Consider the following 144,179-nt stretch of genomic DNA (forward strand, 5'->3'; position numbering starts at 1 on the left):
GACTCACCCTCATGTCGTTCCAAACCCGTAAGACCTCCGTTCATCTCCATTGAAAATGTATGTACGGTATACTGTCCATGTCCAGAAAGGTAATAAAAACATCATCAAAGTAGTCCATGTGACATCAGTGGGTTAGTTAGAATTTGATGAAGCATCGAAAATACATTTTGGTCCAAAAATAACAAAAACTACGACTTTATTCAGAATTGTCTTCTCTTCCGGAATCCTTTCCATTGAATTGATTCCATTGAATCCTTTCATCTGTCGGCGTTGGTAATGCACTTTTACGTCATTGTTTTTGGTGATTAGGACATCCGTGACATGCACACTTACGCACCATTTTAAAAAATATAGCAATACCAAAATACAAACAATGTAGAATAGCTTGAATACAGCGTGCGTCTCCCTCAGACTGTAAACGAAGCTTGGGCGCACCAGATAACACATCAGCAGCGTCACTGTGGAGTCGTGAACCACACTCCGGAGCAGAAGGGGGCAGTAATGCACCAATAAGCTGGATGCCAACCGCCGTAAAACAGGAAAGAAGAAGAAGAAGAAGTGGAGTCATGAACGCGGATATACAACAGACCTGGAAGAGAATACGATGCTGAATAAAGTCGTAGTTTTTGTTATTTTTGATGCTTCAAAATGTCGCCTAATCGCCAAAAACAACCACGGCGACGTAAAAGTGCATTACCAACGCCGACAGATGAAAGGATTCAATGGAATCAATTCAATGGAAAGGATTCCGGAAGAGAAGACAATTCTGAATAAAGTCGTAGTTTTTGTTATTTTTGGACCAAAATGTATTTTCGATGCTTCATCAAATTCTAACTAACCCACTGATGTCACATGGACTACTTTGATGATGTTTTTATTACCTTTCTGGACATGGACAGTATACCGTACATACATTTTCAATGGAGATGAACGGAGGTCTTACGGGTTTGGAACGACATGAGGGTGAGTCATTAATGACATCATTTTCATTTTTGGGTGAACTAACCCTTTAAGGTTGAACCACTGTAGTCAGGTCAACTGTTTTAACAATGTCTTTAGTACCTTTCTGGACCTTGAAAGTGGTGATTATATTCCTGTCTATGGACAAGGAAATACCTCTCGGATTTCATCAAAAATATCTTAATTTGCGTACCAAAGAAGAACGAAGGTTTTACGGGTGTGGAACGACATGAGGGTGAGTAATTAATGACAGAAATGTTCATTTTTGAGTGAACTAACCCTTTAAAATGATGAATAATTTTCATGTTTACTTATTTAGAAGTATCCCATTCAAATCTCAACAGCATAATACAGTGGAGGTACAGTATTTTAAGCATTCAGCATCAGTGACGTGAAATGGAAAATGAATGGTAAATAATGACTTCTGTATGAATGACCACTGGATGAATTCTACAAATGGACTCTCGTCAATCATTTACCTTACAAAAGGCACCAACAAACACATACATTATCTGTGTGTGTGTGTGAAGGGGAAACCTCCCTATAAAAGCTCCTCCTGGATGATAAGTACATGACAAACAGAAACTCAACACGGAATTCAGCTGTCAGCTGCCATGAACCTACAGCGCCTCTCCTCTCTGCTGCTCTGTGTCGGTGAGTTTGCTTTTCTCCATCCTATTCCCTGTCAAACTAAGGGCCAACACAGTAATGGAAAACTAAAATTGTGATTTCCAGATCTGAAATACTCCAGTCCTTAAAAATAAATTAAATCATAAAATGTTATCTTTTGTTTGTGTGTGTGAATATATGTTTTAATTATGCTCTAGAATTTATTCCTTTTGTTTGCAAATTCTATTAAATAATGTTTAAAATCCTTGTTCATTAATGAAAAAGTAACAAGTGGGAAAATCATGAGAAAACAGGTGAAATCTGCAACATATTCTCTTCCATGTTCAGTGTAAATCTTTTTGCATTTGCTTATTTATTTATTTATTTATTTATTTATTTTTTACTGTATTTCAATTTCACTTTGACAATTGATAAAAGACAATTGACTCTAGGATAGTAAACTTCCTTCAAAACTAGCTTGAACTCTCTAGCTGAATGAAGTACAGATATTTTGTTTACGTCTCTAGACAAACAGGGCTGTGGGAAATTGATTCGGCTTGTAGTAACATGCCTCTGAATAGCTGTGAGCTCCGGCTTTTCCCATATAGGTGTATGCCAAAACGCCACACAGTTTAAATCTCGGCTGTCTGTTGTCATGTTCAGCGTCACAAAGCACTTATTGTTCATTGCAAAGGACAGAGGATTAGGGCGTCACACTGCTGTCTTAAATATATATTTAGCTTTCCGAAATAACGTTTGAAAGGTCATCCCGGCTCACAATAATAGGTGTGTGTGTGTTTCTAGGAGAGGAATTTCTTTGACAATTAAACGTAGGATTCCAGTCTGTAGGAGTGTTCAGATCAAATGCGTTTACTCACACATTCTCCGTGCAGACTTGTTTGACTGCAGCAGTCGCCAGATCATGCCTGTGATAGAAGGGCACATACGCCACTTTATGTCACTGAATGTCGTTGAATTACCAAATATCAAAGTATTTATTACAAAAAAAAAAAATGTTTGTCAACAAAGTTTAAATTGTAAAACAGTTAAAGGTAGGGTAGGCAATTTTTTATATAAATACTTTTTGTTATACTGTTTGAAACTCAATCAGAAGTGGTTTAAACATGTACATATATCTTCTGTGGAAGTCTCAGGACCAAACATTCGGTCCGAATGCAATGATATGAATGTCCTACCTGCCTGTCAACATGTATTTCCATGCCTCTACGCACCCTGCTCACGCAGACATCACACGTCATCAGTGCGTTCAATAAGGCTATGCAGAGTTGTAGACAGACAGTCACCGAGCACCACAAACAAACAGCAGCCGCCTTTTACAGTTCCTCCTGAACCAAACAACGAGCTTATGCTGCATTCACGCCATGTCGTAACCGAGATGGAAACCCATGACGTTCTACCTAGAGTCCTCAGACTCGACATGTCAACACTATCAACGCTAAAATGAATCTGCAGCAGTCAGGTGGTACAATTAAGAGCTCTGGAATTTGTTTACGTTCATTATAATTGTAATGTTATGTGCTTTAAGCCATGAGGTAACTTAACGCCATGTGACGCTTTGCTGTGTGCGTTCATTTGTTTTGGAGGAGGCGTGGCTTTGGAGAGCACTGAGAAGGGAGGGTGGGATCTTATGCTTTCAAAGCTAGCTTGCTATTGCTAGCCTCTCTGAAAATTGCCTACCCTACCTTTAATATAGTGTGGCTGTATCCTCATCCTCTGCTTCCATACTTATATAAAAAAAAGAGTCCCTTGCACGGGTCAAAATGACCCGGAGCCCTAAAATTATACTTTTTTTGTCCAGAAAGCTTATATCATTTCTGAATTTTTTTTTTGTAGATTTTTAATTAATTTCATTTACCGTTAAATTAATTGATTTTATCAATAAATAATAATTTAAGCACATTCTTTCAACGTAAATTCAAAATAACTCACCATTTCATGCATAACCCTGTTAATTCAGCTCAAAATATCTCATATTGGGTGACTCTGTGACTGATATTTTATGACTCTTGCCACTAGATGGCATTATAGTCTTTTTGCCAATTTTTTTGTATTTGTGTGGGGGGTGGGGGTGCTCTGCATTGTAAATGTACACATATCTGTGTGCAGTCTGCATTGTGACATTGACTTTTATTTGAAAAAATTTGAAAAAAAAAAAAAGAAAAACATTGCCCCCCATTATATGACCCCCAATAATGTGTGTGTGTGTGTATGCATGTGAGTGTGTTCTGCATTTGGGATGTTCTATAGTCTCATGCCTTCATTTGTGTGTGTGGTTGTTCTGAATTGTGCCAGATATTTTGACAAATTAAAAAAATTCTTCACATTCCATTCATTCCAATGCGGGTCCAAATTTACATTTGTTACTATTTTTATTACAACCACATAAAATCCGTGAATCCATTGACTTTTGTGTGCGTGTGTGTATTCCAAATTCAAGTGCGACAAAAGGTCTTGGACCACTCTGATGAACACTCAATTGTTAAAATCTTTTTAAAAATTAATTTTGGGTCAAAATGACCCAAGGAGAGGATAGGAATATGTTAATAGTTAATAGTTATTGTTCGATAGACATTTATTGCCACACACCCAGGGTTAGTAGAATGTGTTCCTGCAATTTTCAGATAATGGCACATACGATTGCTAAGCTGAAAGGAAATCAAATGGATCCTATATACTTGTTCCTCCTCTTTTTGCACATCATTCCAAATAAATACATGCCTGTCTTTGTAATCTTTTCATCAAAACTACCCCACCTATGCAACAACGTTACCATGGATGCTTAAGTTTCAGCCAACAGATGCTGGCTGTGTTTCAGGATGGGAGTAGTCCTCCATGTTCACATCAGGTCTGACTCCATTCTGCATTATAACGCCCACTTGTCTTGATCCCAATCAATTCCTGATGGATAAAACCCAGCCTACTTTTTTTTTCCCCAGCTGAATATCTTGTTTCACTGTAGAAATTGACTTTACGCTGTACAAATGATTTTTCGAATCTGTAAATAAAACAGATTATTAGGTAACAGGTGTCCAAACAAGGAAAGGAGACATAAAGGAGTCTAATTTTGTATTGTAGTTGCAGCAGGTGCAATGTTACCTCACATAACCTCCAGTTTTCCACTCGCTTATGTCTTTCACTGTCATATTTTCTCTCACACACACATACATAGCTAGTTTGATCAGTACAATATAGGCTACATGGGGTGTTTACGGGATGACTCAACATCAACCGCAACTTTAGAAGATTAACCTCTCTTTATATTCCCTAATTGAGGTTAATGTGTCATTGTGTTATAATGAAGCGTTTGATCCTGTTATTATTTGCAAATTGGGCCGAAACAGCATTCCTCACAATATAAGAAGTTGCTCTACTTCTGCTGTGATATAACAGGCTGATTCATTGCATGTGTGTCTGTGTCCAGCTTGCAGTGCAGTTTTCACTATAAGAGCAGCAGCCACTCACACATCTGCACTGGATCATGGAACCGTGATGTCATCATCAGGGGAGGGGCTTCAGAGTGCCGTGGGAGAAGATTTGGAATCTGATGACGATCAGGATCCATCAGGAATGTTCAATGATCCATCTTCGTTTAAAGGTACATTATGTAACTTTTTTTTGTTCAAAAAATTACCTTCATACACTATGGTATGCCTATTCTAAGTGTTTATATTTTAGACCTGTCGGGTTGGTTTTTTGCGGGAAATTGCGTACATACATCACTCGCCCGTCATACCCGTAAATAGAGAAAAGTTGCTCGGTATAGGTTAGTTGTCGGAACGAGCGAGAACGCGACAGAGCTTGTAATAAAATTTGTAAAGCATTATCTATTGTGAAGGCTCATTTATTTTCAAGGAAGTGTCTATTAATGGGTATAGATACAGTAATATCTTCAGCTAGTCAGCTTGAGATCCTTTCCGTCTGGTTCCCTTAAGCCTAATAGTGAATGTTTTATGAGCAGTAGGAGGATAACCTTATTCATCCGCATAGTCACACCACTCTGCACTCGCAACCACCAGCCATAAGGCGCACGGATCTGACTTTGACCGGGAAGGAGCCACCCTACCCAGCCTGGGGGAATGGGTCAGGGTACATGGAGGTTCGCCCAAACTTTGCCAACTTGGACTTAGTCGTTGCATGCAGTTTTGATTTTCATAATCCATGCAGTTTTGATTTTTATCCACTAGATGGCCAAAAATTACATAGTGTACCTAAAGGTACTCTCACAAACTTGTCCACTTACTTGTGAAAATTTCCCACAGATGTCAATTATTCTTAGATTAAGCTAATTATAATTACTACCCAGACTAGTACCTTTTGGGATTTTAATAAGGACATTAAATGCATCATCTATGAACCACAAAGGTTAAAGTCCCCCTGCAGTCAATGATTTTATCCTTTAAAACTCATCTTTGATCACCAAAATGACATATTTAAACTTTTTTTTTTTTCCTGTGAAAAAAATGTCTTCATGCCTTAAAGGGATAGTTCACCCAAAAATGAAAATGTGATGTTTATCTGCTTACCCCCAGCGCATTCAAGATGTAGGTGACTTTGTTTCTTCAGTAGAACACAAATGATGATTTTTAACTCCAACCGTTGCTGTCTGTCAGTCGTATAATGCATGTTCAAACTTCGTCTATAAGAGAAAAAAAACATGCACAGACAAATCCAAATGAAACCCTGCGGCTCGTGACGACACATTGATGTCCTAAGACACGAAACGATCCGTTTGTGCGAGAAACCTAACAGAATTTATATAATTTTTTACCTCTAATACACCACTATGTCCAAATGCCTTGAGCATGCGCACTCATTGACGGATACGCACGAGAGATCACTTCCGTCATCAGAACACGTTTTCAGACCTCACACACCGGATGCTCAAGGCAGTTGGACATAGTGATGTTTTAGAGGTAAAAAATGATATAAATACTGTTCGGTTTCTCGCACAAACCGATCGTTTCATGTCTTAGGACATCAGTGTATCGTCACGAGCCGCAGGGTTTAATTTGGATTTGTCTGTGCATGTTTTTATTTTCTTTGAACATGCATTATACGACTGACAGACGGCAACGGTTGGAGTTAAAAATCATCATTTGTGTTCTACTGAAGAAACAAAGTCACCTACATCTTGAATGCCCTGGGGGTAAGCAGATAAACATCACATTTTCATTTTTGGGTGAACTATCCCTTTAAAATAGCTGAATCTAACTCTACACCCTTGCTTCATTTAATATATGCAGATCAATGAATATGCTAATTAGCCCCGCCTCCACTCGCTCAGGGCAGCTCAAAGATCCACTCGGTCAACTTACTGAGGTAAACGCTGCACAATGCTATCGCTCTTTACAACGTCACACACATAACGGAAATTAACATAATTAGTCTTTTGCTTGACTATGTTATCAAACAGCTAATAATGTGTTGCTAATATTACACAAACCATGTTCCCGTTCGCCATCTCAGAGTCAGACAGCTGCCTTCTAACAATCAGTATCCTTACAAATGCTTTGAACAACTCAGAACGTCAGTGAAGAGAGACATATAGTTCATCATAACATCATAATATACATCATACACCCGCCATATTGATAAATCTACACGATTTTTCATATCAACAGGTAAAAATATACTGGGATAACCTGGTTTCTCTCGAGACTCCCCTGAAAGTTCGCTGTTAATGATATGCTAAAGCCCGCCGGCACGTTGACGTGATTGGTTACAAGGTAGATTGTGACGTCAGAAACGCCAGCTTTTTTTCACTGCAGTTTTAAGGAGAAAATACTCAGCAATGCTGTTGACTGATGAATTTGCAAATAGTTTGTCTTAAAGCATATTAAAATCACCACATAGATATATAAACAACATTAAAAACTTGAGGGGGACTTTAAATGTAAAAAAACAAATAAAAGTATAGAAAACAAATATTCTCACACACATCAAAAGTCTCTCATGTATCTTATATCTTTCAGTAACCCAAGTCAGTAGAGACGAGCAGAATCAAAAGCGCTCTGGGCGCAAAAAGAACAAAGGACGGAAAAAGAATAAAAATATCACTCCCGTTCAGCCGAATCACACATCCAATCACAGGAGCCACAGCACCACCGCTGACCCCTGCCTGACCTCTCACGTGGACTACTGCATCCACGGCCACTGCACGTACCTGCACGGCCTGAGAGAGCCCGTCTGTGTGTGAGTGACCCTCACCTGCATGCACACTACATAGAAACATCTCACACACATCTCAAAAGAGTTTATAATGAATGAAAATCAGGCAAATGTTGGATTCAGTTTGTGTGAAGAAATGAATATATGATTGTTTCAGATGTAAGAGGGGTTATGACGGAGAACGCTGTGGGATCCAGCTCCTTGGGACGTCTCGGGATGAAAGCGGCGCTGAAACGACCCACACCGCACTCGTCATCATGGCTGTCGTCCTGTCGATCATCAGCTGCCTAGCCATCCTGCTTATGGTCTGTGTGCAGTAAGTACAGTACCAAGCGCATTACATTCAGAGTTCGCTTGCTAAGTATTCAGTACACCCACACACTCATTCATCTCTCACTCGCAAAACACGCCTGTTGTGACAGCATTCATTTATACACCATCGGTTTGGACACACCTACTCTTTCTATATCGTTATTATTGTAAATCATACTAAGCCATCAAAACTATGAGATAACACAAATGGACGTATGGAAATTATGTAGCGACCAAAACGTGGGAAACAAATCTCTTTTATAGCCTGTTTGAGCCTCTGCTTTGTCTAGATTCCAGATTTGCTCATACTGGAAATTCATAAACCAACTTTGCGAGGCGTAACTTGGGATGGTTTTGAAGGAGTTAACATGTATTCTGGATACTTTATGATATATTATTTTTTCTCCACTGTCCAGGTTTGTGAAGAAATTCATATTATATTTATATTTGTCTAATAAATTCATTTCAAGCATTTACACGGAAGCAGTGACCCAGTTGTTACTATCATGATCAGGACCCCAACATGACAATATTACAGTGATAAAGTCCTCTGAGGTCATTTTCACTACACTACAATTGAGACGCTAGATGCTGCCAGATGTATTATGTATAAAACAAGAGAGCACTCATTTGCAATAAATAGTGGCGCAGGAATGGCGTCAAAACCCGGAAGACTAATATAGTGCAACAGTGCCTGCCTACTTTTTCAGCGGCGCTGGTTATGGAAATATTTTTTCCATTCATTTCTTCCATTGGGATTTCAAAAAAGTCTTTGTTAAAGCATTATAAGCCATGAAACAAACCAATCAGCTATGAGGTGAATCACAACATTACAAACTTTGATTTGAGAAAAAAGTATTTGAAAATTGAACAAAAAGTCAAAGGTACAAGACTGTGTACTTAACGGCTTCAATGAGGGAAAGAACTACAGTCCCATGAAGCATTGCGAACAGCATAATTGAATCAAACAGATGGAGAAATATAAAACTACTCATTTAAATGTGTTGATTATATATATATAAACAATATATGATATGCATGTGTATATATACAGTATTTTGAGAGTGTTTAGGGAGATCTCAATTAAGTCATTTGCGATGCTTCAAGGGAGTGGGCGGAGATAAAGAGCTCTATTTGCTTGCTTTGACTCTGATTGGTGGAATTTTCTGTGCAGCATCATGGGTAATGTAGTTTTTCACCATGAATTCCACTGTTAAACACAATTATTTTAAAAATAAGTTGAAATAATGCAGGCTGATGGCTCCAACAGAAGCAAATACTATTGATTAGCAACCTCGTAGCACAGTAAGGCTGTCTTTAAAGGTTTATAAGTTACTGTTAAAAATCAGTTTCCCTATGGAGAAAATGAATGGAGTTTTTGCTTCCAGAACCCGACTGTTGCACTCTTTTCACCCCTAGTTTTTAAATTTATGAGTAAAATAAATCCTGTGGTAAACATGGGTTGACGATACTTAGGCATTTTGTTCTACAACGTAAATTACACACCCATACTGAAAATGCAAATTATGAAGCAGTTATGAATAATTATGTTTCTAATAAGTTACTAGATAAGAGCGTTTGGGGTGTGAGTGTGTGCAGTTTACGTTGTACAGCCAAACATCAAAGTATCCTCTCAAGTTATGTTTACCACAGGCCTTATTTTACTCATAAATTGAAAAACCCAATAGTAAAATCTCAAGGGAACCAGGTGCGAATTAGTTTTGACATCATCCCTGCACCACTCTATACCATGTGGAATCGATATGCACAATGGGTAATATTTATGCATACTAGCATTCTAGCTTGAATTAGGAAATCATAATGCAGCCAAAGATAAATTATGAGAAACAAATGAATAGTTCACCTCCTGAATATTTAGTACATTTTGTCACGTGACAGATGAACAAATCCTTCATGAACAATTCTGCAATTGACCAGTTTTTTTTTTAAAGGGGACCTATAATGGCCATTTTACAAGATGTAATAAAAGTCTCTGGTGTCCCCAGAATGAAGTTTCAGCTCAAAATCCCCCACAGATCATTTATTTGCCCCTATTTGGGTGTGAGCAAAAACACGCCGTTTTTGTGTGTGTCCCTTTAAATGCAAATGAGCTGCTGCTCCCGGCCCCCTTTCCAGAAGAGGGCGGAGCTTTAACAGCTCAACAACAACAAAGCTGGAGAATCTCACGCAGTGATTTCAAAAAGTGATTTCTGTAACAGAAAATATCTCTCTTTGCAATGAACTTTGAGCATCATAACTTTGCAGATGTTGTTTATGCTCAAACAGCAACATTACACACTAACTAAAGTTAAAAAAGTGAAATCATAATCAAGTACCCAACATAGAAGAAGAAATAACAACATACAAATGTTCCTACATCCAACTATCAAGCAAAGTTCAATGGGAAGCGATTATATGAGTAATTAATAAGAGCTAAATAAAAATGTACTAAATGTATTTTTTGTTGTTTTGTTTTTATATTCCAGCTATAGAACACATCATCGCTTTCAGGCAGCTTTCCTGACCTCCACTAACGAGAGAGAGAAACTAGAGAAGAAGAACATTATGGTGTGAGGAGAAAGTAAGACCAAGTAAAAAATAAAATATAAAATAGACTCAAAGCCACAATGTTATGGTTTCTCTATTATATTCTGGTCTCTAGTAATGGCTATAGTCCCTTCTTAAGTGTAGTAGGCTACTATTAAAACATCTACAAACTCTTGTGTGTTGTTTATGGAATATTGTTTTTGTTTCAGGTAGAAGTCACACTGATGTCACTGGTGAGGAGTGCACTACAGATATATTGCACATAAGGTGCATCCCAATTCGCGTACTTATGCACTATTCTATGCCTTTTTGTAGTATAAACAGTGCGAGTAGTGTGTATGCACTGAAAAGATACCAAAAAGACAAAGTCCACTTTAAATACTAGGATAATGCACTTAATTAACTGAAAATACAAAGTGTGGAATGTTGGAGACTTCATGCACTGGACTGTTGAAGCTTTAATTACGCAGCGAAGAGGGAGCGGCATCAGACTCCGATGTTGAATGATAAAATAACCTTATAAAATTCATACACTACTTGGTTGAGTACATAGTGCATAAGTACATAGTGTATAAGTGTATAGTGAGTCATTTGAGACGCAACTAGAATAATATAATAAACCCTATTGTAACTTATTGTTTGTACCTATTTATTAACAAATATAATTTCCTTAGTATTTGTCTATTTTGATAATAAAAAAGTAATGTTTATTTGATATGCGATATTTATGTACACATATGAAATAAAGGACACTCTCATAAGATTTGTCTTTCAGTCTCCTTTTTTCCCCTTTTCTCTTTCTGTGAATTCTTATCTAAAACATTAAAAGTAATATAAGTTAGATCCAGAATATAGGATGTGTATTATCAGTGTCATCTGAAAAGCAGTCCAAAGATGAGCAGAATGCCAAAAAATGAAAAATAATTAAAAAACAAACTTTTAATTTCTGGAATAATTCAATTCTGGAGATAAAGAGACCTAGCCTGCATTGATTTCACAGTAGAATTCTGAATACAGTCTTTTAAAGTCAACATGAATCCAACACCTATTGTGACGTATATCTGAGTGAAATGGCTTCTCGAACAAGAAAAAATGTAAGATGTGACTTGGTTTTGTTCATGGGGAATTCACAACCACGGTTGTGGTTTGCTATTGGTGGATCTCATGTGAGTGACAAGTTGCCCCGCCCTCACGCCAGTAAACACATCATCAGAGAAGAGATGTCGCTGCAAGAGGGAAGGGAAGATATTTTGATGAAAGATTACAAAGGCACATGAATTGAAAAAATATATATATAAATAATTTATAATGCATACTGCAATATTCCATAAAAACAAGAATTGTCCATTTTTATTTAATGGTGACTTAGATCAAGTAAGTAAAATGATTAGGGGACCTACATTCAAAAAAATGAATTGTTGGATTTACTTAAAAAATAAGTGTCAAGTGGTTCCACGCAACAATATTGAGTAATTTGTACAAGAAACTATTTAGTTGAATGAACAAAAGAAATTCAAGTAAAGCTGACAAAATTTCTTTTAGTAAATACAAATCATTTGAATGTCACTGTTACATAATATTTATATGTGCAGTTTACTTAATAATGTTATGTTGATTACGTAAGTTACGTTGATTTTTTTGAATAATCATTTAAATAAAAAGGATACAACATATCAGAATGCAGCCCCTCACCCCAAAATACACTCAAAAAATAATTCATTGAACAAACTCAATTGAATTTCAATGGAATTTCATCCTATAAGCATGCGTATATGAGTGCGCACAGCCTAAACACAGGCGACACTCTTCTGCATGATGGTAAGCACAAAATTCAAAAACATTACAGAAACTACTCTAAATGAACATTAAACACTAACATAAACTAACAACATCTTTCCCTTTACTGAAAAACACATAAAATAACACTTTAATCCCTAAATTTACTCTCCTAATGCAGTCCCTTGCAAAGCATGCTGGGAACTACGGATCCACTGCACAGTTAGTTATGTCAACAATAATGTGCGCGTTTCACACAGCAATGTTAAGTTGACTGAACAAACACTTACTAAGTAAAGCTGACAATACTCAATTTTAGTAGAAACAACGCAGTTAAATTACGTTCATGTAGTTACATGAGTTTTTTAAGTAATGTGAACAAGGGTGGTTTGAGTGAAACTAACAACAGTGAAAGTTCATTTTTTTGAGTGTATAATGCCCCTTTTCACAAGATGTAATATAAGTCTCTGGTGTCTCCAGAATGTGTCTGTGAAGTTTCAGCTCAAAATACCCCACAGATCATTTATTATAGCTTGTCAAATTTGCCCCTATTTGGGTGTGAGCAAAAAAAACACTGTTTTTGTGTGTGTCCCTTTAAATGCAAATGAGCTGCTGCTCCCGGCCCCCTTTCCAGAAGAGGGTGGAGCTTTAACAGCTCAACAACAACGGCATGTCAGCAACACTCTACTACAACAACTCTTCCTCTTCTCTAAAGCAGCACAACATGGCCCCGCCCCCTTTGTTGCATGTTCTCGGGGGCGGGGTTTATGTAAATTTTGGGGTTTGTGATGTCACTAACCTGGGAAAAAACTCATTGTAGTCCCTACCAGCTGTTCGTTGTAGTCCTTAAAAAGAGAATTCTATAAAAAAAATATCTCCCTTTGCATTGAACTTTGAGTGTCGTAACTTTGCAGATGTTGTTTATGCTCAAACAGCAACATCACACACTAATTAAATTTATTTAACTAAAGTTATATTTTGCTGCGCAACCATAAAGAAGAAGATGGAGGGTTGGGATCCTTCAGTTTTCTAAAATTGATTTGTGTTCCGTTCGTGAAGTGAAGTAAGACCAGAATTACCAGACGAGCCACCAAAATGGAAAGGATTAATTCTGTTTCTTATACTTAAGGAGTATATGTCAATCTGTATATCTATGAGTATTAATTAACAGATGAAAGCAGACATCTGACGCAGTCATTGTTAGTACCTTAAGCCTGCTCAGGTGGAGTCTCTTAACGCCTCTCCCTGCAATTTTCTGCAAAGTCCAATTTCTTTCCCCCAATCATTTTTAATCCTTATGAGAGCTGTTGTTTCATAACATAATGGAAGATAATGTAATACAGACATAAAAGCGGATCAAGAAAAAGTGAGATTGTTTGATCAGCTCGGCTCTCTTTGGTGTACAGGCAAAACAGGTTAACCTTGGGCAGATCAAGTGTACATATGTTTGCTCAAAGAGGCACAAACCAGGAGGAGAAGCCACATTAATTAATGCTGAAACCACTGAAGGTATAACTAGGACTAAATCACTTTCAATACTTGCCAACGCTCTCAGAAATTTGGCTAGCAAGGTTCTCTAAAGGTTATGAACAAACCTTCCAGTAACGTTAAAGGCACAATATGTAATTTTTCGCTGCTAGAGGTCATCATACACATTGTATGATGGAGAAAATGCTGTAATGTTACTAAAAATAAAGCTGATAATAATACACAAGTCAAAATATATATAAAACACTGTTTTAGTAGTTTTTGGATATTTTAATCAAAAAATCTTACGTATTGTGCCTTTAATAGAACGTTCATTCAAAATGATGTGGTCTCACAATACTTAACAGATCATTAGTTGTAAATTGTAATTCAAGTTATTAGAAATGCCATTTCACGTGGATTCATATATTTTTGGCCTACATATCCATGTTGGAATATACATGGTATATAATGATCTGCTCAATATATTGTTTGTTAATGACAAATATTAAGAAATTACACATATGTATACTGAAGCATGACAAACAAATAAATAAAGTAGCCCAGGCCTATCTCTAACATCAAAATGGCCGGTGGTTGGTTTAGTTCAGGGGTGCCCAATCCTGTTCCTGGAGATCTACCTACCGGCAAAGTTTAGCTCCAACCCTGATAAAACACACCTGAATCAGTTAATTAAGATCTCAAGGAGCACTTCATAATTACAGACAGGTGTGTAGAGCTGAACTCTGTAGGAAGGTAGATCTCCAGGAACAGGATTGGGCACCCCTGGTTTAGTTGTTCAGGACTTCTAAATTATCTGCCAAAACTAGAAACTCAGCTGTAGTTAACTGCGACCTCTTCTGGTCATAGAGCGAACAGTCATGATCTCTATGTCAATGCATTAGGCTATATAAAGATAAGCAGATATTAGTTTATCTCAAAATGTCAGTCTGTAATATCAGTTGAATACGTGTTCAACAAACTCGATAATATAATATAAACAAATAAGTAGTTCTAAAAATTGACAGTCATTCAGAACATATGAAGAATAAACTGAAATTAATAAATTAATAAGAATAATTAAATAAACATGCAAAACGTTATTAGAATATGCAAATTAGAAATGAAACAAATCTACACACAAGGTCTTCCTTTTCTTCTTTCTTCCTTTTTCTATCAACAATCAGTCAAAATCTACACTATTAGCCTATATAGAATTGTGTATTAATAATAATAATAAGCTAATAATTCATGTATTATCAATAATAATAATATATACACTACCAGTCAAAAGTTTGGAAAAATTACTATTTTTATTAAGTCTCTTATGCTCATTAAGGCTGCATTTATTTCATAATAAATACAGAATAAACAATAATATTGTGAAATATTATTACAATTTAAAATGATGGATTTCTATTTTAATATACTTTAAAATGTAATTTATTCCTGTGATCAAATCTGAATTTTCAGCATCATTACTTCTGTCTTCAGTGTCACATGATCCTTCAGAAATCATTCTGATATGATGATTTATTATCAATGTTGGAAACAGTTGTGCTGCTTAATATTAATTTATAACCTGTGATACTTTTTCAGGATTCATTGATGAATTAAAAAGTTTAAAAATATCAGCATTTATTTAAAACAGAAATCTTTTGTCAAAATATATACACTACCATTCAAAAGTTTGGGGTCGGTAATTTTTTTCTTTCTTTTTTTTTTGAAAGAAATTAATACTTTTATTCAGCACGGATGTGTTAAATTGATAAAAAGTGATAGTAAAGATTTATATTGTTAGAAAAGATTTCTATTTTGAATAAATGCTGTTCTTTTTAACCTTTTATTCATCAATGAATCCTAAAAAAAAAAAATATCTACATTTTCCAAAAAAATATTAAGCAACACAACTGTTTTCAACATTGATAATAACTGAGTATCAAATCAGCATATTAGAATGATTTCTGAAGGATCATGTGACACTGAAGACTGGAGTAATGATGCTGAAAATTCAGCTTTGATCACAGGAATAAATTATATTTTAAAGTATATTAAAATAGAAAACCATAATTTTAAATTGTAATAATATTTCACAATATTATTGTTTTTTTCTGTATTTATTATGAAATAAATGCAGCCTTAATGAGAATAAGAGACTTCATTCAAAAACATTAAAGTTTCCAAACTTTTGACTGGTATATATTACATTATATAATATTATTATTATGAATAAAATGATATTTAATAATCAATTTATTATAAATAATATTATTATTACTGTCTTACTGTATTAGTAGGCTAAAAATAGACTAAAATGCAAAAACTCCTCAACTTGCAACTCAACTCTGACTTGCAAAAACTTGCAAAAAGGTCATTACGGTGATTTCGTCATTTTCCTTCCGCTTCTGTGGTCGGTTGTTTCTGCGCTTCTTATACGAGCTTCACGGTAAATTCAAGTACTATGGCGTTCCTCCTCTCTGATTGGCTGTTGGCTTGTGTGTTAGAATGTCTCGTGCCAAGAGCGCTCGCGGCTGTCACTCACTCTGCACGGCCTGACGCATATATCACTGGCCAGCACGTTTATCTTAAATATAATGTGTACTCGCGTATTATTGTGACCAGAGGACTCTGAGACGTTTAAAGGAAAAGGTAAGGTTTGACATATATCCTTTATGAGCGCTCTGGAGGGGATGAATGGAGTGTTTTGACCGTTTTGTGTTAGCTTAGCTGAACAGCAGCTGTCATCATCTCATCAGATCCTCTCATTCATTATTAGACTCACGCGCATCACATCCTACAGTGTGTTTACATGCATGATTGTCAATAAGTTCACGGATGTGTTTACGGTTTAATATGATCAATATTTTGGTTCTACACCTGTTGCTCTTTGGGTTTGCTCAATTAACTAATGGTTTCAGTGCTGTAAGTCTGTTTAATAGGTTTATGGTTAAAGATCTAAGCTGGTAACAACACTACATGTGTTTATTTCATCCATTGGTTTCCATTTTGGGCTATTTTGCTTCTATAACTTGCTTCTTTCAGGCTAGTGGAAAGAAAACATTCAAAATACTCATGCATTTACTTTATCTATTTGAGTGTGATATATTTAAATTACAATGCATACTGTATTTTTAATTTATATGTACAAATTCAGCTTCTATGATGTAGTAGTTAAAGATCTTGACTAGCTTGTAGGTTTGTATTCAATTAAGATCTAGGCTAGTAACTAAATGAAAGTTAACTTCAAACCCTGAAGGTAGTGATCTGTGAACAATTCTGATTGTCTTGTACTACTTTCTACAAAATCCTGCTTTCACAAATGAACTTTTATGGGTAGTGTCTGTGAATTAGTGGTTTAAAGGGTTAGTTCATCCAGAAATTAAAATTCTGTCATTTATTACTTACCCTCATGCCGTTCCACACCCGTAAGACCTTCGCTAATCTTCGGAACACAAATTAAGATATCTTTGATGAAATCCGATGGCTCAGTGAGGCCATTTTACTTTACTTCGGTAAAGTTGGTTTTATATTCACACGTTTGGCCATCCGTATTCAATAGCCTTGTTAATCACACTACATTGGACATTCAGTGGACATTCACAAGTAAATATGCCATTAAAACAATACTTGCCTATTTTGATCGACTGTGAAAAATGTTGTAAGTTGACAATCGTTGGTTGTCAATATCATGTCGCTGCTTAAAATTCGCAAACATCAATTTATTGCACATTTATTGGAAAGTCTGAATTCATCAGAAGTCCGAATGTGCGAATATAAAACCAACTTTACCGAAGTCCTGCATAGCCAGCAATGACATTTCCTCTCTCAAGATCCATTAATGTACTAAAAACATATTTAAATCAGTTCATGTGAGTACAGTGGTTCAATATTAATACTATAAAGCAATGAGAATATTTTTGGTGCGCCAAAAACAAAACAAAATAACGACTTATATAGTGATGGCCAATTTCAAAAGAATGCTTCAGGAAGCTTCGGAGCATAAATGAATCAGTGTGTCGAATCAGCTGTTCGGAGCACCAAAGTCACGTGATTTCAGCAGTTTGGTGGTTTGACACGCGATCCGAATCATGATTCGATAAGCTGATTCATTATGCTCTGAAGCTTCCTGAAGCAGTGTTTTGAAATCGGCCATCACTATATAAGTCGGTATTTTGTTTTTTTGGCGCACCAAAAATATTCTCGTCGCTTTATAATATTAATATTGAACCACTGTACTCACATTAGGGCTGGGCGATATATCGCATGCGATTCTCACGCGCATTTCGTCAGTAAAGCCGGTTCCCTGATTACCGCTAAATCGCCATCACCTGCTTTCAAATGGAGCGCCTTTTAATAGACAAAGCCGTAGTTCACGGAGAAGCCACGCAAAATCGCGTTCAGTATCCTCATTGTGTCCTCATTGTGTCATTAATCAACTCACTTGCATGTACTTAATTTTACTGTATTTAGTTTCACAATTCACAGAAATGATTGCAGAAGCATTGCATTCTCTTACTCAGCATGTGTTCATCAACTTTGCCAAATCATGGGCTTGTTTTTGCTGAGCAAGATCACATCAGGCAGATCTTGTGTGACTTCCCATTTGGTCCCTAAAATAACCTTCAGTGTCACTTGTTAAAGGTTATAGGTCATGGGAACCACCTTATAGAAAGAATGCTTGTTTTCTGAGGCACATTTACGGTATTGATGTGTAATCTGTAATAAATTGTAGATACTTTGTAGACAGTGCTGGGGAGAAAACATACAAATTGTATTGGGTTATTTTTGATTCCAAAGTTAGAAAAATTGTAGTTAGTAACATAATCCATTACATTACACATTTGAGGTAATATAATCTGATTACTTTTAGATTTCTTTTGACCTAACTCAATAAATAATATTGAACCATATTGATATAAAAATACAGAGAAAGAAAATATATTCTATTCTTTATCATCAACATGAAGTGCATTACGTCAGGGTTTCCCAGACTGAGGTTCTTGAGTTTAATGAAAAGCTATTAAGTAATTATATCATAAACATTTAAAATGAAATCAAAATAAAAAACTTACTAAAAAAGATTAATTTTTTTGTTTGTTTGTTACTTGCATGTCATGTTCTCTGACATCAGAGAACCGTGAACTTAATTTTATTATTATTATTGTTGATTTAATATTATTATTGACCTAACGTATTAACTTAAAATCTCAGGAGGTACTTCAATTAAATATATTAGGTCAAAGAGGTTCAGCTGACAAAAAAGTTGGGGAATCCCTGCATGGCATGTAAATGAAATTATGTGAATTTGTACCTTTTAATGTGTTTGAAAGACAAAAGCCTTCTCAAAGACAGTAATACATGGTTAAATGACTCAATGAGTGATAATTCAGATAATAATTAATGTGTTCGTCAGGAGCCGATTAGATATGCAATGTTGCAATGTTGAGAAAACACTTGAAATGAAAGTGAAATGATTTCTGTAAATCCAGTGTAAATGCTGGTAAAGACCTTTTGAACGTATATAAGCAGTTTTTAGATAGGAAAATTTAAAATATAAAAAAGTAGTAGTAGGGAGAATCACTGAATTATGAATAACTTTCTGCCATTGTGAGAATAACATAATCATGTAATCATTAAGTCTGACTACGAGTATTTTTAAATGTTTATATAATCTAATTACAAGCACTTAATTTATAAAGGCATTCCTGTAGCTCTAACAGTATTGCATGCCAGAAGCGTTGTCAAGGTCATGGGTTCGACTCCCAGGGAATGCATTAACTGATAAAATGTATAACTTCAATTCAAAGCAAGAAGCATCTGCCGAAAGTATAAATGTAAACTATGGCTGCACGATTTTGGAAAAACTGACATTTTTTCTGCAACTATATATTGCAATATGAAAAAATAAAGGAAGTTTCACTTGAATAGTTATATTGGAAAAGAATGAATCTTTCTACAATGATTTGGGTGATTTCATTGAAGAGTGCATCTGCGTATAAATTTTTATTATTTTTTACTCTAAAACCTTATTTAAAGTCCCCCTGAAATCAAAATTTAAGTTTTCTAGCTTTTAGTATGAATATGTTAGCCTTAAGGTTATGAATAAGCTGGTGTGTTCCAAAACGATGACAAAATTCACATTTAAGAGATATAAGCATTCAAAACTTAGTCTCTCACTTTCGCTAAAATGGACCACAGATTTCCATGACATCACCGCATACTTCAGCGTCTCTTCAGAGCTTCTGTCCAATCAAATGCTCTCTAGAATCTGAAGTCCCGCCCCCTACATTATAAATAGACATGGACCCATTTCAATTCTGCACAGAATGCTATATTTTAAAGCGATATGGAGGAGATTAGGAGGAGAAACGGTTAGAGATTAGAAGGAAACCTAGGTTTTACTGGCTTAGCTGTGATATAAACAAAATGCTATTGGTTATTTTAAAAAAGGGGAGGAGCTGATAGATACGTCTTCCTGTTTCAGTTGAATAATGCTGCTCGTTCTAAGGCACTTCAGTGGGCCTTTAAGTGCAAAGCCCTGTTGTAATTGTAAAATTACATTGTAGGTTGTTGATCTCTTGCAGATAACTGTCTATTCCTCAGGATGAAAAATTTTGCTTTAAATAATCTTGGAATGTTTTGTGTTTTGGGTGAACTGTTTCTTTAAATGCAGATGTCCCAGTTTGAGCTTCCTGCCCTGTCATTGTTGCAGCCTTGAGCGGTACACTTAAACTTGTGATTGTGACGTCTCTGCTGTGAATCACACTGGATGAAACCGTCCTGACCTAGCAACAGTGATGATATCAGCATGCACACTACCTCTATTGTGTACTTTGACTTTTTTTAATGACCCAGAAGAACATGGTATAATAAATCGATAAAGAGCGACCGTGGGTGACTATAAGGGTTTGGCTTTGGGTTTGTACAGGTTTCACTTCCTCTACGTAATGCAAAGCAGGCAACTTCAGTGCTGACATGACTATGTTCAACTGCTCACATGCCTGCATATACAAACCAGCAGTCATGAGACGTCTGATTATGTTGGTTTAGATTTGAGTATGTGATTGAATCTTCTTTGATGTTACAGCCGCATCCTATTAAAATGGACGTTTGAGGCGTAGGATAATTCTGCTGGTTTAATATGTTTGTGCTTTGTAATTTGATTCATCACTGTTTTTGTTTTGCATTACTGTGAGCTTTTCTCATTGTAAAAGGATCAGTGTTATCAGATTATGCGGGTAAACTAGCATGACTTTTAACTTTTAACCCAAAAATGAACATTTTGTAATTATTTCCTCACATATAAATTTGTTATTCCTAATTTTTTGGAAAAAAAAATTTTTGGTGCATAATATGTAGTGGGTTTTAATGGTTTTTTTTTTTGGTTTTTTTTGGAGATTCCCAATCTTTTTTTCAGCCAAATTCCTTGAAACTAAAATAGATTTTAAGTTATTTTAATTATTTTACAACACATTTGCATGGTTCTCTGATGTCAGTTAATGGCCACATAACATGCAAGTAAACTATTTATTTATTTAAAATATATATTTAGAGTGTTTTATTTTTATTTGTTTTTACTTTAAAATAATTTATTTAGTTTAATTTTACATTTTTATTATTTAATAAATCATTTTCGTCAACTTACGAACCTCTTGCTGTTCCCTCACGAACCCCAGTTTGGGAAACCCTGATTTGGACGGTATATTCTGGGTTAATCTCATTCATTTCCCTGATTCCCTGTGTGTGGCTGAGATTGTGAGTGTGAAATCACTGTAAGTGTGTGTGACGCTGACGACGAGAGAGGGATAGTGTCTCTTGGACTGTAAGGTCAGTGCGTGGGGGAAGGGAGATGATTGTTCGTATGGTGTTTAGGCATGTAATCTGATGTATTCTTAAAGGGATATTTCATGCAACAATTTACATTGTTTACCAAGAACTGTCATTTGCCTTGGTGGGCCAATGCTGCATTGTCATTATGTCTAGGGATGCACCGAAATGAAAATTCTAGGCTGAAACCAAAAATTCAGGATGCACTTGGCTGAAGACCGAAACCAAAATAGAAATAATACTTTAATAATCAGTTAACTAATCAAACTTATTTAATAATCCTCACTCAAATAGCTAAAACTGAGTTATACAAACATTTAAATTTCACACAAGGCAGTTTTTATATCAACTTTTTAATAACAGAATTGTTTCTACTCCAGTTTGTTGGTAAAACATAAACATTTAAATGACAATAAACCATAATAACTTGTTTTTATACCAGATTTATTCAAACATGCATTAAATAATGAAGACATTGCTAACAGATTAAGTAAAAATATGAATATGTAATATAGTGCATATATTTAGCAAAATGCTCTTCTCTAGAGTTTTTTAGGACTGTTACGCGTTTGATGTTAAGAATGGGATGTTCTCATAACATTTTGGGCGAGACAACTGTTACCAGGTGTGGTGCAGATCAAAGATGATACAGACAGGGTAGGTTTTGAAAAACTTTGACGTTGTGAATGAGTTTACAAAAGAATTTAGAGAATAGAAAAAAAAATATAACATTACACAAAGGAAGCAGGAGTGTCACCCAAATAAAAGAAATAAACAAAATAAACCGATCCTTACAACTAACCTCTAAACTGACTAACAAAAGGAAATGTGAAAATAAAACCGAAATCTTCAGCGTATACGACGCCCAAACTAAACTATCATAATCTACAAACAAAAATACAAAGGTGGTGCGACACTCACAAACCTAGACTAACATAATACAAATGAATCTAACCAAAACCATAAACAAAAAGCTCAAGGCTATGTTACTTAGTTAGATGGAGTAACTTTAATTTGACACGCACAACGGCAAAACTCCAACACGGACATTGTTACACGAATCTATAAATAGATCAAAGCTCACGTCACAAAGCAAAACTGCACAAAGTGAGTTAACCGGAGAAACAAATGGCAATAGCCCGAAACGAATGGCCACATTGGAGCATGAGGTACGCTGGCCTGGCGCACGCCACACACGGTCAATTCAAGCCCTTAAATACAGCTGATGCATCAACAAATAGGCAGGGCATCATGACAGCAGAAATGAAGATTGGCAGCCGAAGCAGCCAATAAACACCGACCTGCAGAAGAGCGTAAAAAGTGCACACACAACACACGTGGAACGTAACACTCTCCCCCTTAATATAAAACTATATGGACTAAAAAAAAAAAAAAAAAAACATATAGTTTTAACATTTCTTACTCCCCTTTTAAGCTCTTGACAAAGCATCAGCCATTATATTTTCTGAACCTTTCTTGTGTTCAATCTTCAGATGATAACCTTGAACAACCAAGGACCAGCGCATCAGCCGCTGATTGTGGTTATGCATGCGGGACAGGAATACTTGAGGTATTCCTGTAGAGATTTTATGGACATTGAATAGCTTGCTTGAGGTCAATGTAACGTTAAGTGATATTAAGCTGTTTTATTGACGTCTTTCCCCAGTAAAAACACTGATTGGGCGATTACATGAGACAGGATTTATTGTGCTGTATCTTTCAACATACCTTCTGGTGTTCACCCATGTTTATTTCGTGCTGTAACCAGTAGTAAAGAGGAGATGAGATGATTTGTTCACGTGCGCTTGAACTGAGGCAGCGTCAGCGATCTGTCATGCCGTATTTAAGAGCGCCAAAATTACATTTGTTGGAATTTTCATAATAAAATTGACAGAATTTTTAAGTTGGAAATTTGCTTCATATTAAAAGTAACAAAGCACAAAGCTTTTTGCAATTATTGGATGGTAGGCATGCTACAAATGTTTTGTTCACGCATCAACGGAAAACAGCACACAAGATTTAAAAGATTTAAGAAAACATATAATTACCGATTAAAATCGAGAAATGAATATTGTCAATCCAGAGCTAGTGTCCACACAGCTGACATGTTTAACTGTTGTTGCTTATCCACGTTGTGTGCAGAAATAGATGCTGGACACAGTCAAAACGTGTTACTGGAAAAGTGCTAATTAACCGTCTGTTTTGGTCTCTGGTTTCTGCCCTCCAAAACCATTTCGGTGCAAAAACTGTTTCGGATGAAAATTTTTGGTAGCCGAAATTTCGATGCATCCCTAACAATGTGCATGTGTTTTTATGCATTGAAAACTTCAACATTTGCTTTTATGTGTTGATGTGCTTTGTTGTTGCAGATTATGTAATTTTACGTATTACACCAAGTTAAAGTCATTTAGTTTCCTAACAGATGAGATTTTGATGAAGTTGCTTCAGTGAGTGGTGATAGTGTTGGTACCATCAGTTAAAATGGGTTCAAATGTAAAAAGGGATGCCCGAAATGTTTTATAAGCCAAACTGTTTTTACCTAAAATATTTGCTTAAATTGCCCCCTGACGTGACGTGCATGACGTGCATCTGTTTTTAGTAAGTGTTTTAAGTTTTAGTTTTATTAAAATTATTAATTTTAAATTGACATTTGAATGATTTTGTTGTACTTTCATTCTCTTCTCCAGGGTCGCAGTTCTTCAGTGCTGTGTGTGCTCTGATAATCTTTATAAGGACTCTGGAATGAATGTTTATCAGTACAGCAGTGACTCAGTGATAATGTTCTCAGTGAGGATTGTGGTGTGAGAATCCAGTGCTGCTGACAGATCAGACATAATAATTCAATAATCGCCTCTTCTATCAGATGCTTCTAATCTGAATGATCTGTATGTGTCTGGGTGCATTAAAGGGGTCTTTGATTAAGATTTTAACTTTAGTTAGTGTGTAATGTTGCTGTTTGAGCATCGTAACTTTGCAGATGTTGTTTATGATCAAAGTTCAATGCAAAGGGAGATTTTTAAAGACTATAACAAGCTTTTTCCCAGGTTAGTCACATCACAAACCCCAAAATTTACATAAACCCCGCCCCCGAGAAGACACAACAAAGGGGGCGGGGCCATGTTGGGCTGCTTTAGAGAAGAGGAAGAGTTGTTGTAGTAGAGTGTTGTTGTCATGCCGTCATTTTACGCCGGACTGCTTCACAAACGAGGGTCAATTCAACACAAAAGATGAACATGACGGCACATGCTAGTCAATGAGTTGAATCAACTCCACAGCAACTACATAAATTTATCCACTAACCATTCAGAAACGTCCAGTTTAATTCTAAAAGTTGTAACTTCTTCCTGAACAATGTAAGGCTGAACACCGTTACTGACAATCCTCATTTTGGCTGCGTGAGATTCTCCAGCTTTGTTGTTGCTGAGCTGTTAAAGCTCCACCCTCTTCTGGAAAGGGGGCCGGGAGCAGCAGCTCATTTGCATTTAAAGGGACACACACAGAAATGGTGTGTTTTTGCTCACACCCAAATAGGGGCAAATTTCATAAGCTCTAATAAATGGTCTGTGGGGTATTTTGAGCTGAAACTTCACAGACACATTCTGGAGACACCAGAGACTTATATTACATCTTGTGAAAAGGGGCATAATAGGTCCTCTTTAAGTATGTGTTTGTATGTTTATTTCCTTATTTTCTTTTGCAGGTGGTTGTCGGTATCATTGCAGCCATGCTGTCCAGACTAAGCACGAGTGTGAGGCCGTGTGTGAGCGTGTGCCGATGGGTTCACACTAAAGAGAAGGGGAAACCGCTCATGCTCAACCCACGTACCAACAAGGTTAGACTAAATACAATCTGTCCGTCCTTCTAGTTTGGTCCCAATGTCTTTTTCAGTCACCATTTATTCTGGTTTCCAATATCATCCATAGAAGAGTTGGAGAGTTGAATCTGTAATTTTCTGCTTTCAGTTGAAATAAATTATATAAGTGCCACAAAAACAATGAGGATCTCAATTGCAGTTACAGCAATAAACTTGAACACATGCATTTACATTAAATAACTCAACTGAATAATGACTGTTTACAATTTTCTACAGTTTTAGTTTTTTACTCCCCAATGTACTTAACACCATCCCTGTGTGTGTTGAGGGTCTGAATGCTTTTGTCTGGAAAACATTAGAGGAGTGACTCAGCAAAAGTGCCACGTATCCTGAAAAACATGGGTGTGTGCTTAATTTCTGTGCTGTAGACCACTGGTTTTGCTTCAGGACTCTTATTTTACTTTGGACATCAAGCATTGACCCAACACAGAACCCAAGATTGTTTACTGTACAATAGTAAGCTAAAATGTTTGATGGCTTCATGTTCTCAGCAGCCAATAATTCACATGGTGATCAACACAAACCATGTTTATTCTCGCTGCAATTGTATTTTATGCAGTCTGGGTTGTGTTTTCTTTTTCCTTGTGTAGTTTTTGTTTATGGTTTTTGAAGATGAAGTCATGTCCGTGTCATTATCTAACCCACCAGCCCTGTTATAAACAATCTCGCACCCCTCGAACATGCTCAAACAAACATATGTACACACTCCAGGCATATGGAGCGTAAAGGGAATGCAATTCCGCCATGAGCTGTAGGTTATAGATGGGTGTTTCCCCCTCGCTGTCCCTCATTGGTCGCTGTTCTGCTTTGATCTCCTCCCTATAGATGCCCTGTGTTGGGTTTCCTCCTCACACACAGGATGCATGCATTACATTTGTGGCACCTCAGGTCAAAGAGTCATGCATGGCTTTAATATACAGAAGAGCAGGGCTGCTTCAGCTCTCCCCCAAACGCACATAAAGCAGTCTTTCAGAGTCTCTGTATGACCTATTGTGTTGTCTGCCCTCCATATGTCACATACTTCTGTGTGAACAATGCATTAGATTAGACCATCTGCAGTTGTCTTTGTGTGCATGGCTTTGTGTGTAATTTGTTAAGGCAAGCATCACTAGCATTGCTCATATTTATGTTTGGGGGGTTTTAACAAACCTCTAACCCTAAAGAAACTTTGCTGTTGCACCAATAAAATTGTATCTGTTTGTAGATGGTGTAGTCCTGACCGTGTGTACTTGAAGTCTGACACATTACAAAAATTATTATTAATAATAATAATAATTCATATAATGTCATATAATGTATATGGTTTTGATCAGGTTTGTAAAAATCCGATTTATTTTATTTTATTTTATTTATACTTTAATTTGTATTATTTTATTTTATAATTGATGATTATTTTTGTTGTTGTTATTATTTACCTGTACATTTTTTAAATTTTATTTTCGCTCTTAGTGATTCTTTATTTTTATATGAATTAATTTTTATTTGAATGAGACAATCTGACACATTCCAAAAATTATTATTATTAATAATAATAATAATAATAATAATTCATATAATGTCATATAATGTATATAGTTTTGATCAGGTTTTGTAAAAATCAGATTTATTTTATTTTATATTATTTTTATTTGTACTTTAATTTGTATTATTTTATTTGATAATTGATGATTATTTTTGTTATTATTTACCTGTAAATTTTTTTTTTTTTATTTTCGCTCTTAGTGATTCTTTATTTTATATGAATTAATTTTTATTTTGAATAAGACAATCTGACACATTCCAAAAATTATTATTATTAATATTAATAATAATAATAATAATAATAATTCATATATGTCATATAATGTATATAGTTTTGATTAGGTTTGTAAAAATCAGATTTATTTTATTTTATATTATTTTACTTTTATTTGTACTTTAATTTGTATTATTTTATTTGATAATTGATGATTATTTTTGTTGTTATTATTTACCTGTACATTTTTTTTTATTTTATTTTCGCTCTTAGTGATTCTTTATTTTTATATGACTTAATTTTTATTTTGAATGAGACAATCTGACACATTCCAAATAATAATAAAAATACTTATAATAATGATTATTTTTTATTATTTAATTTTTATAAATTATCACAAACCATAAATTATTTTTACATATGAAAATATATAGTGTTTTTTTTAAATCAGGTTTGTAAACATCTGATTTTCTTAATTTTTTTAAAAAAATATATATATTATTTAATTATTATTGATTTATTTTTGTTGTTGTTCAGACTTAAATAGAAAAGAAAAAATCCTGTACTCATTGCTAAAACAATATAAAATATTTAATGCAACTTTTTGTTATCTGATCATTGTCTGGATTTTTTTATTTTTATTTTAATCTAATTTAATAAGAATAGGCCAAAATTCGGCTGAACAAAACCTTTGGGTTGGGCTATTTTGACTTTGAAAACTCAGAACACATTAGCAACACCCTACCCAGAGTTTTACTGTAGTGAAAAAGTAAAAATCTTGTGTAAACATTCATTGTGTGTTTGTGTGCGCACAGGGCATGGCTTTCACTCTGAAGGAGAGGCAGATGTTGGGCATTCATGGTCTGTTACCACCAAAGATCGAGACCCAGGACACCCAGGCCATGCGTTTCCAGAAAAACCTGAAGAAGATGTCTGACCCACTGCAGAAGTACATTCATTCACATCACTACACATTTCTGATAATAAGAGCTGTTTGAATTTCATTTTAATTTAAAATTTCCATAAAAAATCTTAATTTTAACATGCATAATATGCATGACCCTTAAAGGGTTAGTTCACCCAAAAATTAAAATTCTGTCATTAATTACTCACCCTCATGTCGTTCCACACCCGTAAGACCTTCGTTCATCTTCAGAACATAATTAAGATATTTTTGATAAAATCCGATGGCTCAATGAGGCCTCCATTGCCAGCAAGATAATTAACACTTTCAAATGCCCAGCAAGGTACTAAAGACATATTTAAAACAGTTCATGTGACTACAGTGGTTCATATTATGAAGTGACGCGAATACTTTTTGTGCGCCAAAAAACAAAATAACAACTTTTCAACAATATCTACTGATGGCCGATTTCAAAACACTGCTTTACAAATCATTTGTTTCGAATTCGGAGCACCAAAGTCATGTGATTTCAGTAAACGAGGCTTTGTTACATCATGAGTGTTTTGCAATTTCAATAGTTCACGTGACTTTGGCAGTTTGATACGCGATTCGAACCACTGATTCGAAACAAATGATTCGTAAAGCTTCATGAAGCAGTGTTTTGAAATCGGCCATCACTAGATATTGTTGAATAAAGTCGTTATTTTGGTTTTTTTTTTGGCGCACAAAAAGTATTCTTGTCGCTTCATAACATTAAGGTTGAACCACTGTAGTCACATGAACTGTTTTAAATATGTTTTAGTACCTTTTTGAACTTCTGAAAGTGTTAATTATCTTGCTGTCAATGCAGGCCTCACTGAGCCATCGGATTTCATCAAAAATATCTTCATTGTGTTCAGAAGATGAACGAAGGTCTTAAGGGTGTGGAACGACATGAGGGAGAGTAATTAATGACAGAATTTTCATTTTTGGTTGAACTAACCCTTTAATATGAGAAATTTTGTGACCTAACCTAAGGCTGAGTGGCTACAAATGATCTTAGCCAACAATATCATAACCTGCTTTTCATTATTTGAGCAGGTATATCTACCTAATGGGGATTCAGGAGAGGAACGAGCGTCTCTTCTACCGCGTGCTCATGGAAGACATCGAAGCTCTCATGCCCATTGTCTACACGCCAACTGTTGGCCTCGCGTGTACGCAGTATGGACACATCTTCAGGAGACCCAAGTAAGCTACGCTTCATTAATTATTAACTATTAAACTTTGATACATTGAACCCATTTATGTGTAAATCACAGCTTTGATTGTATGCCCAACATGCTCTTATTCTCAGCTTGTCTTGAAGTTATTTTTAGATATGCAAGATGGCAGAAATATCAAATCAGCCTTTTCAAATCAGCTTTTATTGGCCAAGTTTGCATAACTAACAAGAAATTTTTCACCAGTATTGGAATTTGAAGAGGTCATATTATGCCCCTTTACAAAGTCTTGATATCCCGCCCCTTACCATAACCGCGAGTTTCGATGAGCTGATTTGTTTTGTTTCGTATGTAGTTAGTACTTTTTTTTGTGGTGAAGATTATCTCAGAAATACAGTTTGTGTGACAGAGAGAGTGAAGTTTTTTTATTCTCCCCAGAGGTCTGTTTATCTCCATTAAGGATCAAGGACATGTTCGTTCCATATTGGATAACTGGCCAGAAACCACTGTCAAGGTATTGGATTTCAACATTCCAGTGCTTTTCAATTTTCATTAAAGTGCATGTTTGATGTCACTGTTTGATTAGTGAGTTCTGTCATGATTTATTTACCCTCATGTCGTTTCAAATGCATATAATGACAACATTTTGATTTATTTGGGTGATCTGTCCCTTTAAGACTGTGATGTATGTATTAATTTGATGTCTTAAGAGACTTTTTGTTGGTATAGTGAGGGATCATTCATCTCTGTGTGTTTGTAGGCTGTAGTGGTGACGGACGGTGAGCGTATCCTGGGTCTGGGGGATCTGGGAGTGTATGGTATGGGTATTCCTGTAGGAAAGCTGTGTCTTTATACGGCCTGCGCTGGAATCCGGCCTGAGAGTTGCCTGCCGGTCTGCATTGATGTGGGCACGGATAATGAGGTTGGTAACCCTTCATTCCCAAACCAACTAGATTTGATGACTCTATCTATCTATCTACATTTTGGCATAATTCTGTGTGTTATTGTTTGTTCAAGCGCAAAAGACAATTCAATTCTGGCGTGTCATTCTGTGCACACGAGTCCTGTGTGTGTCACAGAGACACGACATTCACAGATTTTAAAGTAAAAAAAGGGATTATATGTGTGTTTGTGCAGAAGTTGCTGAGGGACCCGTTCTACATGGGTCTGTATCAGCGGCGTGACCGCTCTCAGCGCTACGACGATCTCATAGATGAGTTCATGGAGGCTGTGGTGGACAAGTACGGACAAGACACCCTCATCCAGTTTGAGGACTTTGGCAATCACAACGCTTTCCGGTTTTTGAAGAAATACCGTGAAAAGTACTGCACCTTCAATGATGACATCCAGGGTGAGTACCAGTAATCTCTAAGGCAAGAATCACTATTACTCATAGTGTTAGTGATGTAAACTCATCAAGAACCGTTTATGCTCCAGACAAGAATGATTCCTCACATCAGTGAGTCATATTGAGGAGAGGTGTGCTGTTGCTTTACTATTTGAAAATGAGAAATTATTATAATTTTTTCAAAATCTAAATGAAAATGATCATGTTTGTGTGTGGCAGGCACTGCATCAGTAGCTCTGGCGGGTTTACTGGCAGCTCAGCGTGTTGTAGGGAAGCCAATAACCGAACACAAAGTTCTGTTTCTGGGGGCTGGGGAGGTGAGCACACATGACACAGTTTAAAGCCACAGTGACGCAAACTCTCTTTTAATCTGTGTGGTTTGATTTGAGAAACTTAAGCACTGCCTGTGTTTTTAAGCTTTAAACAACTTTCACTTTTAGGCAGCTCTGGGAATTGCTAACCTGATCGTCATGGCGATGATGGAGTCGGGGGTGTCTCAGGCAGATGCCAGAAAAAAGATCTGGATGTTTGACAAATATGGTCTGTTAGTAAAGGTGAGCGAACATGGTTACATAAAGAGTATTTACACTTAAGTCACACTGAATGTCATGACAAAATATCACACTAAATTAAAGACCCTGTAAAGTCAATTCTGCGAATTCTTTCTAAACACTTTATAAATGTTACAAATGTATTGCTGAAACACATTACAAAGACTGTGAATTGTGTAATGCTTAATTGTGAAGTTAGAGTGTTAAACAGTTTTTCACCAAGTCTCTGCTCAGGATTTTTTGGGTGGAGCTAAAACGGGGGTCTGATGACGCACTGATGAACATGGCCCCGCCCCTAACACTATATAACTGTCGATGACGCACCGAGCGTGGCGCCGCCTCTAACTCTTACAGCGGTTCACTCGCTCAATCTCGAGTGTCATTACAGTTATACAACCCTTTGCACATTTAGCTAGTAATACCTTCGTCACGCAAATGCGTATTACATGGTTGTTATAATATACAATATGCTCGGTCTCCTTATTTAAATTTCCTAAAACGATGATATGAAGGATTCTAAAGTGATTGTTCTACACCGGATAATTTTACAAACTTTCATCAGACAGCTGGGATTCACAGATAATCCGCTGTTTTTGGTGAATGTGACTGAACAGACCTCGGCCCCCCCTCCCGCCTCGGCCGTCTTACCGTCCCGACGATAACCGATGATATATGGGGCCGGACAGAGTCTATTTTTTCGAGATTTTGATAACTTATTTCATTTACTTGCAGATTTTTTTTAATCATTCAAATTTGGCTGGGTGGTTAATAACACATTTTTCTGCGGTGTGACAAACTCAGAACACATACTTTAAAATGACTTTACAGGGACTTTAAAGTCTTTGCATAAATAGCTCAGAAATAGTGGGCCCTATTTTAAGCTCGTGGTCTAAAGCGCACGGCGCAAGTGCACTTGGGGCACGTCCGAATCCACTTTTGCTAGTTTAACGATGGGAAAAATGGTAGGTGCGCCCGGCGCATGGACGAAGAGGGTAGTCCCTATTCTCGAGTAAAGGGTGTGTTTTGGGTGTAACGTGCAATAAACCAATCAGAGTGCCATCTCCCATTCCCTTTGAAAGCCATTTGCGCTTGTGCCATGGCGGATTCGCTATTTACATGGCAGAATTTGCAAGTGGAAAAACTGAACGTTTCTCTAGCGAGGAAAAGGATCTGCTCGTGCACGAGGTTAAAGCACGTGAGCAGATCATCTACGGGAAAAGCCGGATTCCACCAAAACATTTTTCTTTATGCACACAATAATAATCTTTTACATTGTAATCCTTTTATTTTTAATATTTGGCATGTTTTTGTGCTGCTGCGCGTCCCTGTGTGTGTAACAAGCAGAGTGTAGCGCGTTGTGCACCTGCCTATAGGTGCATATTAATAACACACTCTTTAAATAATAAAAAAATACTGCAGCATTGACTTTAGACCAGGATTTAGTTGGTCAATGGCGCAATCGTTGCCTCAAAATAGCAACACGCCAACAATGCACCTGAACACACCTCATTTTCAGACCAGGACGCCCATAGGTGAACAGATGGGCGCAAGGGCATTTGCTATTTAAACAACGTGGCGCAGGACGTGAAAATGATAACTGCGTCGGGCTGAAACTAGCAAAGAACACTTGCGTCGTGCCTGGCACCACATTTGCGCCAGGTGTATGATAGGGTCCATAAAGTTGGCTCTCATCATTTGTTTGCACCATCATAAGTCTGATCACTTGGAAAAGTAGTAACATACTTTACCTCTTATCATTCATGACAAAGTTATAAGGCAAAGATTAATACTTGTAATTAGGAGTTTTTAAAATGCTTACTTTAAAATAGATTTTACTACGAAAATGGAATGTAAACCACTGATTAGTGAAACCAGGTTTTGAACCAGTTCATTGAATCAGAATTGAATTAAAATGAATCACACTTTTCAGTTTTTATTATCGTTAACTAAAAGAAAAACTATTTCAAATTTCAGTTTCTAATTTCTGTTACATTTAAGTTGAAGCACTGAAAAAAATAACTGGAAAACTTAAACTGAAATAAAAATAAATTAAACCTAAATAGAAATATTTAAATTAAAATAAACAAACAGACAGATGTATCAAGTTCACTGAATGAAATGAACCAATTCGCTAAAATGAATCAGATTTCTCAGTGCTGCTAGGGTTATTATCATTAACTAAAAGCAAAACTGTTAAAAACAAATTGGTTAATTTAAAAAAACTGAAATTACATTTTTATAATACATACATACATACATATATACATACATATATATATAAATAAAATAAACTAAATAAAAATTAGAAACTGAAATTTTAAAGTTTAAGTTGAAGCACTAAATTCACTAACTGGAAAACTAAAACTAAACCTAAAATAAAAATGTTATTACAAAATTACAAAAAATTAAAAAATTACAAAAGCACACAACAAAATTACTAAAAATGTAACTAAAATTAAGATAAAATGGAAAATATAAAAATTAAAGTTAATCAATATTAAAAAAAACTAATACTACCACTGAGGTTGTTTGCTGTCTCTAAAAACACCCAAATGCATTCACAGTGTTTTAGCAATCTGAGCTCCTCAATAAACTCTAAACAGGAATAGAAAATCTGTGCTATTGACCAATTTCTTCTTCTTTCACATGCTTGAGACTGACAACCGCAGTCCTCCAGTAATCCTTTGTGCGTTTCTGTTTTATAGGGCAGAGCTTATGAGACGGATAGTAATCAGGAGGCTTTTGTTCACTCTGATCCAGGGGACGTGAAAAGCTTCTTAGACGCAGTCAATGTTATTAAACCCACAGCGATCATCGGTAAGATGAGCTGCTTCTCTACGTCTTGCACTGAAATCCAACCCAACATCAATCTTTCTACCTCAGTTTAACCTTCATTTCATTTAGTTTCCTTTTAATGTTAGTCAAGGATTGCACCTCAATAGTTGTCATTTAGTTTTTCATGACCTAGAATTAAACAAGCTCCTTTTGTTGCTGTACCTTTAAGACTTCTGTATGACATTTGACATTTGAAATAACAACAATACTCCCCATCAGACTGTTGGATAATGAATAGGTTTACGTTTGTAAATGTGGGTTGCTGTTTTTTTTGCATAAAGCTGAATGCATCATGCATAACTCATAAATTCTGTATTAATATGTGTATAAATGTTTTGACCTCTTTCTCAATGTAAACAGGTGTGTCCGGGGCCGGCCGGCTCTTCACTCATGATGTCATCAGAGCAATGGGCAGCTTGAATGAACGTCCGATTATATTCGCCCTGAGCAACCCCACTGCCAAAGCAGAATGTACAGCTGAAGATGCGTACAGCCTCACACAGGTAAAATATCATTACTGCATTAACACTTTGAAGCCCTGACATATCTTTTTTTTTTTTTTTTTTTTAAATGGAACAATTTATTGAACCCTAAAGGATTAGTTCACTTCAGAATTAAAACTTCCTGATCATTTATTCACCCCCATGTCATCCAAGATGTTCATGTCTTTCTTTCTTCGGTCGAAAAGAAATGAAGGTTTTTGAGGAAAACATTCCAGGATTTTTCTCCATATAGTGGACTTCACTGGGGTTCAACGGGTTGAAGGTCCAAATGTCAGTTTCAGTGCAGCTTCAAAGAGCTCTACATGATCCCAGATGAGGAATAAGAGTCTTATCTAGTGAAACGATCTGTCATCTTCTAAAAAAAAAAAAAAATGTTATATACTTATGAACCACAAATGCTCATCTTGCACTGCTCTGCGATCAGTGATGGGAATAACGACGTTATAAATAACGCGCGTTACTAACGCCGTTACTTTTTGCAGTAACGAGTAATCAAACGAATTACTTTTTCTCCCGTTACAACGCCGTTAGCGTTACTGACAAAAAAAATGCCGCGTTACTATAATTGAGCTCACTGAAGCGTTTTTCATCCGAGTAAGCTCTCTCTCAGCCATAGGACCTGCAAAGTTTTTTTCTCTGGTGTGTGCTGCGGTTAGTCATACACAAATATAATTTTAAACTGATAATAATGTACGATGCGCTGTGTGTGTGTCTGTCAGAGCATGCGAGCTGAGCGCGAGCTCAAACCAGAATACCCTTTTTGATGCTTGATCGAAAATATGTGAAATGAGTTTTTTTCTAGTCGACTAGTAGTTGTTCATTTAAGCTATTAGTTGACTAATCACATTTATATTAATTTAATTTCTTAAATACTGGAGAGAATAAACCATAATAAGGAGCGTTTACATAATATAGGTTATATAGCACTCAAGGGCACGCATAATTGCCATAAAGAACCGGCAAAAGTAATGATTATGAGTGTGACAAAAACAGCAAGGAGACATTTTAATTGTTTATTAATAAAGTAATGTTTTCTGAATCTGTGTCGGCTGCAAAGATGAAGTTGACATTGCTGATTCTCATTGCTGATCATCTGCTCATATGGACGCGCCTAGAGAGATAACGCACATTTCATTCGGATTAGGCTAGCCTATATAATCAGAGTAGCCTCTTTCTTTTCGTGTTTAATTACTTCATTTTCGTTAAAGTAGATATTTCAAGCATTCTATAGATATATTTCTCATGTCTGCGAGGCAAGCAGCCTCTGAGTTTCAGTTCATTTAGCCTATAAGACGCGCTCCAGTTCACGCGCCAGTGATCGCGCCCGCGCCTCCATGTCATGTTTTTATTGTCTGCTATATTTGCTTCTTATCTATTAAATCCAAGCAATTGGATGATGAAACATTGATTAAAATTAAGATACAATTTTTACAAAACGAAATTCACTTTAAAGAGAGGCTTTCTATAAAACAAAACTTAATGAAGTGTTTAAAATCATGTCTGACCCACTCCATGTCTCCCGATATATTTGCGCATCTTATGATGCATCTTACTCATGCTGTTCACTTTTCATAATCGAATAAATGGATTTAAAACATAACATAGGACTATTTAAACATAAATATGAAACTACGTTTTCTTTAATGGCTACCAACACAGTACAGAGAAATTTCATGTCGTGAGCAAGAGCGGATCATGAGTCAGGAGTCGCATCAAGAATAATTTATTCTTAGACTTATATGTAATATTGGGGGCATTCAATTTATTTGGCATATTTTTATTTTTATTTTTTTTAAAGTAACGCAATAGTTACTTTCCCTGGTAATTAGTTACTTTTATAATGATGTAACTCAGTTACTAACTCCGTTACTATTTGTGAGAAGTAACTAGTAACTATAACTAATTACTTTTTTAAAGTAACGTGCCCAACACTGTCTGCAATGCACCACGCATTTTGTAATAACGTTGGAAAGGTCATGCGTGACGTAGGCGGAAGTATCGTGGTAGGGCGAATACCTGTGATCCATGTCCCCATAAAGGCAAGGTGTTCACAGATTAAATACATTTACACCTGTAGTCATGCACAGATCTCATGTATATATGGATTGTCATACCCGTATGAATATGAATATGAAAATATAAGTGTTTCTGTTACAGGGTCGGTGTTTGTTTGCCAGCGGCAGTCCATTTGGACCGGTGTCACTAGAAGATGGCAGAATACTGACCCCTGGACAGGGCAACAATGCTTATATATTCCCAGGTATTAACACACTAATTATATTAATGAATGTTTTGGTGGTTAGCTCTAAACACATCTACAGTTATCCAAATAAACAAACAAATAAATGTGTTGACCAGTAGGTTGTAATTGTGATTTCAGGTGTAGCTCTGGCTGTTATACTCAGTGGAGTCCGACACATCAGTGATACCGTCTTTCTTGAGGCCGCAAAGGTAAATACACAAAGACCAAAGTATCCACCTTCATTTTTGGCTTTTTGTAATTTGAATGTGTCTGGCTGGTAGTACTCACATCACAACGTCACCAAGAGCTCATTCTGAAAAAGGATGCTGTGACTGCCCACTTGGTGGTGCTATAACGAAAAAAACGTAAAAATGGCTATAACTTTGTAACCTGAAGTCTGATTGACTTGAAAATTGGCATGCAGTGTCTTTGTCCAAGGTACCAAGACTGCCTTTGAGGACATTTGAGTATCTCGAAAAATGCGACCAGCGGCGACCAATGACTTTTGCGCAGCTATCAGATAAAATAGGCCAATCAGAACGAAACTTGCTGGGCCTGTTTGACCCACGGCCCTAGAGGCCTGTGAGAAATTCCAAAGAAATTGGCCACCGGAGGGCGCCTTTGCGTTTTTCATGTGCATAAAGGATTGTAGGATTTTTTTCACACATGCCCATGACATTCATACCAAATGGTAGAACAACTCATTCTGAGCAACTTTGCCTCTAGGACCGCCACTGTCCATCGAATTGTTCGTTAAATATTGGAGATTATTACCGACTTTGGCAAACTAGTCCTAGGTTTTTGGCTCAATCTTGATAACTGTTAAAAAGCTTTGAAAAACCATATATTTCCTATGGTAAATTGCCGTCATTGGCTCTAAATGGTCTTTTCCATCTATGATCGATGGTACTAAGATGGTTACAGGCTTGATAATTAAAATATACCTTTTTACCCATATGCTTAAGGCTTTTAAAGCACTTGAACCCCGATAATTGCTATATCTTTACTTGTTTTTGTTGATATTTCATATTGTGGCTTGATAAAACAGTGGTTGTGTTGTTTCAGACTCTGGCGGATCAGCTCACAGATGAAGAGCTGAGTCAGGGCCGACTGTATCCACCGCTGTCCAACATCAGAGAGGTGTCACTACAGATGGCTGTCAAGGTGAGTGTGTTTTAGGACAGTCTTTGAAAGCCTCAAATTCAGTTGTATCAAATTTAAGGCCATAAAAATTTGTATAATATCTTAAATTGTATGAGAAATGATTTCAAGAGCTCTTAAATTTGGGGACAGAAAAAATTATACCACATGGTATTAATAATGGTATCTATCTATGGTAACATCCAACCCATAAAATGGCTCTAAAACATCAATTTAATCTTTACAGTTTAAATAATACAGGGGTTAATGAAAACAAAAGGTTTTATAAAATGATAAACCTCACATTTCCACCTTTAAACCGTTTTTTAAACAAACGAAATGAGTCAAAATCATAAAACATTCCATGGCGAGTGGTGACTTCTTTATCTGGTTATATATCTGCTGCTTATTGTATTATGAGGGACACAAATGTCATTTGTTGTGTATGATAACCCATTGCTAAGACAGTGTGTTTTTGTGCACAGGTGGTGGAGTATGTGTACTCAAATGGGATGGCGTTCCGATACCCAGAGCCTGTGGATAAGGAAGCGTACGTCAGATCAATTGTGTGGAACACCAACTACGATTCATTCGTGCCCGACATGTACGACTGGCCCGGGGTTTCTCACAGCCCCATTGTAGACTAGACGAGCACATGAGAAAATACCAGACGGAGAGAAACAGAACAAAAACAAGGAAGTCTGAAGGGAGTTTTCATTCTTCTGTTTTAGGCACTCCTTTTTTGTGTGCAACTTCTAGTATTTATTCATATTTCTGGCCTGTTGTTTAAATTGCAATTTTTTTCAGATGAATTTTACAAATTGTGCACATGTCTAGGTCACATTTCACTCCAGAATCAAAATAAATAAATGCAAAATAATATTTTGCATAAAGAAAATTAAGCCTGTTTTTAAGATCATTAAGATTTAGTTGCATTTTGACATTTTCATCACAATGATGAAGCACTTTTTACCCAAAATGCACTTACAAATACTTTATTCACATTTTAAAGCATTTACACATCATAGCATTTTGTTGTATTTTCTGCCATTTTTATTACTTATTACTTTGAATCTAATAATAAGAATCCATTGAGAATAATGGGAGTTAAAAATGAGGTATTATAGTGCTAAATTGTTATGAAACTAATGTCACAATGCAAAGTAACTTAATGGTCTAATTAGGCTTCATTTAATTTAAGCAAAATATATATTTTTTTCCTTTATTTTTTTACTCTGGCCATTGCTCCTGTGTTGGGTTTATTATGTGCCTTGTCACTCCTCACATTTGTTTTTAAATGCTGCGTGCAATGAAACCGTTTCTAAAATGAAGTCACACTCCATTTGTTCATTATGTTTGTGTTTGTTTCTTTTTGTGTCTGTAAGAGTCATTCATTTCATAAAGATCCATTTATTTCCTAGTGAAGGCGGAAATACAGGACATGAAGGACTAGCGGGGTTTCTAGTATATTGCACAATATTACAGCTATTGCATTGTGGTATGCATTTGTAGCTGTGACTGCGAGTTTTAGAAGATTTACCAGCAAATATTTACACACTTGTATGTGGATGCTTAGGATACAAACACATTCTTTATAATAATAATAATAAAAAAACAAAACAGGAAATTAATGTGATTATCACAAAATAAACCCAAACATTGTCATCTCTTTGAACTAATTACACAGCTACTTCCCAAATAAATGAATATATGGAAATATTGATTTGAGTTCAAATTATGTGAGAAGAATGCTGAGCGATATTAAACATATAAGACTATCACAGCTACACTATGTAGGTTTCATGCAACAGCAGTAAATTATACATTTAAATAGTCATTATATTGAATTATTTGACTGCACCAATTGACCAATCAGAAAGAAGTACCACTGTGGTATTACCTTATAAGTGCCTGCTTATATATCTTTATATAGTCATCGCTCATCGTATGTTAAAGGCCCGTTTACACCAAGAACGAAAACTATATTAGCGTCCACACCATCAGACATAATCATTCTGTTTGTTAAAGGGTTAGTTCACCCAAAAATGAAAATTATCCCATGATTTACTCACCCTCAAGCCATCTTAGGTGTATATGACTATCTGCTTTGTACGGAAGAGGATTAGGGCCAAGCAATAATAAAAAAATAAAACCATCTCGAGATTTAAAGTTGTTCAATTTCGAGAAAAAACTCGAGATAAAATGTTGAGAATAAAGTAATTAAATTATGAGAAAAAAGTCGTTAAACTACGAGAACAAATTTGAATTTGTTCGAATTTGTTCTCATAATTTAACGACTTTTTTCTCGTAATTTAATGACTTTATTCTCATTATTTAATGAGTTTATTCTCAACATTTCGTCTCGACTTTTTTCTCGAAATTTAACGTCATTTTTCTCATAATTTAACGAATTTGTTCTCGTAATTTAACGACTTTTTTCTCGTAATTTAATGACTTTATTCTCATAATTTAATGACTTTATTCTCAACATTTTATCTCGACTTTTTTCTCGAAATTTAACGACATTTTTCTCATAATTTAACGACCTTTTTCTCGTAATTTAATGACTTTATTCTCATAATTTAATGACTTTATTCTCAACATTTTATCTCGACTTTTTTCTCGAAATTTAACGAGTTTTTTCTCGTAATTTAATGAGTTTATTCTCAACATTTTATTTCGACTTTTTTCTCGAAATTTAACGAGTTTTTTTCATTTTTTATTTTTTTATTATTGCTTGGCCCTAATCCTCTTCCGTAGCTTTCAGATGAACACAATTGGAGATATATTTAAAAATACCCTTAGTCCTCCAAGGTTTATAATGGTTGTGAATGGCTGCCCAAATTTTGAAGACAAAACAAATGCATCTCCTTAAAAAAATGAATCAATATGACTCCAGGGGGTTAATAAAGGCCTTCTGAAGCAAATCGATGCGTTTGTGTAAGACAAGTATCCTTATTTGAAACTTTTTAAAGTAAAATAATGAGCTTCTGGCACGATAGCCATAGGTATTTGACATACGTCCAAAAAGCGTTAACTGCCGCGATGTAGTACACAATGACATGACGTACTGTGCGTTATAGCGTAGTACATCATGCCGTAGTGTAGAACGTATGGCTGTAGCTCCAGAAGCTCGTTATTTTACTTTATAAAGTTTTACACAAACGCATCGATTTGCTTCAGAAGGTCTTTATTAACCCTCTGGAGTCATATGGATTACTTTATTTTTTTACGGATGGATGCATTATTTTTTACTTCAAAACACGGGACCCCCCCATTCACAACCATTATAAACCTTGAAGGATTAAGGATATTTTCAAATATATCTCCAATTGACCGTTCGCAAAGACCCGCCCCCTTTAGTTACTGTTGCTACGTCCGACAAGCTATGCCGCGCTCTCGCCACACATCATGTTCTCACGCAGTGAAAAATACATCGCGGAGCAAAGAGGACACTGACAAGACAGAGCAGGTTACTTTTGATATGAAACAAAATCTCAAATTTTGTAATTTTTAAAGAAATTTAAACAATACATACCGTTTTGTGGCTCTTTAATGTGTCGTGACAGATCGCTGTAGCGCCTCAACTCAAGAGGCTCGTGAACCAATCATCTCTTCCTAATAGTTCATTTATAGCATCAAATAAACGTGAATGAACATCATAAGGAATGTTGTTTCAATCGCGGAAATGCGTCAGTACACACCATTTTTCAAGTTCAAGTCCACCGAGGTTAATCTGCTAACTCCCCTGACTGCTTTTTAGTATAAAATGGCAGATTTGGTGTTATGATTGGTTAGATTGCCTGTCAGTCAAACTCCTGGCCAAGGGTCAATTGTGTTCGTCTGAAAGAAAATAGCCATATACACTTATAATGGCTTGAAGGTGAGTAAATCATGGGATCACTTTCATGTTTAGGTGAACTGTCCCTTTAAGCATGCGCTGCAGTTTTGTCGCCTGCCGCTTTAAATGCTCGTGCTTTTCAAAGCAGGATGGATTCTGATTGGCTGTCAATGTTTTCACCATTCATTGGGGGAAAAAATTGTTCTGAAAGTGATTCCAATGATATTTCTCTGTGCCGTTATCGTTATAGTTGTGCTGTGGACTCTGCAATTTTCTGCTACGATTTTTAGCACTATTGTCTTTATAGTTATCGTTCTTGGTGTGAACGGTCCTTAAGATATTTTATATGCCAATGTAAATGCAGTAGCCAAAGATCACTAGAGCAACAAATTTATAGATTATCATGATTTACATTTTCACAGAAGTTTAAAAACTGCTCATTCAATGGCATATCGAACAAAATAACTACTGAACACTCTCGTATCCAGGACCAACAACACGTCGAGATGCTTCGTTTCTGTCAGTCCTGTTATAATGTCATTAATGTGTCTGAATGCAACCCTTCCTCACACCTAGTGGATTGTGGGTAGAGGTTATTTGCTATGTGATGTTGCCTTAGTGTGTGAACATTAGGAGAATCCCGTGTCTGCTGTTACACGTGCAGAATAAACGTTTGTGGTCTAATCTGTGCAGTATTCATTGCTGGTCTATTTGCTGCTGCCCTCATTTTGAATGTATTAAAGTATTATTTTTTACAGATGAAAATTAATATATATGAAATATATATATTATTAATAATAATAAGAGATTACTTGCTCTAATTAAACTGTGCCCCTACAAAAATGATTAGATTAGTGTGTGATGTTATGCTGACCTCTAGCGTAACTGTTTCATGTGGAAGTAGTATATAGTATGCATACTGTGAACGGTGAATACCAACCCCGAAAATGAGCCTCTTTAATGTACTTTATCCCATAAAGAACTGGACGAGACCCAGAATAATAGCAGTCACAATTTGTAACATCTTTTTCTTGAATAATTATTTGCAGGTTAAGACAATTCTACCAAAAAAACAAAAACCATCAAAGTTGGGAAATAATTTATTTTTGGGAAGCCTAAGTAGTAAATAGGTATCCAACATCTCAGCAAATTTTTTAAACATAATCTTTTTCGTTTATTATTAGACTGAACTTACTTCCAAACCGGAAGACAATGTTACACAAAAGTGGAATAAAAAAAGCAAATATATAAAGGAAGCCCATCTGGGTCGTAATTTTGACTTTTTATTTCATAATTATGACATTAAAAAGCGAAATTATGACATAAAAATTAATAATGATGACAGTACATACTAAGTCAGACTAATCATATATTTACTAAATCATAATTATGAGATTAAAAAAAAAATCCAAATTATGACTTCCTACCTGGATTTTTTGACATTTCGATTTAGTATGTCTTAACTTCGATTTTTCATCTCATAAATTTGACTTAGTATGTCATAATTTCATGTCTTTTCATGTCATTATTATGATTTACAAAAGCACGATTTTTCCCCTTATGTGGCGGAAATGCTTCGAGTATAGTGTGCAGTATGCAGTCTGCAGTACGCAAATAAGTTCATAACCCGGATGTTGATTGAGCACATGCTTCAGTTGTGGCTCAGCTGGTTGTGGGGGGACGTTGGAGGTTTATTTTAACAGTGTTAACTTTATTTTCCCGTCAAATGTGCACAAAACAGCAGAATGTCCATGGACATTACGTTTCTCGGGACCGGATCAGCATATCCGTCTCCTAATCGCGGCGCGTCTGCGCTCGTGTTGCGGACTGAAGGGGAAAGTTGGCTGTTTGACTGTGGAGAAGGAACACAGACTCAGTTAATGAGGAGTGCGCTCAAAGCAAGTCAGTCACTCATTCATGTGCATGTGGACTTTTCTGCTTTTTTAGTTCAGTTTTGATTGCATCTTGAGTCAGGTGTTTCATGTTTACCTTTAACGTTATATTGACATGCTGCATCATGCATGTTCCTCCTCATCCTGTGTGAATCTCATGAATCTGTCAAAAATACGGATTTAAAAATCAACAGAGCCACTAGGGTAGCAAAATTAAAGCTGGAAACTTTCCATGGGAAATAGAAATCTTTTGTAATTAACTATCTCAGAATATTTTACGGAAGATGATTAGTACGGAAGAGGATTAGAGCCAAGCAATAATAAAAAAAAAATAAAACCATCTCGAGATTAAAGTTGTTAAATTTCGAGAAAAATCTCGTTAAATTTCGAGGAAAAAAAGTCGAAATAAAATGTTGAGAATAAACTCATTAAATTACGAGAAAAAACTCGTTAAATTTCAAGAAAAAAGTTGAGATAAAATGTTGAGAATAAACTCGTTAAATTACGAGAAAAAACTCGTTAAATTCTGAGAAAAAAGTCGAGATAAAATGTTGAGAATAAACTCATTAAATTACGAGAAAAAAAGTCGTTAAATTACGAGAACAAATTCGTTAAATTATGAGAAAAAGTCGTTAAATTTCGAGAAAAAAGTCGAGATAAAATGTTGAGAATAAACTCATTAAATTACGAGAAAAAAAGTCGTTAAATTACGAGAACAAATTCGTTAAATTATGAGAAAAATGTCGTTAAATTTCGAGAAAAAAGTCGAGATAAAATGTTGAGAATAAACTCATTAAATTATGACTTTATTCTCAATATTTTATCTCGACTTTTTTCTCGAAATTTAACGATTTTTTTCTCGTAATTTAACGACTTTTTTCTCGTAATTTAATGAGTTTATTCTCAACATTTTATTTCGACTTTTTTCTCGAAATTTAACGAGCTTTTTCTCGACATTTAACAACTTTAATCTCGAGATGGTTTTAATTTTTTATTATTGCTTGGCCCTAATCCTCTTCCGTAGATTAGGGTCAAGCAATAATAAAAAAAATAAAACCATCTTGAGATTAAAGTTGTTAAATTTCGAGAAAAAGGTTGAGATAAAATGTTGAGAATAAACTCAAATTACGAGAAAAAACTCGTTAAATTTCAAGAAAAAAGTCGAGATAAAATGTTGAGAATAAACTCGTTAAATTACGAGAAAAAAGTCGTTAAATTATGAGATCAAACTCGTTAAATTTCGAGAAAAAAGTCGAGATAAAATGTTGAGAATAAAGTCATTAAATTACGAGAATAAAGTCATTAAATTACGAGAATAAACTCAATAAATTACGAGAATAAACTCATTAAATTACGAGAAAAAAGTCGTTAAATTATGAGATCAAACTCGTTAAATTACGAGAAAAAAGTCGAGATAAAATGTTGAGAATAAACTCGTTAAATTACGAGAAAAAAGTTGTTAAATTATGAGATCAAACTCGTTAAATTTCGAGAAAAAAGTCGAGATAAAATGTTGAGAATAAAGTCATTAAATTACGAGAATAAAGTCATTAAATTACGAGAATAAACTCAATAAATTACGAGAATAAACTCATTAAATTACGAGAACAAACTCGTTAAATTACGAGAAAAAAGTCGAGATAAAATTACGAGAATAAAGTCATAAAATTACGAGAATAAAGTCATTAAATTACGAGAATAAAGTCATTAAATTACGAGAATAAACTCAATAAATTACGAGAATAAACTCATTAAATTACGAGAACAAACTCGTTAAATTTCGAGAAAAAAGTCGAGATGAAATTACGAGAATAAAGTCATTAAATTATGAGAATAAAGTCATTAAATTACGAGAATAAAGTCATTAAATTACGAGAATAAACTCAATAAATTATGAGAATAAACTAATTAAATTACGAGAACAAACTCGTTAAATTTCGAGAATAAAGTCGAGATAAAATGTTGAGAATAAAGTCATTAAATTCCGAGAATAAAGTCAGTAAATTACGAGAATAAAGTCATTAAATTACGAGAATAAACTCATTAAATTACGAGAACAAACTCGTTAAATTTCGAGAAAAAAGTCGAGATGAAATTACGAGAATAAAGTCATTAAATTACGAGAATAAAGTCATTAAATTACGAGAATAAAGTCATTAAATTACGAGAATAAACTCAATAAATTATGAGAATAAACTAATTAAATTACGAGAACAAACTCGTTAAATTTCGAGAATAAAGTCGAGATAAAATGTTGAGAATAAAGTAGGGGTGTAACATACGCTAGGTCAATACGATCGTATCGATACGAGTTCACGATACGAAGTATCAGTATTTTGAACAAAATGAAACTAAATTCAAACAAGATTTATTAAAAAATCATGAACAAATTTCAAAATTTTCCTTGTTGTACATACAAGATAATTTCATAAAATAAATAAATATAAAATTTTAATAAAAACGATTCAAATTAACAGAATAGGGCTGTCTGTCAAAAAAAAAATGTTAAATTTAACTCATTAAATAGGGGCCGTACGCGTCTAGCGTGGAACGCGGCCGCACCGCTTCTCCTTCTTTCCAACTCGTTGGCGTCGGTCGTTGCTAAATTTCGAGAAATGTTTCTGCAAAGGATAAATGATTTCGAGATGAAATTATGGAGATAAGATATAAAAACCACCATGAGAATAGCTATGATCAGTGTTCGGTTGAGCTTTTGATGTTTTGTTACGGAAAGGCCATAGCTACGGTTGATTCTTGTCAACGACCTGCGGTGCGCTTGCGGCATTCTGAAGTTGAGAATTGCACGCGCGTCGCGACCGCGTATCCCTTTAAGCGCGCCTGCCGCGCGGCTACGAAAATAATAACTGAACGCGGAAAAGACGCAATAAAGGCCCCACAGAACTCAAAGCAAAGCATCGCAAGCGTCTTTTGCTTTTCTGTGAAATTTCCTGTGCACGCGGTGAGAAAGCCACGACGTAAACAAGAGACTCAATAAATTATGAAACACTTACTGAATAAACTAAGACACACCATTAAATTACACCCCTAATACTTATAGAATTTAAAAATGAACAAACTCGTTAAGGGGTGTGTCGCGATTTCCTTCTCACATCGAGGTTCGTGGAATATTTCGGTTTCAAGTCGAGATAAAATTAAATTCCGTTGAGAATAAAGTCATTAAATTCGAGAATAAACTCATTAAATTACGAGAATAAAGAGAAAAAAGTCATTAAATTATTAAATTACGAGAATAAAGTCATTAAATTACGAGAATAAAGTCATTAAATTACGAGAATAAACTCAATAAATTATGAGAATAAACTAATTAAATTACGAGAACAAACTCGTTAAATTTCGAGAATAAAGTCGAGATTAAATTATTAAATTCGAGAATAAATTTAAATTACGAGAAAAAAGTCGTTAAATTACGAGAAAAAAGTCGTTAAATTACGAGAATAAATTCTCAACATTTTATCTCGACTTTTTTCTCGAAATTTAAGTACATATTTCTCAATTTAACTAGTTTTTTCTCGTAATTTAATGACTTTATTCTCAACATTTTATCTCGACTTTTTCTAGAAATTTAACGAGTTTTTTCTCGAAATTTAACAACTTTAATCTCGAGATGGTTTTATTTTTTTTATTATTGCTTGGCCCTAATCCTCTTCCGTATTGTACTAATTTGTAAATATGTTTTTTAAATTAATGCCGGTATAATGCAAATATTGTATTATAGCCTTCTATTTACTGCAGTATAGTATGAAGTTTATTTATTTATTTTCAGGCAAAATCACCAAAGTCTTCATATCTCACCTCCATGGTGATCATCTCTTTGGTCTTCCTGGTTTACTGTGCACCATCAGTCTGAACTCAAACCCCCAGCCGGATCAGCCTCCTCCCTGCGTGGACATTTACGGCCCGGGGGGGTTGAGACACTTCGTCCGTGTGGTGTTAGAGCTGTCCAGCTCCCAGCTGCTCTTCCCATATGCTGTGCATGAACTGGAGCCGTCAGATGACCAGTGTCCTGCTGAGGGGCGTCTCAGTCCTGCACTGACCTCCAGCAGCGATACGCTTCACCCACAGGAGCGGCCCGGCAGAACCATACGCCTGGACCCGGACACTGACTGCTATGACCTTATTGATGACAAACAGTTTGTGGTTAAAGCATTTAAGCTGTTCCACAGAGTCCCATCATTCGGCTTCTCGGTGGAGGAAAGAGAACGTCCAGGACGGTTAAACACAGACCTGTTGAAAGAACTAGGTAACTTAGTGTAAAAATAATGGACCCTTTTCAAAGACTGTGATGACCCACAGTTATCAGCATCGCAAATCTAGTATATTTTAATTTTAATAATGATCAGCGGATCCGTCTATCAGCGCATATATTAGGGATCTGCTGATAAAAGCCTGCTTTCAAACACTCCCATGTGTATCTGTGTAAGCACTCTGTGAACAACATGTTTTTAAAGCGTTGATCATTGTAGCCAATCGCAGACATATTTGTTGAGCGCGTGAACACAATGGCCAATCAGAGGTGTTTAAGAATCCGCTCAACAGTGCTCGGTGTCCTGCTGCAAAGGCATTTCCAACTTCTTTTTACCCATAAAAGAAGAACGAAAATGAATTTTGCTGCGGATATTGGAGCCTTTAGAGCCGCATTTAGCAAGTTAGAGCTGGCTGTTAATATACTAGAGTCTGCTTTTTGCAATGATACAAGCAATCAAGCAGTATATCACCCTACTCAAGTATACTTTATGTATCTGGATAAAGTTGGACATACTTACATATACAACTTCATATATAGAGCTGGCGATAATATAGTTACATTTGTGATGAAAATGCAACAAAATAAAAGTCAAGCAGTTCAGATTTGCTATATAGTATAGAAAACTTTACATGAGTATACTGTATTTATGCAAATTAAGTTGGATATAATATTTATCCTACTTTACATAGAGAGCTGTTAACATTTTGAAATGATATAAACAATCATGCATCTGAGATTTGCTGTATAGTATATATTGTTTTACAAGAGTGTGCTGCTTTAAGTATGCAGGTAGTAGGATGTACTATATATCCAACTTTTATTATATTGCTGTACGATAATATAGTTAAATTTTTTTTTGATGATATAACAATCAAGCAGTTGAGATTTGCTATATAGTACATCTGACTATACAGTAAAAATATAATGCAGGTAGTTAAAGAGATATATTTAAAAATATCCTGGCTTTTCCAAGCTTTATAATGGCAGCGAATGGGGGTCGAGATTTTCAAGCCCAAAAAAATGCATCCATCCATCATAAATGTAATCCATACGACTCCAGAGTGTTAATAAAGGCCTTCTGAAGCAAAGCGATGGGTTTTTGCAAGAAAAACATACATATTTAAAACTCTATAAGCTATATAAAACTCTATGAACTGTAAGATTATTTCTCATTATCTTTTGCTTTTTTGTAGGTTTGAAACCGGGACCTCTATACGGACGTCTGAAGAACGGAGAGTCTGTGACACTAGATAGTGGACGTGTGTTGACCGCCAGCGAGGTGCTGGAGCCGGCGCTGAAGGGCCGTAAGGTGTGTGTTTTTGGAGACTGCTGCGCGGCACTGGGGGACGGCTTTAAAAGGGCGTGTCAGGGGGCGGACGTGCTGGTGCACGAGGCCACGCTGGAGGACGGGCAGCATGAGAAGGCAGTGGAACATGGGCACAGCACTCCCAGCATGGCTGCTGCGGTGGCGCTCGCCTGCGGGGCGCGCACGCTGGTTCTGCACCACTTCAGTCAACGCTACAAACCCGAAACGCTGCGGCGAGACGGCGATGAGGACGTGACTGAGCTTAAGAGACAAGCTGAGCTCATGCTGCAGGGGTCAAGGACAGAGGTCATTCTCGCGGAAGACTTTCTCACGCTGCCTATTGCACTCAAAAAGAATTTGACACTGTAGTTCCTGTAAGACTTGAGTATGGATACAGTTTTTGGTGATTATATTTTAATTCAAGGAAATGTTTTAATAAAGTCTGTCATTTTAAACACTGTTATTGATTCAGAGGTGAATTCATGAATGCATGAGTACATGTGTGATGAAATGCTTGTAAACTCTTTTGGACATCCATGAGCAGGTGAGATTTGAACATGCTTAATCATTGTTAATCATTTTATTTTCGAAAACAGACTGCTGGACCAGTGGACTGAAGTTGGTAAGTCTTGATGCGTCGTGTTTAACCTGACATGCATGAACAGTTTCAGTGTTCTGTATGGTATGACGATGATATTAACCCTATAAAGCCCAATATATCGTGTCTAAGGCCTCTAAACATCGAAACAATTTGCTACACGTCTTCTGTCGTCTGACTGATAGTTTATACTTTTTTTTTTTTTAGCAAGTAAAAGGCCTTTTAACGTCTCCCTTCAGCTCATGCTTCATGTCCTTTTGCTGTGAAATCTTTACTGATTTTTTAAATGTAAGAATAACTTTTATATTGTTCGTAATATTTCAAGATGAACATTTACTTTACTAAAGCAACTTATGTTTACTTGATTATTCATATCATTAATTAGAAAAGTCATGATTAAATGCAAGTATCAAATATAATCCATCAGGCTTTTGAGGAACGTTTATTTGTTCATCTCTAAATCATCACTTTATTCATTGCATTATATGTTTTTCGCCCACAATAAAACTACAGAGCTTTGATCATAAAACTAAACATTTAAATATCACCTTAATAATTTTATTAATATTAATTGAATTTTCAGCATCATTACTTCAGTCTATTGTGTCACATGATCCTTCAGAAATCATTCTAATATGCTTATTTGATACTCAGTTATTATCAATGTTGGAAACAGTTGTGTTGCTTAATATTTTTTGGAAACTGTGATACTTTTTTCAGGATTCATTGATGAATAAATAGTCAAAAATAACAGCATTTATTCAAAATAGAAATGTTTTCTAACAATATAAATCTTTACTATCACGTTTTTATCAATTTAACACATCCGTGCTGAAAAAAGTATTAATTTCTTCCAAAAAAAAAAAAGAAAGAAAAAAATACTGACCCCAAACTTTTGAACAGTACTATATAGTGTATATTGTTACAAAAGATTTAATTTAAATAAATGCTGCTCTTTTTAAACTTTTTATTCAACAAAGAATCCTGAAAAAAAAAAAAAATTAAGCAGCACAACATTGATAACAAATCATCATATTAGAATGATTTTTGAAGGATCATGTGACACTGAAGACTGGAGATGCTGAAAATTCAGCTTTGATCGCAGGAATAAATTATATTTTAAAGTATATTATAATAGAAAACCATTATTTTAAATTGTAATAATATTTCACAATATTACTGTTTTTTTCTGTATTTTTGATCAAATAAATGCAGCCTTGATGAGTAGACTTATTTCGAAGACATTAAAAACAGTAATGTTTCCAAACTTTTTAATGGTAGTGTATACCGTATACTACATTGAAGGGGTGGATTCTGGAATCCACTGCCGCTTCAATATATATCTTTTAAGTTATTAATCAACATTTATATTTCTGTTAAAATATTTGAATGACTTCTTCAATGTATGTTAAAGCGTCTATTTTCCTCTGTACCTCTCACTAAGAGAAAAGAACATGTTATCTGTATGTTTTGGGGAAAGTTTGCTGCTCAGAGCAGAGCTCAGATCAACTTCAGCCTTGAAGAAGCTGTGAATCATGTGTATCTGTGTATGTGTGCTAAGAGTTTTGTGCAGGTCCCTTTGTACTGGACAACTGGCATTCTGCTTGAGACCAGCAGACGCCACATCATGACCCCAAAAGGACATCCGGTACCTAAATCCAGGGTCCCCCTCGTCATCACCGCGACGAAGGGAGATATGCTTCTTACTATCTGTCCATGTGTGGAAAATTTCTAATCTTGTCTATTTTTCTTAGCCAATCAGAATCATTCAACCTGAAGTAATGACGTAGTTAGTTGATTCTGTTAGAGTATAATTGTTGTGGAAATGTGAATGTACGCAGAGCGGCCTACGAACTCCTTGTGAGACCTGAAGCTGGCTTCTGCTGATAAAACTGCAAACTATTCTTCATTAAATTTTTTTCTTAAATTTATTTTTTTTAAAACCTTGACTCCGGGTCTTTATTCAACATATCTGGTAACAAGGGTCCCTAACAACATACTGTTTTAAAATGATGTGAAACAGTATGCAGTAGGCTATAATTGCAGCTTTAAACAGTTAAACAGTGCTGCACATTACTTAGTTGGGTCAAAAACTAGTGAAGATTCTTGTGAAAATTGCTGAAGATATTGCTTCAAACTCATTCATCAAAATGAAAATAGTCATATGCATTGCGTTATTATTTCCCTGCAGTGTACAAAGGTCTCCCAGGAGTTCTGTGCATACAGAAAATTTGCATACTGTGTACAGCAGAAAGTAGTAGGACTGTATACTACTGAGAACATAGCGCTGTAAGTAAGATTAAGTATTGTCCTAGTATATAACATATTAAGCCTGTGATTGTCGTTTTAACTTGTTCACCAGCAGTTTCACACTCTAGTTTTCAGTCATGAATCAAGAAGAGCATCTGTGTGGGCGGGGTCATGTTTACGCTCACCGCGGCGTCACTCGAGCGATGACGTCACAGCGCTTACGTAGAGACAATGTCCCTGCCTTTGCTCCATGAATCGTAAGTGTTTCTGTTGTTATTTTCTCATTTTATTTTTAATATCTACCTGATATTTCACCATAGCACTCGCGTAGACACTTTATTTGCCCATTTCCCGCACATGTAAGGAGTATCTGTTAGCTAGTTAGCTCGTTAGCTTCATAGAGAGATCAGTTGTATTGTCAGAGTAACGTTAACTGTGATTTATTATTATTCACGGTCACATATTTGACTGTTATAGTAATTAAGTGTAATGATGCGCTTTTGATGAGTTTATAATTTAATAATAGATGAGTATGAGTTCATTACTGTGTTTGCCAGGAAAAAAATAAAATGTTAATTCAACTGATTAATCATTAATTCCGTGTAAATATGAACAAAATTTTGTGTAAATCAATTTATAGAGTCAGTCCTAATTATGTGGTATGTTAATTAAATTAATTCACGTTTCTATCTATCTATCTATCTATCTATCTATCTATCTATCTATCTATCTATCTATCTATCTATCTATCTATCTATCTATCTATCGTCTGTATTTGTCATTTTTGTATATTTGTATATATATATATATATATATATATATAATATATCAATGTATTTCTATATATCATAATTATTGTTAATATGTAATTCATTATTTCTATCTATCTATCTATCTATCTATCTATCTATCTATCTATCGTCTGTATGTGTCATTTTTGTATATTTGTGCATATATATATATATATATATATATATATATATGTATGTATATAATATATCAATGTATTTCTATATATCATAATTATTGTTAATATGTAATTCATTATTTCTATCTATCTATCTATATCATTTTTGTATACTGTGTATATATATATATATATATATATATATATATATATATATATATCATCATGTATTTCTATATATCATAATTATTGTTAATATGTAATTCATTCTATCTATCTATCTATCTATCTATCTATCTATCTATCTATCTATCTATCTATCTATCATTTTTGTGTGTATATATATATATATATATATATATATAATCATAATGTATTTCTATATATCCTAATTATTGTTAATATGTAATTGATTATTTCCAGGAGCTCATTGCTTCTACCTTCAATTAAACTGCTAACAGTGATTGTAAATTAATTGCCTAAATTATTACATTATTAGCTAACTGCATTCTCTAAATTGTAATGTTGACATGCCTTCTCTGTAAAGCTGCTTTGAAACGATATGTATCGTGAAAAGCGCTATACAAATAAATGTGAATTTAATTGAATTGAATATATATGTATAATTAAATTAAGTGTAATGTGCTTTATAGGTATGACAAATAATGTTTGTTTTATATAGCACAGTGCAAAAATAATGGATATTAAAGTCGGCATGAAATGGAGGTTGCAATCTTATTTTCTTCCTTATTGTGTGACGTATATATCCAAGTGAAATGGCTTCTCAAACGAGAAAAAAAAAGAGCGCGGGACTCCGTCTATTGGAAATTGATTGGATCGTTGATGTTTACTATTGCTGCGATCTCATGTGACTGACAGGTTGTCACAGCAACAGGGAGGGGAAGTTATTTTCACTAAATGAAAATACATGAATTAGAAAAAATTCTGATGTGCATGGATAAATCATTTATAATCAAACTGCAATTTAAAAAAAATACAAATTGTCAGTTTTTGTTTCATGGTGGCTAAGCTGTGCTTACAGTCTCTCTGTGTTTTTAGGCTGGTGTGGATCACGTCACAACATCAAGGTGTGAAGTCAGAAGCTCGAGAGGTTTGAAGGACGTTGATTTGTTTGTTCTCGCATGCGGTTGAGTGTATTCCAGCAACATGTCCATCTCCAGCACACCCACCAGTAATGATGCCTGTCTGAGCATCGTCCACAGTCTCATGTGCCATCGACAGGGAGGAGAGAGTGAGTCTTTCGCCAAACGAGCCATAGAAAGTTTGGTGAAGAAGCTGAAAGAGAAGAAAGATGAGTTAGACTCACTGATCACTGCCATCACTACGAACGGAGCGCATCCCAGTAAATGTGTGACTATACAGCGCACCCTAGACGGTAGACTGCAGGTCTGTTTCTCTAGGAAAAATTGACATTTACTGTCTTAAGTTTATCTTGGATGTTAAAAAAGGAAGTTACTTGAATGAAACTCTGTCCTTTATCTTATCTTCTGTGACTGTGATTATTTGCGTCTCAGGTGGCCGGTCGTAAAGGATTTCCTCATGTCATATACGCACGGCTGTGGCGATGGCCGGACCTGCACAAGAACGAACTGAAACAAGTGAAATACTGCCAGTTTGCCTTTGACCTGAAATGCGACAGTGTGTGTGTGAACCCGTATCACTATGAGAGGGTCGTGTCTCCGAGCATCGGTGAATTGTTTTCTGTTGCCTTGCTGTGATTTGAAACTTTGTCATGGTAAAAATGTATTGCAAGTGCTTATGTTCATGTCATATTCTTATTATTTTGAATAATTCTTATATATATGGTCTCTTTCTGTCTTTCCATTTTCAGATCTCTCTGTCCTGACTTTGGGTGGCCCAGGTAAGGGTGTTTTAATTGTGTAATTAACACAAACAACTAATTTGTCACATACACTACCATTCAAAAGTTTAAGGTCAGGAAGGTTTTTTTTTTTTTTCTGAGAGAGAGAGAAAGAGAGAATCAATACTTTTATTCAGAAAGGAGAAATTAAAGACATTTGTAATGTTACAAAAAATATTGTTTAAATTAAATGCTGTTCATTTGAACTTTCTATTTTTCAAAGAATCCTGAAAGAAATGGTTTCCACAAAAATATTGGCAAAAACTGCAAAAAAAAAAAAACACTGCAAAAAACCCCCCAGCAAAAACTGTTTTCAACATTGATAATGATATAATAAAATTAAGGTTTTGAAGCGATTAAAATTTTTAATCTAATTAATTAAATGATGTGCAGATTAATCTAATTAATCGCCAATTAATTGCACATTAAATTTGGCTGAGAAATTACCCCCAAAAGATAATTTAAAGTCATTATTGTGTTAAATGAGAAAAGCAACAAATAGACATTACAAAAAGTAGCTTTAGAAAGAAATGTTTTATTTGATTCAGCATAGAATTTATTATACATAATCTTTTAGGCTGTGATTTTTTTTTTTGTTGTTTTTTTTTTTGTCTCAGAACAGAATTTTCATTTTTTTTTGGCAATTTTTTATGAACTGATACTCTCAATAAGAAACTAAAACTGCCAGTAGGTGGCGGTAAATGTCTAAATAAGTTATAGGACCCTATCATACACCCGGGATAATGCAACGCCAGGCACGACGCAAGTGTTTTTTGCTAGTTTCAGCCCGACGCAGTTATCATTTTTTCACGTCCAGCACCAGATTGTTTAAATAGCAAATGCACTCGCAGCCATCTGTTCGCACATAGGCGTCCTGGTCTGAAAACGAGGTGTGTTCAGGCGCATTGTTGGCGTGTTGCTATTTTTAGGCAATTGAAAATGACTGCGCCATTGACCAACAAAAACCTGCTCTAAAGTCAATGTCACAGTATTTTTTTTATATTTAAAGAGTGCATTAGTAATATGCGCCAATAGGCAGGTGCACAACACGCTACACTCTGCTTGTTACACAAACAGCAGCACACAAACATGACAAATATTAAAAATAAAAGGATTACAATTTAAACTATTATTGTGTACATAAAGATAAAAATGGCTACATGTCATAATGGATAGTCATTGCATGTATCAGAATGACCTATTTGCAGTAATGACGAATGAAATTGGCTAATTATTGACCAATCGTGGCAATACACACATGTATTTAAAGTGATTCGTCAGGTTGAGGGTGTCTATATTCCGCCATAAAAATAGCAATCCGCCATTGTGCAAGTGCAGCTGGCTTTTAAAGGGAATGGGAGATGAGACTCTGATTGGTTTATTGCACCTTACGCCCAAAACACAAACATGACTCATTAAGAGAGGGACAACCCTTCTGGACCATGTTCCTGGCATGCCGACCATTTTTTCCGTCGTTAAACTAGCAAAAGTGGATACAGATCCTTTTAGACCATGTGCTTAGATCGTTAAAATAGAGCCCATTGAGTCATTCATTCATTCGATTCATTCAAACGGCTGATTCATTCAGGAATCAAGTAAATAGCTCTCTTTATGAATGGGCCATTGAATCATTGGTTCACCCGAATGATTCGCTCAAGATGTGGATTCATTCAGAAACGAAACCGCTGTGTTGCTTGGAGATGCACAACAGTTCTGTTCTGGCTTTACAGGAAATATCGTTGGCAAAATTGATCAGATACAGACAATATTGTGTTTAAAATATAACACAATATTAACTTCTGGGATCTCTCTCATATATATCACTTCACACTCTATTTCTTCTGGCGTAGTTACAAAATGTGAACTCAAATCAATATCTCACGTCCATTTATTATTTAATTTGCTAAGTAATAGCAAATAAGCTGAGAAATAAGCAGGATAATATACAGTTTGTTTCCTAACTGTATTTATTTTGGGATAATGATCAAATTACTGTATATGATCCATTGCGGATTAGTGAATAAGTCATTTTTCACATTTATGTGTAGGTCCGAGTGGAGAGCTCATGGTGAAGGATGAGTTCGAGGGTCAGCCGTCACATTCATCTGCTGATGGAGGTCATAGTATTCAAACCATCCAACATACTGCCACTTCCTCTGCTCCACCTGACACTTTCAACAGCCCCGCCCACCTGCCTCCAGCTGACTCCGCAAGCTCTGCCTCCACTTCTGCATTCACCAATATGGCTGCCGTTCCAACCAGTAAGTCATTATTTCATCCTTTTGTACAACAAGGCGCACCACAATGGGGATTGAGAATATAATATTTATATTGTATATATATATATATATATATATATATATATGTGTGTGTGTGTGTGTGTGTGTGTATAGTGTTTTTTATATATATATATATATATATATATATATATATATATATATATATATATATATATATATATAACACACACACACACACATACACGCATATAAGTTTGGAGACATTACATTTTTTTTTTTTGAAAGAAGTTCTGCTCACCAAGGCTAATTTATTTAATCAAAAATACTGTAAAAACAGTAATAATGTAAAATATTATTACAAATTAAAAGAACTGTTTTCTGTCTGAGTATGTTGTAAAATGTAATTTATTTCTGTGATCAAAGCTGAATTTTCAGCATCATTACTCCAGTCTTCAGTGTCACATGATCCTTCAGAAATCATCATTCATGATTCACTGCTCAAGAAACATTTCTGATTATTATCAATGCTGAAAACAGTAGTGCTTTAGAAAATCAGTGATTTATATGCTCACTTTGATCTCATATTTCATCATATTTGTTGTATTGTAGTACTTTTGATTTATTTTCTTGACCAGATTTGTTGAGGAGGCTCTGCCTCTCCTGACTCCTCAGAGAAAACACATTGGATGGATAGCCTAAAGCCAGACTTTCCTCAAAATTTCTGTTTATATGTGCAAAAAAGAACCTTGCATGCATTAATTTTGCATGTAATGTGAGAAGATGATGATCTGGTGTAGATGATATTGTTTTTTATTTTTCTCCCGGGTTTGTTTATTGGTTTTAAGCACAAACAAAAGTGATAACAGTAACAAAGCATAGATAATGTGTAAAGATATTGTTTTATGACTGACTGATATCTGTGTGTTTTCCTCCATTAGATGCCCCCAGCTCATGGCCCAGAGGAAGTAGTTTCCCCCCCAGCATCCCCCATCAGAACGGCCATCTGCAGCACCACCCTCCCCTGCCTCACACGGGCCAGTACTGTGAGTGACTAGAACCACCACCAGCTACCAGCACTGTCTGTTTTGCTCTCATTAAAGGATTAGTTCACTTCAGAATTCAAATGTCCTGATAATTTACTCACCCCCATGTCATCCAAGATGTTTGTCTTTCTTTCTTCAATCGAAAAGAAATGAAGGTTTTTAAGGAAAACATTCCAGGATTTTTCTTCATATAGTGGACTTCACTAGGGTTCAGCGGGTTGAAGGTCCAAATGTCAGTTTCAGTGCAGCTTCAAAGAGCTCTACATGATCCCAGACGAGGAATAAGAGTCTTATCTAGAGAAATGATCGGCCTTTTTCTAAAAAATGTACTTTTTAACCTCAAATGCTCGTCTTGCACTGCTCTGCGATGCGCCATGGAAGGCGGAAGTACCGATTCAGTGTTTACAAAGCAAACATGCAAAGACTAAATCAAATGGCCTTTAGAAAAAAAGGTAAAACAACAATGTCGGATGATTTTGAAGTTTGAGGAGAAAGTGAGATGGAGTTTTTCGCCCTACCGCGATACTTCCTCCTACGTCACATGTAACTCTGTCATGGAAACTAGCATGCATAAACCTTAATTAAACAATTTAATAATCAATTAAAAAGGAATTTATACCTGTATGATATTACGCTGTACCCACATTGGACCAGCGGTTTGGAAAATGGATGGATGGATGATTCAACACAACATCATTCATTCGGCACAACCCTCCCAGTGCATTATGGGTATTCTTTAGCCGCTGAGTGTACATCAGTTGTAAACTAATTATTGCGGTGCATTATGGGATTGAATGAGTGCACTCTATAACGTCTACTATGGTTTCAGACACCACTACAAATGGCTGTCCCCTCAAATAGTGCCCTATTTAAGGGTACAGGGGGCGATTTCGGACACAGCCTGAGCCATGCTTTTACATTGACACAAATCGCTCCACAGTTCCAGTGCAACCGAATACAGGTAGTCTCGGGTCCGGTACCCCGGTGTGCTCCCGGGTCCACATGACAGCTTTCACGTGACCAATTTTTCATGCAAACCGTGCCCTGTTTCGAACTAAACTGCCAGTGTGAAGCACCCTAAATGATTCTCTCTTTCTGTCTTTCTCAGGGTCTGTCCACAATGAGCTGGCGTTCCAGCCGCCCATATCCACACATCCAGGTGAGGAATAAAACAGGCTGCTTTCTGATTCACAAACTATAGAAACTGTATTGTACGTGAGATAAGTATTAGTCCGTCCCAGACAGGGTTATTATTGTTAACTTAAACTATTAAAAACATTTATGTTAATTAAAATAAATATTAAATAAAATTAAATAGAAATATTAGATGAAAATCTTATTGCAAGGCAACACTAATTTTAGTTTTACAGTAAAATTACTGGAAATTAATACTAATAAATAAATAAATACAAATAATGAACTATAACTAAAACTAAAAAATGTAGAAAATCTTAAATAGTAATATAAAAAAAAAAAAATAATAATAAAAATGACAAAAGCACATTACAAAATGACTAAAAATTTAAATGAAAACTGAAATAACAGCTCATAATATGCCAAAGATGCCTGGATCATACATTATTCCTTGTGAAATTTGTGCTTGTAGTATGTATGGATAAAAAGTGTGTGTCCTTAGATGCTTTTTGGGCTAATATTACCCACAGCCCCTTGCAGTACAGAGGAGGAGGAGTTCATTTTCCCAGTACATCATCACCTTGTCATCGCTAGTGCCGCTCATCTCTAGTTGAGCTACAGCATCTACCGTAATGTCTTCTTACATACAGCAATATGTTTGCCTTCCCATCATCACTGAAGTAATCCAAATATAATGCAGCCATGGTTTAACATTTATAGTATTTTAATTAAATATGATACCTAGATATTTCAGAACTCATATTAGACTCATTGATTTGTAACTGTGCTGTTTCTCTTTGTCTTTCTCTCAGCTCCAGATTACTGGTGCTCAATTGCGTACTTTGAGATGGACATTCAGGTGGGCGAGACGTTTAAGGTGCCCTCCAACTGTCCCGTCGTAACGGTGGACGGTTATGTGGACCCTTCAGGTGGAGATCGCTTCTGTCTCGGTCAGCTGAGTAACGTGCATCGCACCGAGGCCATCGAGAGAGCCAGGTATTGATTGACATCCATCAGTTAATTGGATCACTAGTGCAGGGGTTTTAACTGACTGACTAACAAAATAAATTTGGCTGAATTTGGGTATGTTTACACATTTTTTCTTTTGAGTTTTTCGAGTATAGGTGACAACAATGTCAAAACAATCCCCATTCACACGTAACGGTGAAAACGACTAAAAACGCTGTATTCTGCTGCCAGGCCAGTAGATGGCGATGTCACTTTGAAAAGAAACACTACTCGCCTATAGCATGCACATGATGTCACCATTTTCACAAATTTGCATCTATCGTTTTCAAAAACTTGCACTTTGAAAGTCCTAGTGAGGACGGTACAACATGAACCAGTTCTGCAGCTCTGAATTATTTGTTACTCTCCTTCAGATCTACCCATAATTCTGCAAACAAGTAAATCTGTCTCTGTTCTTGTCTCCTCCAGGCTTCATATCGGTAAAGGTGTTCAGCTGGAGTGTAAAGGAGAGGGCGACGTGTGGGTGCGCTGCCTCAGTGACCACGCTGTGTTTGTCCAGAGTTATTATCTGGACCGTGAGGCTGGACGAGCTCCGGGTGATGCCGTCCACAAAATTTACCCCAGTGCCTACATCAAGGTAACACAACCGCCATCACCCTCTCCACCTGTTGTTTACAGTATACTGAAGTCTCTTTACGAATAAACAAGAGTACCTTCTTGACATAGCAGCATGCTAATATGCAGGTATTCTTTTAAAGTAGCACAGAAATATTATGGTATATGAGTATGAGAGCGTGAGGACGCTACTCTTGATTTAAAGCTGACAAACTCCAGTCAAGCTACAGTACACTTATTTTTTAGAGTTAGCCACACTAGTAGTTAGCAAAGACTTTAGATACACAGAGACGGTGCACTCATAATACTTTTGAATGGGAGAAAGTGTAACGTACAATATGGCAAAATAGTGCCACCTTCTGAATAAAAGAGCCGATCGCTGATTGGTAAAGGTTGTAATATAAACAGTCATTATTCTGAGATGCGCTCTTATGACCGCATATGAACATTGGCTGACCTAGCCTGAAAAATAAACCCTTTTAATGCTATTTGAGCATAAGAAAACATTTATGGGTCAGATTTTGTTGCTGATTTGAAATAGGTTATGAAATCATATTATTTATTTGCTGTTAGTAATATAAAATGTTAACAATCAGAATATTAGTAGTATTAAATAATAATGTTTAATCATATTTGTTTACTACTAATAACTAAATATATAATTAATAATATGTAATAATATGTTATAAATAATATAATTAATTATATATATATATATATATATATATATATATATATATATATATATATATATATAATTAATAAAATTAAATCATTATTTATTTTTACTATCAGAATATTATATTAAATAATACAATTAAATCATTATTTATGTTCAGAATCAGAATATATGAATAATAGTTAGTAAATCAGAATATTAATAATATTACATAATAATATTATTTGTGTACTGTTAGTAACATTAAAGCATATTTATGTTTACAAACAGAATAATAGTAATATTAAATAATAAAATGAAATCATTATTTGTTCACTACCAGAATATTAATATTTCATAATAATATTAAGTCATATTATTTGTGTACTGTTACTAATATTGAATAACAAGTAAAATTAAATCATATTTATGTTTACTATCAAAATATTTATATTATTAAATAATAATATTAAATCATTATTTTACTATCAGAATATTTATAATATTAAATAACAATATAAATCATTTATGTTTACTATCAGAACATTCATAATATTAAATAATAAAATAAAAGATGATTTATTTTTAGTATCAGAATATTTATAATATTAATTAATATTATATCATTTATGCTTACTATCAGAATATTCATAATATTAAATAATAAAATAAAAGATTATTTATTTTTACTATCAGAATATTTATAATATTAAATAATAATATTAAATAATTTATGTTTACTATCAGAATATTCATAATATTAAATAATAAAATAAAAGATTATTTATTTTTACTATCAGAATATTTATAATATTAAATAATATTAAATCATTATTTATGTTTGCTATCAGAATATTAATAGAATTAAATAATATAAAGTCATATTATTGGTTTATTATCAGAATATTTATAATACGAAGTAATAATAAATAATTACTAAATATTAAATTGTATTATTTATGTTTACAATCATCAATGTTTATCTGACCCAAGAAAAATAATGCAACTGATAAAATTAGTGTGTAATTCTTTATGCCACCCATGTACCATTTTAAAAGCGAAGTCATGTTTTTTCGTAGTATTTGTGCCGTTTCAGTGCAGTGTAACAAGTTTGCATCCTATTTGATGTCATGTACCTGTACATGGCTTTAATTAACATACGGCAGCAGGAACAGCGGATTCAGGATCTATTCTACATATGTCTCCGCTGCTTCTGCTGTGTAATTCAACATCTTCACCCACTACTGAATGCATATGACAGCTGTGAAGTTGCTCTGGTTTGATATTTCTGTCTTGTGTCTGCAGGTGTTTGATTTGCGTCAGTGTCACCGGCAGATGCAGCAGCAGGCGGCTACGGCTCAGGCTGCGGCGGCTGCGCAGGCGGCTGCGGTCGCTGGAAACATCCCGGGCCCGGGTTCTGTGGGGGGAATCGCCCCTGCTATCAGTGAGTCTTTCATTTATAGATCCATATTACATCAGTATTGAAGCCCAATCACAGAGCTGCGTGTGGCGATCAGAGCTGGTAACTGAAAGATTGTAATTTGTGGATTAATCCATTAAATCTTATTATTAGAGAACTTATTCAGAACTTTTTCTGCATTAAATAAATACTGGAAAAATGATTTTCATGACATTCCATTAGCCTAACGATTCTACTTTTTAAAAATAATTTTTTAAAATGATTTAATGATTACTTTTGGTTCTGTTAACAGTTTTTGAACATCTGCATCCCCCCATCGATACAGACAAAACGGTGTACTAAAATACTCTGACAGTGTTTCCTGGGTTTAATAATGATCCCGTCCGCCTATCCTCAGGTCTGTCTGCTGCGGCAGGCATCGGCGTGGACGACCTGCGGCGTCTCTGCATTCTGCGCATGAGTTTCGTGAAGGGCTGGGGTCCCGATTACCCTCGCCAGAGCATCAAGGAGACCCCGTGTTGGATCGAAATTCATTTACACCGGGCCCTTCAGCTCTTGGACGAGGTTCTGCACACCATGCCTGTAGCCGACCCGCAACCTCTGGACTGATGTTCGAACATTTATTACCTTTACATTACAGTGCATATAGCTCAAAATGACTGACATGACCTCTGACTTTAGCCATGGCATCTGGCATAAGATTGAAAACCAGCAATACATCAAATAACACTAACACTGTTAGATCAAACAGAACTGTTCAGCGAAATGACCCTTTTTTTTTTACACCTTAACGAGACCTTCACTTTTGATGTTCAAACAAGAAATGGACTCATTCAAAATGTTTGGAGTGGAGACATTTAGAAATGTGTATTATATTGCAGTGAATCCAGTGTCATGAGTTTGGATCAGTCAGATCTATACAGTGGCCACATACACACTGCAGCTGTCACTCCTCTTCAGAGGTGCAACACAAGATGAACCATGTGCAAAAAAAAAAATCTGGACTTAATTTATACGATGTAGTTTTATGAACAATTTTTGTTGAGCTTGTCATCCATCATAGTTCGTAAAACCATTTTCCTTTAAATTATTGCATTAAATTGAATACAGTAATTTAAATAAGAATGGTTTTACGAACTATTTACTGAGAAATTCCTGGTCACGTAAGTTATTGCTCAAATCATTGCAGCAAATTAGGTAAATACTGTATGGTTTCAAAAACTAAACAGCTTCTGTTTCATGATGGTTCATACAGAAATTTATTTAGTTATACAGAAATTTGGGATTGCGAGTTGAAAAGTCAAAATTGGGAGATATAAACTCACAGTTGCGTGATAAGTCCCTCACAAGTCCAATTGTAAGGAAAAAAAAGACTGACGTATTTTCTCAGAATTGCGAGTTTATATCTTGCAATTCTGACTTTATAACTCAGAATTGTGAGTTATAATCTCAGTTCTGAGAAAAAGTCAGAATTGCATGATAAAAACTCGCAATTGTGAGGAAAAAAGTCAGAATTGTAACTATATCTCGAAAATCTGACTTTATAACATAATTGTGTGTAAATCTCGCAATTCTGAGAAAAGAAAGTCAGAATTGTGAGATTAAAAAGTCGCAATTACCTTTTTATTTTATTTTTTTAATTCGTGGCGGACATTCAGCTTGTTTCGTGATTGATCTGATTGACCATTCTATAAATTTACGTAAGAATTGCTTTACAAAGCATTTACACTAAAAATTCAGTCATGTAAATTGTTGCATTCTTTTTAACTAAAAATGGTTTTACAAACTATTCTTTATGCAATTCATGAAGTATATACATGATTAAAACATGAATAAGAAAAACAAACCATTTACATATTCAGTTCGATGCAGCAGACTTTTATGAACAGTTTGCACAAATATGTGTTCAGCTTGTGTTTGGCACTTCTAAATCTCAGTGAGTATGTGGCCAGAATATTGTCCTTTGTGTGTGTTTTAACTCCTATGCATTATTTTTTATAACACTAATGTTCACTCATTTATATCAAGCACTTGGTTACTTTTTATCACTTGTAAAGGTTGTTTTCCCTGGAACAGGCCTCCATCTCAGCATTACCAGTCACTTCTCTGTCTCAGTATGGCTGATTCTTTCAGAGACCAGACAATGAGTGCATTCACAATAAAAACAGGCTCATCTTGCTTCTAGACGTCTGTTTGACAATATCAGAAGACACGAAATATGATTTCTTAGAGATGGGGCCAAATATATTTTGTCTTTGATATAAAACTCCATTTAGCTCAGATGGTTTAGATCAGCTAAATTGATTCTTTTATTGTACTAACCAGTTTTGTCTGGTCTTCTTTTAACTGTATGTGCATTTGTTTATCTTTTTTCTTAATGATGCATGTTCATGTTGGCATGGAGATGGAGCAACCTGTGATAATCAAACCGTTGGCAACAGTTTTGAATCTGAAGGTGTGTTTTTGCAGTATGTATATTGTTCACATTACATATATATACAATGCATAGTGCTCGATTTGATCTATTTTTAGTACGACTAAATAATATTGAAGTACCGAAATATGAGCCATGATTTTCATATTAAATATATTATTACATAAAATAAGATTACAAATGCATTAATTTTCAAGATGATAACTGAATACCATTTGCTGAATTAACATGAAACTTGGCTCAACTTGACTAAAATATAACAAACTACCGTTTTAACCCTCTGGTGCTCCTTGCATGCAAAGAATGACTGAAATTCATGAAATGAAATGAATATATTACATTTTAGTTTGATGTTTTTTATTTAACATTTTGTATTTTTATGGTATTTATCCACTTTTTGAGCATAGACCTGAAAATGAAATTTACTCATAAATCTTGAGTGCTTTGGAGCACAGACTTAATTTTGGTCTTTTTTTAAAGATGACACTTGGCAGATTATTGCTAAAGTGAAAAAAAGTTTTTAAAAAAGTGTTTATTGTTATGAAAAAATGCACAAAAATACTATTTACAATTTTTATATGAAATATATATTTTCCAAAACATGTTTTACTTTAAAACTCAAAGAAAATCAAAACCATAAATCTAAACAAGTTGTGCTCCAAATTTGAGGTTTATATCTCAAAAAATGAGCTTTCAGTAAGATTTTGTTTGGCCGCAGTACCAAACGTTTCCACTAGATGAAATTTGTTTCCCATTCAATTCCAATGCAAACAATACAAGTGTGGCTATTTTTGTCAGGACCATTTAACCTTTTTGAATCATGTCCGTGATTTTTTTCTGTGTTCGCATAGCAAGTGCCAAAACCTTTACCAAGTTTCCTACCAGAGGGTTAAATGTTTAGCATTGCGTATTACAAACTTAAAATCAAACAAAAACAGTATGCAGTATATACTATATGGAGCATATAGTATGTATGCTAGTATTCCTTTCTGAATACAACCTGTATGTCAACCAGAGACAGTTGAAGTGTGTAAGTGACTTGTTGAGCAGGTTGTTCAGGCTGATGAAGTTTTCTTCACTTATTACTGTTCTTGTGACATGTACATCAACATAATGACTGATCTGATCAACAGAAGATTGATATCACCATATGACTGAAACATGCTGTAGATATGAGAATACAATAATTTTTATTATTTTGTCAACAATGAAAACATTCTCCCTGAAACTATTAAATGTGATGATCTGGTTTGTATTTTTTTTTAAACAACTGTTCACTATATAAAATAGCATATTTTTTTGTGTACAATCAGAGGCACTTTTGAGGCTGTAATTATTGCAATGCAAGTTTTTACTTCCAACAGCTTCCAATGCAGTCAAATTGATGAAATTATGACTTCAGTAACTTGTATTTGTGCTGAAACTCTAGTGACCATGGCCATTTTTCATAATGGAGAACATACTACCAAACTTTGTGTTTTTCACGACTTTCCTCAAATGTCTCCAGAATATTTTATTCAGATTCTTTCTCACAACGCCAGTTTGACTGCAGCTTGACACCCATAAAATATGGCTGAAGGTAAAACTGAAATCACACACACACACTTAAGTGAGTTTTAAATGAATCAATTTATTAAGGAACTTTAATATCAGAAAAATAAAAATCTTAATTCTTTTTTACAGCAAATATATAATATCAGTGCTTTGGCCACAGGACAGTAAGGCCATATCATAAAATATATTTTAAATTTTAATACAACTTATATGCCATCATGTCCCTGCATATGTGTATATACATAATAAAAGAACACTAAAATTATCAAATACAGAAACATTGTTGCAGTGTGATGGTAAAAATCCCTCAGATAAACAAAATTCCTAGTTATGTTTAACATAGGACTTTTATTTTGTTCATAATGTGGTAGTATGCAGACCTAATGCAGCGTGTATATATATATATATATATATATATATATATATATATATATATATATATATATATATATATATATATATATATTGGATCCTTGGCTTTTTGTTGCAATTTAGGAATCGTTAGATAATAAATCATGCAGGTGTGCTTTTTCCTGCTCTATAGTACCTAACGTCAATACTCTACAAGCTAATACTTATGGCAACCAGCAGCCGACTGCTTGCCAAATAGTCTTACATTTATTCTTAATATATATATATATGTATTTGAATATGAAATATAAACTACAGAAATACTACAAATTTGTAAAAAAAAAAAAAAAAAGAAAAAAATGTCAAAGTGAATCTTGAGAGGTTATGTATCTCTGATGCCTTAGCTTCTCTGAGTTTAGTGGTGATTGTGAAATAGACGTCATTAGCCGTGTCAACCTGCACTTTGAGAAGGGATTGTTTACAGCACGTTCCTGTCACCAGAATCACTCCTCTCAGGTCCTAAGCGCCCCGTTCCTCTCGGTACGACACCCTGTGCTGGACCGGTACGACCCGTTCAGTTAAGGCAATGAGAGGAGTCGTTACGGACATATATCGTAATGCAACTTACGAAAAGGGCCTCTTTCGTAAAACAATCAACCATATTTTTTACGTACACTACCACTCGTTGTTTCTGCCAAGCAATAAAACAATTTAAAAGATAATTGCGACTTTTTATCTCACAATTCTGACTTGTTTTCCCTGAGTTTACCGGTATATCCAACCCGATCTTGCAGCAATTTGTACGTATTTTACAAGGTGGCTAATTCGTATGAATGACCTACCTCTAACCCCGCCCCTAAACCTACCCATCACTGGGGTTTAGACAAATCGTATGAATTCGTACGAGTGAGGTCGTACGAATTAGCCACCTCATAAAATAAGTACCAATTGGTCATGAGATAGTGTTGGTATATTCTGACTTTTTTTTCCCTTGCAATTGCGAATTTATATCTCTTTTTTTCTCAGAATTGTGAGATATAAAGTCGAAATTGCCCGTGTGAGGGGGGAAGATTTTTTTTTTTTTTCCAGAATTGCGAGTTTGACTTTATAACTGGAATTTTTGAGTTTATATCATACAATTCTAACTTAACTTGAATTTGTGAGTTCATATCTTGCAATTCTGACTTTATAACTCAAATTTACGAGTTTATATCACAATTTTGATTTAACTCAAATTTGCGAGTTTGTCACAATTCTGACTTTATAACTTGAATTTGCGAGTTTATATCACGCAATTCTGACTTTATAACTCGAATTTACGAGTTTATATCACGCAATTCTGACTTTGTAACTCGAATTTGAGTTTTATATCATGCAATTCTGACTTTATAACTCGAATTTACGAGTTTATATCACGCAATTCTGACTTTGTAACTCGAATTTGCGAGTTTATATCACGCAATACTGACTTTATAACTAAAATTTGTGTTAATATCACACAATTCTGACTTTAAAACTCAAATTTACAAGTTTGTCACAATTCTGACTTTATAACTTGAATTTGCGAGTTTATATCACGCAATTCTGACTTTGTAACTCGAATGAGTTTTATATCACGCAATTCTGACTTTATAACTCGAATTTACGAGTTTATATCACGCAATTCTGACTTTGTAACTCGAATTTGCGAGTTTATATCACGCAATTCTGACTTTATAACTCAAATTTGCGAGTTTGTCACAATTCTGACTTTATAACTTGAATTTGTGAGTTTATATCATGCAATTGAGTAAAACAGTCAGAATTGCGAGATGTAAACTCGCAATTACAAGAAAAAAAGTCAGAATTGCGAGATAAAGATGCAATTACCTTTTTATTTTTTATTCAGTGGCGGAAACAAGCTTCCATAGTGTTTCCATTTAGAGTTGCGAATTGAACTTGTTCGAAAAAATGCAATATAGCATAAAACATTGTGAATAAAGCAGTTTCCTTGCTGTGTTCGAGTGAACAAAATCTTCACTTTTTGTCAGACTGGCGCAGAGTATTAATAAAATAATAAAAAGTTGCTGCAACCAGGAAAGCCTATGACTCTTCCTCCCCCCATGCAGACGAAACACAATAACAAACGCTTTTGTTATTTTGTGTTCGGATGCCTGATGTTTGGGAATGTGATTGTGTGAGACAGTTCTGGGAGGCAATTACACCAAATCATTTTGACGTCAGACTTTGGCTCAGGTATTTTTAGAATGATATTTTAGATGGTGTGCAATGAGATTGATCCACTGGTTAGTTCAGTTATCCAATCACATGATTTTTTGTTTTGTTTCGCAATCAGGAATTTATCTAGTAAATTTGTTTCTATCATAGTTTATGTGCACATTTTCTTACCAATAAAAAAAAATTGCCTCAAATGAGTGCATACGTTTTTATACGCATTTTAAGACTTTATACGCATTTTAAATACAGCATTTTTTATGCGATATACCAAAATACACAATAATATGTGGATGGGAACACAGCTACTGAATGATTTGAATGCGAAAATGGGTTTTATTCATGCAATACAAGCAGAGCCAATGTTTAAATTTGTCTAAAAACTTTTTGTGTGTAACGTGACTCAATTTATTGCAACAATTTATGCAGGAACGGTTTAATGAGCGTTTAATGGCGATGTGCAACCCCTTAAATGTTTATGGCGACGTTCAAAGTGCAGGTGTCAGGGTCGTGGAGGTCAGGACGGCTCTTGTATGATCGCATGCTGCTTGACTCTAGTGTTGAAAAACAGAAACTCAAGGCCACAGATGCTTTCTCAGCAACAGCGCCAGTGTGCACCGCTACCGTCATGGAATCAGGCACATGAAAATGTAAACACAGAGTCGATACCTTGAAAACAAAGTAACAAACTAACAAAAAACACGTAGGTGATGGCAATTTAGCGCTGCTAAACCCCAGCACTGCTTGCCGTAAGTACGACGTAGCAGCTAAACGTAAATGGGGAAATCTTTCTTTGAGATGAACTTAATTGAAAACCTGCATTTCCCAGTTATTTAAACATAATAAAGAAGGAAGAAGTATTTATCAATGTAAAAAATAAACCAGTTTGCTCCTTGTGATCCCAAACCTCTCGCTCTCTACGCGCTTTGCAGGATGGAGTTGGAACACTCCAAACAGACGAGGTTTTGCCCACCCAGGACGAGCGCCGCCACATTGTCTCCGCAACGAACGCATGGAGGAACCTGGCTGTGTTTGGGGAAGGTGCGCATGTCCGGCGGAGAGCTAGAGCCCGTGCTGTCGCTCGACGGGGAAAATGCGGGACCAAAGGCCGGGAGACTCTGGGAATTCTCCTGCACCAGCCGAACCAGCGGATGATCCAGTGCCTCCGGAAGAATTGGAGACAGACGAGCGAGAAGGGATGGAGAGAGCCTTGGCGTAGTCGGCAAACTCGTGCCTCCCCGATCAAAGGTGCTCCACAAGGGATTGGTGGACGGGGCCGTCATCGTTAGCCCGTCGTATCCGGCTGAATCTTCCGACCCCAAGGGCAGCTGGGTATCGCCAAACCAGAACGTACCGCCGGTGCTGCCGGGACTGAGATCCGCCACTCCGCTGCCTTTCCCGCTGTAGTAGGACTCGCTTGAGTTGCTTCCAAGCGAGCTGGAGCTGTCGTTGCGGTACCCTGCGGCATTGCTGTGGAAGCTGCCGTTGTCAAAGCCGGAGAAGAGCCAGGCTCGGTTGCTGCCCGACTCGAAGCCAACATCGGTGCCGTTGTAGTGGAAGTCGTCATCATCTACGCTGGTGTCCACGTTTCCCGCGGTACGCATAGCAATATGGGCTTCGATTTCCTCCCGAGCTCGATCCACGTTCTCAGGCATGCCGGTCACCTCAAACACTGGCTCTTTGTCACGGCTTGGTGTGACGATGTAAGTGTGGGTTTGCTGCTGGATCCTCTTGATAGTCGCTCCTTTCGGTCCCACCACGAGCCCTACCATTCGATACGGCACCCGAACCTGAATGGTTGTCTGTCCCGGATGGCAAGGGATGCTGTTGTGCCCAACGTTTGGCGCCAATTTGTTCCGAGACGCCCGGATGAGGGAAAAATGCTCGGCCGCTGACAGAATCTCACGCTTCGCCATGATGACGTCCTCCTTCCGTCCGGTCACTACAAACACTGGTTCTTCTCCTCTAACGGGTGTTTTAATGTAAGTGTTGGTCTTTGCTCTCAGAGCTTTGATCTTGCAGCCTGAAGAGAGCAGAAATACAAAGACAAGTCAACACATTGCTAGCTTAAAAAGACATTAATCAATCAATCAGTCAGTCAATCAAAATGATAGACAAGTGATCTCCTCTCAGGTGTAATTAGAGCAGTTCTTGATGTTGATTGGTCATTACTAACATAACAGGGGTGTTGTCAATGTGCTAGTTCACTTGTATTACACAACTTGTTGTCATTCAGTGCAGTGAGGGAACATCACGTCATCACAGATAAGTGGGGCAGTTATAATCCATAGTGAACACATGCAGTTCAGTGAGAGCATATATTTAGAGCACCATTTTCATCAAGGGATCATTATAAATTTACTGATACTATTGTTATTATATACAGTCTGCTGATATTTTCAAAGGCCTCAACTCATCTATATATATATATATATATATATATATATATATATATATATATATATATATATATATAGGTCGTTGACGAATAAGGTTTTTAAAAGTGTAAAAAAAAAAAAAAACATAATGGAGATATAATTAATTTTTTATAATCAATTAACACTGCTTTTGTCATTTTTTACAAGATGGACAAAATTTGTCACCTAAAAGTCATTTGGTTTGACTAAAATTTCGGTTTTACCGAATGATGATATTTTCAAACAATGCTAACAGGCTGATATCTAGCGAGCTAGCAAAAGAACAAACATTTTATATTTAGTACAAGTTTTTAAAATATTACAACATTTTCCATGTGACCTGATGTTTCGGGACATGCATATGAGTTAGTGAAAACATGAATTTTTCAAATAGTCAAGAGAGAGTTACTTTGCTTCATGACCATGTGGCCCTTTGCAGGTGTCTGAATGATGTCACATCCTGTCACATGATACAGTATTGACCACATGACTTGATCCAAAATGGTCGTTTTATATTGGTTACTCCAAATGACATTAATTAAATTAATTTTTCCACACATTCGGTCTCATACCAAAGCAACAACTTCAACACATAATTTTAATACCATTTTGCACTATGTTGATATGTGATGTTATAAAATCAAGCCAGAATAAAAAATATACACATTTATTACATTTTAAGATATTTTAATCACAAATGAAATGGCTGTATTGGCCTTTGGATGGTTAAAGGGTTAGTTCACCCAAAAATGAAAATAATGTCATTTATTACTCACCCTCATGCCCTTCCACACCCGTAAGACCTTCATTCATCTTCGGAACACAAATTAAGATATTTTTGTTGAAATCCGATGGCTCCATGAGGCCTCCATAGGGAGCAATGACATTTCCTCTCTCAAGATCCATTAATGTACTAAAAACATATTTAAATCAGTTCATGTGAGTACAGTGGTTCAATATTAATATTATAAAGTGACGAGAATAATTTTGGTGCACCAAAAAAACAAAATAACAACTTATGTAGTGATGGCTGATTTCAAAACACTGCTTTATGAAGCATCGGAGCATAAATGAATTAGTGTGTGGAATCATGATTCGGATCACGTGTCAAACAGCCAAACTGCTGAAATCACGTGACTTTGGCGCTCCGAACCGCTGATTCGACACAAAAGATTCATAACGCTCCGAAGCTTCCTGAAGCAGTGTTTTGAAATGTGAGTATAATATTAATAATTGAACCACTTTATAATATGAATATTGAACCACTGTACTCACATGAACTGATTTAAATATGTTTTTAGTACATTAATGGATCTTGAGAGAGGAAATGTCATTGCTGGCTATGCAGGCCTCACTGAGCCATCAGATTTCAACAAAAATATCTCAATTCGTGTTCTGAAGATGAACGAAGGTCTTACGGGTGTGGAACGGCATGAGGGTGAGTGATACATTTTCATTTTTGGGTGAACTAACCCTTTAAACAAACTGACCTTTAGACACTTGAAAATCTTCAAAATACCTTTATATGTAGCAAAATATAATTAAAACCTTTTGGATTGAATAAAAGAGATCTAGTTTTGCTACCTTACATCGGATGTAATTTCTTTGTCTAAATATTGACTATAAATGTGTATATGTGTGTGTATATATATATAGGTGAGATGAGGTCTATGAAAACATCAGCAGGGCGAGTACAAATATGAATCACTAATCCAACAGGCACCAGCACAAAAAAAAATCCTTAATGTTAAGACCTGCTCTGGCTGAAAAGTGAGACAAGATGAGTCACACAATATTAGAATATCAAACATGACAAGCAAACAAACCCACCCTGTCGGCCAACTATCTCTGCCACATGCTCAGATGTGGGCACCATCACACACTCTGTTGTGTTCACACTCTTCCTCCTGGTATTGAGTGCACACCTCTCACCCTCCTGCATCATCATCATCGCCGCCATCATCATCCTCCCCTGAACCTGGTGGTAGCCTTGGGACTCGCCCAGCCCGTCCTGATAGAGCCCACCCGTCCCCGGAGCCTCCATGCCTGTGAGGGCCAGGGCCCTCAGCTGGTCCAGATCAGCATCATGTCTGATAATGTTGTTGTTGGTGGTGGTGGTGATGTTTTCCTCCTCTGATCCAGTTTGGGACAGGGGCTGGAGGTCCAACACCGCACCCAGGACACCCAGATGAGAAGTATCACGTGGTTCTGATGGACTCTCTTCATCCCGGAGGCTCAACCCGCTCAGGTTCTGTACCAGTACCGGGAGGTCCGGTTCAGTATCGTCTGACTCCAAGAGTTGAGCTGCGTTACTGGGCATGCTCGACCAACAACGTGTCCTGCTTTCGCTGCGGGACACACATAAACAAACAAACAAAAGTGTCATGGCGAAGCTCTTCTGTTACTGTAGTTAAGTGCACAGAAATACAATATGTCATGTATAAAGTGTGTTAAATGTATTTAAACTTACAGTTGATGTTTATAGCAGCGGCAGCTGTGGTTCCGTGACCCTGTTCTACTGGATCTCTTTGTTTACGGTTCTTCGGGGATCCTCGCGCAGGTTAGTGAACAGCTGATCTGCGCTCACAGCGCCACTCACCGGCGCGGATGAACTGCCAAACTCTTCGTTTTAGCAGACAAAACATGTCATTTCTATTTTTTTCAAAACATGTCATTTCTACTAAAAAACACCTTATAGGAGCTATAAATAAAAATTAATAGCAAAAAAAATGTATATTAAAATTTTCTCTTGTAATTTCACTTCTGCTGTTCGTTTTTTCTACAAGGATTGTTTTTAATTGAAACTCAATATCGTGACGCTGATAAAATTGTTCTCCCTTACTCCCTTACTTTTTAAATTGCTTGTGTTTTTTCTTATTTGTAGGTCATAAAAAGGACAAAGAATTATGAATTCAATATTTGCAACAAATAGGCAATGAATGATGAATTCAATATTTGCAATAAATAGACAATGAATGATGAATTCAATATTTGCAATAAATAAGCAATGAATGATGAATTCAAAAGTATTTTGTTGTCTATATGAGCTAACACATTGTTTGCTTAAAGTGCTCTATTTTCACGCACTAATTTTGTACTTGGTGTACTAAAAATTCTTCATATATCTATATTAAAAAATGTATTTAGTTGCCACTCTTATACACTTATGGGTTCAAGTGTACTACAAAACATTTAGTTCAAATTCATGGTGTCTCAAAATAGCACAGTTGAGTACACTTAGATGTTCTTTTGTGGTTTATTAAGAATTTGTAGTTTATTAAGGCAACTTTTTAACCATGATGGACTCATGTTGACCTAATATTCATTTTGCAGTAAATATAAAATTACAGTTACTCCTAAAGATTATGATGTCTACATTCTTAAATATACCAGATTGTCCAACCTGGACTTACTGCATTCTTATATATATATATATATATATATATATATATATGCATCACCAGGCACGTGCACACTTAGACAAAAAAGGGCCTTGAGCACCTGCCCTTTTTCTTCCTCGAGAGAAAGTGCCCTTTTTTCTGGGGTGCTTTTTTTTTTTTTAACGAATGAATGTATATTCCTGTTTGCGCACAGCCTCACAGTCAAACAAATATATTTACTGAATAAAACAAATAAAAAAAATACGATATCAGGTCGGCTTTGTCGAGTTCAGATGCCCTCCCTCCGCGACACGCCATTCATGCCCGCACGCACGCACGCGCGCCACGCGCGCCCCACCTCACCTCGAGTTTGCTGCTGTCTGAAAACTTGACAACTATTCTCGCGAAAATGCAACTGCTGTCTGGCGATGAGAAGCGAAAAAGAAAAAAGCCCTAGATGGATCCATCCATCCCATGCATTTCTTTCAGGTAGGCTAGCCTATGGTCACAAACCTGAAAGTTTGGGCTATTTAAGGGTTATTTATACATTTAACGCTGCATTAATAGTTTGATCACCATCAACGCATCTGCCTGATTTGATACTAATGAAATTTATGTCATATTATAATTTAAATTATTTTATTGTGCTATGCATTGCGTTTTGAACCATGTTAAAAGATATCGGTTGGGCTGTCAATACCAGAAGAGGAGCATATGGACGCACATCCATGAACCACATTATTAGACAGTTTTCTAAGGATGCATGGTTTATTAAAACTATTTCAAAATCATAATACAGCATTAGCTACATAATGCTATTCTTAAATCTACGCTTGATAATACATCAATAAAAGTTTAAACCCTCACTCTGTCTTTGCATGTTTGATGTCCACATATTCTTGTTGAAGAAATTACAGTGGCTGTAGCATTTCTATCACAATGAAGTGGCTGAATATTATTATTTAACTAATAATATATTTTTAATCATGGTGGTTTGCTTTGATCGTGGATTTGATCTAACAACAAAAATTAGCAGGCTTTTGGCGCCCTCTGCAGGCTTTTGTTATAATGTATAATCAGGGTGACCAGATGAGATTGGCTGAAATTCGGGACTGGGGGTTCTATGATATTAGACTGCGTAGCCTATAATAAAAGATAATGAATTTCAAACCTGAACCAAACATATTTTTATTCAAAGATCAACAGTCTGTCATTAGTCTTTAGTCTGCCACAAAAAAACAACAACATTAAAATCATGAACTCAAATGTCATTGTGAAAAGAAAAAAAAACAATGACTGTTGTAAGTAACAGTGCGTAAATCAGACCTTTCTGTATAGCCTAACGCTAATAAGCTTAAACGAAAATAACGAAATAATTGTGTAGTGAAGTATTTTTTGTACACAGTGCCGTGAACAATCAATCACTTCTTTAAGCCCCGGGTATTCACTTCACTTTCCGCGCGTGCGCGGATGACCGCGTTCGTCACATGCGCAGTACAATTTTTTTCTATGCTCTACCAGACATCGGAGAGCAGCACTGTGTCGTGTCATCAACGTGACATTCACTGGGCATGATCGGAGAAGAAAAGAAGTGCATCCTTTCCCATATTTTACTTATCCCCCTCCATGAATTTGCCGCCCTAAACACGTCTTTGTACTCTTTCAAACATGAATTGTACAAATGTGGTTACTTTCTAATCTCTTCGCACAAACGCTGGTCAAGTTCGCTGTCCATTGTCGTGTTTTTCTCTTTTTTCAAGCGTGTTTTTAAACCAGTCTTTTCACACTCTTCTTTGACGGCTGAACACTGTGCTCAATACTGTGCGTATTGCCACCTAGTGGACTCTTCTATACTGCTTGCGCATGCGCTGTTGCACGCGGACTGTCCGCGCGGTCTCGAAATTTGGCCTGCACGTGGCCAGGGTGTGCGGCCAGCCGCGAGCCCTCCGCATGACGAAAATTACGTCATGCGGACGGTGCACGAACGCGGACGGCGAAGTATACCCGTATGAGGGGCGGTCCGTGCCAGTTCTAAGTAGGGTTGTTCCGATTCCGATACTAGTATCGGAAATAACCACCGATACCACAAAAATTTCTGGCATCGGTATCGGCGAGTATTTAAATTCACGTACCGATCCGATACCATTTTCTTAAACAATACCTAGTTGTGCCCGCTATCTTTGCTTAACGCAGCAAATCGGAAATCAATTCTTCTTCGCGGCTCAGAATGCAAACACAGGAAGTTGTGCTGTGTTGCCACAAGCAACCACTGTTTAGAGCAGCGGAGAAGTGAAAACGCGCTAGCAGTATGTCTGCTGTTTGGCAGTATTTCAGACCAGTAAAACGGCGACATGTCTCATATGCAATGCTGCAATTTCGAGTGGCACAAGTATTGGCAACTTTAACACAAATAACTTAATAAAGCATTTGAAGACGCGTCACCCCGCGCAACACGATGGTTACATAAAGGCTAATGCTCCGTTCACACCAGACGCGAATGAAGCGATAAGCGCGAGTGATTTATGTTAAGTCAATGCAAAGACGCGAATTGACTCCCTGCGGCAGGATTCGCGTGAATGACGCGGTGCGAATTGAGCGATTCGGGCGTTTGACGCGCTTAAGATGGAGAAGGATGAGGCGTGCCAGCTTCATTCAAACAAAGAGAAAAGTTTTCAAAAGACAAATAAAGATAACCGACAAAATTGTCGGGTTTATTGTTCTGAATGACCAGCTGCTGTCAGTCGTCGAAAACGTGAGATTTTTATTTAACAAAATTGTTTCTGGACTTCAAGTTTTAAAGAGATTATTTTCTTATATAGCCTAATTATATTCCTAGATTTATTTGTTGCACTGTTTTTGTAGTTGTAAAACTAATATACCTTTTTCAGTTTACAGTGTTAGATTTGTGGCTGCATTTGAAGTTCTTTTTCACTTAAAATAAATAAATAATATAACTGACAAATGTATGTCAGATAATAAAAATACTCTAGTTCACTGTATGTTTTTCTTCTTGTTTTATTAAGGGATAAGTCTGAAGCACACCATAAATAATTCTATCAAATCATACAGGGCTAGTAGCATATATATATATACAGATACACACCCAGGTATCGGATCGGTACTTGGTATCGGCCGATACCCTGAGCTCAGGTATCGGAATCGGTATCGGGAATGGAAAAGGGGTATCGGAACATCTCTAGTTCTAAGGCTAAGCAGGCGAAGGATAAGGCGCAGTCTACCCTTACGTCGCCTTCAGACCGTGTCAAATTTTTAACGGGATTGATAGGGAGGGCAGACGATAGACCCGCGGCGACGTCACTGTAGATCTAATCGTAGGCGGCGACGTGACGGCGGCGTACGTAAGAAATTTACATAAAAAATGACGTGAGATTGGTACGTCTGAAATATGTACGTCGCATCATATGACGCCTGATCATCATACGTCGCATCATATGACGCCTTTAAACGCATTTAAAAATTTCCATTAGTAGATGTAGGCTATTTGTTATAGACTATTGATTTTACAATAATTAGTTGACTAACTAGTGGCAACAGCAGTGCATAAGAATTCTAAATTTATTTCATGTATTATGAGTGTGTGTGTGTGTCTTTGTGTGTATTGGCTGTTACGTTAGTGTTGAAGTGAACAAATTAAACATGTTTTGAAAATTTAAAGGCATTATTTTAACTTGGATGCAATAGCCCTAAAAGCTTATGCTCAATTTTTCTATATCTCTTTTTGTTCTTTCGTGATCTTGCCTGAATTTTCTTTGTAATTTAACATTTTCTTCAACATGAGGTGGAGAACAAGTTATTCCTAGAAAACATAAAAGTATAAAACAGTAAAAAGATGATGGTAGAAAGGATTCTTCTTATTATTATATTATTATTATTATTATTATTATTATTACATTTGTTACATCGAAGGAATACTAACATGGTAACTTCTGACCAAAAAGAGGAGCAGTTATAATAGATGTATGAATTTCTGATGCTCAGGAGAACAGCAAATTCTAAACCAGGGGTTGTCAGCTATGGTCTTTAAGGTCCACTTTACTGCAGAGTTTAGCTCCAACCCTATTCAGTTGAGAACTCCTGGTTTAGAATTTGCTGTTCTCACCCTGAACTATTATAATTTTATTTTTGGTATTATAACCACTGCTCTAAATCATCAGTAATTTCATCTGCAACCTGAAGGCTTGGATATTAACCTTGTCCACTAGATGGAGCTATAAGATAAGGAATCATTTTAGACTTATATTATTAATTTGTTTTCTATCCCTTTGAATAGAAATAAATGCATTTATTTATCTAAATAATTTGTGTAACTTCTGTATTGACAGTATATTTCATTTACATGTAAGTTTGTGAAATGTGAAACAGTAATAGCCTATTTGATGGTGGAAAAATATATATTTTAATATGATTAATTTTAAATCATATACATGATGAGATGTGTTAACTTACCTGCATTTTTCCATATTTTTTTTATTATTATTTATAATTATTTATTATTAATTTAGTAAAGTTTTATTTAACAGGCGGTGATTTCAATAAATATTAGTAGTAGCAAGTAGGCTATTGCTTTGAAAATAACAAAATCATGTCCATCACTTGGAGAAAATGCATTCCTCCCTTCACTCTAAAGAAAAATGGTTTTAAACAGTACCAAATTATGGTTCTTCAGCTTGTAGCAATAGCAGAACCCATTTTGGTGCTAAATAGATCCAAGGATCCATAAAGAAATAAACTTCTAATTTTTTATCCTTTGAAAGTGGTATAAAGGACGCTGGTGTTGTAAATAATGTGTTTAATAATAGTTTATTTTCAGTACGATTAGTATATTATTATCTTTAAATTCTAAAACTGTAGTTTGATGATTGAGCTCCAGAAAACCATTAATGAGGTGGCTATGACGATTACAGCTTTGAAAAACAAAAAAGCAGGAATAAAGAAATGCATATAAAGGGGTTATTCATGAGAGCGATGCAGTTCTAAATAGAACTGTTACTATAATCATATTTTGAGGGACATAGAAAAGTCTTCCATGAGTCTACTTTTAATTTTTATTTTCCAGAGAAGAAAGAAAAAGAAATACGTGTTTGGGACAACATACACATCTCTATCCCTTTAACCCTCTGGTACTGTTAAGTTCAACAGTTGAGTTTGTGGCAGAACCATTTACGGTCCTTGTATTATTTTATTAACCACTACATAGCTATTTTAGTTATGAAAAAAATATTATATAAACGTTAAGCCAAAACGAATTCATTTAAATCTAAACTGAAACAGAAACCTGCGTTATAACCTACCTCTCTAATTTGGCACAAACCCAATTGTCGATTTGGACCCTAAACTATTTAAACGCTTTTACACACATAACCTTTTATATGTTTGGTTGAATGTATGTTATTTTGACAATTAACAACTGCGATGTCAAGTTACTAAAACTGATGTGTTTTGTGTCCGCGTGATGAGGCGCCGACGCGTTCACTTGAATTTTCTTATAAAAGCGGAAACAACTTAAAATAATCAGACATTTATGGTCAAATAGATGCAACACCATTCGAATCTGTGAAGGGTTAAATATGCCTATTAGTTTTGTACACTCACAATAAAAAAAACTTTGCTCGTAAAATAAACAAAGACTTTTTTTTGCCGTCTCGGTTTCCTTTCTGTGAACTTCTCAAATGAACCGAGACTCATATACTCTAGTCTAATTGTCACATTTTCCCCCTTTCATTTTGTTAATAGGCTATGTTATGCGCATAGACATAGGCTATTTATTCCTTTTATATAATTCAATCCTTTTTTTCGTTCACAGAAGCGCTGCAGATGCGTGATTATAATGAATCCTCATGTTTTGTTGTTTATTTTGCTATTTGTTCATGTAGGCCTAGGCTAAAACTAAACCCCTGGGATTTTTTTTAATGATTCACAGACACTTATCAATTCTAATTTTGTTTAATTAATTTAATCTTGTCGGTTAATGAAAAGATGATCGCGTCAGTTGAAAGTCAGGGGGAAAAAACACAGAAATGATACTGACAAGGCAACAATCATTTTCTTTCAGTTTAAGTTTTTCAACTAATATTTATATTTTCTTATATTTCAGGTTTATTTCGATTAGCATAAATGTTTTAATAGTTTTTGTTATTAATTAACTATAATAACCCTGCCTAGGCAAAACCACAGAACTGCATTACAGTAAATTTCCCCTCTGTATAAGCCACGAATATTTACAAAGATTCACGAATTATAATTCCGTCTGGGACACAATCTCAGGCCGGGAGTCTCATGCTCATCGAGGCCAATAAACCTACAGCTATTGTTGAAAACATAATTTACATTTACATTACTTTTAAGAAATTTGTGATCAGAATAGTAATTTCCTATATTTTGTTATATTTAATTTCTTGAAAATAATAGGCTATTAAAATGACTTAATCTCCTGAAAACAATATCGCATATAATCTAATATTGTGAGCTAATTTATTCACACATTGTATGGTCAGCTTTTTAATTAAAATTCTTACCACTATCAAAAGTAAAAGCTCAGAATGACATATCCCAGAATATTATGTTTCTAGATTATAATTATAAATTTTACATGCTTGAATTTGAAGTTGGTAATAGTCGTGAACATAACATAAAATTGCGACTTTGGTGGTGTATAATTTGTACAGTCATTACAGTCTTTAAACAGTAGGCTATACAACTTTGTATGCAATGCACCATTTGTATCTAGGATATATCCAGTGTCATCAGAACACAGAAAAGTAAAAGAAAAAAAAGTGATTGATAAAGAAAATACAAACACATAGGAAAAAACACGAGGGTAAGATATTAATTTATTGTGGTGGCAACGTGCCCCTTCTCCGGCGTTGGTCTCACGCGTCTGTGTTGCGACGTAACCTTTCTCCGGCGTTAGTGTCACGCGTCTGTGATGCGACGTACCCCTTCTCACACGTAAAAAGTACACGACTGTTTCCTTTGGTTGGTAATCAATGGCACGATTCAACACTCATATACCCGGGGCTTTACGCGTGCATCACTGTCCTCCTCACGGCTGCAGCAACTTGCGCTCTCTTCATCAAGGCTTAAAACAAAAAGGGGACAAAAAGGTCGTATTGTCTTTGTGCATATAGATTAATTAGATAAATGAATAGAAGTTTTTAATGTTTATCAGACAATAACTACTCAAGATTTTGCTTTAGTATAATTTTCTGGACAATTAGGGCCAGATTCGGGATTCGGGACAACAGGATTCGGGATTCGGGACTGTCCCGTGTGGTCACCCTATATATAATGTATATAGAATGTATTAACAGTTCAGGAAAAAAAAAATCTTGATGTGTTTAAATATGCAGATTAGTTTGTTTTGGTTAATTTAGAAGAAATCTACAGATGCAAACAGACGGAGGGTAGTAGGCTTAAAACAAACTCCATCTAAATGTGTTGGGTTAGGCTTAAAAGTTTTCTTTCCATTAGAGTAAAAGACATGGAAGCAAAAATGGACCACAATCTTAAAATTGAACTTCATGAAAGAAGTATTCCAGCAGAGATGTTCACGAGTCTTTTATCTGGAGTCTGAGTCAAGTCTGGAGTCTTTTGTCACGAGTCTGAGTCGAGTCTCGAGTCATTAAAAAAAAAAAAAAAAAAAAAAAAAAATTCTCATAATCAAATCCTATATTTTATCCTAGCTGTATTATATAGACAAAATTATATGATCTTTCTATAATCTGTTTTATTTGAAATTAAGGTCCTATGATTCTAGGGTGTCATGATCATGAGTTGGAGTGCCCCGTTTAACCACCTGAGGGCACTCCAACATGGACTATTGTTCACCTTAGACTACATTACCCATAACTCACCTCCTGGACTCATTATCCCATGTCATTGCACTCAGCTGTTTTGTGTTTGTTCATTAGTGTCTGTCTATTTATACTCGGTTGTTTCTGTCCTTGGTTGTGGTTTGTTGTATTGTTACGTGGCACGCGCACTTTTTGTATCTCTGGCCTTTTGTTTTGTGGACTGTTTTCTGTGGAGTTTGACCTTTGCCTGCCTGATTACGACTTTGGATTTCCCAATAAATGCTGCGCTTGGATCCTAACATCTTGTTTATGTGTGCAACCGTGACAAAGGGATAATGTACATCCATTTTGTTGCTTTATAATCCATTACAATGTACAAAACAGTCGTCCTGGCAACACGAGTAGTCGTTTTCAGTACAGTTGCTAAGCGGACACAAGATGACGCCAGTGAGTCAAGGTTTGTTATACAGCAGATTGTTAAGCTTCGTTGTTAGTGACGACAGTCATTATCAGAAAATATCAAACCTCGGAATGTTTAAGAATGTCAATAGAAAACTACACATGCTGATTGTGATATGTTAAAATATGAGCTTTAAGTAAAAAATGGATTAACATCTCTTTCTATCTCTCTCTCTTATGGACACACATTAAGAAATAGAAAAGCTGCAAATAATACGAAGATTGATAAAACGTAGGGCTAGGTTTAAAGTCTAGATTTTTTTTTTTGTTCATATTTGAACAGGCTGGCAATTCAAATGAGCCATGCAGCTACACCACAGTATAATAGCAAGTTGCGTGAGTTAATGTGACTAACCTTTGTGGATGCGATGTCTCATAAAATTTGATGATGTTGTTCCGGTGTCTTTAATTGTTTTCCCACATTGTTCGTCTAGCTGATCTGACGTGATAATAAACCCAAACGAAAGAACATATGTCACGGTGGCTCCCGTCATGTTTCATGGGACTCTTATTATGACATTCGGAGTTTATGCGGACGGACAGATATCATAAAACCATTTAAACACAACACAAATTCTTTATTTATTATATCATTAGTTAAAGGATTAGTTCACTTTTAAATAAACTTTTCCTGATAATTTACTCACCCCCATGTCATCCAAGATGTCCATGTCTTTCTTTCTTCAGTTGAAAAGAAATTAAAGTTTTTTATGAAAACATTCCAGGATTTTTCTCCATATAGTGGACTTCAATGGGCACCAAACAGTTGAAGGTCAAAATTTGTTTCACTGCAGCTTCAAATTGTTCAAAACAATCCCAAATGAGAGATAAGGGTCTTATCTAGTGAAACCATTGCTCATTTTCTGAAAAAATTGAAAATTATTTAAGTTTTAACCAGAAATGCTCATCTTAAACTAGCTCTCTTCTTCTTCTCCTCTATTAGAATTCCAGCAGTGTAGATGCTGCTAAGTGTAATACTGCCCTCCACAGGTCAAACTTTGAACTCATTTTTATATGCAATATGCTAGTGCAAGTATATAACAATTAGTTCAAACTTTGACCTGTGGAGGGCAGTGTTACACTTAGCAGCATCTACACTGCTGGAATTCTAATAGAGGAGAAGAAGAAGAGAGCTAGTTCAAGATGAGCATTTCTGGTTAAAACTTATATAATTTTCAATTTTTTTCAGAAAATGAGAGATGGTTTCTCTAGATAAGACCCTTATCTCTCATCTGGGATCGTGTTGAACAATTTGAAGCTGCAGTGAAACTAATTATGACCTTCAACCGTTTGGTGCCCATTGAAGTCCACTATATGGAGAATAATCCTGGAATGTTTTCATCAAAAACTTAAATTTCTTTTTGACTGAAGAAAGAAAGACATGGACATCTTGGATGACATGGGGGTGAGTAAATTATCAGGAAAAGTTTATTTAAAAGTGGACTAATCCTTTAAGGGTAAAAGACTTGAGTCATTTTAAAAATATTCTGAGTCTTTTGTGCCGAGTCGAGTCAAGTCTGAAGTCATTTCAGGTCGAGTCCGAGTCTGAAGTCTGTTAAAATGCGACTCGAGTCCAAGTCTCTAACTCGAGTGCCCATCTCTGTATTCTAGTAACACCAAAAATATTAAAACGATTTATTGATTTGTGCAAAATAAACAAATTATTAGTGAAACTATGTCCCTCTCCTTGGTGCAGTCATTTATTCTAAATATATATAGATACTTGAAAATAGCTGCGTTGACTTCTCGTGATAAACCTAGTTAATACTAAAGAAGACCATGGTCTCTGTGTGAACTAATTATTTTGTAGAAATCTGTAGAGTATAAAACAATTGCGTGAGAGTAAGGTAAGTCAAAGTTGTCTTAATATATTTAAGGGTTAATTATTTTTTAAATAAATAATTATGAGAAGTGCCCTTTTTTTCCACTTGAGCCCCTGCCCCCAAAAATGTCTGTGCACGTCCTTCACTATTGCATCATTTTTGTCATGATATGGCGTACTGTGTATCATGTAGACTACACCACTGTATAATATAATATTCAGTTTTGTAATACATTTTTTGAGCTGTTTTATCTGATTGATTTCAGGCATTTTAGATAAATAAGGACACAACAGAGCAAACAATAAGTGAATAACCTATGCCACTTTATAGGCTAATACAGTTTTGATGTCTTCGGATGTTTTATTTCATTTGTGAGGTGGCTTTAACTTGAATAGTTTGATTAGTTTTACAGGTTACTACTGCAGTGTGTCAACAACAATAATACCTCAAATAAACCTCTACGAATGTATCTGTGGCCTAATAAAATATAATCTGGTAAGAGTATTCTGTGTCATTGCTAATTTCTTGGTTATTTTGTTTAACTGTATTTCCCAGCCTCCACAGCCCCATCAGTAAGGCTCAAGTTTCCTTTATCAACACCAAACCTCCTTTTCCTGTTTTCTTATGTAGAATTATCATTAAATTTTTAAGAGCTTGTGTTTTTTAAAGCTTTAAGAAAGCAACATCAAAATCTTTCCACACCTGTGTAAGGCTGGAAGCTTACGCTGCTATTTTGAACCAATAATCGGAAACAAAAAGCAGTTGGAAGGATGACGTGCATAATTCAGTTATTTATCTGACTCCAATATAATTAATCTGACTCCATTAAAGTTGTTATTTTTTACCTCTTATTCATTAAAGGTAAAAGTCTTCCTTAGAACTGATAGGAAAACATAGGATTTAACCTGAACGTTTAGATAACGAAAGTTACAATCAATTTAGCTTTCAACATTATCAGTTACAAAAGGAAAGATTCTCAAAACCTTTAAAGCAGGCAAAGTTATTTATTAAGTTACATGTTTAAATATACAGACAGCAGAATGGAACAACATACTGTATAGAAAACTTAGTTGTAACGAATAATGCACTGCTGTGCAGAAGAGGCCTTAAAAGCCTTTCTTGTATTAAGAGGTTACGCATCGGTGTGCGGGAGTGGCAGGGTTAAAGCCCTTCTCCCCGAACATCAGTTACCTTTCCTTCTTATACCCTGAGCAAAGCGTTGTTATACATGAGTGGAATACCAACACCAAAACCAACTGACAGGAAACCAAAGATATGGCAAATGGGTGTTGATCAAGAGGGGGAGAAGTACATTAGCATATTCTCCTCAATGCATGTTTAAGCAATACCTAGATTGTATATTAGGATACTTTAATGTCTCCATTAAGTACACTACCATTCAGTTCAGTTTATAAGCTGTCAGATGAGACCAAACGTGACACAGTTAGTTAGAAAACACTAGTAGATAAATAGCATGTAGTTGAAAGCATATATGTCATGTGAAGCAAATGGTACAGATGAGGTGTGTTGAGGTGTAAACGACTCTGTCTCTCCAGACAGAACCATCCGTGCCTGGAGTGTCCCAACAGTCCTCAATCAGCATATTGATGAATCCCTCGCACTAGATGGGCATTAGCATACTGTGATGATATAGGCCACATTTTATTCACATGTTTACCTTTTAAAGGGATTTCTGAAGTACTAGGGCAGTAAAGAGTTCTACCCATATTTGCTCAGCCCTACACCTGTTTGGCAATCACATATGTTTTCCCTTTAAAAAAGACATGCAGACAGTCAATTAAATCTTAAAATTAGAAAAATGAATGTCATTTTACATTATTTTATGTTACTTTTTGTTTTTAAAGATTTGGAATGAGGATTTTTAAAAATGTTTTTTATGTTTATTATTTCAGTATAAAACTATTTTAGTCAAGTGAAGTGAATTTGGTGTTGTTCACATAAACACTCTGACACAGGCACTGAGGGTTTGAATATTGAGTTTAATATTGAGGAATGAAACAGTTTTCAATAGTTCCTCTATACAGTATGGCAGATGATTGTGTGTGTCTGTTATTAGAGAAGACAGACTGTTTTCTGCATGTGGTTAGTCATCAAATGGGATCAGAGGTTCACTGGCGGTTTTAGGGTGCTGGACTCCAGTCACAGTCAATTTCCCTCCATCGCAGGGGAGAGCTTGAGTTATCATCGCATGAACGCACTTATCCACTCCAATGTACACCTGAGAGAGAGAGAGAGAGAGAGAGAAATCTCTTCATATATAATACTCACATTGATAGCGAACTAAACGCATTAATTTTTTCATGACAGCAACCAAATTTCTGCGAGTTCTGCTACAGTGACCGTTGCTGACTAGATTTGTGTGTCCAGCAGCTCTACAGAGTTGAGAAAAGTTTTCTCTTAGCTAAAAATGCAGAGAAACTTTATACAGTGACATGATCCATTTTACCTTTCTGAGAGGACGGAAAAATGACTGGACACACCACTCTCATTTAGGACACACTTCGTTTGCTTGTTGATATTAGAAACACACAAATTGTGCCTTGAAAGAGTTTCAGTGATGTCCAAAATCCATAAAGAACAAAAAACAAAACACTCACTTACCTTCACCAGATGGTTTTTTCCAGCCACAATCTGAGTCCCAAAGCTTAAAGGAATGTAAATCTCAAAAGTGGCTCTAGCCTTCTTCTCTATGTCTGACTTCACCTGAATAAACAAATGCACATTTTATATTCATCTATATTATTATTATTTGAATAAGATTGAATTTATTAGTTGCTATAGAGAGTCACATCTATCATTCAGATATCAGAAAACTTATGTAAAAAGTATTGTGACATTAAGTCAAAAGTAAAAGAGTTCTTTTAAAAATGACAACAAATAATTTCCCAAAATATTTGACAGCACCAAGATTATTTTACTGTTTTAATAAAAACTGCATTTACTACATTTGTGATTTTCTGTCTCCTACCTTGAGGCAGATGTCCTCCATCTCTGGAGTGACAACCTTCTCTGAGGTCCATGCTCCAACACCACACTCTGTAGTCATTGTGCTGGTGATCAAAGCTGGTAATGAAATAAAATGTATTAGGCAGTCTGTCTCACAGATTGATTCTGTTCAACTATTTATGCTCCCAAAATCACATGACATGAGTCATCATTTTAATTCTATGTGATCACATCAAAGGGCTGAATGAATAGGTGGAGTTTCACTTTAAGGCTGTTGTGTAATATTCAGTTCCAGTGGGTTTGAATATTCATGATATTTCCCTTGTTGTGGGCGTGTCAAGGCGCGAGCAAATGGAGCTGAAAATATTAGGGTGCACTACTATGAAAATCACTCTGCTTCAGTGAGACATCAATAAGAAAAAGTATAATTTCATAGATATCGTCAATAATAGTAGTTTAAATTAAAATATGTGTAAATTTAATAGATGACTTAGATTATTTATCAAAATCTTGTAATTTAAATGTAATGTAATATTTATTAATTAAAAATGGTTGCTGCTCCAATTTAAAGGTGCTCTAAGCGATGTCACGCGTTTTTAGGCCAAAACATTTTTTGTCACATAGAGCAAATATCTCCTCACTATCCGCTAGCTGCCTGTCATCTGAACACACTGTAAAAAAACACGGTCTCTGCAGTCGCCACAAGCTCCGAAAACGGCAATAAAAACAAACTGGTGTAGCCTGGACCACGAATCATAATAAACATGCTCCAGCCAATAACCAACAAGAATGATTTTAAATGCGCGTTCATGACTGTTTCAGGAAGCAGGGGAGGGGGGGGGGAGGAGGAGGGAGGGTCTAGCTAGCCTCTGTTTTGTTTGACAACACTTCGAACGTCAACAGGAAGTTACTCCACCCAGGATCACTTAGAGCACCTTTAATCTCAGTGTGCTCCCTTTAAGCTCATCCACATTAAACGTCTATGTAAATACTTCATAAACAGACTTTAAATATGAACTGATAGTTGTCACTTTAAGTTAATCTTTATAAAATAATTAATTACTTATTTTCACAGCCTTAAAGGGTTAGTTCACCCAAAAATAAAAATTACCCCATTTAAAGGATTAGTCCACTTTTAAATAAACTTTTCCTGATAATTTACTCACCCCCATGTCATCCAAGATGTTCATGTCTTTCTTTCTTCAGTCGAAAAGAAATTAAGGTTTTTGATGAAAACATTCCAGGATTTTTCTCCATATAGTGGACTTCAATGGGCACCAAACATTTGAAGGTCAAAATTAATTTCACTGCAGCTTCAAATTGTTCTACACGATCCCAGATGAGAAATAAGTGTCTTATCTAGTGAAACCATCTCTCATTTTCTGAAAAAAATTGAAAATTATATTTTTGCTATTGTCCTTGCTTGCTTACCTAGTCTGTTGATTCAGCTGTGCACAGATCCAGACATTCTGCCCTTGTCTAATGCCTTTCATAATGTTGGGAACATGGGCTGGCATATGCAAATATTGGGGGCGTACATATTAATGATCCCGGCTGTTACGTAACAGTCGGTGTTATGTTGAGATTCGCCTGTTCTTCGGAGGTCTTTTAAACAAATGAGATTTATATAAGAAGGAGGAAACAATGGAGTTTGAGACTCACTGTATGTCTTTTCCATGTACTGAACTCTTGTTATTTAACTATGCCGAGGTAAATTCAATTTTTGAATCTAGGGCACCTTTAAGCATTTACCTTATCTGAGAGAAATGTAGCAGCGCATTGATCTGACAGTCTCTTCATAGGAAGATAACAAACGGCTTTCGCCAATTGATGACACACGACGATTCTCTGCTGTTATTTTGGTGGTTTGCTTCACGATGTGAGTACAGGACTCTTTTACTTCACTGCCCCTTGTTGGAAGACATTATTTTTATTGTTTCGTCTCCTTCTTCTTGAATCTCGCGCCACCTTTTTTTATTGTTTCATAAGCTCCATGTTTCATTTCCATAAATATTCATGCTTAATTCCTCAAGGCAACTATGTAGCATACCACATTTAAAAGCAGCTAAAGGCTTGATGGGATTATTTGTGGTTGTTTTTGTACAAGTTGTCCTAAAATTGTACAAGGTGTGGCAAATGCTTTCATGTCAAGATGTTAAAAACAGGTTTACTGGATTGTCAGCTGACTGGAATGCTTTTGGTTGTCATGACAGTGACGTAGTTTAGACCAGAACGGTATCAGACTCGCCTCTAATACTAGGGGCTGAGGTGGGTCAGATCCGGCGTATTTTAGGTCTTCTTTAATGCGGCATTGCGTCTTTACACTGAATTCTGAGCAGGTACAGACCCGCTTCAGAACAGAAATAAATCGGCTGTGTAAAGATGCCTTAAAATGTCCCTCAACTGTCAGCATCTGGCACAAGCACTGGTTCCAGGTTTCAGTTGGCAATTACAGCTTTTATTAGTTCAATAAATCAAGGACATTAATGAATACTTTCTATTTTAACATGATAAGACCAACACTTGGTTAACTACATCATCATTTTTGTTTTATATTTTTTCCCCCTTGTTTTGTTTTTTAGGAATGGCACTCACAGAGACACAAAATACACATTGACAGAATAATTACAGACTTAGATTGATTTGATATTGATCAAATTCCTTGCTTAGCTTTGTAAACAATCAAGAACTTTTGTGAAACTGAAATAACGTAAAACTGTGACTAAAAACTGACAAACACTAAGTGGAGATACTGAGACCACCAGGGTAAGAGATGAAGTTACATATCAACCCCTGAAAAACATTTTAAATGGACAATGACTTACGAAGTGTAGTTGACACGTGGACTTTTTAAACCTTTTTTAATTTCCATTTTGCCTTCAATTTTATTCTTAAATAATGGTACAATGTGACAAATGGATTTTGCGAATGCTAGCAAAATACACAGGAGAAAAAAAAAAAAGAAAAAAAAAAAGGAATTTACATGCTCAAGTTCTAAGTAAATTACAAGGAAGTAATGCCAAACTTTTTTTTTTTTTTTTTTAATTCATTTATGGGAACTATCTCCACCCCAATGATGCAGTTTAGCTTCAGAGCCCTATATATAAACATCTGTACAGTGTTACAATTCTGTAATTGTATGTCTAAAACATACTGCTGCAATTTGAACCAATAATCTGAGAAGAGAAAAAAAAAAAAAAAAAAAAAAAAAAAAAAGAGTCAAGTTTTTTTAATGTAGGCTATTTATCTAACTCTATTAAAGACTACTGGCAAGGACGCACTATAAAAACACAAGGACTGCAAGTTAATTTAAGTGTTACGGTACACAGGAGGCAGACACAGATGTAAACAGGTATAGGTAGTTTATTGACCACAGTAGAGCATAGGATATCAAACAGGTGAGTAGAATGGATGCAGATGATGTTCAGATGATAATAGGGAATAGTTACTGTCCTTTTCGTTGCAGGTTGATATACGCTGGAGCTTGGAGATCGCTGGAGACACTTGGAGCTGACTTGAGCACAGAGGACGAGGCACACAGAGGGAAGGAGACACGCTGGAGACACGCTGGAGACACGCTGGAGACACGCTGGAGACACGCTGGAGACACGCTGGAGACACGCTGGAGACACGCTGGAGACACGCTGGAGACACGCTGGAGACACGCTGGAGACACGCTGGAGACACGCTGGAGACACGCTGGAGACACGCTGGAGACACGCTGGAGACACGCTGGAGACACGCTGGAGACAGGTGAGTATACGAAGAGGAGTCATTACAGGAAGTATATGCGAACAAGACCGGACATGGAGTGCTGTGTGTGTGTGCTCTATATAGTGCTGTTGATGAGTGAGGTGATGAGGTGCAGGTGGCGGTGATCAGTACTCTGGAGACAGTGTGCGCTGTGATTGGTGGATGTTGGAACCTGACGTGTCTGTGACAATAAGACAGAACACATTGGGTTGTTTATTTAACCCAGCATAATGGGTTGATTCATTTTTACTATAATATAGCTTCTTTTTCTTCTTCTTTTTTACTTTATACACAAATTAATGTTTACAGATTAACTTAAATCCTCTAAACATTTTTAACATACTCCACACAACCACTGGCTTGCATGATAATTCCTTTATTTTCAATCGTATTTTACAGTATAGCATATTTTAAGTATAGCATTACATTACAGCTCGTTTAACAAAAAAACTAAACAAAACAACAACAACAACAAAAAAAACTTAAAGAGTAGAGGACTAGACGACCTTTGAAACTAAGCTTTAAAGTCCCCCTGAAATCAAAATTTACATTTTTTAGCTTTTAGTATGAATATGTTAGCCTTAAGGTTATGAATAAGCTGGTGTGTTCCAAAACAATGACAAAATTCACATTTAGGAGATATAAGCATTGAAATCTCACAGTCTCTCACTTCCGCTAAAATACATTTACATTTAGTCATTTAGCAGATGCTTTTCTCCAAAGCGACTTACAAATGAGAATAGTAGAATCAATCAAATCAACATGAGAACAACAGTATGTAAGTGCTGTGTGAAGTCACAGTTACGTCAGTAAAGTGCTCGTAAGCAAGGAATTTTTTTTTTAATAAATACACAAATAGATGGAAGAAGAATAGAAATCAAGGTAAGTGCTACTATTACTGGGTCAAGTGCTGACGAAAAAGATACGTCTTTAGCACTTTTTTGAAAATGGCTAAAGACTCTAACAAACTTGGTCCATCTAATCTAAAGGCCTTTGTGATGTTAAAATTGCAAAGATCTTGACTCTTTGCCAAAGGGCGCGTCCGGGGTGGCCTGATGAAATCTGATGTTTCGCCATGAAAGAGGAAGCTGTTGTAACTCAGGTATACAATGTCCAAACTGCCCCAAACTTCACATGTTTGATGAGAGTCCTGGCCTGAAGACATCTACATGGCAATATTCAGTTAGTCATAGCGCCACCTGCTGGCAACAGGAAATAACGTTTTACACTTAGATTATCTCCTCATAGAGATTTAACCAGATCAAAATCATATTTAGTAAGTCTAATCTAAAGGCCTTTGTGATGTTAAATTGCAAATATCTTGAGTTTTCGTTGAAAGGTGTGTCCGTGGTGGCCTGATAAAATCTGATGTTTCGCCATGAAAGAGGAAGCTGTTGTAACTCAGGCATACAGTGTCCAAACTGCCCCAAACTTCACATGTTTGATGAGAGTCCTGGCCTGAAGACATCTACATGGCAATATTCAGTTAGGCAAGGCAAGGCAATTTTATTTGTATAGCACATTTCATACACAATGGTAATTCAAAGTGCTTTACATAAAGAAGAAGAATAAAAATAGAACATAAGGAATAGAAATAACAGTAAAAACAGAGAATTTTGCTATCTGGATGGATGAGCTAGGAAGTCTCAGGGAGTTTTTTTGTTGTTGTTGTTGTTGTTGTTGTTGTCCATCAGAGTGGATCTAAACGGATCTATCCATCAGAGCAGATCTGAATGGATCTTCCTCACATGACAGAACTGCTACCTGTTAAGGCACTTCAAACTGATACACAAAGTTTCAATCTCCCCTTTTGCCAAGACACCTCAAACTGCACCACACAGCCCTAATCCCACTTCCGGAGATATCTTACCTATGCAACGCAATTCAAATTTCCCCTTTGGAAAGTGTCCTGACTGTAATCCAGAGATATTCTTAACCATGCACCACAGCTCAAATTTCCCCATGGTTTGTACCAAATTTAACCTAATCACAAATGCTTTCTTCCTAATCTCCCAGCTCTTTCAACCAGACAGCAATATTTAAAATGCATTAAAAGTCAGAAAACAAGATGATACTTAAAGATATAAAATACATTAAAAATGAAATAATAACAGGAAAAGGAATTTAAAAGAATAAAAAGATAATACGTATAAAATAAAATGCAAACAGTTCGGACATAGCACAGTGCTCAATCAGCAAATGCATAGGTAAAAAGATGTGTTTTGAGTCTGGATTTGAATGTGGCTACTGTTGGAGCACACCTGATCTCTTCTGGGAGCTGGTTCCAGCTGCGGCTGGCATAACAGCTAAAAGCAGACTCTCCTTGCTTTGAGTGAACCCTTGGTATTTCTAAATGACTTGATCCTGATGATCTGAGTGATCTGTTAGGTTTATATTCTATGAGCATATCTGCAATGTATTGAGGTCCTAGACCATTGAGTGATTTATAAACAAGTAACAGTACTTTAAAATCAATTCTAAATGCAACTGGAAGCCAGTGCAAGGACCTGAGGACTGGTGTGATGTGTTCATGTTTTCTGGTTCTGCTCAGAATCCTGGCAGCAGCATTCTGTACGAGCTGCAGCTGTCTTATGGTCTTTTTGGGAAGACCAGTGAGGAGCCCATTACAATAATCCACCCTGCTGGTGATGAAAGCATGAACAAGTTTCTCTAAGTCTTGACTGGAGACAAAGCATCTAATTCTTGCAATATTTTTGAGATGATAATATGCTGATTTAGTTACTGTCTTTACATGGCTACTGAAACTCAGGTCTGACTCCAAAATCACACCAAGATTCCTGACTTGATTTTTAATTGTTTGACCCCTAGAGTGAAGGTATGTGTTCACTTTGAGAACTTCATCTTCATCAGTGGCAGCATATATAGGTTGAACAGGAGGGGTGCGAGTATTGAACCTTGAGGGACTCCGCATGTCATGGATGTCCACTCAGACTTATGGTCACCGATACTCACATAATAACCTATTTTCTAAGTATATCTAAGTATGACCTGAACCATTTAAGGACCATCCCAGAAAGCCCAACCCAGTTTTCCAGCCTGTCAGGAAGAATGTTGTGATCGACAGTGTCAAACGCAGCACTGAGATCGAGAAGAACCAGCACTGATAATTTACCTGAATCTGTGTTTAGGCGAATATCATTTATTATCTTTATGAGTGCTGTCTCTGTGCTGTGATGCGGTCGGAAACCAGATTGAAAGTTGTCAAAATATCCATTCAAGCTTAAGAACTCGTTCAGCTGATTGAAAACAACTTTTTCAATGATCTTGCCTATGAAAGGAAGATTTGAGATTGGTCTGTAGTTGCTCAATATGGTGTTATCCAGACTGCTCTTTTTCAGGAGGGGCTTAACAACTGCAGTTTTCAGGGATTTTGGAAAAGTCCTAGAGAGAAGTGAGGCGTTTACCACTTCTAGGAGATCTGCTTCTAAACAGTTAAACACGCTTTTGAAAAAAGATGTGGGAAGTGTGTCAAGGGCGCAGGTTGATGTTTTAAGGTGCTGTACTGTTTCTTCCAAAATTTTACCATCAATTGCTTCGAAAACAGACATAATAGCTACTTTCTGAGGTTGTGATCTGATCTGTTTTACCCCGGTGCAGCTCAAGGATGTGCTGATCGCCTTTCTGATATTATTAATTTTCTCAGAGAAGAAGGAAGCAAACTCACAGCATTTGCTGTCTGAGAGCATTTCACTGGGGATCTGACTTGGGGGGTTTGTTAGTCTCTCTACAGTAGCAAAAAGATTGCGGGTGTTGTTTAAGTTTCTGTTTATAATATTTGAGAAGAAGGTCTGTCTAGCTTTGCCTAGTTCCACATTGAAAGCATGAAGAATATCTTTATAGATGTGATAATGGATTTTGAGTTTTGTCTTTCGCCACATGCGCTCAGCTTTTCTGCATTGTCTTTTCATATTTTGCACTGCTGTTGAGTTTCTCCACGGTGCTTTTTGTCTGCCACTTTTCTTCCTGACTTTCACAGGAGCAATGTTATCAATAACATTCTGTACTTTTGAGTTAAAAGAATCAAGGAGAAAATCAACAGAGTCTGCAGATATGCTTGGTGTTAAAGATATAGCCTTCATAAACAGTGCACTAGTATTCTCATTTAAGCATCGCTTTTTGACCGAGACCGAGATCTAGCTTCAACAGTTGGAGAGATCAATATATCAAAGAAAATACAGAGATGATCAGATAGCGCTACATCCTTAATGACAATGGATGAAATGTTTAGACCCTTACTAATAATTAAATCTAGAGTGTGTCCACGATTGTGTGTAGGTCCATGTACATGCTGAGTCAGATCAAAAGTATTCAAAACTGTTAGTATTTCTTTTGACATATTGGATTCTGCATTTTCTATGTGGATGTTAAAGTCCCCAGTAATAGCAAAACTCAGAGGAAATTGCTGATAACAGTTCTGTAAAGTCCTCCACAAAGGCTGGAGAGTATTTTGGAGGCCTGTAGATAACTATAAGTAGAATGCGAGGAGCACCTTTTAACACAATACCCAAGTATTCGAAAGACAAGTAATCACCAAATGACACTTTCTTGCATTGATAGACATCTTTAAATAGAGCAGCAACACCTCCACCTCTCCTAACAGCTCTGCAGACACTCATAAAAGTAAAGTTAGGAGGGGCTGTTTCATTCAGGATTGTTGAACTGCAACTGTCTTCAAGCCATGTTTCATTTAGAAGAATAAAATCTAGGTTGTTTGTGGTTATTAAGTCATTGACTAGAAGTGATTTATTTTTAAGTGAGCGGATGTTTAAAAGTGCTAACTTAACAGTCTTACTTTCTGTCTCTACAGTAATCTTAGTTTGACGTGTAATAGGCAGCAGATTAAATGGGTTTGCCAAATGGTTTGAGAAGGCCTTAGGCTTTCTATAATGTAATAAAACAGAAATAGAGAAAACTACAGGCACACTGGGTTCCCGCTTGTTCTGTAAACTTTTGATAAAGTCACTGTTATCATAGCGGGGACCCGACACACATCACTGAGAGCTGTTATCGGTTGTTTTTGGTTCACCTAGAACAGACGGAGGAGGTTGAGGGCCCTGGCGTTGTGGCAGGGCCGAAGAGCCCTCGCAGGAGGAGGAGGAGGGCGAGCTGGGCCCACAGGCTTTGGTGGTTTCGGGGCTTGACGCTTTTTTGTTGATATCTGGGGGCTCGCAGCAAAAGAGTGGGAGAGTTTGGTTCCAGCATACACCAGTTCCTCCATTTTCTCTGAGAAGCACAGAAGAGGGGATGCTGGAGAGAGGGATAACGTGTCCGGTGAGAGGGGCTGTTGCTCTGGTGTTACCGGAGGCTGTAATATGTTGTCCTGGTTTCCCTGGCTGTTTTCCCGAAAGTCGTCCTTGGGTGCTGAATCTTGGAGCAGTTCTAACACGTCACTGTCTCTCTGTGAGCTCTGTGGGCAGGGCTCAGTCAGGATTGTGTCCGTGAGCAGTGGTTGTTGTGGCTGCGTGGTGTTATCATTGACCTTGTGGGATGTGTCAACCGCATGTCCATTCAGGTGTTGAAATGAAGTCCTGTGGTCAATTGTACTCTGTCCAGGTGTGTTTGCGCCATTCAGATTGGCACACACTGCTGAAGGATGATGGAGGGAGAAGTAGATATTGTCCTTTAGCACTCTTGAGCCCAGTTTGTTTGGGTGCAGGCCATCATGAGTGAACAGTTGTCTCTGACTCCAGAACAGATTGAAGTTGTCGATGAAATTCAGTCCCTTTAAGTTGCAGGTTTTTTGCAGCCATGTGTTAAGCCCAAGCAACCGTGTAAATCTATTTGTTCCTCTTGCTGGGAGTGGTCCACTGATGAACGACTGAACTTTTAGTCTTCTAAGCATTTCAAAAAGTTCATTGAAATCCCTTTTAAGGAGTTCTGACTGCTCCTTCCGAATATCATTCTTACCCACATGAATGATTAGTCGATTTGCAGTCTTATATTTCATCAGAATGCTCTTAAGTTCCCTGTTTACATCAGAAACTGTTGCTTGTGGAAGGCAGCATGTAGTTGTATCCCTGCTGCTAATGTTTCTGATAATAGAGTCACCCACTATCAGAGTCCTGGGCTCGGCTGCTCTCTGAGCTGAGTGCCGCTGTCTGTTCAAACTTGAGCGGCAGTTAGCATCGGTGTTAGCTGCTGGCTGATTTGATCTGTGTCCGATCATGTTTGGGGATTCCATACCCACATTTATCATGTCTGGAGATTCCTCACCCACATTCATTAACACTTCAAATCTGTTCTCCAGATGTATTGGCGGTGGTAGGGAGCTAGTGTTTGGGGTAGAGGATGCTACTGCATTAATATGTGATACTCGTGACAATCTGATGTCTCGAGTGCCTTTGGGTCTCGCTCCCTTTTTGTGCCATCGATTAATATGTTGACCAATTTCGGCACTCAGTATGGTCTGTTTAGGGGCATTAGATTCATGGGACTCACCGACTGTGAGGATGTCTGTAATATGTTATAATTAGCTATAACAGTAGCAAAGCAGGTCATAGCGCCACCTGCTGGCAACAGGAAATAACGTTTTACACTTAAATGATCTCCTCATAGAGATTTAACCAGATCAAAATCATATTTGGTCAGTCTAATTTTAAGGCCTTGGTGACGTTAAATTGCAAATATCTTGAGTTTTCGTTGAAGGGTGTGTCCGTGGTGGCCTGACGAAATCTGATGTTTCGCCATGAAAGAGGAAGCTGTTGTAACTCAGGCATACAGTGTCCAAACTGCCCCAAATTTCACATGTTTGATAAAAGTCCTGTCCTGAAGACATCTACATGACAATATTCAATTATAGTCAGAGTGCCACCTGTTGGCAGCAGGAAGTTTGGCGCGTCAAAATGACTTTGTCATATTTCTCCTGTATTTACTTGCTTACATGCATATCACCACTGTTCACTGTTTTCCTAAGGCCACCAGGTGGCGGTGGCCCCGGGTGCGAGGGCCCTTTTATCGCTGCTTGCAGCTTTAATCTTCTTTTGTTTTTCAGAATATCTTCTTTTGTGTTCCACAGAAGAAAGGAAGTCATACTGGTTTCTAACGGGTGAATAAATGGTGACAGAGTTTTCATTTTTGGATGAACTACACATTTAATATTATTTCTAGTGATTCCCAAACAGGTGTTTGTGGAAAGATTTTGATGCTGCTTTCTTAAAGGGTTAGTTCACCCAAAAATTAAAATTCTGTCATTAATTACTCACCCTCGTGTCGTTCCAAATCTGTTAGACCTTCGTTCATCTTCGGAACTCAAATGAAGATGTTTTTGATGAAATCCGAGAGGTATATGACTCCTCCATGACAATTTAATCATCACTTTCAAGGTCAAGAAAGGTACTAAAGTCATCAAGCCAATGCAAGTTATAAAGTACCGGGGAGATATGTTGACGAGCAATTGTATAAGTCAATAGCCGGGTGGCTGAGTTCTGAATGTATTGTAATTTCTTGATGGACTTGTTCGGGAGACCGACATAAAGTGCATTGCAATAATCAAGCCGCGACGTAATAAAAGCATGAATAAGTCTTTCTGCATCCGGCAGCGATAAAGAATGTCGAAGTCTGGCGATATTTCTTAGATGGAAGAATGCAGTTTCAAAGACAAAGAAAGTCAAGTTTCCCATCAAGGATAATATCGTGAAGCAGTGCAGCTTTCTTGTTCATGGACCGCACATTCAACTGAGCGAGTCTAATTTTAGAAGTTTCACTCTTATCGCGCTTATTTGCTGAAGACATTTGAGGATAAGTTAGGTTGGACATGCAAATGCCACGGGAATTTATGTGTCCTGATCCCCGAGAATAGGAGCAAAGGACATTTATACCAGTCGACGACACATATAAACCCCGATGAGAGCCACGATGTACATAACTTGGCCGTTGCAACAGTTGATGTGCTCGCAGAGCATTTTGAGTACACTCACTGGGGGGCAGGTGATGATCCAATGAAAGAAGTTCAGAGAATGAGTACATTATCATACTGCTGTTCCACGGTTTGACAGCATACAGCATACTGATGTCCAGTCCAATAGAGAATGCCTTGACGAATCCCAAATGGCAGATATAATTCAGCGATTCAGATAACAGCAACACCAGGCCAGCAGCAATTCCACGCATCCACACCGGCCTCAGATAAACGGGGACATCGAGGCACGCACAAAGATCACTGCAGACAGGCAGGAACGGGGACATCGGCCACGCCAAGGCAGTAGAGAAGTCGATGAAGATTAAAATGCAGCCAGCATCCAATCTCATAAAACTATATAATTAGTTAGTCAAATAAGACATAAAATAACAAATAGTAAAATCAACTTAAGATTACTAAAATTAACAAACTAACAAAATAACACGGTAGAGAAGCGGCAGCCAACTGCCCCAGCGTCCTCTCTCACTGGAAGCGAGACTTTCTTAATTTTACAATTTATTAGGCCACAGATACATTTGTAGTGGTTTATTTCAGGGATTATTGTTGTTGACACACTGCAGTATATAGTAACCTGTAATGACAACTAATCAAACTATTCAAATTAAATTAAAAACCTCACAAATGAAATAAAAAAGACATCAAAGAGTAAAAAAAAAAAAAAACTGTGTCAGCCTAAACTGTCATAGGTTGTTCGCTCTGTTGTGTCCTTATTTATTTGAATAGCTCAGAAGAGTTATCATAGAAAACTGAATATTACACAACACCACCAAAGTGAAACTTATTCATTCGGCGCATTTGATGTTATTACATGGAATTACAATGACGACTCATGTCATGCGATTTTGGCAGCATAAATAGCGGATCAGAATTAACATACATTTTATTTCATCACCAGCTTTGATCACACTGCAGCAATGTCAGATCATAGAGAATGGACCCCAGTGGCACCTGTAACTCCAGGGGTGAAGGACATCTGCTAGGAGGAGACAGAAAATCACTCATGTAGTCAATGCAGTCAAACACAGTCTAGTAAAATGATCTATTTTGGTGCTGTGAAATGTGTCTGGAAATTATTTGTCATCATTTTTAGGAGAGCTTGGCTTTACTTTTCACTCAAAGTCAATTATTTTATATGTGTTTTCTGCTATTTAAACTAATAAGCTCAGACTTTTTTTTAAATAAAAATAATTTAGATGAATATAAACCGTCTATTTATTCAGGAGAAGACACGCATAGAAGAGATGATTGGGAAACATGTTGATGTTTACACTCCAATAAGCTTTATCTTTCACAGTCTGGTTGGAGCAACAAAGTATGTGGTCAAGGTAAATATGTGAATTTGTGAATTTGAATCTGTGAATTTGTAACACCTACCCCTTAGATGTTTGTTCAACGTTAGACCACCAAGACCAATGTGTATTATACAAAAATGCTTCACATACAAACTCAGCATGATATAGCAACAATCAGTCAAACAGCCAAATACAATAATGCAATGCTTTTTGCACAACATTGCACCATTTCATGCTTTTCATCTTCAGAAAGATCTTTCTTCCTCCTCATATTGCACGAGAACTGTGACTTGCTTAATAATGTGGAACAACCTCTAAGTAGGGTTTCCATTTACCTAAGTAGACCTGGCAAATTATTTAGTCTGAGATTGATACCAGTTATCTAAAAAGACATGGATAAATAAACAAACATACATTTTCTTAGAAAAACTAAAATCTGAATGTTTATTGTACTGAAATCTTACTGATATGTCACTTGCATAATAATTTGGAACGCAGTGTAAACTTGTCATTAAACAACATTAAACAATAAACTTGTCCCTCAAGTTGATTGGAATGTTGCTCCATGTTGCTTGGCAAACGTGTATCCCAAAAAATTAATTGTGCTCTGTGTATTTCTGCAGACCTGCTTCTTCAGAATAAAACATCCTGAGACCTCCTCCATCCGCATTGTCCGCATTGTCCTCATTGTCCTCATTAAGAATAACAAACCACAACCAGAGTAAAACTGCTACATTTTCATTTTTTTTTTTTTTTTTTTTTTTTTTTTGTCATCTGAAAAATATACAAATGCTGTTTGAAAAGTGAACAATTGTGTAACTGTTTTGTTGATGGGGGTGCTGAAAGCCTTCATTCTGTGACTGTGTCATTTAAAGGAACACTCCACTTTTTTTGAAAATAGGCTCATTTTCCAACTCCCCTAGAGTTAAACAGTTGAGCTTTACCGTTTTCTAATCCATTCAGCCGATCTCCGGTTCTGGCAGTACCATTTTTAGCATAGCTTAGCATAGTTCATTGAATCTGATTAGACCGTTAGCATCTCGCTCAAAAATGACCAAAGAGTTTCGATATTTTTCCTGTTTAAAACTTGACTCTTCTGTAGTTACATTGTGTACTAAGACCGATGGAAAATGAAAAGTTGCTGATATGGCTAGGAACTATACTCTCATTCCGGCGTAATAATCAAGGAACTTTGCTGCAGTACCATGAGTGCAGCAGGCGCAATGATATTACGCCTATTGAGGCCTATTTTCAAAAAAAGTTCCTTTAAGTGCATATTCTGTGTTACTGTGGATACTGAACGCCATTAATTTTGTGTATCGATGGTTTATGAGCTGTTTACCGGGAAACTGAAATTGATTGTATTTTTTTTTTTTTTCTTGACAAGTTTAGACTTTTCTGGCACCTGAACAATTTAATGCAATTTACCTTTAATAATACTTTAAATTTAATTGGGGCAGCCACCATTGCAAGTTCGTGGCAGTGTAAACAGACTTTCTTTCCAATCTTCTTCTGTATCTCAGCTTTCACCCAAATAAAAAGCTACACATTCATATATATATTGACAAATCATTGACCAAAAGCCTTGATGAAATAGAAAGTTATTATCAAGCAGTCTGAATGTCAAATTGAACATGATTCACTATTTATGTTGTCTAAATTATATGACACGAGTCGTCATTGAAATACTGTGTTATATCAATTAAGTTCTATATCACATTCAAGAATTGCATGGAACTATTATATTCAGTTTCCGAGGAATTGGAGGTAATAAATATCAATCTCCTATTGAGTCTATTGAGGAGCACACTTTGCTCCTCCTTGAAATTTTATTACAAGTGATAAACAGCAGCATAATCATGCACTATGATGGATTGTAAACACTGCTTGATAGAGGGAGAGGAAAATGAGCTTAAATAATGATAAATGTGCACACTTAGATTGATCTTAAAAACACAATGCAAAAATCTATGTAGAATGTGTATCTGTTTATTTGTTTTTTTTTAACTATAATAAATATATTTATTTGCACCCTTTTTTCCATGTGCAGCTAAAGCATCAGAGGAGAGCATTATGAATGGCCACCTGACATGTGAATAAAGACCATTATGTCAAATATCCCATACACAATGTAAAACCATGTAAAAGAAGGCTTCAAAGATAACAATTAACTCATTTTGTAAGAATTGCAACATAATTCCAGCAACATTTGCATATTAAATTGCAATTCCACTGATTGCCTCTTTATTGTAGATTTATGTCTATATGTTTCAGGATCACATGTATGTTGATGATGCTAATCTGAAAATCTAGTGGCTTTACCTTCAAAGTGTTAAAGCTGCTGGAATGACTGCAAAAGACCATTTCATTTCACATTTTACAGAATGCATGAAAACAACTTTTGTGGCAAATAGCTTTTCTTTAGTTGGGTCATTCACTTTTTATCATCAAATTGTGAAGATAAAAATTCCAAGGAGTGGCAGAATGTGCTGACTGCACCTCAAATTAAAAAACTATGTATATATTTAATATATAACCTAATTCAGCCCCTTAATTTAGGTGTGTGTGAATGACGGCACAGGTTATGTGATTTTGGAAACATAAATACTGAATCAGAATTCAGAATCAGGAAGTCAGATTGCCTGAAATTACATTTTCATTTGATCACCAGCACACTGTAGCAATGTCAGTACCTGGTGGCTGGAGCCCAGTGGAGCCTGTCACTCCAGAGGTGGAGAAAATCTGCCTTGAGGTAGGAGACAGAAAATCACTCATGTTGTAAATGCGTTTTTTCTTATAATGTAGTAAAGATCATTTATTTTGGTGCTGTGAAATATGTTGCGTAAATTATTTGTTGTCATTATTAAGAAAACGAGTTTACTTTTCACTTAAAGTCAATTATTTATATGTGTTTTCTGCTATCTAAACTAATAAACTCAGTCTTTTTTCAAATGTAGCGAGAATTAACTCAAAGGGGAAATATTAATAATTAGTCATAACTCATTATGATTATTAATTATGATTAATTACGAATATTAGTAGCTACATTAAAATTAATATTATAATCAGTTAACCTGTTCGTCCAGTGAACGCTCAGTGTTAATTCTAAGAAATGTTAATTTCCAAGTTATGGAAAAATAATATTTCTTATTGTATTGTACAGAGCACGTAGTCCGGATCTATCACTTAAGAGGCAATTCATTAGCAGAACCAAAACATGTCTTGTGCACAATCTTTATTAACTAACTCACAAACACATAACTAAACTAACAAACACGTAACATAACATACACAAAGGGTCACAGACACATACGCAAGTCAGAATGAGTAATGATAGAGTTGAACCGGAAGAGATGCTGTTACTAGAGTGTTGTGAATTCTCTCCTTTTAAGTTTAAAGTTCGTTATGTGTGTGACGTTTTAAGTTTTGACTTACATAAATAACGTAGTGCAGTGTTTCCTGCGTGTATGAGCTCAGCGTATCTGCCTATTCACTATCACTCCAGCGGAGCAGTCAGATCGCACGCTCTCATTAAAGTGCAGCATTCATGCGCAAGAGAAAGTTATTGACAAGTAAGTTTTAATTCAGTGTATATTGTAATTAATGCAGATTGTTACACTGTATTGCAGCAGTATTAGATTTAGTTCATTATGTTCTTTATGCTTCGCGATCTTTCTGAATGTAATTTGATCCTGTTTAACATTTCTCAGTTGGATCATATCATCCTGTGGTCGCTATTATTACTGCCTGTATTACTCATTACCCTATATAATTCATATTTTGGGGGTTTTGTAATCTTTATTACACTACAGCTTAATATTGCTGACTCATGCTGATATATTACTGTCATATTTATATATCAGTTCATTATGTAAAGTTGTTTATCATTCAGTTTGTAATCTGTTAAATTGTTGATTATATTTAGAAAATGAATATTTATTTCTGTTATTTTATATATTTCAGAAAACTACCTCAAGTACACTTCTATGTGTATATGGTCACTCTTGTGCAATAAACAGTTCAAATCTATCTGATGACTCCGACTCCCTGACCAGAGTTCTGCAGCGGTCAATAACATATACACCAGCTTTCATTGGGGCAATCCCCAACATAGAGCTACATGAAATGTCAAAGGCAATCTGGAAAGGAATCATCAGTTTCTTCAGCAATAGCAGAGGTAAGTCTTACAAATTAATACTAACTCGCTGTTTAGTGTTAAAATGTACGATACTTGCAAGATGCCCTTAGGCTGAGGAGCATCGGCTCTGCCATCTGAGGAGAGATCTTGGATGATTCAGTCCGAAGTTATTGCCAGTCTTTTCCATGTTGGATGAGGAGCACATGGCTCGTTTGTAGGCCGAGGCCTACAGGCCTTGCAGGCCTGGCCTAGGCCGGCCGTAAGGAGATCGATTCGGTCGTTCAGAAGCAAGGAGAAAAAGAGAGAGGGAGTGGCCCTGTTCAATCGTTTTTAACCTCTGGTCAAAGCCAACCTCTCAGGAATGATGGGGGCCAATGAGGTCGTTGTATTTCCGGGTGACACACACCTCCTCTTGGTGGGGCTTTTATGACCGAGCAAGATTAAACTGGTTGAACTTTGAAGAAGGACTATTAAAGATCCTTATAACACTTATGTGTTGTGCAGGTATGGACATACCGCATACACAAACATTTAAATCTGCTCGATACGAACGCAGAGACACCAAACATGGCATAATTGAAGTTACCGTGCAGGTCATAACATTTAAAAATCATCAAACATGTAAATACAATGAGTACAATACAACAACAGTAATAATGGATACCATTTCCTGAGAAGGATTCATTTATAGCACAGTCTGTCTATACATTAATGCCATAGAGTCTGTGTTCTGTGTGGAAAATGCAGGGAAGATGCAGATTTTCTGTGTCTCTTCTCTGCTCTCCATGCGGCAACCACATTCCTCGGCGCAATAAACTTGTAACTGAAAACTTCCCGGGGGATGGGGACAGACTCCAGAGTGAGCTTAAAATTATTGGTTAACTAACCAATAATTGTGTCTGATTTGCCTCAGTCATTACAAAAATAATAATAATAAAGATGAATATAAAATGTTTGTCTATATATTCAGGTGAAGTCACACATTGAGTAGATGATTAAAAACAATTCTGGTGTTTGCACTCCTATAAGCTTTGCTCATCAGGTTGTGGAGGGAATAAACTATGTGGTCAAGGTAAGTGAGTGTTTTTATTAAGGATTTTGAGTTTGTGAATTCATCACTGAAACTCCTCCAAGGCAAAACTTGAATTCTTTCAGTATCAGCTAATCAGCTGTTGCAGTGTGTCTAACCAGGTACAAAGTGAAACTGCATCAAGACACTGGATCAAGTGTATTACATTAGTATATAGACCTTATGTTTCATCTCTGCACTCCTTGTGTTCTGTCTTGTATTTCCACAGCATGAAGTTAAGATCTTACGGATTTATGAATGAACCGATCGTTTTTAAATCTTCCTGGTCTACTGACATTTGCAATGACATTTAAACATTACAATGTTTAATGTTTCACTTCACCAGTTAATTACTCTGTGACAGCGATGCCATAGAAAAGGATGCATAAGGTCTTTCTCAACGCATTGCTGGACACACACAAATCTACTCAGAAAACCTCATGTTGCCTGTCATTTAAAATTTTACATCACTGGCAGTGTGAACGGGGTTCACTGGAAAAGATCAGTTTTATCACTTGTTGCTTTATTGTGTCACGTCTGGTTAGGACAAGGTGTTAAAAGTGAAAAAAAAACTTGAAAAATTTTGCATATATTAAACCCATATGGATTTCTCTCTCTCTCTCAGGTGCAGGTCGGCGTAGATTTGTGCGTTCATGCAATGATATTTGCAGCTCTCCCCTGCCATGGAGGGAAACGGACTGTGACTGGAATTCAGGATTTTTCAAATTAAATAAACCCATGAATATTTACACATCTACATCATATTTGCATTTGTCCAATTTTTTTTTTTTTTTTTTGCATTCAAGGCATACACTGCTGTGCAAAAGTACTAGGCCTGTAAGTATTTTCACCCAAAAATGGTTTTAAGCCAGTTATTCATATCTTTTGCTGTATAGTGTCTCTAGGAAATATCAGTTTTCCAAACATTTCTTTTGCCATTATTTGTAATAATCCAGTGAGATTTTTGTATGCACAAGGAGTCTGAAAACAGCCGATGCTCCACACGGAGATCTGATCTCACCATCATCGAATCTGTGTGATTACGTGAACAGATGAAACGGAGACATACTAAATCCTGAAAAACAGCTGCAATGTCTCCAAGACGCTTGAAGAAACCTTTCTGCAAAGCTACAGTAAAGAGTTTTACGCACTTGTGTTTAACGAGTTCTTTTGCCCATATAATCTTTAGGGTATTAGGTTAGCTAATTTGGCTTGCTATCCACTGAGGAGGGGCTCGATGAAGCATCTTCAACTCGAGCTCTGATATATCCCCCCCCCCGCCTTTTTTTTGTAACATTTCTCTTCTCTCTTTCTCACTCACGCACCACACACACAATCAGCTGCCATACTGTATAGATCAGTATTTATGTATTGATATGCACAGTGCATCTTAGTGAATCGCTGTAGTAAAAGTGCACTGTGCTGAGAGAGGTAAACATGAATGCTCCTCAAGATTATAATCTGCTTTCATAACACAAAGGCTGCCTTTGTTGTATTTGACAAGATTGTGATCATACTTTTTTACAGCAGGGGAAATTATTCTCCTTATAGTGGACTTCAATGGCCTCCAGATGGCTGAAGTTCAAAATTACAGTTTCAGTGCAGCTTCAAAGTGTTACAGCTGGTGTATGCTGGAGAGATGAAGCGTACACGGAGATCCACAATAATAGGTTTAATAACAACGAAGGAGATAAATTACATACACATAAGCTTAACAAACAGAGAACGGACAGGGAGTGAAGGGAGTGGGTCCATTACAAAGGAAGTGATGATGATTAAGTCCAGGTGTAGATGATGAGTGATGATGAGGAGATGACAAGGGAAGTGAGTGCAGGTGTGGAGACAAGAGGATCATGGGAAATGGAGTCCGGGGAACATGGGATCTGTGACACAAAGAGCTTTAAACGATAACCAGACGAGGAATAAGAGTCTTATCTAGTGAAACACACACACACAAATGCGTACACATGCACACATATACACATACAGGAGTTATTGTACTAGACTTGTACTTATTGTTGGCTGTTAGTAAATGTGTTTGTAATGTAAATATTGTCACATTCTAAACTTGCATAATAAGGAAAAAAGAAGAAAGTGCTTTATTTCCTCACACTAATTTTAAAACAGCATAGTTGAGTACATTTAGATGTTTTTAAGATGATCTTAAGAAGAATATTTAGTATATTAAGTACAAAATTAGTGTGCAAAAATAGAGCACTTTAAGTACATTATGGAAGTGTACTTTTTTCACCTGGGTAAAGAGACTGAAAGGTAAAGAAAGAGTGCTGGAGATGAGGAGAGAGCAGGTACTGACAAATAATACTGCCCACTGACAAACTGTTTTAATCAGATGTCTTGCAATGCACATATGTAGATCAGAGAAATCAAAATTTCCACAAACACACACACACACACACACAAATTTGAAAATAAGCTTGTGTAAATAGTGCCAAAGCAAGAAAAAATGTATATCATCATGGCACATCACTCTTAATAATAACAATAATACATTTTATTTATAATGCACTTTTCTAAAGCCCAAAGCGCTACAAAAAAAAAAAAAAAAAACATAAACAATGCAATGCAAAAAAGAAACTATAAATCATAAAATAATCATTACAGTATAGCACAATACTGTTTTTAACAGCTTCTTGAAACTGACTTATGTAGGAGCATCTCTAACAGTCAGGGAAAGTGCATTCCATAACCTGGGTGTAGAGACAGAGAAAGCTCTCTCCCCCATAGATTTTAATAGGGAGGCTGTTTAAGAGTAAGAGAATCATCAGACCGAAGGGAACGAGAAGGCGTGTACAGGATGACTAAGTCACAAATGTAATAAAAGGGCTATTCCATGCATAGCTTTGTATGTTTGTGAGAGTTTTAAAAACAATATGCAACTGAACAGGAAGCCAGTGCAAACTATAAAGCACACGTGTGACAACACCATCACATGAGAATGCGTATTAATAGTACGCGTGTGTAATCTCGTAGAATATATAAGCCAAAATGAGTTTTGGCATGCATATGATACGCAGTTTTTCGCGTGCATATGATACGCACTTTATGGCGCGTATGTGACACGCTCTTGGTTCGGATGGGGGTGGGGGGTTGTGTGGGTTCGTGCGTATAATACTCCATAAAGTGTGTATCATATCCTCATGAGACCCAGAATTTTTTTTTTTTAATTTAGTATTTTTTTCACGTCATTATATTGTTAAGAGCATAAGAAACAAATTTAAAAATAACATTTTTGAAAAATTATATTTTATTCATATGTTATGATATGTCCTCTGTAGTGAACACCAGGACTAAGTTGTTTAAAAAAAATAAAAAATAACATGGCATAAATTACATGTATAGCCAAAAAAAAAAAAAAAAAAAAAAAAAAAAAACAATGGATTTTTTTTAATCACCAATTAATTTTAGGCTTCAGGATTGTTTTTAACCAAACTTTGTATAAAGATGATTCTCACCTATGTTATGAAAGATATAATGGAACTAACTGATATACCATTTTATTTTATGGGTAAAATAGTTATGGATAAAATATTTTAATATTAATGTTTTCTTGGAGCAACATGTAATGAAAAAAGAATTGTAATAATGGGAGTAATAATTGACAACATTTTCATAATAATATCTAATAAATTAATAGGAATATTGATATATATATATATATATATATATATATATATTTTTTTTTTCCCCTATTCACTTGTTGTATCTCCTAAAATGCCCGATAAACATGATTTAAGAAGCCCTGGTGCCCTCTACATAGTTCATGTATGAAATTAATGTCCTGTTTTGTAACAGAAAGTCATATTCTGATTTGAAACCCCATTACATTTTCCTGAGATGTTGATTCATCAAAAACAATTTGAAAATTAATCCGATTTAAATGATAATTACAAAATATTATCATATTTCCATAAGAGTGCTAATTTTCATTTTCAGTCATATTTAAAGACCAAGAAGTTGTTGTTCTCATGGTGAAACCTCTAAAAATGTTGTATCTCTGCAAAGCCCTGAATGTGCTCTTTACAGGACTGTGACATGTATGATGTCAGAGAAAATCACTAAAATATAATATCCACTACAGAGGACAGAAGTCTATTCCCGGGTCCCAGGAGGATATGCACGCAAAAAACTGTATATCATATAAATTCCACGACATTGCATTGATCCCTGTGATGTGCTGACGTGATGAAGTATATGTAAGAACACAAGCTGCTGAATTCTGAATATACTGCAGTTGTTTGATTGATTTAACAGGTATACCAACAAATAGTGCATTACAGTAGTCAATTCTGGAAATAACAAATGCATGAATAAGCCTTTCAGAGTCAGGTGGAGTGAGGATAGGCCTAATTCTTGCAATGTTTCTGAGATGATGGAATGCAGGTTTTGTAATACCCTTAATGTGTGAGTCTAGTGTCAAATGAGTGTCAAAAATCACACCAAGGTTACGAGGTTGAGCAGATGGAAATATGACACTATCATCCATAATGAAGTTACCTTTGTGAACAGCCGGTGGTGTGCCAATGAGCAGAACCTCTGTCTTAGAACCGGTCCAAATTGAGATTTGTTGTTTCCCAAGTCAACAAACTGGGAACGATTAGTGAGGAAGGATTTAAATCAGTTAAGCACAGTACCATTGGTACAAAAGCTATCTTTCCAGCTTATTTATCAGGATAGAATGGCACACGGTATCGAATGCTGCACTAAGATCTAACAAGACCAAAGACGGTAGAGGCTCCAGAGTCAGCTGAGACAAGCAGGTCATTCATAACTCAAACCAGGGCTGTCTCTGTACTGTGTGCCTTTCTAAACCCAGACTGAAAAGGTTCGAAAAGCCACAACAACACATTTCAAAACCTTAGCAAGAAAGCATAGATTTGAAATAGGTCTGTAATTTGATAGCTCAGACTTATCACATCCAGGCAACTTCAAGGGCTTTTGGAACAATACCAGTAGTAAGGGAGGTGTTCAAAATGAGGGAACTAATTGAAGAGAGACACCCCTTAAAGAGATAGTTCACCCAAAAATGAAAATGTTTATCTGCTTACCCTCAGGGTATCAAAGATGTAGGTGACTTTGTTTCTTCAGTAGAACACAAATGATGATTTTTAACTCCAACCGTTGCGGTCTGTCAGCCGTATAATGTGTGTCAATGGGAACTTCATCTATAAGAGTAAAAAAAAACATGCACAGACAAATCCAAATTAAACCCTGAATGCACTCTGATGCCGGAAGTGATCTCTCGCACTCAATGACAGATACACACGAGAGATCACTTCCAGCGTCAGAGTGCATTCAGACCTCACACACCAGATGCTCAAGGCAGTTGGACATAGTGGTGTATTAGAGGTAAAAAATTATATAAATACTGTTCGTTTTTTTGAACAAACTGATCGTTTCATGTCTTAGGACAACAATGTGTCGTCACGAGCCGCAGGGTTTAATTTGGATTTGTCTGTGCATGTTTTTTGACTCTTATAGATGGAATTCGCATTGACATGCATTATACGGCTGACAGACCGCAACGGTTGGAGTTAAAATTCATAATTTGCGTTCTACTGAAGAAACAAAATCACCTACATCTTGGATGCGCTGGGGGTAAGCAGATAAACATAAATTTTAATTTTTGGGTGAACTATCCCTTTAAGAACAGATGTTGGGATTGGGTCGAGAGTATGTAGTTGTATTCATTACCATCGCTAATTTCAGAATACAATCAATAGTGACTATGTTAAAACTGGAAAATGCACTTTCAGGAAAACTGGGTGGATAGGTCTCAGGAACTGCAGAGCAAGGGACGGCACTGATAGACTTATAGATGTTTTCCATGAAGAAACTAAGAAACTTGTTACACTCCTGCACAGAGGAACAGATTGGTGACTTAATTGGTGCAAGAATACTGTTGGTCATCTTAAAAATCTGGTTAGGGTTTGCAACACCATCACTAATGATAGACGAGTAGTACTTTGTTCTTGCTGCTTTGAGTGCTTCATCGTATTATCGTATTGTTCTTCATACATGAGCTTATGAACAGTTAAACCTGATTTCTTATATTGGCATTCAACCTGCCTACTTTTCATCTTAAGAGCCCTGAGCTCAGTGGTGTACCAAGGAGATAATTTACTAAATGAAACAATACATTCTCTAATAGTACGTCCAAAGCAGATGGCAAAATACAATTATAGTGATCAACAGTTGAAATCAGACATGAGAGACTGTCAAAATTAATATTCTTGACATTTCTGAAACTAATGACCCTTTTTTGAGCACATCTTAAAAATGGAACATTTTAATTAAAAGTGAGAAGCTTATGATCACTAATGCACAAGTCACTACTATCTAGCTGGTCAATATCCACCCCAACAGATCACACCAGATCAAGTGTGTGACCTTTATTATGAGTGGGAAATTTCACATGCTGGGTCATGTTAAAACAATCTAATGCTATTAGAGATTATACTATTAGAGTTATCCACATGGATATTAATGTCTCCAGTCACAATCATTGCTGGACAAACATAGCTAACAGATGTAAGTAGTTCTGTGAGTTCAGTAAAAAAAACGGAGGATTAGGTTCTCATTATCACTGATGTATGACTAATAGTGAAGCAGAGGCTACTGGAACGTGATCTTTGTCTTGTCTGCATGTAACCGCACCTCTTATTCTCACAGGTTTGGTATTGTTGAGTGCATTCCATCTTCACATCATCTGTTGAGTAGGCTACTTAAGAAATCACCAAAGAAACGAGATAAGATATCACCAAGAAAAAAAAAAAGAAAGAAAAAAGGAAAAGAAACGAAAAGAAAGAAACACCAACATGTAATGTGTTCAGTTTCTAAAGAAAATTTAGAGTTCAAAAGAGTGATTCATTTTTCATTGCAGCATGTGACACTAATACCATTCATGTATTTTAACCTTTCAATAATCATAAGGGTATCAATATGCATGTTTAAAAAAAAAACTGGAGCACAGCAAAAAAAAAAAAAAAAAAAAAAAAAAAACGTAAATTTAATGTTACAAAATCAAAGTCATTTAATTATTTCCTTATTTATGTTGATTTCTTGTTAATATATTTCTTCTTCTTTGTTTTTGTTTTTTCACTTTGGTATTCTTTTTTATTACATTTTAAAAACTTACTAAACTCTAGAGAAGATAAAATGCTGTGTTTTCAAATGTTTAAACATTTTCATTTGACTTTCAACACAATACACAAAATCAAGCATTAATTTGGTTAATTTAGTACATTTTGAAAGCATTTCATCTAGACAATCTTCCTTGAAAGTAACTTTCAATCCTTGAAGAGCAGCTGAATGAAAGTCAGATGTATTAAAATGATTGAGAATAGAAGCAAATGAAATGTATTTTTTCTCTCAGATCCTGACAAACAGATGCTTCATTCATAGAATTTAATCTATAAAAAACAACTTCACCAGACAGATATTTTATCTACGAATAAGCACATTTGTTCAAAGTTTTGTAATGATGTAGGCCTAGTTTTTTTTTTTAACCATGATGGACTGATTTTGACCTAATCTCCGTTTTTCATTAAATATAAAATTACAGTTACTCCTAAAGATTATGATATCTGCATTCTTAAACATATATATATATGTATATATGTGTGTGTGTGTGTGTGTGTGTGTGTGTGTGTGTGTGTGTGTGTGTGTGTGTGAAAACATAGCGCAATGTACTGTATTTGACGGAATTTTGCATATTAATTTTTTTCAGGTGTTTTATCTGTATTTTGAATTTTGCACTTCACTGTCTTGTGTCTTAGGGTTAACGGAAATGTCTGTAAAATTAGAAGGATAATGTCCTGGTAATTATCAAGAAAAATAGCTGTCCTCAGCTCTGTAACGATGTATGCAGATAAGCTGAAGAAGACAGATCAATCAGGTTCCAAAAACTCAAAAGGTTTAAGTGTAACAAACAGGCAGTGCAAACACATGTCAATACAACAGAGACTGGACCAAGAGTGCAGACAAGGGTGATGCTTAAAACTGAAATGAGATCATTAATGACACACAGCTGAAACAAATCAACTAATTAGGATGGTAACCATGGAAACAAAGGAGTGGCGGGAAACTGAACAAAGGAACATACAGTTGAGCTCAAAAGTTTGTATACTCCTTGCAGAATAAAAATGTTAATCATTTTAACAAAATATGAAGGATCATGAAAATTGCACGTTATTTTTTATTTAGTACTGTCCTGAATAAATGATTTCATATAAAAGATGTTTACATAAAGTCCACAACACAAAAAATAGCTGAATTTATAAAAATGACCCGTTCAAAAATTGACATACCCTTGATTATTAATACTGTGTGTGGTTACCTGGATGATCCACGGCTGTTTTGTTTTTTTTGTTTGTTTTGTGATGGTTGTTCATGAGTCCCTTGTTTGTTCTGAGCAGTTAAACTGAGCTCTGTTCTTCAGAAAAATCCTCCAGGTCCTGCAGATTCTTTGATTTACCAGCATCTTTTGCATATTTGAACCCTTTCCAGCAGTTACTGAATGATTCTGAGATCCATCTTTTCACACTGAGGACAATTGAGGGACCCAACTATTAAAAAAGCTGCAAACATTCACTGGTGCTCCCAGACAGCAACATAGTGTGGCCCAAATCCGGCCCACATCTGGTACATGTGGATTACACTTGGACCAGATGTGGACATAATATGTTTTTATTTCACGCCGGTGTAGGGAACACAACCCAGGAAGTAAAATTAGCTCAAATTAAATAATTTATAGGGAATTTATATAGAGTTGTTTAGTTTACAACCGAGCAACTGAGTCATCCAGCGTTCATTTGCCCGAGCTGTAATAAGCTCTTGTAGCGGATATAAATATCCAACAATTGTGAAAACATTTGGATGGCTTGAATGAGTTGCTTGTCTGTTCTTCTTGTTACTCCATGGTTACTCGTTGTTCTGCTTACTCTGGTCACTGCTGACCGGTTCTTTCTTCTAGTCTGCTCGTTTGTTCTAGTTCACTATCTTGCGATATGACTATTTAAACTTAGGTGTTTGTCACACCTCTGAGAGGAGTTTTGGCCAATCAGATATCGTCCTGTTTCAAAAGGGCTTTTCTCTGCCCCCAGTCATAAATAGGTGTTACTTCCCATCTCTGCTTTTGCAGAGAGTACCATTTTAACATAATTTCTATTAAATGGAATATGATACATTTTAAACAGATTTCATTCAAGCCAGGATTTAGAGAAGAGAAAAAGAAATTAAATTAATTCCAAATAAGGCATACTTTCAATCAGTCATTCAAGAGTTATCACATTTAAAGCAAAACTGGTTACAGGTAGTATTTGTGGACATGATGTAAAATGTATGCAGTTAAAAGATGTTTGATAAGTTAATCTAAAATTGTTTGGAACAATTTTGATGCAGTTTTAGTTGTAGAACAGTCTTCATTTTTCTGTAAAGTTTTAGGTCCCTTCGAGAAACCAAAAGGGCCTGCATTGTTTCTCTGTCTCTTTTGATCTGGTGATCAAAGACTCTTTATCTTCTCGATGACCATTTGGTGTCACAAATGGCTGTCGCTTCTCCTCCTCTGTCAGGAAACATGGATGTAGTAAAAAGTAATCAGCACTGGTTTTCTCTGTAGACGCTGGAGCTGGAACCTCGATTCTGAATTAGAATTATGTTTTGAAAGAATCATCTGAATGATTCAATTGTCTGGTTCGTCCACGGTTCCTATACCGGTAAACTTGGCTTTCCAGTGTCACGACAGCAACTTTTTCTATGCAGAGTGAGTCGCGCTTATAATAGCCTATCTGTTTTTACAGTGATTATTTATTCTACAGTAACAATGTATTCTACGGTAACATAGTCACCTGTGTGCAAACAATTTCTACAAAATAATTAATTTGAGCTTTAAGGTTCAGTATTGTGTCCTTCCTGCACACCATTATGACGGTCACTCTCCAAACACTAAATAGATTTGAAGAGCTCTGCTTTCAACACAAGCTTTTCCAGTAAAAAGCTGCTTTTCCTCAACAATTAGCTGTGCAGCGCGGCAGTCTCTGTTTTTAATGTCACATTTGTATACTGACGAGCGAGTAAACAGCCAAACTGTCGGCTCCATCTTGTATAGCCCTGGTTATTATTGAATCGTTTTGTCTTAAACGGTCCTTTCTCTCATATGTAGCTTTGGAAAGTCTGATTCATTCTAGTGAATCACTTCGTTCGGAAGGTTCGTAATGAACAGATTCACTGATTTGAGTCCCATATGGCATTTCTTTTTTCTTTCTTTTTTGTAGTGGACTTAGTTCAGCATGACTAATTCAATATCCCAGTTAAATATTCTAGAAGTATTCTAGTTTTTTTATTATTATCATTTATATTTACTATAAATGTGTCTTGTTTAGGCTTATTCAAAATATAAATAAATAAAAAACACAAAGTCTTTTCAACATTATTTCTGTCTAACAAACATTCAAATTGTTGGATATAATATAGAACAATATACTTGGATAAATGTTTATATTTCAGATATAAACTGATGTGTACAGTAGCGATCAAAATCATTTTGAAAGTAACTACCCTAGTGAAAAAAAAGTATACTTTATTGTATTTTAAATATATTCCCTTTTTCTATAGTACACTGCAAATATACTAACAAAAAATGTACTATCATTAAATATATAAAAAGTATATTAGTATCATATTTTCACAATGCAACTTTTAACACACTTTAAAATAATTGTACTTTAGTATATTTACTAAAAATATATTTTAGAAAAATATACTTTAAGTGTAAGTTCAGTTTATTTTTTAAAAGTGTATTTATTTGCACTTTATAAAAATATATTTGAGGTATATTTTAACAGTGTGCTGAAAATGATCATTGTAACAATGCACTGAAAGTATATTTAAAAAATACATTATTTAATATCCTGAAGTTGTAGTGTATCTAATGTTAAATTTGAGTATATTTTTTAAGTTTACTTCTTCATCCTTGGAATTCATTATATTACTTGTGCTATTTATTTCAGTATGACTAATGCATTACAAGCCCATTTAGTATATGCAGTGTAGCCTATACAATTTCCAAATATGTGTAAATGTTTATTAAGTTTACACTGGCAGAATCATTTTACAATCGTACACACAAATCTATATTAAACAACACACCAGCAGCACAAGTAATGCGAAAACATATGTCGAGTGGTTAAACTAATCGGAATTCAAATGTCTCTTCAACTTGGTCTGTGACCAATCAGATTTTGTTGCTCACTGCCTTCAGCCAATCAGAGCTGCTGACATCACGGCCGTCGTCTGAATCCCCTCGCTCAGTCAGTCAGGTGAAGTATAATGTCGCAATGTATAATTTATTTAATAAAACACTGAAAGCGCAATACATCGCTCAATCTTGGGGATTCTGACCAGTTCAATCAAGTGACATCGCAGACTGACCGTGATGGCGACGACAACCGGCTAATCTAATGGCCTACGCGATCCTGAAAGAACCGGAGAAAAGTGCTGCTATTGGGAGGTGAGTTGTAGTCTACCAGTTAACAAACTTTATTTTATTTTATTTAACAAACGGAGAGCGATATTTCGGCTTGATATCTCCTTTTTGAGTTTTTGTGTGGTGTTTTATGGCACATGTTTGTATGCAGCATCAAAACATTCATATGATTGGTCAAATCGGCCCGTATTCTGTACGATATTAATTCATAAAGTGTTTTATGCTTGACTATGTACCGAAAACAATATCTACATGCCATTCTGATACAGTTCCCTGCTGCTAATCCTCATTTACTGTTCAAAAATAGTATTGGTTCAATGTAGGATTTAGACAGACTATTGTAAACGTGAATAAAGAGTTGAACATGCTGTCTTATATCTTTGGTATATTCTGTCAACAGATGCTGTTCTTCACGAGTCTCTGCGGTCATCACTGTGCCATCAGACACAATGAGAAGCTCATCAGAACATGGAATATAATGTGTAATTTGTATTTGTGTATAGAGGGTCACCATGGTCCAATATTTTTTTTTCTTTAATGAAAAACATGGTAAGTTTTGCTGAATCTATATTAAGTTTAAATAAAAACCATTGGATTTGTCAATGAAATATGTCTCTTCATTAGTGATGTTCTTATATTTTATTTAATTTAGTGGCCTTGAAAAACAAATGCAATTCAACTTTGGGAAAATGTGTTAAACTGTATTTAAATGGTAGCACAACTGTATTGTGTGAGATCATGTAATTCAAAGTACAGTAGTCAACATTTGCAGTGGATCAAAAAAGTTAGGACAACTTTGATTAAAGGTTTTGATCCGCTTCAAATGTTGACTATATTATACAAAGTAGAAGTAATAAAGTGTATAGTTATTGACTGCAAAGTGTGTAATGTTTAATATTTGGAATAAGACAAAGGTACTGAGCATACAGTATATACTATTACCTGTAAAATAATATATTCAGTGTATATTGGTTGTGTTTTCTGAAGACACTCGTAATTATTTTGTAATGTACTTAAATCACAAATAAAGTGTACTTATAACACAAAGTGTACTCATAACAGAAATAAAGTATACTTATAACAGAAATAAAGTATACTTATAATACAACGCATATTATAACAAAAATATACTTTTAACACAAATAAAGTACACTTTAATATCACTAATCAAGCATGTAATTAGTCCCTACACAGACATATACTTAAAGTGTACTAAGTATACTTGAAGTTGTTCCAATTTAGTACACATAAATATACTAAATATACTTAAAGTTGTATTTTAATACTACTTAATTTCAACTTAAATATACTTAGTACAAAATTAGTTGTTTCAAAATAGCACACTTTAAATTAACTAATCATTAACACACTTGAAATATACTAATAATTAGTCTTGCTGCAAGTATACTTAGTATACTTTTTTTTCACTAGGGTAGACATTTCAAATAAAGATTGTATCAATTACACCTGTAGGTGGCAAAAAGTGCATGTTAAACATACTTTTTTTAATTTAATCATTTATTCAAGAGATTCGTTCAAAAACGCTAATTCATCCAGTAATGAAACAATAAAAGTCTTTGTGGGTGAACATGCATTATCTTGTTTAGTTATATATATATATATATATATATATATATATATATATTTATATATATATATTAGACAAAAAATAGAGGTCCACCATATTTCACCAAGGTCCACCCACGATTTCTGGCCTCACCACTGCAGTATACATATAAAATACATTAATTACCATATTTATCTGAAAAATTTCACCCAGGTTACATGAATGTTCATATATATATATATACCCCAGTGGAACAGCTTTTCACTGGAACTGAATATTCATCAACAAGTGAAACTCCGCCCCTTTGATGTGATTACATGGAATTCCAATGACGACTCATGTGATTTTGGGAGCATAAATAGTGGATCAGAATCAATCTGTGAGTCAGACTGCCTGATAATACAGTTTATTTCATCCAGGATTTGATCACCAGCACACTGCAGAAATGTCTGATATTGGAGGATGGACCCCAGAGACACCTGTCACTCCAGAAGTGGAGAAGATCTGCTGTGAGGTAGGAGACAGAAATGTAGTAAATGCAGTTTTTGTTAAAACGGTAAAATGATCTTTGTGCTGTAAAATTTGTTGGGGAAATTATTTGTTGTCATTTTTTTAAAAGAACTGTTTTACTTTTAACTTAATGTCACAATACTTTTTACACAAGTTTTCTGATATCTGAATGATAGACGTGACTCTATAGCGACTAATAAATTTAGTCTTATTAATATTATAGATGAATATAAAATGTGCTTTTGTTTATTCAGGTGAAGTCAGACATAGAGAAGTTTGGAATCCATTTGGACGATTGCACTCAAGCTTCAAGCTTTAGGACTCGATATCTGATGGGAGCAACACACTATCTGGTGAAGGTAATTGAGTGTTTTGTTTTGGTTTTTTATGGATTTTGAGCTTGTGAATTCATCACTGAAACTCTTCCAAGGCACAATTTGTATGTTTCTAATATCAACAAGTCACTTGTTAGCACTGTGTCCTAAACGGGTGTGATCATGTGTCCAGTAATTTTCCTGTCCTCTCTGAAAGGTAAAATGCATCAAGTCACTGTATAAAGTTTCTCAGCGTCTGTATAAGAGAAAACTTTTCTCAACTTTGTCTAGCTGCTGGACACACAAATCTAGTCAGCAATGGCCACTGTAGCAGAACTCACAGGAATTTGCTTGCTGTCATGAAAAAAATAATGCGTTTAGTTCGCTATCAGTGTGAACAGAGTATTTTTGAAGAGATCACTTATAAATCTGTGTGGATTTCTCTCTCTCTCTTTCTCTTTCTTTCTCAGGTGAACGTGAGGGGAGATGTGTGCATCCATGCAATGATAGTTAAACTTATCCTCCCCTGCGTTAGAGAGGAACTGATTTTGGCTGGAGTCCAGTTCCCTAAAAACCCCTGTGACCCTCTGATCCCATTTGATGACTAACTAATAACAGACACACACAATGATCTGCCATACTGTATAGAGGAACTATTGAAAACTGTTTCATTCCTCAATATTAAACTCAATCTTCAAACCCTCAGAGCCTGTGTCAGTGTGTTTATGTGAACAACACCAAATTCACTTCACTTTACTAAAATAGTTTTATGCTGAAATAATAAACATAAAGACATTTTTAAAAATCCTCATTCCAAATCTTTAAAAACAGAAAGTAAAATAAAATAATGTAAAATTACATTCATTTTTCTAATTTTAAGATTTAATTGACTGTCTGCAATGAAGATTAGTGGAGACTAGTGATTCTCAAACAGGTGTGGAAAGATTTTGATGTTGCTTTCTTAAAGCTTTTTTTTTTTTTTTAAAGTGCATTTAATTGTGTGACTTTGATGATAATTCTACATGATATAAAATGTGAAGGTGAAAGTGTGAAAATGTGAGGTTTGGTGTTGATCAAGGGAACTTTAGCCTTACTGATGGGGCTGTGGAGGCTGGGAAACAGAAATTAGCAATGACACATACTCTCACCAGGCTAGCTTATATTTTATTAGGCCACAGATACATTTGTAGAGGTTTATTTCAGGTATTGTTGTTGGCACACTGCAGTAGTAACCTAATGACAACTAATCAAACTATTCAAATTCAAGTTAAAGCCTCACAAATTAAATAAAAAAGCTAAAGACATCAAAGAGTGAAAAACTGTATTCGCCTATAGGTTATTCACTTATTGTTTGCCTGATTTATCTAAATGCCTGTAATCAATCAGGCAAAACTGCTCAGAAAATGTATTGCAAAACTAAATATTGCATATTACATACAGTGGTGTAGATATACGCCACATCATGACAAAAATGAAGTAATATTGAAGTGCACACGCGCAGTAAGCCCAGGAGAGACAATCTGACAGGTTTGTCAGGACACCGGTGCTCAGAGCGCCCACCCCACACCGAAACATTGAAGCATTAATTAATTGTACATCACGCGTTCGGAGCTTTTATAAGCTGTACGAACTGAACAGATCAGTTGTCTGCGCAGTATGACTGTCTTTGACTGAAGCCCAATTATTTCATTTGCATAAGGGTGCGCAAATCACCGTAAGTGCATTCACCAGTTCACCAGGATTAGTTCACTTTCAAATTAAAACTTTATTTCTTCAGTCGAAATGAAATTAAGGTTTTTGATGAAAACATTCCAGGATTTTTCTCCATATAGTGGACTTCAATTGGCCTCCAAACGATTGAAGGTCAAAATTACACTTTCATTGCAAAGCGTTTTACACAATCCCAGACGAGGAATAAGGGTCTTATCTAGAGAAACCTTCGCTCATTTTCTAAAGAAAAATTAAAATTATATACGTTTTAACCATAAATGCACATCTTGAACTATAGCTCTCTTCTTCTTCTTCTTCTTCTTCTCTATTAGAATTCCGGCAGTGTAGACACTGTTAAGTGTATTACTGCCCTCCACAGGTCAAAGTTTGAACTAATTGTTATATACTTCCACTAGCATATTGTATATGACAATTTAGTTCAAACTTTGAAGCTGCACTGAAACTGTAATTTTGACCTTCAACACTGTAAAACCGAACAGTGAAATTAATTAAATTAAATGAGTTTGTTTCACTCAAATAATAATGAAAGTTCATTGTACTTAATAGGAAAAAGTTGCATGAACTCAAAATTTCATTGTAGTAAGCTGAACTTAATATGATTGAGTTGAGCTGCAGCAGATTTCTAATTCCCAGCATGCTTTGCGTCAGACCATATAAATAACTGTTGAAATTAAGTGTTATTTTGTGTGTTTTTGCACAAGATTAACATATGGAGATATAAGTTAATGTTTAATGTTGTGTTATGTTGGGATTCAGGGGGGTTCTGTTATGTTAGTTTTGTAGGGTTACCACTGTGGTGAAGAGTAGAGCCTGTGGTTAGGTTGAGGATGAGCTGCAAAACATTTAAGACCACATATGTTGTTTGATTACATATATGACAGTCTCTCTGATAGTTATAATAGCATGTGTTATTTGCCATGAAACATTTAACCAAGATCTGAATGTGATGTTTATGTAAATTAACTGTATGTAATTAACATTATGATGAGTTGGGAAAGGGATGCTGGTGACGGGTTAATGAGAGACACCTGTGCACCACACTGGCCTTGATCCGCTTCCATGGCTCTCAGCCCCGCCCCACTTGTCACAAAAAATGTTAAGTTCTACCAACTTTAAAAAAATAAGTTAGTTTACTTAAATGTTTTGAGGTAATAAGTTTCCTCAAATGTTTTGAGTATTCTGAACTTATTGGGTTTTACAGTGAACCGTTTGGAGGCCATTGAAGTCCACTATATGGAGAAAAATCCTGGAATGTTTTCATCAAAAACCTTAATTTCTTTTTGACTGAAGAAAGAAAGACATGGACATCTTGGATGACATGGGGGTGAGTAAATTATCAGGAAATTTTAATTTGAAAGTGAACTAATCCTTTAAGGGAATTAACAACTTGAATATCATTAATGTTATTAAGGGAATGTAAGGGAATAGATTTTCACTAAAGATTCATATTACAATTGTGGCATGTTGTAGCTATGTTGCTATTTTTCACAACAAATGCTACAGATAAAAAAAAAAGAAGAAAAAATGAGCCATCAATTGTCTTTATCTATAATGCTATAGTTAAACAATTACAAGAAACATGTTACTTTTAAAGCTGAGTACAAGTTAGAAAGAGCGCATATACTTCAATGAGAGCGAGACATCACTGCCGTTGTCAGAGCGCGATCAGACCAAACAAATCGAGTGATGAATGCAGTTGGACATAGTGGTGTATTAGAGGTAAAAAATGATATAAATACTGTTCGGTTTCTCACACAAACCGATCGTTTCTTGTCTTAGGACATCAATGTGTCGTCACGAGCTGCAGGGTTTAATTTGGACTTGTCTAAGCAAGTTTTATTTACTCTTATTGTAGAAATTCCCATCCACTAGCATTATTTGACTGACAGACAGCAACGGTTGGAGTTAAAAATCATCATTTGTGTTCTACTGAAGAAACAAAGACACCTACATCTTGGATGCTCTGGGGGTAAGCAGATAAACATCAAATTTTCATTTTTGGGTGAACTATCCCTTTAAGACAATGTGCAAACAAACAGAGCTGAAAATATTAGTGCACAATCCTAAAATCGCAACTAAAATGGATTATTTCCAAAACAATGAAGTTTCACGTTTTCATCCAATTTTTGCATTTATTTATCAACAAAGTGAATATGCCTAAAAAAGATTGTGAAATTTGCTCTCACCAGCCTTTTTCCATCTAATTGGCCTTTTACCAATAAAATGCTGTGTGTAATGACGTCATCCCTAAAAAAATAAGCATAAGTTTTGTTGCTAAAAAAATCCCTTAAGTTGTCAATTTCAACTAATAGTGTTAAAGTAACACTGAAGCAGAGTAAAAGCTATTGAGATAATTAAGCGATCAATTAAGAGATGATTGAGCATTAGTGATGAACACCTGCTGTTAACAAGCAGAATCACTGAATAAAAGAGAAACACAAGAACTACAACTGAATTTAACTCTGTTTCAGTGTTACTTTAACACTATTAGAGAGGGACCATATGTACTCTAAGCACAGTTGATTTAACTCTGGGGATTTTGCTGTGAAAATGAAGATATTTTTTAAAGTGATCACATGATGTCTATTTGCAACAGAACATATTTTAAGTCATAAATGTATTGAAGCCAAATGTGATTTAGAGCTGAATGACTGATATTGATACTGACTGCACTGAATACATTTAAATTTAATAATTTAGCAGACACTTTTCTCCATAGCGACTTACAAATGAGAACAATAGCAGCAATCAAACAAACATGAGGTCAACAGTATTCCATCCAGAGGAATCGGAGGTTAAATGCATTCATGATTCATCTCTTTATGTGCTTGTTGAGCAAATTTTTTACTTTTCACTGGAAGTTTATCATCACAAATTCCAAAGTGTTTCAGGTTTATTTGTGTAGCGTGTTTCACAGTACACATTGTTTCAAAGTGATTGTCACTTTCATGCACTATGATTCATTGTAAAGACTGCATGGAAGGCTGGGAGTTTAAATAATGTTAAATGTGCACATTTAAAGTAAGCATGAAATACAATCTTTCATCTTTTCAACTTCTACTGTTGCAGTTTCTGATTAGTATCAAGTCATGCATGTCAAATAGGCATGTGACGGTATCAAATTTTCCTGTTGCGATTAATTGATTAAGCTTTTATCACGTTATCCGGTATTATCACGATATTAAAATAAGTTGCAAAACCATTTTTGTCATAGTTTAACAGGTTTAAGAACTCTTTTTGCAATAAAACAAAAACAACTCTGACTGAAATTTTCAAACAGATTAAAATGCAAAAGAATTAGGCTATAAAGAACAACAGATAACACTTTACTCTATTTAATGCATTAACTAAGATTGAGCAATAGCTACATTTGTTACAGAAAGTGTTATTTTTTGTTAATGTTAGTTTAGAAACACAACTGATCATTGTTAGTTTTATCTCAGGTCCATTATATAAGTTATTTTGATTTTAGTAATGTTATTAAACAGAAACTAAGAAATTAACATTAATTAATAATAATTAACACTTTATAAGTATTTTTATTGTCAGTTTAGTGATAATGAATTAACATGTTAACTAATGAAGCTGTATGTTTTACTGAACAATAACAAATAATCAGAACATTTCTAATCATTAGGGCATGTTGTAGTCTAGATTAAAATATAAAAATGTTTAGGTTTGAAAATAAATATCCTTTTAAGTCTTTTTTAAGTATTCACTATTTGGTGCTGTGATGAACAACACTGAGATTACAAAAAAATGAATGGCTGTTTGAAGCATTTTAAAAACTTCACTAGTGCAGTTACTTTGTTTGCACGGGTTCCGTGGTAACCGTTGCACTCTGCTGTTCCATCAGCGCCCTCTGCTGTCAGAGAGTGAACGCGCACTTTCATTCAGCTCGTCTCCTTCACTCGTTCCGCCATGTTGGGATTGTTTACGTCTGAGCGCGTGTCCTTTTGACGCAGAATACAGCGGTGTTGTGCATTTTATACGATTGATGGGTAAAGTATTCTTAATTGCCTTATAAAAAATTAATAATTGGTAATAAATTATTATTTACGGTATTCTGAAGTGCCGACGATTACAATATCGTGCATATTCATTATCGCGATTTATCGCATTATCGAATATCGGCACAAGTCTAACAAACGGTTGTATTTTTTTCGAAAATGACCGATCGTTTCGCTAGATAAGACCCTTATTACTCATCTGGTATCGTTTAAAGCCTTGAAGCTGCACTGAAACTGCAATTTGGACCTTCAACCTGTTGATAGCCATTGAAATCCACTATAAGGAGAAAAATCCTGGAATGTTTTCCTCAAAAACCTTCATTTCTTTTCGACTGACGAAAGAAAGACATGGATATCTTGGATGACATGGGGGTGAGTAAATTTATCAGGAAAAGTGTATTTAAAAGTGGACTAATCCACATGTAAACGAACCGCATTTACCTCAGCAAACAGCATTGTTTTGGATGTTCGGTAAGTTCCATCTCAAAATAGGCAATACGTCATAAAATCCGACCAATCACGTTGTGAATGTATCCCTATGCCTTAAGGTTCGGTATCTTTTGGTTCGGTGATAAAATTGCCAATCTGAACGCTAATCGAACCATGACTAAATGTTTTTTTTTTCTTCTTTGGGCCGGACCAAATTAACCAAACGAACCGAACTACAAGTGTGAACGCACCCTTAATGACAGGTGCTCAGCTAGAGGTGTGTGACCTGAATCCTGCCATTTTCACTCATGACAAACTCTGTTTAACACATTCATCCAACTGCACCTGACAGAGAAAATAAGAGGCCATCACATATTACACCGTTAAATGGTTAATCGCGCTTCATGGCAGTGTAAACAGACTTTCTTTTTTTTCTGTATCTCTGCTTTCACCTAAATAAACAACTTTGGCAAACCAGTTCTACGTTTTTTGGCTCAACCTCAATAACTGTTAAAAAGTTTTATAAACCATAAATTTCCTATAGTAAATTGCCTGTATTGGCTGTAAAAGGTCTTTTCTATGTATGATTGAGATAGTTTCAGGCTTGCTAAATTAAACAAAAAATCTTTTTACGCATGTGCTTAAAGGCCTTCAAATGCTTGAACCCCATTAACTGCTGCTTGCGGACATTATTTTATGTAGATCTGATTGTTTGTCTTGTTTTTGTACCCTGCAATGTATGGTTCAGTTGTGTATGTGTATCTTGTGGTCATACAGTGGTGTTAATAAGTGCTTGCCCCCTTTCCTGATTTTTTTTTTTTTTTTTTTTTTTTTTGCATGTTTGTCACACTTTAATGTTTCAGATCATCAAACAAATTTAAATATTAATCCGTTTTTAAATGAAGGTTTTTATCTGTTCATGACCTCAAGCTGAAGCGAACTTGGGTTCTGCAGCAGGACAATGATCCAAAACACACCAGCAAGTCCACCTCTGAATGGCTGAAAAAAAAACAAAATGAAGACTTTGGAGTGGCCTAGTCAAAGTCCTGACCTCAATCCTATTGAGATGCTGTGGCATGACCTAAAAAGGCGGTTCACGCTCGAAAACCCTCCAATGTGGCTGAATTACAACAATTCTGCAAAGATGAGTGGGCCAAAATTCCTCCACAGCGCTGTAACAGACTCATTGCAAGTTATCGCAAATGCTTGATTGCAGTTGTTGCTGCTAAGGGAGGCCCAACCAGTTATTAGGTTTAGGGGGCAAGCACTTTTTCACACAGGGCCATGTGGGTTTGGATTTTGTTTTCCCTTCATAATAAAAACCTTCATTTAAAAACTGCATGTTGTGTTTACTTGTGTTATCTTTGATTAATATTTAAATTTGTTTGATGATTTGAAACATTAAAGTGTGACAAACATGCAGAAAAATAAAAAATCAGGAAGGGAGCAAGCACTTATTCACACCACTGTATATATGTATGTGTTTCCATATGTATATGGTTTAACTTGTATTCTGTGTACTGTATGTATTGTACCACTAAGTCTATTTACAATAAAAAAAAAATGTGATCACATCAAAGGGGCTCATTAACCTGTAGCGTTCCACTGTACTGCTTGTGGTATACATACCTTTCAAATGAGACCTTAGAAATGCTAAGGTGTAAAGTTCTATATCACCTTGAAGAATTACATGGAACTATTGTATTTAACTTCAGAAGGAATCAGAGGTCATATATTTCAATCTCCTATTGAGCCTTTGTTTAATCTATCAGCACACCTTACTCCTCGTTGCAATTTTATAACAAGTGATAAACAGCATAATCATGCACTTATTGTAAACACTGCTTGAAAGAGGAAGAGGAAACTGAGCTTAAATAATGATAAATGTGCACATTTAGATTGATATTAAAAATACAATGCAAATCTAGAATATATAGCCTATCTGTTTAGTTTTTTTTTTTTATTATGGTTATTGGATATTCTTGTAGTTAACGCACTATATCCACCAGAAAATATTTAGTTGAACCCTTTATTGCATGTGTAGCTAAAGGAGAGCATTATGAACAGCCACCTGACATGTGAATAAATTATGTCTATATCAAATATCCCATACACATAATGGTTCATATAAAAGAAGGCTTCAAAGACTTTAAAAATATTTTACCAACACAAACTAAATACTATTAAAAGTATTGAAAATGCAGTAAAAATTAACATTAACTATTTTTTTAAAAACTGCAACAATTCCAGCTACATTTGCATATTACATTTTGTGTTTAGGTGCATCGATTGCCTCTTTATTGTAGATTCATGGCTTAGTTCAGTGAATTCAGGATCACATGTATGTTGATGATGCTATCTGAAAATCTAGTGGCTTTACCTTTAAAGTGTTAAAGCTACCAGAAATGATTACAAAAGCCCATTTAATTTCACATTTTACACATGTAACCCAGACAGCAACATAGTGTGGCCCAGATCCGGCCCACATTGGTACATGTGGATAACATGCGGACCAGATGTGGGCCGGATCTGGGCCGACACTTTGTTGCTGTCAGGGAATGCATGAAAACTCCAACTTATATTTACAGATGTGATAAATAGCTTTTCTTTAGTTTGGTCATTCACTTTTTATCATCAAATTGTGATGGTAAAATTCCAAGGAGAGGCAGAATGTGCTGACTGCACCTCAAATTGAAGAAAAAAAAGATAAATGGAAAATGAACTGTGAAATAACTATAAATGTGATTATCTACCAGTGAAATAGTTGCTTAGAATTATGAATGACAGCACAGGTCATGTGAAATCAAGGTCATCAAAATGTAACGGATTTGATTTTGGCAACATAAATACTGAATCAGAATATATCTGGGAGTCACTGCCTGATTATTTGATCACCAGCACAATGACTGCACTAATGTAAGAAAGGTAAGAAACAGAAAATTATCTATTTTGGTGCTGTGAAATGTGTCATTGTTGTCATTTTTTAAGAGAACTCCATTTTACTTTTTACTTGAAGTCAGTTCTTTTTATGTTTTCTGCTATCTAAACTAATAAACTAATAAACATCTACTCAGAAAACTGTTTCATTCCTCAATATTAAACTCAATCTTCAAACCCTCAGTGCCTGTGTCAGTGCGTTTATGTGAAGATGTGAACAACACCAAATTTACTTCACTTTACTAAAAGATATAGCTGAAATAACTAAACACAATTATTTCTCAAAAATTCATAGGGAAATTCTCTTAAATTAACCTTATAATATCATATTTGATATGCACATTTTTAAGGCTTAAATGATCAACATGATCAAAACTTTGCTGAAAACCCTGTTGCGCAAAATCCGCTACATCATGCCTTCTTTCGTCTGACTGATAGACTTTTTATATTTTATTTTTATAAATCAAACATATGAATAACTTTGATATTGTTAGTAATATTTCAAGGTGAACACTTACTGGACTGAAGCAGTTTAGGTTTACTTGATTATTCATAGCCTACATCATTTTAAAGAAAAAAACATGTTCAAATCTGAGGAACAAATATGATCATCAGGCTTTTGAGGAGCATTTATTTGTTCATTTCAATCATCATTGTATTGCATTATATGTTTTAAAACTACAGAGCGTTGATCATAAAACTATAAGCATTTACATATCATCTTATTTAGACACATTATTGGCAGATATAGGGCCCTATAATACACCCGGCGCAATGCGACGCAAGGCGCAGCGCAAGTGTGTTTGCTAGTTTGCGTCCGGCGCCGTTCGCGTTTTCCCGTTCAGCGCCACGTCCTTAAATTAGTAAATGCATTTGCGCCAGTTAGTGCGCCACAGTGCGCGTTGACTTTGCTTATTACACACAGGGATGCGCATCACACAAACATGCCACATATTAAAAACAAAAGGATTACAGTGTAAAAGAATATTCTTGTGTAGGCTACATAAATATAAAAATGTAATGATGAATAGTCATTGCGTGTATTAGAATTAGGCTACCTATTTTCAATTCAGCCTATTACTACTTATAATGATGAACGAAATTGGCTAATTAATTGAACAATCGTGCCAATACACACACATATATATTAACTCATCGCCAACAAATTCCGCCATGTAAATAGCAAATCGCCATGGCGCGAGCGCATCTCGCTCTTAAAGGGAATGGGAGATGACAATCTGATTGGTTTATTGAACGTTACGCCCATTACTCATTAAGAGAATAGGGACAACCCATTTCAAAAATGCGCCCCGGCGCAGGACCGTTTTTCCGTCGTTAAAATAGCAAAAGTGGATTTGGACACGCCCTGAGTGCACCTGCGCCGTGCGCTTTACACTTTGCGTTTAGATCGTTAAAATAGGGCCCATAGAGTGACGACTGATATTTATATCATTTTATGTAAGTATCTTGTAACGAGTAGAAATATGGTGTGGCCCCTTTAAGAACTGCGCGCTCCCGTTAAACTGTTGATGATCTGCATCTGTATGTGTGATCAGAGCACCGCATGTATGCGGGTTATTTTCATTCTTTTTCTGTTGCTCTTGTATATCATTTATTTCTCAAGTAATGCTGTGGACGGCACAACATTTGTGACAGACTGTCACCTAAATTCCAGGGGGAATAAAGCGCCGGTTATGTGACACCCATCGCCTCTGTGAAGTCTGTCTAATAGTGAGCTATCCTTGTTTGCTCCGTAACCACCGCGTTACAAGTGGCGCCCGAACATTTTATCTCTGGCTTTGGATTTATGGAGAGGTTTGCACGGATGCCGAACTGGTTTGTGACGTGTGACGAGTGACGCCGAAAATACTGCAATCTTCCTCGCCGACATGCGTGAGTCTGCACGAGGCCTATTCCAGTGCGAATAGAGTGAACTGCCCGACGCTGCAGCGGACATTTTGTGTGAGTGACGCAGCTGATATTTCTTCACATTCCAGTGGATTTATGTCGCTATGGAGACAATTTTCGTGGATTTAACTTGCACATAGGATTGTGGTTCGTTGAGGTAATCGGGAATTTGACTATTTGTGAACTTTTACTGTTTCAGACCTGGTTTCCTCGTCCATTTGTGTTCATTCACTGAAACTGTTGGACTGGTTTAATTGAACTTGATAAACTTTTTTTTTTGCGTTTGCACTGGACTTTTTCCTGAACTGTTTTTTGAGCGGGATATATATATATTTTTTTCTGGACTTGTTTTACATTTTTGAGTCGTAATTTGGTATAATTCCTCACACTCTCATGGTGTGTGTTCATTGAAGGACCTGAAAAAACAAAAACATTGAATTGAAAAGAAATCGGAAGAGAATTTATTGGACTCTAATTGAAGTTTTGTGATATTGATCTGTTGTCACTGTTTTCAAGAAAACAAAACAAAACAATTTGCACGATAATTTTCTTATTATATTGTTAGTTTTTTCTAAAAAGGTATTCAGCTGTTTATAATTGCTTTGTTGCTATATTACTGGCATACAAGAAATTGATACAAGTTGGAAATTTTTGTTGAATATATTTCTCTGATTTATTGCTTTGAATATCATATTGCTCTGACACAAAGTGATTTTGTTGCAATGAACAGACGTGTTGATGACAAGACTGAGTTAACTGACCAATCTGCATGCTTTGAGTATCCACCCAGGCGGAGAGCGACACCATCGGCGGATCGCCTGGAGACACAGGTTGAGTCATTGAAAGAGGAAGTGGTGATGCTGAGGAAATGCCTGAGTGAGTCTCTTGATCTACAGAGAGGTATCATTAACAGTTGCACACAAAACTTGCACATACCTCCTTCATACCAATTACCTTTACAAGTCAGGCCTGTTGCTTCGTCAACCCCATACCCTCAAACACAAACTGGTCAAAAACATGGACTTCACTCCTTTGAAGGGGCAATGAACGCCAGAACGGAAAATGCGTTTGGACTGGCTCAAAGTTCTCTTGAATTGAACAATGCAACCAGAACCTTGGCTTCAGTCTTGCATCAATCAAGACTGGAACCCCCAGTGTTTGTGAACGATGGAAAAGTTCAACCTGATGACTGGCTTCTTCTCGTGGATGCCTACAGAACTTCTTTGGGTCTCAGTGATGCTCAAATTTTGCTTGAATTACCACTCTTCTTAGCTAAAGAGCCCAGGAAGTGGTTTATAGTATTGAGTTCACACGTTACATCTTGGACACAGTTCTGCACCCTGTTCAAGACTGTATTTCTTCCTTCGGATAACCAAGAGCGTGTCTGGAGAGGTATTCTTGACCGTGTTCAAGCTCAAGGAGAACCATTTCCAACATTTGTTGCACACTTGTTATCTGAATTCAAGAAACTTAAGTCACCACCTCCAGAACAGGAACAGATCGATCTTATCTGCAAGCATGCACTTGAGCGCTACAGAGTTGCTTTGTACGGCACACAAATTAATTCAGTCATAGACCTCTTGATGTGTGCTCACGAGCTGCACTCCACTCTCGGCCCTGACAGCCGTAATGAACCAGTAGTACAGAAAAGCAAGAGTATGCGAGAGACTTATTGTTTCAAATGTTCTGCTCCTGGTTTCACATCTAGAAACTGTCCCAACTGCAACTTTGCACAACAAACTATGTCTTTTCCAGCCGCTGACACACAGACAAGTCCAGTTTCGAATGAGCCACACGACCCTAAGGAGGAGGCTAAAGCCACGACGTATGCAGAAATGGAGGAGAAAAAACAAAATTCTGTTCGGCAGAAGGTAAACTTCAGGGGAGGGAGGACGTTTCAACGAGGCAATCCTCCCTCCAAAAGATAAATGCGCCTCACCCTTATCTTGTGTCCCCGTCTGAGTCGCTTTTCCTTGGACATGTGGAGGACCATTCTTCTCCTTCATTTTGGAACACACCCTTTATTGTTAAAGTTAATTTCTGTCACAAGGCCATTGACGCAGCGCTGGACACGGGTGCCTCACTTTCAGCGGTTCGTAAAAATATGATTTCTGATGTCTTGCAAAATTCTCAGAAGGTTCAACCTTGGACTTTTCCCCCAATTCAGCTTGCCAACAGTGCTGTTTGCACTCCGGCTGGTATTGTGTGGTTAAATGTTGGTCTCCAGGGTAAAAATTTCTACCATCGATTTGTCATTATCCCTGATCTATCCTCTCCACTCATCCTAGGGATGGATTTTATGCTACGAGCGTCGGTAGCATTCATATCCCATCAAGGACGGTGACCCTCGCTGAACCTACACCACAAGAGGTTTGGAGTGAGTGGTTGAGGCACCTGAGCTTGGAAGCTTGATGTTCTTGGATGTCTCCCATTCTGCCTTGGATGAGAAGGTTGAAATGGCTTGTCTGAAAACGGAACAAAAAGAGGATTTGAGGGACCTACTTGAAGACTTTTGGAGCTTGTTTGACGGACACCTAGGACATACCTCATTGGGCGAACACGAAATCAACACTGGTGATGCGAAACCAGTTCATCTCCCACCATACCGGAGCTCACCAGCTAAGAAACAAATAATTGAGGATCAAATTCAGATGATGCTTGAAGAAGACATCATCGAGCCCTCTTCCAGTCCATGGGCAGCACCTGTAGTAATTGTCAAGAAGCCATGTGGAGACCACAGGTTTTGCGTAGACTACAGAGGCCTTAATCATCTGATACACAAGGATTCGTACCCACTGCCCAGAGTTGACGAATCATTGGACTTCCTCGCTCGTGGAAAATTTCTTTCGACTCTTGATTTGGCTCGGGGGTACTGGCAGGTGTCAGTGGAGAAGCAGTCAAGACCAAAGACAGCTTTCGCATCACACTGTGGCCTATTTCAATTCAAGGTTCTCCCTTTTGGACTCTGTAACGCCCCAACTACGTTTCAGAGGGTGATGAACAATGTCCTTGCTGGCTTGGTCTATAAGTGCTGCGCAGTGTATCTTGACGATATCATCGTTGCATCTCCGACCTTTGAGCAACACTTGGAAGACCTCCGAGAAGTCCTGTCAAGACTAAAGTCAGCTGGTCTTACTCTCAAGCTGAATAAGTGTCAGTTCTGCTTGAATGAACTTGTCTTTCTAGGATACAGGGTCACTCCAGATGGTATTTCTCCTGACCCGAAAAAGCTTGAAGCAGTCACAGATTTCAGAACGCCAACAGATGTGAAACAAGTGAGAGGATTTCTCGGCCTCACAAGCTATTACAGACGGTTCATTCCGAAATATGCAGAGAAAGCCGAGCCGCTTTTTAAACTCACCAGAAAGGAAAACCCATTCAACTGGGACGACAGTTGTCAGGCTTCGATGGATTACTTGAAAGACTGCCTTACTTCTGAACCAATTCTGTGCCTCCCAGATTTCACACGCCCCTTTTCCATCCACACTGACGCTTGTGACTTGGGCCTCGGTGCGGCCTTGATGCAGAAGGATGACATGGGGCGAGATGTAGTTGTTGCTTTTGCAAGCAGGACATTGCACAAAGCTGAAAGACCATACTCAACGCCTGAGAAAGAGTGTTTGGGAGTGATTTGGGCTCTGGAACATTTCAGACCTTACATTGAGGGCCTTCATGTAACAGTTTATACTGATCACAACAGCCTGAGGTGGCTAATGAACCGTCCCAACCCCTCTGGACGACTAGCGAGATGGTCCTTGCGCCTACAGGATTTTGACTTCAACATCGTCCACAGGCCAGGTGTTCAGAATAAAGTTCCAGACGCTCTATCACGCAGCCCACTGCCACATTGTGAGGGCCCTATCGACATCCTTCCGCCGCATGCTGTCATAGCTGGATTGGACCTGCGCAGTCTTACCTCGGTCACAATCACAGACAAAGCGCAGTTGAGGCAGTTGCAAATTGGTGACCCAGTGGTTGGCAGTCTTCTTCGAAACCTTGAAGGGGGTGGTACAGATAAAGAACATGTCATTCATGATGGTCTGCTTTATTTTAGGGACCCTAAGGCAATCTGCAATCTCCACCCAATGAAGCAGCTTAAGTTATATGTCCCAACGGTAATTCGACCCACTGTACTCAAATACTATCACGACCATCCTACAGCTGGCCACCTGGGTGTGACAAAAACGCTGGCCAGACTGAGGCAAAGGTTCTTTTGGCCCAAAATGGCGACAGACACGAAAAGATATGTTGTTTCGTGTCCAGTGTGCCAGTTGACGAAGCCGAGCCAAAGAAAACCAGCAGGCCTGATGGTTCCGATAAAACCAACGAAACCCTGGGAATTCACAGGAGTGGATTTTGTAGGTCCGCTTCCCCGTACGCAGAGTGGCAATGAATATCTAATCGTCTTCATTGACTACTTTTCAAAATGGGTGGAAGTGTGCGCAGTGCGGTCAGCAACAGCTCAAGTGGCAGCGAGTAAGTTTCTTAGTGAGATATTTGCCCGGCACGGTGCACCAACCTATCTCATATCAGATCGTGGGACCCCATTTGTGAGCAATCTTTTTGAGCATGTGGTTGCTGCCCTTGGTTCTGAACACCGGCTGACAACGGCGTACCACCCGCAAACAAACGCCACTGAAAGAGTGAACCGCACACTTAAAACTGCCATACGTGCTTACGTGGAGGACAAGCACACTTCGTGGGACAAGTATCTTCCACAAATCTGTTTTGCTCTTCGAACGGCTTGCCATGAAAGTACGGGTCACTCCCCAGCAATGTTGTTATATGGCCGTGAGTTGGAGACGCCGCTTGATTTGATAACACAGCCAAGTACTGAGGGAGTGGATGATCCTAATGTGCCTTTTCCTGAGAGTTTGAGAGCTTCCCTGCAAGATGCTTACGATCACGCCAGATCTGCTTTAAGTGCGAGCCACGAGAAAAAGAAACGTTATTATGACAAGAAGCGATGCACGGTTTCATATGCTGTGGGAGACTTAGTCAGGGTCAAGACTCATCCAAGATCTGATGCTGATGCAAACTTTACTGCTAAACTGGCCCCAGTGTATGCTGGACCATTTCGTGTCTCTAAGAAACTGTCTAGTGTTAACTATAAACTTTCAAATGTTGACACTGGAGAGGATGCTGGCGTGTATCATGTTGTAAATCTGCAGCTGTTTCATTCATGGGATACAGCCAGGCCTACTGCAAGTTCCTTTGGTGATGTTGAGATGTCACTACCTTTGGATGTGAACTTTGATTCCCAAACAGACAGAGAGGAATCTGTTAGTGCTGACCAAAGTGTTGATATGGACTGTTCAAATGAACCTTTGACTCAACAATCGGATGAAAGTTCTCAAGAACATTGCACTGAACAATCACTTGACCTTGTTCCTGACAGTATTGACGCTGAAGCTGTCTCTGGCTCTCATGACTTGACACCTGACGCTGTTACTGACGAGCCCACAAATCAGGAACGTTATGGACTGAGACAAAGAAAAGCCCCTAGAATTACTTCTGACTGGTCAGTGAATAAGTGGACCAACCCCTACCATACAAAAAGGTTTGACTTGTAGTGACGACAGACCAAGGTTCAGTGTTACTTAAATGTGTTATTTGTTAATGTTCATGCATATTCATGGTTTTCATATAGGGAAAGTTGAGTGTTTCACTTTTGTTTTGTGGTCATACTTTTGTCCAGTGTTACTAAACTAATGTACGCTGTGCTAACATGTATGCTTGTACTGTCTGTACATTATTCCTCTGCCCTGGTAACTTTTCAGCTCCTTCATGTATGAGTGGTTGTTAGGTACATGTGTTCTCTTTGCTGTGTACGGCTGAGGGCAGCCTTTTTTGGCCGGGGGAAATCTGTAACGAGTAGAAATATGGTGTGGCCCCTTTAAGAACTGCGCGCTCCCGTTAAACTGTTGATGATCTGCATCTGTATGTGTGATCAGAGCACCGCATGTATGCGGGTTATTTTCATTCTTTTTCTGTTGCTCTTGTATTTCATTTATTTCTCAAGTAATGCTGTGGACGGCACAACATTTGTGACAGACTGTCACCTAAATTCCAGGGGGAATAAAGCGCCGGTTATGTGACACCCATCGCCTCTGTGAAGTCTGTCTAATAGTGAGCTATCCTTGTTTGCTCCGTAACCACCGCGTTACAATCTGCTATACTGTTATAAATATCTCATTGATTTACATTACAAGCATCAGAATCTCACTTTACTTTTTGGCCACATAAATATCAGCATCTGCACAAAATTGCATCAATTGTAAAACTGAGGTGAGATCCATATTCTCACTATATCAGAGTGTTACAACCCTAAGGTTAGTTTATGGGCCCTATTTTAACGATCTAAATGCAAAGTGTAAAGCGCACGGCGCAGGTGCACTCAGGGCGTGTCCAAATCCACTTTTGCTATTTTAACGACGGAAAACGGTCCGTGCGCCGGGGCGCATTTTTGAAATGGGTTGTTCCTATTTCTCTTAATGAGTAATGGGCGTAACGTTCAATAAACCAATCAGAGTGTCATCTCCCATTCCCTTTAAGAGTGAGATGCGCTCGCGCCATGGCGGATTGCTATTTACATGGCGGAATTTGTTGGCGGAAAAGCTGAACGAAACCGATCTGCTCGTGCGCGAAGTTAAAGCACGCGAGCAGATCATCTACGGGACAAGCAGGATATAACATTAAATAAATTATATAATTATGTATTATATAACATATAACATTATAAAATACACTGACTTATTAAACACACCGATTCAACTGTGGAGTTCAACGAGTGATGTTTTGCTGAAATTACCTGTTAAGTGGCCAGTCAATCTTTCAGTCGTCTGCGTTGGATGCAGGCTTTCAAATAGCTCCGCGCGATGAGTCAGTTAATATATATGTGTGTGTATTGGCACAATTGTTCAATTAATTAGCCAATTTCGTTCATCATTAGGGTAGAGTGGGGTAAAACGCCCCCCTGGGGTAAAACGCCCCCCACCTGTTTTTCTCAAAATAAGCACTAGAGGTAGTCAATATACATTTTCACTGTTGCTATGCACTACGTTTGACAACGGGGATAAACAAATCTCCTTGGAGAAGCTGACACCAGCGACATATTTGAAAAGAAGAGGATTACATGGCAAGCACTATAATTTTCAGATATTAGTAAACAAGTGTTTAAGAGAATACTGTTCTGCAGGATATCACAGTGATGTATGATAGATGAATAGTGAAGTCTGTAGTTTGAGAGGATATGTTATTTATAAGGAATATAATTATATTTTAAAAATTAAACATTTATTTAAAAAGTCGTAGCTTGTGGGGTAAAACGCCCCCCAGAGGGCATAGTTTCTCTCTATCATAATTACTATAATAACATATTTCTGTCTATCAAATCCTTTGTTTTACACTTAATGCAGTATAACTAGGTGGTAAAATCAAAATATTTAAACAAAATTAAAAAAAAAAAAAAAAAAAAAAAAGTGAGCATTAGGCTAGCTTGATAGCACATTTAGCTCCATATCTATGAGTTAGCTCACTGATGGAAGGTGGTAGGTGACCCAATGAAAAAACATAGTGGCTTTTAATGCATTTATTGGATATATTTCACTACATAAATATACAAATTTATAAGTTTAATATTTATTTGGGGTTTTCTGTTTGTCTTGGTGATAGTGGTGAACAAATACATCAATTATCAAATGTTAAAAATGTGGATATTCCTCAAATAAATATAAAAAATATTAAATATATAGGCCTATACATGTTGATACATTACTTGCCTTTTACTTTTAGAGATTAAAAGTGTTGATCTATGAAGCAAACTGGTTGGTAAGAAAGGGGGCATTTTACCCCACCTTGGGGGGCGTTTTACCCCACCGCTGGGGCAAAACGCCCCCTTTGTACAAAAATATTTTCAGTCAAAATACTAATTAATTATGAAGGCTGAGCAATTTTAATATTTGGTGAATAACTCCTGCCATAGTCACTCAAACCGGGATGGCAATTCTAGTCACATTTATGTTTTGTTTCACTGTAATGTCACATTTTCCTTAAGGGGGGGCGTTTTCCCCCACTCTACCCTATAAGTAGTAATAGGCTGAATTGAAAATAGGTAGCCTAATTCTAATACACGCAATGACTATTCATCATTACATTTTTATATTTATGTAGCCTACACAATAATATTCTTTTACACTGTAATCCTTTTGTTTTTAATATTTGGCATGTTTGTGTGATGCGCATCCCTGTGTGTAATAAGCAAAGTCAACGCGCACTGTGGACGCGCCCAGAGGCGCAGTTTCTACCATCGCGCTCTAACAAAAAAAAAAAATTGCGCCATTGACTTTAGACTTTAGACCAGGTTTGAGTTGGTCTATGGCGCAGTCTATTTTCAGCTCCTTAAAATTAATAGCACTTTAAAAAAAAATGTATATTAAAATTTTATCTTGTAATTTCACTTCTGCTGTTCGTTTTTTCTACAAGGTTTGTTTTTAATTGAAACTCAATATCGTGACGCTGATAAAATTGTTCTCCCTTACTCCCTTACTTTTTAAATTGCTTGTGTTTTTTCTTATTTGTAGGTCATAAAAAGGACAAAGAATGATGAATTCAATATTTGCAATAAATAGGCAATGAATGATGAATTCAATATTTGCAATAAATAGACAATGAATGATGAATTCAATATTTGCAATAAATATTTCTTTTGTGGTTTATTAAGAATTTGTAGTTTATTAAGGCAACTTTTAACCATTAATTTTGCAGTAAATATAAAATTACAGTTACTCCTAAAGATTATGATGTCTGCATTCTTAAATATACCTGTCAGATTGTCCAACCTGGACTTACTGCATTCTTAAATATATATGCATATATATATATATTAGATGGGCATTAGCATACTGTGATGATATAGGCCACATTTTATTCACATGTTTACCTTTTAAAGGGATTTCTGAAGTACTAGGGCAGTAAAGAGTTCTACCCATATTTGCTCAGCCCTACACCTGTTTGGCAATCACATATGTTTTCCCTTTAAAAAAGACATGCAGACAGTCAATTAAATCTTAAAATAAAAAAAAAAAGAATGTCAGTTTACATTATTTTATGTTACTTTTTGTTTTTAAAGATTTGGAATGAGGATTTTTAAAAATGTTTTTTTATGTTTATTATTTCAGTATAAAACTATTTTAGTAAAGTGAAGTGAATTTGGTGTTGTTCACAAACACACAGGCACTGAGGGTTTGAATATTGAGTTTAATATTGAGGAATGAAACAGTTTTCAATAGTTCCTCTATACAGTATGGCAGATGATTGTGTGTGTCTGTTATTAGAGAAGACAGACTGTTTTCTGCATGTGGTTAGTGACCAAATGGGATCAGAGGTTCACTGGCGGTTTTAGGGTGCTGGACTCCAGTCACAGTCAATTTCTCTCCATTGCAGGGGAGAGCTTGATATATCATCGCATGAACGCACTTATTCACTCCAACGTACACCTGAGAGAGAGAGAGAGAGAGAGAGAGAGAGAGAAATCTCTTCATATATAATACTCACATTGATAGCGAACTAAACGCATTAATTTTTTTATGACAGCAACCAAATTTCTGCGAGTTCTGCTACAGTGACCGTTGCTGACTAGATTTGTGTGTCCAGCAGCTCTACAGAGTTGAGAAAAGTTTTCTCTTAGCTAAAAATGCAGAGAAACTTTATACAGTGACATGATGCATTTGACCTTTCTGAGAGGACGGAAAAATTACTGGACACACCACTCTCATTTAGGACACACTTCGTTTGCTTGTTGATATTAGAAACATACAAATTGTGCCTTGAAAGAGTTTCAGTGATGTCCAAAATCCATAAAAAACAAAAAACAAAACACTCACTTACCTTCACCAGATGTTTTGTTCCAGCCACAATCTGAATCCTAAAGCTTAAAGGAATGTAAGCCTTAAGATTAGCTCCAACCATCTTCTCTATGTCTGACTTCACCTGAATAAACAAATGCACATTTTATATTCATCTATATTATTATTATTTTAATAAGATTGAATTTATTAGTTGCTATAGAGAGTCACATCTATCATTCAGATATCAGAAAACTTATGTAAAAAGTATTGTGACATTAAGTCAAAAGTAAAAGAGTTCTTTTAAAAATGACAAAAAATAATTTCCCCTACACATTTTACAGCACCAAGATTATTTTACTGTTTTAATAAAAAACTGCATTTACTACACCAGTGATTTTCAGTCTCCTACCTCATGGCAGATCTTCTTCTCCTCTGGAGTGACAACCTTCTCTGTGGTCCATGCTCCAACACCACACTCTGTATTCATTGTGCTGGTGATCAAATCCTGGATGAAATAAACTGTATTATCAGGCAGTCTGTCTGTATTAAAGGCTCCTACAAGAGAGACTTTTATTATGAAACAAATCCATATCATTCCAGTAGAGGGCAGCGTAGTTAGTTGATCGGCTGCTATTTGTTGTGTTTGGGTGTTCAGTGTGAGCTGTTAGCTGAAAGAAGGCTAATTCCAGTTAATTTCGGGGAAATTGCTGCAGATATAACCGTTGGGTGTTTGTCATTGACCACAAAGTAAGCCCCTTTGTTTATATTTGTGTTAATAGTTATCTGAATAGCTTTGTATGCATCTGTATCTTACGGACAAGCCCAGACATGTCCTGTAACAATCATTCTGTTATACAGATCAGTCATATTATTTCCCTTGTGATTTATTTCGTTCAATATGGAGATGCAGATGGTTACTATAGGTTCCTAATGATATGATGTCGATCTGTTAACTGTTATTTTGTGTTTAATGTAACAATGTTTACTTAAATGCTGCTCGATTGCGCCACTACTATCTGTATATACTATCTATATACTATCTGCATGTTATTAATGACAAATTAATGACATTAATGACGGGGGTCGTGATTATTGTTTATATATATATATTTAGTTTATTCATTATCTTTATTGTATTTATTATTTTTCAGACTATATACATCTTTGACTGTACATCTGTGGCCCTACCTTTCTCTACCAATACAAAAGTATAACCTGATCACCTGTCTCCTCATTATTGGTGCTCTGACCGGCACTCAGAAGGGTTTACTCCTCCATTACTGTAATCAAACCTAACAGTCCAAAAGCCTCTCCAACAAAATTGGTCCTTCGAGCCAGATTGAGTATTCCCATCTGACATTATGGACTCTGATGAGGAGATTATTGGAGGAGCTCGCCCTAAGCGCCATACTCGTCCTCCAGCTTACCTCCAGCAGTATGAGGTACAATATACACGAGGTAGACCTGTCACAGAGCATGATATTGCACGCACCTGGGAGGCACCTGTCCACCGGACTCCTCCCACATCCTTCCAGCCTTACACCACTCCACCTGGTGGTGACCTGGCAGTTGATTTCACTACCTCCGCACACGACAGTGAGCTACAGCATCTTCGCACTGAGCATGTACAACTAATGCAGACACATCAGGCCTTCCAGGCAGACCTGAGGGAGTTGAGAGAAGTCCGTGCGGAAGTCAGAGAATTAGTTCAAGTAGCTCAGTCCCTTCGAGCTGACCTCAGTCAAGCCAGAGGCCAGAACCTCTCACCAGGAAACTAATCCAACGCCGTGGTATGATGAGCACACTCGGGCTCTAAAACGAGCTGTTAGAAAAACTGAACGTAGTTGGAAGAAAACAAAACTAGAAGTTTTTCGCCTTTCGTGGAAAGAAAAAATGATTGAGTACAGAACGGCTATAAGAAATGCTAGATCTACTTATTTTTCAAATCTCTTAATAGAAAACAAACATAATCCTAGGTATTTATTTGACACAGTGGCTAAATTAACTAGAAACAGAGATTCAACTGCTGACGTTTCCATAGAGCACAGCAGTAATGACTTTATGAACTTCTTTACTTGCAAGATTGATAATATTAGAGAGAAAATTAAAAACATGCAACCGTCCACAGTTTCGCTTCAGACAGTGTACTGTAGTGTCCCTGAGGTAAAACTAGAATCATTCGCCGCTATAGGAGAGGAAGAATTATCTAAACTTATCAAATCATCAAAATCAACGACATGTATGTTAGACCCAATGCCGAATAAACTACTGAAAGAAATGCTTCCAGAGGTCGTAGGTCCACTTCTTGATATAATTAATTCATCCTTAACACTAGGATACGTGCCAAAAACCTTTAAGCAGGCTATTATTTAACCTCTTATTAAAAAACCTCAACTAGATCCGAGAGATTTAGTAAATTACAGGCCAATCTCGAATCTACCTTTTCTGTCAAAGATACTAGAAAAGGCAGTTTCAACACAACTGTGCTCCTTTTTAGAAAGAAATGGAATCTGTGAGGATTTCCAGTCAGGATTTAGACCATACCATAGTACTGAGACTGCTCTCGTTAGAGTTACAAATGATCTACTCTTATCATCCGATCGTGGCTGTATTTCTCTATTAGTGTTATTAGATCTCAGTGCTGCTTTTGACACTATCGATCACAACATTATTTTAAAAAGACTTGAAAACTATATTGGCATTAGTGGAATTGCTTTGGCATGGTTCAAATCGTACTTATCTGACCGTTATCAGTCTGTAGTAGTTAATGAAGAG

At 36.2% G+C, this 144,179-nt stretch overlaps 6 protein-coding genes and 1 long non-coding RNA gene across 9 annotated transcripts; 5 read left to right on the top strand and 2 right to left on the bottom strand.

Annotated features, from left to right (window-relative positions):
* The first annotated feature begins 1,055 nt into the window (after positions 1 to 1,055).
* Positions 1,056 to 11,378, top strand: areg (amphiregulin). The gene is made up of 6 exons (XM_048188061.1): positions 1,056 to 1,614; positions 5,012 to 5,185; positions 7,563 to 7,782; positions 7,916 to 8,074; positions 10,557 to 10,651; positions 10,827 to 11,378. The coding sequence occupies exons 1-5, from the start codon at positions 1,575 to 1,577 to the stop codon at positions 10,642 to 10,644; spliced, it is 681 nt and encodes a 226-aa protein (XP_048044018.1). The 5' UTR covers positions 1,056 to 1,574; the 3' UTR covers positions 10,645 to 10,651; positions 10,827 to 11,378.
* A 4,972-nt stretch (positions 11,379 to 16,350) lies between these two features.
* On the top strand, positions 16,351 to 39,374 carry me2 (malic enzyme 2, NAD(+)-dependent, mitochondrial). Its single transcript, XM_048188062.1, has 15 exons — positions 16,351 to 16,509; positions 25,388 to 25,519; positions 28,112 to 28,245; positions 29,281 to 29,430; positions 29,841 to 29,916; positions 30,163 to 30,324; positions 30,540 to 30,753; positions 30,970 to 31,067; positions 31,191 to 31,304; positions 34,007 to 34,118; positions 34,497 to 34,639; positions 36,797 to 36,899; positions 37,020 to 37,090; positions 37,947 to 38,045; positions 38,507 to 39,374. Exons 2-15 carry the CDS (start codon positions 25,412 to 25,414, stop codon positions 38,666 to 38,668), a joined length of 1,746 nt encoding a protein of 581 aa, XP_048044019.1. The 5' UTR covers positions 16,351 to 16,509; positions 25,388 to 25,411; the 3' UTR covers positions 38,669 to 39,374.
* Positions 39,375 to 43,481: 4,107 nt separating this feature from the next.
* elac1 (elaC ribonuclease Z 1) lies at positions 43,482 to 49,787 on the top strand. The gene is made up of 3 exons (XM_048188063.1): positions 43,482 to 43,764; positions 47,539 to 48,015; positions 49,215 to 49,787. The coding sequence occupies exons 1-3, from the start codon at positions 43,608 to 43,610 to the stop codon at positions 49,694 to 49,696; spliced, it is 1,116 nt and encodes a 371-aa protein (XP_048044020.1). The 5' UTR covers positions 43,482 to 43,607; the 3' UTR covers positions 49,697 to 49,787.
* Positions 49,788 to 52,081: 2,294 nt separating this feature from the next.
* Positions 52,082 to 64,405, top strand: smad4 (SMAD family member 4). Its single transcript, XM_048188065.1, has 12 exons — positions 52,082 to 52,214; positions 52,304 to 52,432; positions 54,142 to 54,489; positions 54,618 to 54,792; positions 54,935 to 54,964; positions 57,013 to 57,225; positions 58,143 to 58,247; positions 59,356 to 59,406; positions 60,194 to 60,377; positions 60,819 to 60,987; positions 62,929 to 63,067; positions 63,441 to 64,405. The coding sequence occupies exons 3-12, from the start codon at positions 54,250 to 54,252 to the stop codon at positions 63,650 to 63,652; spliced, it is 1,518 nt and encodes a 505-aa protein (XP_048044022.1). The 5' UTR covers positions 52,082 to 52,214; positions 52,304 to 52,432; positions 54,142 to 54,249; the 3' UTR covers positions 63,653 to 64,405.
* Positions 64,406 to 69,250: 4,845 nt separating this feature from the next.
* LOC125266931 (RNA-binding E3 ubiquitin-protein ligase MEX3C) lies at positions 69,251 to 74,644 on the bottom strand. Its single transcript, XM_048188066.1, has 3 exons — positions 74,484 to 74,644; positions 73,844 to 74,361; positions 69,251 to 71,619 (listed from the first exon to the last, which is right to left on the bottom strand). The coding sequence occupies exons 2-3, from the start codon at positions 74,331 to 74,333 to the stop codon at positions 70,514 to 70,516; spliced, it is 1,596 nt and encodes a 531-aa protein (XP_048044023.1). The 5' UTR covers positions 74,334 to 74,361; positions 74,484 to 74,644; the 3' UTR covers positions 69,251 to 70,513.
* A 12,825-nt stretch (positions 74,645 to 87,469) lies between these two features.
* Positions 87,470 to 142,093, bottom strand: LOC125266932 (cystatin-B-like). 3 transcript variants are annotated; one of them, XM_048188068.1, is made up of 3 exons: positions 141,814 to 142,087; positions 141,445 to 141,546; positions 87,470 to 87,728 (listed from the first exon to the last, which is right to left on the bottom strand). In XM_048188068.1, the coding sequence occupies exons 1-3, from the start codon at positions 141,997 to 141,999 to the stop codon at positions 87,594 to 87,596; spliced, it is 423 nt and encodes a 140-aa protein (XP_048044025.1). In that variant the 5' UTR covers positions 142,000 to 142,087; the 3' UTR covers positions 87,470 to 87,593. The 3 variants fall into 3 exon arrangements, with proteins under 3 accessions (XP_048044025.1, XP_048044026.1, XP_048044024.1); XM_048188069.1 differs by lacking the exons at positions 141,445 to 141,546; positions 141,814 to 142,087 and adding exons at positions 88,112 to 88,213; positions 88,479 to 88,639; XM_048188067.1 differs by lacking the exon at positions 87,470 to 87,728 and adding an exon at positions 140,795 to 141,053 and having other exon boundaries at positions 141,814 to 142,093.
* LOC125266933 lies at positions 102,625 to 107,391 on the top strand. Its single transcript, XR_007184582.1, has 3 exons — positions 102,625 to 104,192; positions 106,549 to 106,650; positions 107,273 to 107,391. It is a non-coding gene; the product is annotated as an uncharacterized LOC125266933 (long non-coding RNA).
* Positions 142,094 to 144,179: the final 2,086 nt, after the last annotated feature.

The sequence above is a fragment of the Megalobrama amblycephala genome, linkage group LG4 (genome assembly GCF_018812025.1).
Source record: "Megalobrama amblycephala isolate DHTTF-2021 linkage group LG4, ASM1881202v1, whole genome shotgun sequence".
Taxonomy (NCBI): Eukaryota; Metazoa; Chordata; class Actinopteri; order Cypriniformes; family Xenocyprididae; genus Megalobrama; species Megalobrama amblycephala.

Coding starts and splice junctions, on each gene's coding strand:
- LOC125266932 (XM_048188068.1), bottom strand. CDS start 141,999: ATGATATGGATTTGTTTCATAATAAAAGTCTCTCTTGTAGGAGCCTTT. Junction 141,547..141,813: donor AGAAGAAGATCTGCCATGAG/GTAGGAGACTGA, acceptor TTGTTTATTCAG/GTGAAGTCAGACATAGAGAA. Junction 87,729..141,444: donor GAACAAAACATCTGGTGAAG/GTAAGTGAGTGT, acceptor TCTCTCTCTCAG/GTGTACATTGGAGTGGATAA.
- LOC125266931 (XM_048188066.1), bottom strand. CDS start 74,333: ATGCCCAGTAACGCAGCTCAACTCTTGGAGTCAGACGATACTGAACCG. Junction 71,620..73,843: donor AGAGATAGTTGGCCGACAGG/GTGGGTTTGTTT, acceptor TGCTCTCTTCAG/GCTGCAAGATCAAAGCTCTG.
- elac1 (XM_048188063.1), top strand. CDS start 43,608: ATGTCCATGGACATTACGTTTCTCGGGACCGGATCAGCATATCCGTCT. Junction 43,765..47,538: donor GAGGAGTGCGCTCAAAGCAA/GTCAGTCACTCA, acceptor ATTTATTTTCAG/GCAAAATCACCAAAGTCTTC. Junction 48,016..49,214: donor AGACCTGTTGAAAGAACTAG/GTAACTTAGTGT, acceptor GCTTTTTTGTAG/GTTTGAAACCGGGACCTCTA.
- smad4 (XM_048188065.1), top strand. CDS start 54,250: ATGTCCATCTCCAGCACACCCACCAGTAATGATGCCTGTCTGAGCATC. Junction 54,490..54,617: donor CCCTAGACGGTAGACTGCAG/GTCTGTTTCTCT, acceptor TTTGCGTCTCAG/GTGGCCGGTCGTAAAGGATT. Junction 60,378..60,818: donor GAGGCCATCGAGAGAGCCAG/GTATTGATTGAC, acceptor TGTCTCCTCCAG/GCTTCATATCGGTAAAGGTG.
- me2 (XM_048188062.1), top strand. CDS start 25,412: ATGCTGTCCAGACTAAGCACGAGTGTGAGGCCGTGTGTGAGCGTGTGC. Junction 34,640..36,796: donor ATGCGTACAGCCTCACACAG/GTAAAATATCAT, acceptor TTTCTGTTACAG/GGTCGGTGTTTGTTTGCCAG. Junction 38,046..38,506: donor CACTACAGATGGCTGTCAAG/GTGAGTGTGTTT, acceptor TTTTGTGCACAG/GTGGTGGAGTATGTGTACTC.
- areg (XM_048188061.1), top strand. CDS start 1,575: ATGAACCTACAGCGCCTCTCCTCTCTGCTGCTCTGTGTCG. Junction 7,783..7,915: donor CTGAGAGAGCCCGTCTGTGT/GTGAGTGACCCT, acceptor TGATTGTTTCAG/ATGTAAGAGGGGTTATGACG. Junction 8,075..10,556: donor CTGCTTATGGTCTGTGTGCA/GTAAGTACAGTA, acceptor TTTATATTCCAG/CTATAGAACACATCATCGCT.